General features: G+C 37.5%; 1 protein-coding gene across 3 annotated transcripts; it reads left to right on the top strand.

Annotated features, from left to right (window-relative positions):
- Positions 1–43,651: 43,651 nt before the first annotated feature.
- On the top strand, positions 43,652–135,663 carry LOC140325967 (transducin-like enhancer protein 4). 3 transcript variants are annotated; one of them, XM_072404109.1, is made up of 21 exons: positions 43,652–44,354; positions 46,907–47,004; positions 48,425–48,488; positions 48,687–48,731; positions 68,173–68,235; positions 73,891–73,965; positions 86,870–87,071; positions 87,193–87,209; positions 108,767–108,886; positions 110,374–110,427; positions 110,541–110,693; positions 111,370–111,499; positions 112,707–112,897; positions 114,333–114,409; positions 115,463–115,712; positions 116,553–116,800; positions 124,658–124,805; positions 125,878–126,028; positions 127,391–127,467; positions 130,537–131,014; positions 134,920–135,663. In XM_072404109.1, exons 1-20 carry the CDS (start codon positions 44,310–44,312, stop codon positions 130,642–130,644), a joined length of 2,316 nt encoding a protein of 771 aa, XP_072260210.1. In that variant the 5' UTR covers positions 43,652–44,309; the 3' UTR covers positions 130,645–131,014; positions 134,920–135,663. The 3 variants fall into 3 exon arrangements, with proteins under 3 accessions (XP_072260210.1, XP_072260209.1, XP_072260211.1); XM_072404108.1 differs by having other exon boundaries at positions 86,867–87,071; XM_072404110.1 differs by lacking the exon at positions 73,891–73,965 and having other exon boundaries at positions 86,867–87,071.
- Positions 135,664–144,179: the final 8,516 nt, after the last annotated feature.

The following is a 144,179-nucleotide window of genomic DNA, read 5'->3' as shown; positions in this document are numbered from 1 at the left end:
TTAAAGAAAGGAAATTGTAGCTTCCAAAATAGGAAGCTGTGGGGAGCATTACAAAAGGCCAAAAGAGAAGCGTTAGTCTGTCCTACAAAGTCATACATCATAGGTCATTAAAAGATTGTACTGTCATCAAAACATGAAGGAACTGAGGTTTCAACAAAACATGGCAGCAATGTAAACTAAAAAGTAATAATAATGTGTACATACATACTATGAATGAATCACTTGGACAATTGTATGGTAATCCCAGCCTAAAGCTGCTTATTAAACTAATACACCTACAAGCAATATTGTGTTTGCTTTTTTAGTCATTCTGCTTTCCGAAGCCAACATCAGCTCAAGTGATATCAGGTTGCTCAGTACATATGTCATTGTTTCAATAAAAGTGATACAAAAAAAAGACATTATAATATTGGGATAAGGCACACAGAAAGATAAATAAAGATCATTTGGAAAGTTAAATTGAATTGTATTATAGGACATTCAGCCAACTGATCTAGACTGATGGACTGTGAGTAGGCAATCTGTAGCTATACAGATCAGTAACTAAAGCTTTAATATGTTGTTCAGTATACTGTTTCCCTACAATTATTGTTTTTATAAATAAATGTTTTCAAGAGTAACATCTATACCACCTTGGGGTCTTTTAGGCCCCTATCCAAAAATAAAAACCAAAAATATACATATATACAATATATAATATATACAATATAAACTAAATTCATTACATGCCACTCAAAAGACCTTAGGAAGTACATTCCGGATTATCCATTTTTAACACCTCTTAACCCCATGGCTTTGGATGATCCATTTTAGCACCTCCAATCAAACCTGTTTTTGTTTTTAACACCCCCAAGCACCAGGACCTTCAGTCCAAGTAATTTCCACTGGTGGGTGGTGCTTATTTCCCTAATGTGGAATCCTGTTAGTCTATAGGTGTGCCTGGGGCTATAAGTGATAGAAAGTGGAGTAAAGAGCCTCAATCTTTTCTTTGTAAATTCATTGGTATACCCCTTGATATTGTGAGTGCAACATTGTCTTTTACAGGGCAAGTAATGATGTTTATTAGGTATGTGTTTACTGAATTAGTTTAGTGGGTTTGGATTGGTTTCTTTATATTGTATTATATTTACAGTGATATTTGTTTGGTGGAATGGGAGGACTGCTACCTCTCCCATATTTTGGACTCACATCAATGTTATCATATCTGTGATAATCACATCTAATTTTTTGCATGATAACTTTTTTGTGAAAAGGTTTATAATAATGCAGGGTAGAATTTTTTTATTTATTTGGTGCTATTAATAATGTATAAAGGTTAGCCAGATCAGGCTACATGTTTGGTCTTCTGGAGTTTGGATTCTACCTGGGTCTGTTCTCTGTTGCTTCTAGCTCTGGGTCTGCCATCTCTACCAACAACTTTCTAAGACAGATAAGTTTGATTTTAATGGTATGTAATTTATGTAAGTTATTTAAAGTGGTATATTCCTGATATATGGATTGAGGAATATCCACTATTAATACATCACTGTTTATATTTTAGGATTGCATGATCCTCCCACTGATATTATGCTCCCAAAGAAGCAGACATAATTTTGTACAAGGTGTCAGGCTTGGAGGTGGTAAAAATGGATCATGCCAAATGTACTTCATTATGTCTTTTATGTGGCATGTATAGCAAGGGACTTTTGTCAACATACCTATGTTGTATATTATGAAATAAATATGTGGTTTTTATCTGTGCTACTTTTTCACATCGATAATATTTTTGTCTATAAAATTCCTTAAATTGTTTTTGATTTTGTACACAGCAAAATGCACAACCCAACTTCCAGGAAAAAGAATTTGAGATATTTGAGACATCATGATACTGCCCTTTGGAAGAAAAGGAAAATGAAAGCTCTGTTACGGGGTTCTGTGATTTCTGCATGTATGCATTATTAGGCATGTATGCATTTAGAATGAAAATATAGCATGGGAGCTAGATCCACTGTAAAGGTAAAGTCTAGAAGATATAAAAGACACAGAATCAAGAGGCTATTTAATCATTAAACATTAATAAATGAATTTTCCCATTCAAACTGTGAAAATGTTAAAATGTGACATGGTCTCTCTTTACAGTGTCTTTGCTTTAGCTTACTCATGCATGAGTGTGGACAGGATTATAGGACAGCTGTGGAAGACGTAATTATTTTTCCAACTCAACCTATGTGTGCTTGGGTTATAAGGACCCCAAAGCATTCCCTAATCAGCCGAGAAAACTGTAAAATATATTCAACACATGAACACATGTTAAGGTAATCATTTTACTATTGATCATGAGCTGTGTCAAAGGTTGCCATGCACTTCATAATGCACAATGGGGTCATATAGCTGAATTACTACATAAAGACTGTAATATGTGCTCATATATTTCTTTATATATTCAAGTAGCCATTGACCATTTTGTGTAATCATCTAGAAAAAAGGTTGATTTTCTTTTACCTTTTGTTCTTAATTCCAGCTCCTTTTAACAAAAAGAGATCTAAGGGATCCCATGATATTTTTCCCCTGCAAAATATAAATGGAAACATTGCCTGCTCTGCAAGCCAATGAACCCCCACCCCCAACTTCATCTCATTACTGGCTCTGTCTTTATAGTAATGCAATTTAATTGTCTTTCGGCTAAGGAAAGATGGAGTCACAGGGTTGAGACTGGATATTTAGAAAATAAGTTCAAATGAACCAACTGAGCTCACACGCGACATTAGATAAAAGATTTTATAAACCTCCTGAACTATGCGGTAGTAATGCAATTATTTTCTTTATTCCTAACACTATGCTGCATTTTTATAGCTGGATACAACTTATTAAACATATCAGTATCATTAGTTCACTTTATCACTGCATGAAATATATGACTAATGGAATGTGCATGATATTCACTCGCCTATTATTTATACATGACTTTAAAAGGATTATTGTGTTTTGTACGTGTTCTGTGATGTGTGCAATTATTATTTGAAAGAAAATGTGCACACATCACCTAAATTAACTGCTCCGTTATAAAATCAGGACATTTTCACAGATGATCTGTTTTGCCTTTAGAAGACGCAAGGACAAAACACAACAAAGAATATGAAATACAATAATTCTAATGTGAACTGCGGTCATGCTGATTATAGAAGCACAGGAAATTGTACTAATTACCAATGCTGGATACATACAATGCAATCACTGAAAAACAGTTGGCCCAATAACATAATGTTTGTACCCCATAACTGATGAAGAAATGTATAAAAAATGGAATGCATGTAGCACAATCAATACAACACTGAAAATGAATGTACTTGCTAACATGTACAAAGATTGTGTAAATATTTTCTGCACTATAAGTGATTGCCTTTTGCCCTCCAAGATCAACAGTTGTGATTACCATGGGTGAAAATCCAGTGTCTGTATAGTTGTCCCTCAAGGGTGATCACTGAACAACATCCAATGTTATTTTATCTCTGCAAAAGGACAGAGCTGTCCATATAGAGCTTGTTCAATCTGTTGTCACTGGAAACAATCTCTATGAATATATGATTGAACAGATGTATGTATCTTCCCATTCAATGTAGACCCTTCATATGGTTAGGTTCCATACACCTAAATTAGGCAGACAAAAACTTAGGAAAACAAAGGGCAGCAAAGGAAACTAGGATTCACAATCTTTCAAAAATAGGGCCTCAAGCACACAGAAAGCTTATACACGGTGCATTATTCTAGTTTGATGCCCATCAAAAGCCAGGAAATAAAGCATGGTATGTATAGACAACACAATCAATATTAGCATAAGTAGAATTTTGTCAGGCACATAAGTATACAGTTGCATTCCTGTGTCCTAGGACTAACCAATGTGTGCACAACGACCTTCTTTTCCCCTAGATGTAAATAGAGGGAGTGATGTATGTACTAGAAATGAAGGGGCCCCTAACTTCCCACTCCAAAAATGACAGCTCTCTTCATTGAAGAACTGGAAACTTTGGCAAACCTGAAAATGTCTAGTAATAGGGTAAAATTAAAAATAATAGGAAGGCTGAAATGAGGGCAGGGTGTAAAATTGGATAGTTTTCCTCTTCTGGAAGTGCAGCAAACTTCTGTTGTGCAGCTAGGAAAGACAAACCACACAAAGGGCATTCACATATGCACAGGGCTTCAACAGTGCATGTCCCAAACAGCAACCGCACAGCCATAAACAGCTTGTCACTCTCAGAAACTGCGCCACCATCTGCCACATCCACATACAGATGTATGCAAAAAATGTTCTCCGTCTACCCCCATATGCTTGAACACAGTGGAGCCCACGGCAGAATTTTGCGGCTCACTTTGGGTCTGGAATGGACCTAAAATACTGATTAGTTGGAGTTACATTTTACAGAGTCACTTATCCGAAGTAGGGAAGACCAATGCTAGTCAAGTCGCTGACCTGGAACATACATATGCATATTAGGTTTCCTGAGATTTGTGGTGAAGCTGTATTTTGCCGGTCAGTGACTTGCTTAATAAATAAAGTAAGAAAAGGTAATATCCATAGAGCCTGTACTTTAAGATGAACAATAGCAGTGTTCTGAACCTTTCCTAACTTAGCAGTTCTTTGTACAAACAGAACAATAATCTATCATTAGGAAAGAAGTATTTATACAAAAGAAAAATCTGAACATATAGAAAGAATGTGTCCACTTCATTTTCTCACTGGTAACACTGCTTTACATATTGTACAGTGGCCTTTTAATGGTAATTGTGTGTTGTATGTATAATAAAGAATAACCCCCCTTCACAATCTAATGCATTCATTTTAACCAGATCATTAAACCCTTTAATGCCAGTGTGAAGACAAAAAGCAAAAAGGAGCAACATACCAATAATTATCTACATAGCACATAAAAGGTTAAGCTGTAAAGTAACATACTTGCTTTTTCTCATAATGGTGAGCTATTTAAGCTCAAATATGAGTGGGTGTCTGACCTTCACACTTCACACTTTAAAGTGACTATTACCAAACAAGTAGTCAATTTAAGGAGCGTGGAATGAAACATAGCTTCTAATTACGTTTTCCCTAGCTTTAGTCTTACAAAAATGTAGTCATTAGGCAGAAAGTAAAATCTAGTTCATACTAGTTACCGTTGCTTTATATCTGTGTAATACATTAAAGAACCAGCAGACCGAACATACAAATCACCATTGTATAACACAACTACTATGTCTTTTGTTACATAAATATATAAAAAAATATCATATATGAAATGAACTTGAAATGCTTATTGCTTGACATGTTTTCACACAGCTAAAGACAACATAGCTACTATGTGACCACAACCTTGCCTCTATGCCTCATATACCCATACGACTCTTCTTCCCAGGTACAAAGAACTAGCTGCTGTAATAAGTTCATAACATGTATTATCTGATAAACACAATCAATAATATAATAGCAGAGCATAATGGTAATATTAGTTTATTTGTAAACTGGCCACATATTATATCCCTAATACTTTTGGATAAACTAAAAATCAACTTTAACACAGGACTACAGTACTATAAAATAATAGAGAAATAGGACCTGATTTATTATAGTTCTCCAAGACTGGAAAAGATAGACTATCACAGGGGAATCTGGGTGACTTGGGAAACCTAGAATTGATCTGGTTCAGGATTGAATAACTTGCCAACTAATAGCAAATGATTCTGAAGAAATCCATTCCAGGCTTGCGAAATCACCCATGTTTTCCCACGATAGTCTATATAAATAAACCCCAAAGAGTGGATAACCTAGAAGTCTCCTATTTATTATACAAGGAAAAACAATATTGTTATTTTTTAGTACAGTTATAGGCTTATTATTACTGACTTATAACACTGTTGGCCCTATTTTTAGGGCTTAACCACATCAGTGTGGGGCTTATTTTTGTGGTCTATCCACACCAATGTGTGGCTTATAATTGTAACTCTAGCAACACCATTGTGGAGCCTATTATTACAGACCAACAACACCAATGTGGAGCTTATTATCAGGGAAGAGTGGGAACGCCTCTGGCACTCTAGTGAAAATTTCCTCAAACTTCCGATGGCTCCACGAAATTTCGGTGAACTGATTTTGAAATTATAACAGGAGGATTCACAGGGGATTCACAGGATTCCCTGGCAATCCTCCCCTTTGCTATCCCCTGGGCACTAGAGGGTAAATAACCTCTAATGCCCGGGGATCTTCTCAATGAATGCGGCCACAACTGCAATCATTGAGAAGATGCCCAGCAGGGGAGAACCTTCTGACATTGTAATATAAGTATCTCTTAAAAATGATACATTTATTACAGCTTATATTACAATGTCAGGAGGTTCTCCTGTGCTGGGCATCTTCTCAATGATTGCAGTTGTGGCTGCATTCGTTGAGAAGAGTGTGTGATCTCCCGGGCACTAGAGGTTAATTAACCTCTAGTGCCCAGAGTTTGCAGAGGATTTCTAGGGCTGCATGATGCAGCCCTGGAATTCCTCCTGTTCGGCGAGAGCTGGACCTCTTGGCGAATCAGAAGGCCGTTCTCGCTTACATTTTCGGTAAGCAAGAAAGGCCGATTCGTCGCGAGATCAAACATAATATTCTCGCTCACTCATCCCCACTTATTATTACTTTTACTAACTAAAGTGATCTCAACCCCAAAAAGCTGGAGCACAACACTAATTTATTGATCGTAGCTCAGACATTTGCAGTAACTAAGCTTTTTTTTCAGTTGTATTTGGCTTTCTGATAAGGTGAACAAGGTTCGGACTTGTTCATAATTTGCGAATTGCACATCTCTCTTGATACTATAATATTGTATGCACTTGGTCCATGGTGGCATACTGGCATGTGATTTTTTTATAATGCAGACATTGGTCTACAGTAAAATTGTGCTTAATCCATTCTTTAACTGTGCCATTTAGGTTATCACCTGTAACAAAGAAAAAAATGGTCATTCTCATAATGAGGATTGGAGAGTGTATGGGTTTACAGTCATTCCTACCCTAATGCAACAGTGCTGATGCTTGCTGTTTAACCCCTCCAATACCCACTATTGCCACAAAACAACTAGAAAAGGGCAACCCACTATTAGAAAACTTTCACATTCACATTGCATTGCTGTTCCTTCACTTATATTTGAATTTGTTTACACCTGAAGGCCAGTCTGTATTACAAATTAAAGCAGCTAATAAAGTGTATTCATCTACAGTAGACTGAATATTAAAATGTACATAATTTTGAAAAGAAGTCAGCTTAGATTTATTTACATACAGCGCATTTCTGGACAGAAAAAAGTGTAAAACAATATGTAGTACATATAGCTGTTCATGCACATTACACCACTGGTTTTCAATTTAAAAAATAACTGAGGGATACCTGCTGCTATAAATCCAGAGATCTGATAGAAACGCAATAATCTCCAACCTTCCTCTGGTGAGTTTATGCTTTCTTTGCTGACCTGACACTCTAAGTAGAGTTATAAGTGTTAGTTTTCTGAGGATAGACTACCAAACGCTATCCTTTTTTGTTATGGACATGGCAGGGGACAGCTCAAGCTGAAAAAATAGAAGTTTCTAACCTTAAAGCGTTTCAAAAGGGAAAAAAAACTGACATTTTTTATATATTGCATAGATGTTATGTTTATGTTTTTGGTAGAGTTTGTGGTTACATAGACTGTAAAACTGGAGTATATTTTCAAGAAAAAAACTTTTCTACTTTTGAGATTTAAAATATTTGCGTTGTTTTGTGATAAATACAATGAAAAACATAATTGTCATGTTTTGGCATCAGGAATAAAGGCAATGTTGTTGGATGAAAATGGTTGTTATGTGTAAATTTCTGTTTGAAAATTTGAGTACATGCCATTTAGATGCAATGGCTGTATTCTTTTTGTTTTATCAAGCTTTTTTCTTTTTATTTTCATGTGATAATCCTGTAAATAACACACGTGTCTTTATATCTCTGAATAAAACCATGCCTGTCATACAAGTTAGAACATGTATTTCTTCAGACTAAATATTGGACTTTTTCTTTTACACAGTAGAGATAGAGGTGCTTCTGCTTCTTTTGGCTCACATTTCTGGAAAGATCGACTGGTATTCTTTTTACTTGGTGAGGAAGACAAACTATAATGGGCCTGATTTATTAAGGCTCTGCAAGGATGGAGAAGATAGACTTTCATCAGTGAAGCTGGATGATCAAAAAACCTTATATAGATCTGGTGCAGGATTCAGAACATTTGCTAGCAAATAGCAAATGACTTTGAAGAAATCCATTCCAGGTTTGTTGGATCACCCAGTGTATCTTCTCCAGCCTTGGTGAGCTTTAATAATAATTTGGCATCAACATATTAGGATCAGATTCAAGTCACACTGCCTCTGTCAGCTTGCCTTCTTCCCAAACTTCCATCTCTTCCCCAAAAACAAAGTGTGATTTATCATATAAAGCCATTTTCCATTGCCCTATGGTTTAGTTTTGATGCTTATATGCCAATTGTGGGCACTTTCGGCAGTAGATGGGAGTCAGCATTGGCACCGACTGGTCTGCAGCTATACACTGTATATACTGGCACCTTTCTCTCAAGGTCACCATTACATTTTTCATACACATTAAAAAAAAATTAGCATTCATGCCCCTGTCACTGGTTCTCAAATTTTCCTACTTTGGACTTTTTTTGGTAGATACTAACCACCGAATTCTTGCAACACCTGACAAGACAATCTGTTTTAAAGATGATCTGACCTGGTCATGTAGCCATTGCATTAAGGTCCCAATTAACATTGCTTAGGCCCTTCTAAAGCCCATATTTCCCCTTCCAATACATCACTTTCAAGAACTAACTGTTCATTTATTGCCTAAAATACCCACCTCCTGATAAGTGCTATTGTAACAAGATACTCAATGTTATTCATTTCACCTCCGACTGGTTCTCATGTTTTGACTGATCGATTGGTGTACACGTGCGTGTATTTTACTGTCAATAAATAAAAAACATGTGCTTTTAATCTTGTACAGATCTAATATAACATTTAGATTATGCAAATTTCAGATCCTTTTAGAATAATACAGTCTGTTAAATGTGTTGCTGTACAAACAGAACAGTTATGAATAAAACTGTATATATAAGCAATACATTTTATTAGAAAAAAACATGAAAAGAAAGTAATAAACATAAAGAAATGTGACACAAGTAAAGTAAAGTGCTGATTGCCAACCTATTCTTTTACTTGGGCTGCATAAGAGCAATGATGTATAAGTGTTTGGAAAATGAATGCAATCATGTAGTTACATCTGTAGTGGGTAGAGAGGTCAATGTGGAATGCAGTTCTCATGAAGAATGAAGAAAGGAGTACATATGTGGGCTGAGAACATTTTATCTTCCTCTGCTGCAAGCCAAAGAACTGTTTTAATAGAAAACAACCATTCATAAAGTTTGACATAGACATAAATTATTTTTAAAGCAATATATACATAAGCACAATGACAATAAATTTATAAGTAGTTTTGAGAACAAATCCTGCTCTTAAACAGCAAAGTGCTATATATACGCAAAGTACCGTAAAACCATAAAAAGCAAAGTTCTACAGATAGCAATATATATATAAAATATTAATATAATATATATATATATATATATATATATATATATATATATATATAGAGAGAGAGAGAGAGAGAGAGAAAGAGAGAGTGTTATAAAAACAAAATGCTATGCATGCAAAGTGCCATATATGTTTCAATTATGTTCTAATTTGTAACTAATAAACACTGATAATAATTTTGATAATCAATATTGAATATGTGTTGTGTTTATTGATTGTATAAATCAGGCCCAAGGGGTCTTGTGTGGGACACTTCTATCATTATTGTACCAGAATAACATTTGTCTGTCTGTGTATGGGGTACGTGTACACTTATTAGGCTATTATCATCCTTTTTGTGTTATATAATTTGCTCAATCAATTTAAGTAGTTTAATAAATAGTTCCCATGATTTATGACGCTTTTGCATTTAGATTATTAACAACTTCAAATATCTAAATGTTCTATACGCTAGCAAAGTTAAAGGGTTCATCTCTTTTAAATTTTTATTTTCCTGTTCTTTGCTAATTTGTATTGCTATAGAAATGCCACTTGACCTACAGCTTAAAAAATTGCTTTATTATGTTGACTATTGGGTAAAAAGAATTGCTGCCGCAATGTACTAGGTTGTACTGTCAGTGGCCTTCCTTTATCAGTTATCAGGAATGATGTATCCTATCCTATTGTTTGTTTCTGCCTATTGAATCATCTGTGTTTGTATATTTTGAGCTACATTTTTTGCCTAATAGAATAAAACTCTACTAATCCAACTCATAGCGCATATAAAATATATTAGTGTTCATAGTATATATTGTTTTTGTTTTGGGATATGTAGGTGTGCATGTATGCACAATTGTCCATTTAAACTGTTATTGAGTTGTATTACAAGCATTAGCGATTTGACTTTTATGATAATTTTCTTTGAACCTGTACTTCCCTTTTAATGTAAATATGCTCTTACCAAAAGCCATGTTGTGTTTAATAAATAAAACAGATTAAAACAGTTTCTAATTAAACACTAATCTAAATATTCCCCGTAGCAGGATCTTAAGGCTAAACGTCAAATTAATGCCAAATCACTGTAGCAAGCAACACACTGTTTATTTGCTTGGAGTACTTTAATCATTTACAGCCTCTGTTTATAAAGCTTGTAAATATGATAATGTCCAAATGGAGTGTTGTAGTGCAAAGATGGAGATTTCAAACATTCTTTGAATAGACTATGTAATAATATGCCAAGATACACTTGTAGGAGCATTTTTGTAATGTAGCAACTATTTTTTTTTTTTGTCATTTCCTAACGTGAGGAATTAAACACCAGCATTTATAACTACTTTTTGACTTCTATGTCTACTTTTTTAATAAAACCTTAATCATGGACCCTCAGATACAAAACTGCACTTCATTTGTATCTATAAAGACATCTTAATTCATTACACCTAGGTGTTCTTTACTTGTGTTTATTTTTGGTATTTCTGTAACACGGGTATATATTTGCTTTACAACTGTACAAACATTCTTAAAATAAACACATGACTTTCTATAATTTATCTAAAAACTGAATATGCAGATATACAGGAAAATTCCCATGCAAAAAAAAAACATGCAGTAAAAGAAAAAGTAAAAATTTTAGTCAGGAAAAAACATTTTTTAGGCCATCAACCTCCCAGTGACCTAAAAATTGCTTGGAGTATCATAGAATCAGTTGGAACAGGTTGCAAGTAAAAAAAAAAATGAAAAAATTGTTTTTCCTCAGATCAAATAAAATGTTGTTAGGTAAACAAATTTTTTTTTAGTAAATGTTACATGTTTTTAAAAAGTCTCACTACTACTTAGCTACTGTCCAATCTTCCTGTCTCCAAATAACACAAGCACCTTGTCTAGAAAACACTAACTGACTATAGGAACTCCAACTCCCTGACTATTCCAAGTTGTTACCCTTGTCAGGTACTTACCGTATATGCAGTGGCAGAGTTATGGGGTATTTTTAGACCTAAAGCCTTGGGGCAGAAATCAATTCTTCTAAAGGATGTGTGAATCCTATGGCGTGTTTTACTCCAGACTATTTTATGATATTTGTTCAAAAAAAGCTATTGACTTGAACTATTGATGTCAGAAATTCAAGACTGTTCTGTATTGTGTGCACCCTTGCTATGATATCTCTATGTGTCCTCCAATTTTTTATCTTGCACTACAGAACTAAAGCTACGTACACCCATCCAATGGTTCTCACCCGATATCGGACGAGAAGCATGGCTGTGTACAGCGCCCGTCGTCCATCGTTAGAACGACCGTCCTGGTGGATCCAAGGACGATGGACAACGAATGTTCAGAATACAAGGGAGGGGCCTGAGCGCGCAGCAGGGTGCTGCTCCGTAGTTCCCTCCCTCCCCTCTCCATAGAGCAGAACAGTGCTGTATGTGCAGCACTCATTCATGCATCATGCAGATACTAGATACTAAGATACTAGATTGGATTCTATAATTTAACAGTCATTTGGGCTGAGCTGACACCAAATCGGCAATTTCAGTCCACAAAAAGGCATGTGGTGTCATTCCACAAGAGAAAACTAGATGCATTTCTGATAAATCAATGGAACTTTTTTTATATCTACAAGATATTTTAATAAAAAAGTGTGTGTATTGTAGAAAAATGTACTGCATTTGTTTTCTTCTGTCCTAGCATAACCTCAAATTTGTATTTGTTTTACAGGGTAGGGCTACCCATAGACTTGATATAACATTCAAAACAGAGGCATATTGCTGAACAATAACTTTGCTGCCTATACTGAAACTGAGCCCAGACTTCAGTGTAGATGATCATTTTGTCTGCCACTGCTTCCTATTATTATTGTTCTATTGTCATGTAATGAAATCTTCCATGTAGAAGCTTACTAGAAGATACTTTTTTCAGGTTAATGATTGTCTTTTATGTAAAAAAATCTACTAACACCAAAGCTCTGTAAAAATGCCTGATTTTCATAGCTGAAGAGAACAGGGAGAGGATGAGTAGGAGCCATATATTCTGAGCTAAATAGCTTTTGACCTACCCTTTTCTTTATTGGGTTTTAATTATTTCAAACATAGAAGCTCAGCATCACATGTAGATGTTACTTAAGGAGTTCTGCATGCAAATTCAGCCTGGCTGGTATTCCCCTAGAATGATACTCACAGATCCATGTTTGTATAAATCCACCTAAGAGGAGTTCCCAACTAGGGATGAGCGAGCAAGTTTTTAAAACTCCATCTCGCGGCAAATTCAGCTGTTCTCGCTTACCGAAATTGTAAGCAGGGGTGAATTCACCAAACAAAATGGAATTTAGAAAAAAAAAAAGATTGCGGGCAGTGGCTGCAATGAATGCAGCCACTGCTGCATTCATTGATCATCTCAGTGTGCGATCCCCGGCACTAGAGGCTAAATTAGGACAAGTCTCCCCTTTCAAAACCTTTAGTGCTCTCTAAATGTCTGAGGAAGTTTAACCTCTAGTGCCGGGGATCGCAACCAGGAGGATTCCCAGGGCTGCAAGAATGGTTTCAGCCCTGAGAATCCACTGCAATCCCAAGGCATTAGAGGGTAATTAACCTCTAGTGCCCAGGGATCGCAAACAGGAGGATTCCCAGGGCTGCATGAATGAATTCAGCCCTGAGAATCCACTGCAATCCCGGAGGATTAGGGGTTAATTCACCTCTAGTGCCTGGGGATCACAGTGGAACTGCAGATGAACTCTCAGTGGAGTTTCTGATAAGTACAGCCCGGTGACTGTGGGAACTTGAGCGGTCTCAGCTGATTGGAGGAGGTGCAATCAGCTGTGACTGCAGGCGAACTCTCAATGGAACTCTGCATTGGGAGTTCATCTGCAGTTCAGTTCCCATGGTCACCGGGTTGTAGTTATCAGCCCCGTGATCGTGGGAACCTCTCTCTTCCTCAATCTCCTGATGGTTTTGCGAAATCGGTTCGTCGAAATTTTGTGGACCCATCGGAATTTCAAGGAAATTTTAGCGAGAATGCCTAGCCCTAGTCCCAACACCTACTGCCTACATTAAGGCTGAGGGCTCTTAAGAGGAGTATTGAATTAGAGTGTACAGCAACCTGTTATCCCTGATCCATGATCTTTGCACAGAGAAGCACAAAGACACAGTACTGATGTCAGTGGATCTAAAATATTGTATGTAATAAAAAGTGAGGTAATTTATTAAAACTTTTCCTAAATAAACATCAGTCCTCTATATTTTATAGACTGACTTCTACTGTTCTAAATAAAACTCTACAAGTAAAAGCCATTAAGCCAATTTGTCCAATAGGATACAGATAGCAAGAAAAAAATAATAAATTACACAATAAGTATTGTCAGAAGAAATAACCACAGATTTATAAAGTAAAAATTATAATAATTGCACACTCCTCATCGTCTTCTTTTACTCTTATGAGTAAGCTTATAAAAGTGTGAAAGGGGAGTAAAATCAATCAGTGAATGATTAGCTACCTGGGAAATACAGCAAAAAGTCAATAGGCTTACTCAAATCATCTTAAAGTGAACTTTACTTCTGATCTCAGTGATGATGGTTATCTCCGTGACCTTGTCACACATTTCCCTGTTGTGAAGATTTTTTGACCTTGCTCTATTAGCGAGATTTAGTTCCTGGATCCCTTCTCCATCTACACTCAAGGCCTGGGACAATTACTTCACTTGTTTGGATTCCAGTACAATGCAAATAATATTCACGTTTACCTCTCAACTCCTCATTTCTTGACTAACTCTTGTCCCATACCTTTTATCTGCTGACAGAGACAATTTTTTTAAAATTTTGGTTCTGTACATTACCGCAATAAATTTTTATTGAAACAACTTGGATGCAGTTGAACTGCAGACTTTCAGCTTTAATTCAGTGGGTTGAACAAAAAGATTGCATAAAAATGTGAGGAACTACAAAGCCTTTTTTTACACAATCACTTCATTTCAGGGGCTCAAAAGTAATTGGACAATTGACTCAACGGCTATTTCATGGGCTGGTGTGAGCAATTCCTTTGTTGAGCTCTCCATGCAGGTGAAACAAGCATCCTTAAGCTGCAAAAACAGAAAAAGCCATCCGAGAAATTGCTACAATATTAGGAGTGGCAAAATCTACAGATTGGTACATCATGGGAAAGATCTGGACGTCCATGGAAGACAACAGTGGTGGATGACCACAGAATCATTTCCATGGTGAAGAGAAACCCTTTCCCAACAGCCAACCAAGTGAACAACACTCTCCAGGAGGTAGGCGTATCAATATCCAAGTCTACCATAAAGAGAAGACTGCATGAAAGTAAATACAGAGGGTGCACTGCAAGGTCCAAGCCACTCATAAGCCTCAAGAATAGAAAGGCTAGATTGGACTTTTCTAAAAAAGATCTAGAAAAGCCAGCACAGTTCTGAAAAACATTCTTTGGACAGATGAAACCAAGATCAACTATTACTAGAATGATGGCAAGATAAAAGTATGGAGAAGGCATGGAACAGCTCTTGATCCAAAGCATACCTCATCATCTGTAAAACATGGCGGAGGCAGTGTGATGGCTTGGGCGTGCATAGCTGCCATGGCACTGGGACACTAGTGTTCATCCATGATGTGACACAGGACAGAAGCAGCCGAATGAATTCTGAAATTTTCAGAGACATACTGTCTGCTCAAATCCAGCTATATGCAGTCACATTGATTGGGAGGTGTTTCATAATACAGATGGACAATGACCCAAAACATACAGCCAAAGCAACCCAGGAGTTTATTAAAGCAAAGAAGTGGAATATTCTTGGATGGCCAAGTCAGTCACCTGATCTGAACCCAATTGAGCATGCATTTCACTTGTTGAAGACTAAACTTCGGACAGTAAGGCCCACAAACAAACAACAACTGAAAGACGCTGTAGTAAAGGCCTGGCAGAGCAATAAAAAGGAGGAGACCCAGCATCTGGTGATGTCCATGAGTTCAAGACTACAGGCTGTCGTTGCCAGCAAAGGGTTTTTAACCAATTATTAGAAATGAACATTTTATTTTCAGCTTTTTAATTAATTTTGAGCCCCCGAAATGAAGTGAATATGTTAAAAAAAGGCTTTAGTTTCTCATATTTTTATGCAATCTTTTTGTTCAACCCACTGAATTAAAGCTGAAAGTCTGCAGTTCAACTGCATCTGAGTTGTTTCATTTAAAATAAATTGTGGTAATGTACCGAACCTAAATTAGAAAAAAGTTGTCTCTGTTCAAATATTTATGGACCTAACTGTATATCCTCCTTATTTTTCTAATTTAAAGAAGAACTAAACTGAAAACAAAAATCACACTTTATCCCGCAGATCCCTTGATTGCGCTGATTTTCCTGCAATCTGGTCCTGCATTGTCCTGGAATTCCTCTTGGTCCCAGCTCTGAGGAAGCTCCGGGCCCCACCATCTTTGTTCTTCACTTCTGTCTTCCGTCTTCTTGGCATGTCACTTGATCTTGCACTGCGCAGGTCTGAGATTGTGTGACATATCCGCTATAAAGGGGTAAAATAAAAGAGAGCCGATCTCACTGTGCTTGCATTCTATCGGCATCTCTTTCCCCCTAATAGAAAAAATGCGACATTAGTCCGAGATTAGAGCAGAAGCAGCACCCAGAGCCTCCCGGGATGCGTGACGTAGGTATCCCGAGAGGCTCTGCACTCCCATTCAGTCTTGATCACCTTGGCAATCATGTCTGAAAGGGGAGTTGCTGCATCCTTTTGTTTTTTTTTAAAAAAAGGGTGTTGCATTTAAAAAAATAAAAAAATAATTGACATTTTGCTTTACATATAAACATATATGTAATACACATATATACACTTTAATAAGAATAAAAAGATGTTTCCACCATTTCTTTCTATTCCACAACCTGTAACTATTATACAAGGAGATAACCAAGACATTAGCATGAGGATCTGCTGGAGGTTGTGGACTTCCAAAATACTGTGCTTTATTCCATCTTGGTAGCTGTGATTTCCCCACCACTTTCAGTTACTCAAGCTCTTATTGGAGGCACACATACTAGATATGAATTTCCTCGAATTTCCAATGGTTTTGCGAAATTTCGACAAAATGATTTTGCGAAACAATCGGAAGAAGGAATTAAAACAGGAGAATACCCAGAGCTGCATCCAGCCCTGGGAATCTCCCTGTTTGGGATACTCAGGGCACTAGGGATTAATTAATCTCTAGTGCCCTGGGGATCACCTGCAGTCACAGCTGTGAACCGCAAAGTTCCCATGGTCACGTGACTCTGCAGTTCCACTACGATCCCCGGGGCACTAGAGGTTAATTACCTTCTCAATGAATGCTAGGCTGCAATCATTGATGGGATCAATGTGCAATCTGAGGGGCTCTAGAGGTTAAATAACCTCTAGTGCCCCGGGGATCGCACACTCTTCTCAATGAATGTAGCCACAGCTGCAATCATAGAGAAGATGCCCGGCAAAGGAGAACCTCCTGACATTGTAATATAAGTATCTCTTACAAATTATACATTTGATACAGATACAAATAAATCTTTTGTAAGAGATAGTTATATTACAATGTCAGGAGGTTCTCCTGTGCTGGGCATCTTCTCAATGATTGCAGCTGTGGCTGCATTCATTGAGAACAGTGTGCGATTCCCGGGGCACTGGGGGTTATTTAACCTCTAGTGCCCGGGGATCGCACAGGATTTCCAGGATTGCATGATGCAGCCCTGGAAATTCTTCTGTTCTGCGAGAGCTCGACCTCTTGGGGAATCAGAAGGACGTTCTCGCTTACATTTTCGGTAAGCAAGAAAGGCCCGGTTCGCCACGAGATCGAATTGAATATTCTCGCTCGCTCATCCCTAATACCACACAAAGGTCCTATCTTTAAAGGAAGGAGCTTAGGCTACTTGAACTACCTACCCTGTCACTCCCCACCACCGTCTGACAAAAGTACCCTGAAAAATGTGTAATATATTTTGTGTTAGGAGGCACATTGGACAATACATTTTGTCTTTCCATTATTCAACATCATATACCCTATTTTTCATTTCCCAGCTCTGAATTAGGTCATTAAAGGGCAAAGGAAATGTCTAAAACTGTAAATAGTTTGAATATCCAAACATATGAATTTGTACAGGAATAGTAATTTGGGCCTGTATTGGCAGCAGAGCAGTGTTCAAAATGCATTGCATCCCTTAATTTATCTAGTAAAGGTTTATTGTTAAATCTATTCAGTAAGATAAAAACTTACACTCTTCACTGCCTATACTACACAGTTATCAGTTATATTGATCCTACCTGTGTTAACCTCCCTAGTGGTAACCCCGAGTGTGACTCGGGGTAGAAAAAAGTTGCTACAAGTGGTAACCTCAAGTCACACTCGGGGTATGTAAACATATGGGAGCGCTTACCTGATCCGCTGGGGTCCAGCGCCGTGATCTCTGTCTTCTTTCCTCTTTCTTCTTCGTGCTTCTGTATCCAGGGAGGGAGAGTTCCCGGTGACGTCGGTGCGTGTGTACGTCCTGGCCGGGCGGAAATTTAAATTCTATTTGTATTGCATTCAATACAAAATAACTGTATTGAATGCAATACATTGGATTTTTATGTGTAAAAGCAGTACATTGTTTTCAAGAACATTTATTTTACAGTATGTATTATAGTATGAGTATAATGTGTATCTTTTTTAATTTTTTTTTTAATTATATTGATTTTTTAATTTATCCAATTTATTGTTTTTAAATAATTTTGTGTTTCAAACTTTATTATACTCATACTATTATATTATACTGTAAAATAAATTTTCATGAAAAACTGTACCGCTTTTAGACATATAAAACCGGAAAGAAATGAACCACTAGGGAGGTTAAGGACTGCCATACCATTATGGACATGAAGAAGAACATGTGGTGTTTATAGTCCAAATAAGGATAGCAGTCTATGATAACAACACTGTTTCTCCAATAGATAGACAGTATGTAAGTTACAGGTATGTAAGTTACAGTATCACCAGGTAAAAATAAAGAAAAAAAGTTAATAAAATAACTAATGGAGCCACCACAATTAATAACTTATATACTGTAATATATAAAAAAATGTAATATTGGGTTTAGATACAATTTTAGGTTACCCTGATAAACATGCAGGAAAACCTGCACATAAAGATTCCCTTTTAAAAAGGTTGTATGTATTCTGCAGAACCTGTTAAGATGGGACTTGTACCTTTCACAGAGTATTGTGAGCTAGTACATTATTCTTTTTGAAGAGACTACAAGTGTCAGCAAAGAGAAAAACTGTTTAAGCAGAACAAGCACTCCTATTGTTTCTCTGTGCCAGCTATCCTGCAAGGTCACAGAACTGTTAGTCATTATTACAGCCACCTGTTACCATTACTTTGTAACAATTGAATGCAAAGTGTAGCCAGTGTGCTTAGTGTCTGCATGTCTGTTTCAAGCTGACTTTTTCTTGTGTGTAACTGCATTACATTTGACCCTTGGCTATGGAATAAATGCCTTTATCTAAAACTGATGTCTTTCAGTGTACAACCAAGGCTTTTGCACATTGTTTACTTAGCCTTTTTTCATCTTATTTTATGTTTTGTAAAACTTTTTATTACATTTTAACAGGATAACAGACATAGCCAGTGTCGTTACTAGGTAACTGAAAGCACAAATCACAGAGTACATAGTAAAGTATTACTATGTGATATGTGAAACGATATAATCAAAACAACATTTAGGTAAGTGCTATCAGAACATGAGAAAAGATTTTCCACCGCATTGTTGTTACCAAATACAAGGTGAGATACAATGAAAACTTCAAAAATTAGGAAAACTAAACATAAAAAAGACAAAAAAGAAAAAGGATGAAAGTAAACAATATCATTGGATACCTGATTAGTTTTCCTTAATCCAAGATCCCTATGACAGCTAGAGCTTGCAATGCAAATTCTACCACCTAGAATCTTAGATATATAAGAAAAGGTTGCTAGAAACTGCATAGAGATCCCAATAAATCCAAACATGATTGGATTGGACATCAGTATGACATGTAAGTTTCTCCAAGGTAACAACCTACTAGATTTTGTTGAGTACCATTGGGGAATTTGGAGGGGATTTCTAAGATGCTGATATTGATAGATGGACAACACCTTTTTAGATTTTAAACATATTCATCTAAGATCGACACAGTCTAAGCCTGCATACACACATGCAATTATTGTTGTTGGAAAGGATCTTTCACAATCCTTTTCAACGAGAAAAGACTGCATGATGCATAAACGAGCAGTGTACATAAAGCACCGTTCTGTCCTACAGAGAAGGGAGGGGGGAACGATGGAGCGGCACAAGCGAGAATCATCTGACGAGTGTATGTAGCCTTACCAAGCACGCATAATGGAATCCAGGGCAATCGACTTTCAAATAGCACAAGGAAAAAGCCAATGGTTTCCACAAGACCCAATGGTTCCCTGGTTCTTTTTAGATCCAGATTCCCCACAGTTTCACCAACACAAAAATGAGAAGTTTGGTAAATAACCTTAAAAGAGATTGAGCTAATTTCTAAATAAGATTTAATACCTATTCTCCTTTGTTTGTACACATTTAGACGTTATTTTTGGCACACATTTGTATATTCATTTTTTAGCTATCACAATATAACAGAACATATGAATTCCACAAATCATTTTCCCAATCTAATAAATGATTAGTGGTATCTTCTGTCAAGAGTTATTGAAACAAAGCACAACATTTTTCTAATAATTTGTCTTTAATTGATAGCTTCAATCTAGATAGCTGGGAAATCTAATACTTTCAAACATTAACATAAGTTAGATGTCTAACCTGGTGATATTGCAAATTCAATATAGATGCAACAAAAAACTTCTAGCTTCTAAATCTCTAAAGGAACTTACATCATCTTTATCAAGTACCGTCAGTTTGTTACCAGGAGAAGGGTTATAAAATCACCCTTTTTGTGAAATTTGGCTGAAATTTAGGACAGGGGGTTTAGAAACCGAAATTCAGGGATAGTTTTAGCTATACACAAACTATTTATATTATTATTATTAATATTATTATTATTATTGTTATTAATAAACAGGATATATATAGGGGCAATATATAAGGCAGCACTGTACATTAAATAGGGGTTGCAAATGACAGACTAATAGAGCTTATAATCTAGTGGGTGGGGGAATTTACACACAATAAGAGGGGGGTATGTAGTGGTGGGAAGTAGTGATGGTTTCAAAAGACAGAAGAAGATGGGTAGGCAAGTTTGAAAAAATAGGTAATGTTTTTTTTTTTTTAAATGAGCAGAAAGTAGGAGCAAGCCGAATAGGACGAGGAAGACAATTCCAGAGAATTAGGGCAGCTCTAAAGAAGTTTTGTATCAGTGCGTGTGATGTGGTTATGAGTGAGGAAGTCATTAGTAGGTCATTGGAGGAGCGGAGAGGGGCTGGGGGAGTACATTTTTACCAAGTCAGAAATGTAAGTGGGACAATAACTGTGGAGGGATTTGAAGGCAAAGCACAGGAGCTTGAATTTGATTCTAAGGTGAAATGGAAGCCAGTGTAGAGATCTGCGAAGCCGAAGCGGAAGAGGAGCGGAGGAAAGGATGGATGAGTCTGGCTGCAGCGTTCATAATAGATTGTAGAGGAAAAAGTTGGGTTAGTGGAATACCAGAGAGGAGGATGTTACAGTAGTCCAGACGAGAGATGATAAGAGCATGTACAAGGAGTTTGGTGGTCTCAGGGGACAGGTAGGGGTGGATTTTGGAGATGTTGCGCAGGGGAAAGTGACAGGACCTGGAAATGTTCTGAATATGGGGGGTAAATGAGAGGGCAGAGTCAAAGGTGACACCAAGACAACGTGCCTGAGGGGAGGGCCGAATAACAGTGTTGTTAACAGTTAGATATATGTCAGGGGGGGATTTGGAATTTGAGGGGGGGGTGATGATGAGTTCTGTTTTATCCAGTTTGAGCTTCAAAAATCAGTCAGACATCCATGATGGGATGGCTGACAGGCAGCGTGAGACCTTACCCAGGACTGAGGGAGACAGATCAGGGGTGGACAGAGAGATACACAAACTATAAAGAAGACATTGTATTGATGTGGTGGGAAACTCTAAAGTAAGTTAGGAAGAAATCACAAATATTCTGCTGTTAGAATACAGTAGGGTTCCTGCTAAAATCTATTTTGTGGCTTTGTGCTACAGTTAAAAATAGCCAGTTTGGTACAGTGGGAAGTAACCCATTCTAAATGTAAATCAGTGACTCCGTAGAAATGTACCCTCTCTGCGCCAGGGCCTACTTAAAAGTGTGGCGCAAGCATAACACGCATGCCAATGATACTGATATAATAAATCCTTAACCAGACCCCTTAATATGGCTACATACACTTTTTGCAGGTTTGGTGACCTATTATACTACAGAGCAGAAAAAAATGGCAAGAAAGAGATTAGTCCTTCTCTAGATCACTGGAAGCACTCCACTTTAGTAGACACATACTCTGAGTGTAATAAAACCTAAACTCCTAGACTTCTCTATTTTCTGATGCCTCAACATTTGACTCAGTTCAGGTAGTTTTCAAAGAAAGACAGTGAGCAAAGAGAAATGTCCTAAGAATGCAACCTGGGCAGCATTGTGGCTCAGAGGTTAGCACTCCGGCCTTTGCAGTATTAGTTCCCAGGTTCAAATCCCAGCCAGGATGCTATCTGCATGGAGTTTGCAGGTTCTCGCCATGTCTGTGTGGGTTTCCTCCCAAAAACATGCAGTTAGCTTAATTGGCTTCCTACTAAGTTGATCTTGGACTATGTTAATGACATATGACTATGGTAGGGACATTGGATTGTGAGCTCCTTTGAGGGACAGTTAGTGATATGACTATGGGCTTTGTACAGTGCTGTGTAATATGATGGTGTTATATAAATACTGTGTAATAATAATACAATTTCATCCATAAAAACTTCATACTGAAAGATACATTTGTAGTGTCCTTCAGTAGCCCATAAGCTTCTATCAATTTAACCCTCACTATGAAAAAAATACTTAAAAAACAATATTAAAAAAAGATAATTATATAATAGTAAATGAAGTGTAATTCTAGCACATACCAGAAATGTTGTCAGCTACTTATGATCCTCTTTATTTTATACAATTATTTGTACAAAAGTATTTTTATCTAATTCATGGAGAGCAATAAAGTTCAATATATGTCCTTGAACTTACGTTGTGAAGCGGGGAGAAGAAGAGGTTAGTTTTTAAACAAGTACAAAAATAGTTGGAGGATAATAAATTATTTTAGAATAAATTGTACCTATCTATAAAACTAGATATGTATGATTTATTAAAGGTCTACATCTACACCCAGCTTCACTGACGTAGGTGTATATTCTCCAGCCTTGGAGGGCATTAATAAATAAGGCCCATTATGTCTACCACTACTCCAGGGTTTAACCTGCCGAGCGGTAACCCCAAGTGTGACTCGGGGTAAAAAAAAGATGCTGAGAGCAGTAACCCCATGTCACACTAGGTATAGCTAAAACAGCAAAAAAGAATAATAAAAACAGTGAACAAGAACCGGGGAGTTCCTGGTGATGTCAGTGCGTGCGGATGTTCCGTTCGGGGCGTGGCAGGAATTTCAAATCGATTTGTATTGCATTCAATACAAAATAACTGTATTGAATGCATTATTTTAACATAATTTTGTGTCTCAAACTTTAATATACTAATACTATTATATTATACTGTAAAATAAATATTCATGAAAAACAATGTACCGCTTTTAGACATATAAATCTAGACAGAAATGAACCGCCCAGGAGGTAATGCAATATTTGCCAATGGACTGCAAAATGAAAGCATGTTTTTGCAAACATCAGTTTCACACACCTAGACCTTCTAATTGCATATTGTATGGGAATCTTGACCTACACTACAGATTAATCAATCAGTTTGTTGTTAGCAAATATGTCATCTTATACTTGGCTTGTCCCCAACTTATCATAAGCTAGGTACACACTTCCAATGGTTCTCGCTCGATAATCGTCTCAGGGCCGATATCGGACGAGAATCTGGAGTGTGTACAGTGTGCGTCGTTCATCGTCCGAACGACCATCCTGGCAGATCCATGGACGATGAACGACGAATGATCGTAATGTAAGGGAAGGAGGAGAGCACGCAGCAGGGTGCCGCTCCGGCGTTCTCCCCCTCCCCTCTGCATAGAGCAGAACGATGATGTATGTACAGCCCTCATTCATGCATTGTGCAGTGCATAGTCGTTGGAAAGGATTGTGAAAGATCCTTTCCAACGACAATGATTGGAAGTGTGTACGCGGCTTTAGGATTCACTATTGACATGTCATAAATGTTACCACTTTAGATGAAGAGATTTTACTGAATCATTAGGAAAGTCTACACTTTGGGAAAATTACTGAACTGGTTACTGGAATAATGATATGGCTGGGTCATACCTGAGTACAAAGGATGTGATGCTAATTTGACAAATGGTCAGAATTTCCTTTTACTTGTTATGGTAGTTATGCTATAGTTATGCAAGTGGCAAAAGTAGAGGCAAGAGGAATTTATCCAAATGGACGTAGTTCCCAAATCAAATAAAAAAATATTTGTCACTGTCTTTCAGCTATATTTTATCACAATATCACAATATCTATGTCTACTATTATTAACACAGGTTGTCTTCTAATCAGTGTTTGCCTATTCCAGGGACCCAAGACCATTCTAAATAATTGTAAAGGTTTTTGTTCTCATGAAAAGACACTTCACCCTAAAAATGTTATTGTATTGCTCAATGTTTTATTATTATCAAAAAAAAAGCCAGCACTTGTTTGCCTTTCCTATTTATTTTTGTTCAGTGAACATTAAATCACATTAGGCTGTAAGGTTAGCATGACCATGCCTGCAGTAAAAGAAACTTTGAGAAAGCTTGTAGCTATGTCATGTAAAAGTGGCTGTTGACAGATGCTGCTTGTTCTGTCATCCAGAACTAACCTACACCTGTGACCTTCTGCACTGTGCCTGAAAAGCCAGCAACAGACAAAAATATATATCTATATACCAAATGGCTCTTCCTTTGCTTTGCTCTGTTTAACAATGTCAACATTAACAATGTGTCTGTAAAAACAATAAAATCACATTATCCACACACAATGCATTGTTGCAAAATAAACTAAAGGCAAGTGTTCATTGTTTTGAAAAAAAACAGCTGATATGACTCATAATTTAAAGGCATGGATTGTACTGGGCAGGGGGATTATGAATTGGTGTCTTAAAAAACATGTTTAACCACATTTTATAGGGTGTGATTACAAGCTCGCTGTGTCTATATTATTGTGCAGGTGCATTTTGTGCTGTATTTCTCAAATCAAAGCTGCTTTATATATGTCCTCTGATACACTCGCTTACACTTAAAATGAGTTTTAAACTGAACGGGGCCAGAAGTTTTGCTTGTTAAAGCATATGTATTCAAAAATGAATTTTAAGTTGAGACAGATGAAGGGGGATTGCAGGGATGGGAGTACAGGTAGTCCCCAGGTTAAGGACATCTGACATACGGACGCCTCCTAGATATGAACGGGGCTTCCCTGCTCGTTGTGTGCAGGATGGAGGCTGGGGGGGGGGGCAGTTTGCATGACTTGAGGAACAAATCTTTTGCTTACGCACAGCTGAGGTTTTGGGTGATCTTATGGGGGTGAGCTCTTTCTGCAGCCTCTTGTAACTCTTTAATGACCAAGACAAACTCTGCAGTTGTTTCCTTTTGCATATCAAAGCACAGCTTGCTCCAGAAGTTAATACATGTCTATGTTTTTTTTTTTTGTTTGCTTTGTGATTAGCTCACAGTGAAGATTTTGTACAGTAACTGATACCACAATGCCTAATATTATGTTGAGACAAACATCTGTTCTAATTGCATTTATTAAAATAATGTACCTGTAATGTACCTGACTTACATACAAATTCAACTTAGCAACCCGACAGTCCCTATTTCGTATGTAACCTGGGAACTACCTGTATTGCAGGTGTATGTAAGAATCCTGCAGAGTTTCATTTCATTAGGGGCCCACTTTGACACTCGCTCTTGTTCTCTGCTTTACCAACATTAATATCAGATTTCCAATGAAAATTAATAATGTTTTATATTGGCTTTCTTTATAGTGTTTAGTATTACAACAAATACAGTAATTAAAAAAATTAGATCATTATCAAATATTGCAAATTAATATTTTATACATGCCACTTGCAGCCAGCAAATGGAGCACCATACTGTAAAAAAAACTCAATTAGAGATTTATGTAGTTAAAATAGCCCGGAATCCTACATACAGCCCCTTTTCTCCTGACCTAGCAAGTTAGGCTGCAGAAGCAAGCATGCAATGCTGACTTTTTCAATCAAAAGGACCAGTAGGCTTTAAAAATGATTCAGCAGTACTGTGGGCCCAGGCTAGCCTGATGGCACATGCTAGGGCGTCAAAGAGCAAAATACAAGGTTTAATGTCCCCATGATACTACATTCATTTTGCTGCTCTATAAATTATTATACTTAAGAAAAGATTTTTACAGTACATGCACAGTAGTCGTCATCAACAGATAAATGTCCCTGTTCATGTGTGGAGTGTATATTATATATATATATATATATATATATATATATATATATATATATACAGTGGTACCTTGGTACTAAATCCGTTCCAGATCCTTGGACTTATACCAAACAGGACTAATACCAAACAAATTTTTCCCATAAGAAATAAAAGGAAAAGATTAATCCGTTCCTAAAAAAAAATCCTAGTGTTATTGGCATATTATTCATTGATGGGGCTGTATGAACTAATTTAAACACTGTTTAATACTAAAGAACATAAATACAAAAGCATTTAGATGAAATAAATGAAAATTTACCCTCACTTTACCTTGCTGAGAAGAGTTGAGTGCCTACTAGGATGGTGCTGAGAAGGGAGGAGGAGGAGATGTTATGTAATTCACAGAGAGTTATAGCGTGAGTTGTTCACTAAATGGTAGCAACTGGCGTATGGACGCTCGTGGGCAGTCGTGGCTTTGTCTCGAGACAGGTAAATAAGGGTAGCGTGCGGTGTTGGGACTCATTTTGACCCATACAAGTTCTAGAACAAAGGTTGTATACCAAGCAAAGGTTGTATACCAAGAAAAAAAATTTTGTGTCCAAACAGGACTTATACCAAGTTGGACTTATTCCAAAGCGGACTTATACCAAGGTACCACTGTATGTATATATATATATATATATATACTTGCATAAACACACTAGTTGATGTTAAGATATTACCTTGCATATGAAACAATTATCTAACAAAATCCAGAACACAAATTGATTCTTAGAACTACAGTATGTAAAACACATTTTTTATTTCACAGGTACAATGGTACATTATGGGAATGCATGTGAAAATGTATTTCATAATGATACATGAATGCTAAACTACATATTGATTTTGAGCAGCAGGGTGGACAATCCTTCCTTCGGCTCACTGTGATAGAATTCAAAATTGATTCTCAATCAAAAATAAAATAGAGTAAAAAGCATTGTAGTATAGAATATCACCATTGCCCAAGCATGCAAGGACATTTCTAAGTAGATGCCCGTGCTTGAGGCCTAAGCTGCATGATAACTTATTAGGTAAGGTCATTTTATGTTTAATGTGGCAACAGAGGCTACAAAAGAAATAAAACAAAGAAAATGCCACACCTATATATAAAGCATTACAGTATTAAAATAAATAACAAGAGAAAAACAGTTACTAAAAGAGAAAAAGAATGTGATTTCAAGTAACACCTTTGAGCTGTCTATTACTACCATAAATGAAATAACAAATATAACTTAAACAACTGGATGATATAAAGGTCTGTCTGCACACTTAGTCATTTAAGAAAATACTAAATAATAAACATAATAACATAAAAACATAATAAACATGATTGACACAAAAACATAATAAACATAATAACATAAAAACATAATAACATAATAAATAACTAATACTAACATGCAATTGAACAATTGAACACAAACTTTAAATTAAATTAAAGAATATGAATGTTTGCCATTGCTGATCTCTCCTCAAAAAATGATAGTTGCCTGGCTATCATGCTGATCTAAAGGCTTTAATGCTTTCTAAGCCACTGACCTAGTAAAAGTTTGAGAATCTGGACTTCACTTTGGCTTTCCAGTCCAATGCTTGTTCCAGGTCATTGACTAAGAAAATTATTAAGCCAGAAAAACTAAACCAATAACACTTTTAGAAGAAGAAAAATACTCCCTGTATTTCGCTCACAACAAGTTTACCTGTTTAAACTGTTCATCACCAACAATTAACCTAGTGGATGATGATTGCAACCAGAGTGATAATGAAAGCATTTGGCACAATGAAAGTTGTCAAACGCAGAATATTCTGTTCTTAACTTTTGTTCTGCAAGATAATAAATACCTATGGCATGGGTGACAGGACACACAAATGGTAATATTTTTTTTTCTTCAACAGATAAATAAATTACCCTATTTTTTAAGGAGTACAAGAAGCTTGTGCTATTTCCTAAAGTTGATTTTTATTCTGCCTATGTTTAACATATAACAGTTGCTTTGTTCTACACCCACCAGCCATACCAAAAAACTAATAGAATTTTGAAACAAATCCTTTCCATTTTCATTACATACCCAATGATATTTATCACTAGGTTTATTTGCTTCTCATGCAATACAGGCAGATCATTACTGGTGGGTGTGAACAGCAGTGCTGTATATATATTTTTAAAACAAAGTTCAACACCATGCTTTAGTAAATCTCTGAATATTTCCCAGCAGAGATGTGAGTGGTGGTATGGTCATTCAGAGGAGTTATATACATATCAATTGCTAATTTTCTAAGCAGACAGATAGCCACATATGATGCTGAGCCCCCATAAATGTAAGAACTAAAACCCAGATAATGAAAGGGGTGGTACAGAAAGTCTAGGGAGGAAAAGGGCAGATGATGCTGTAGATCCTCCAGCCAGGAAACCAGACAGGTTTTATTTGACTTCAGTTCACATTTGCATCAGTAACAATGACAGTCACATAGGTAATAACATTTGAGAGTGTATTATTGTTGCCCTTATACATTTGCATGTTTTCTTTTTACATACAGCAGCTCTGTATGAAAGCAAATGGACAAAGCTGAGAACTGTTTTATCTTCTGATTAAAAAGGGAAAATACTGATGTCATTAGAATGATAATATATTCAAATGCAAACCAGAGGTTTGCAAAATGAGTGTGATGTAAACTGCATACCTAGGTGTCACCTTACTAATCTATTGAAGGCAGCGCTTCTATGTAGAGGTGTTCATCACTTTCTGTGGTGTTGTTGGATATGGAAACTAGTGAAACACAACACGCACCAAATATATCACTATTACAGAAACAGTGGATTGGGCAAAGTGAAGATTATGGTGACTTGTCCTTAGTTTTCCTTTATGAGTGCATATTGTTTTTAATGCCCAATACACAGTTGTAATACAGACATGAGCATCAGGTTGCTCAGCAGTTTTTAAATTGAGGCAGGCAGGTATGCTAGACAGGATGAAAATTACCAGAAAATGTAAAGTAATGTGATAGTTGGTTAACTTGACATATGTTTTTGTAACTAATATACAACATTTTATCTGTAAAATATGAATTTATAGAATATTACCCTCCAATTAAGTGGCTTAATTTTTTTCTTGTTCATTCTTAAGTATTTTTTCTAGTCATCCTACTAGTTTATCAACTTCTGTTCCTAAGGTGACAACAATCTGCACGTACAGATGGAGGACATTTAACAATGTCATCATCATAGAGTAAAATAATTCATTCATGCCATGAATGCCCAAAGCAAGTGGACGTCTGTGAAAATCTCTCGAAAAAGGTAGGCATTGTAATATTTAAAAAAAATGAGCTTTTGCTGATAAATTACAGATTTTGTAAGAAATCCCTATTAAAATTATTCTATACCCCAACTTGGAAACTTGAAGAAAAATGTGATTACCTCTACCCATTGTAATTTACTGTTGAAGATGATCAAATGCTTTAAATGTTGGTTGGTGGTCTACATAGATTGGAGTACGTCCCTCTATATTTGATATTGATGTTAGAGGGACATCACGAAAGTAAGAGGCTTAATTACCAACTAAGCTACTCAAATGACCTCCATCTACTTATAGATATCTAGAGCTAGAATGAAATTGTAACCAATTCACTTCTACAATGTGGGTCACCCGTGTCTTTTCAGATAACAAATCATATTTCGTTAAACTGGACCTAAACTCACCACCTCTCGCTCCTTTGCCGTAAACCAACATTCCTTCTCACTCATTTTCTGGAGTCAGGATCTTCTGCCATGTTATACTGGCAAGGCCAGAACGACATAACTCCTGCCCATGTGCACAGGAGTTAATTTATTACTTGCAGCCAGGTACTGTATATGCAACTCAGTTTGCATTCTAGAAAAGATGGTGAACAAGCAGGTACATTTGTTTTATTGTAGAAGCACATCCTATCCAGCTGCTCACAATTTTTTTGTTTCCCTTTTAAAATAATATTTGTCAATAGGAAAAATGCACATGGTTTGTTTACTAGTTTAAGAGTATTAATTGAACTGTAAATCGAAAACAAAATGCAAAATAAGTAAATATCTGAAATTTTAGAGCTGTCCTTAAAATTAGGTTAGTTTCCCTAAGGTAAGGGGAAATTTTCCAGTTTACATTGGTGGTGGATTTTCTCTAACTCCACCTATACATATGTTATATATCACATAGGCCGCATCCCTTATTGAGCCCAGAAAAAAAGGTATATACAGTGAAGAACACCAATTTTTGTAGCGGGATTTTTTAGGCCAATATCAACAATATATATTATTAAAATAAGCAAATTTTATTAATATTTACGTTAAAAGGCCCATTTCCAATACATAAAACCACATAAAAACCATTATTATTACACAGTAATCACAATAATCTCTCCTTTCAGAGTGTCCCTATGAGGGATATACTCTGGGTTAATTCTCTACGCGTTTCGCGGAAATATCCACTTCCTCAGGAGAGAAGAGAGAGAATCTACAACCATAAAAAAATTACATTGTTATCCTCATTTAAATTATTACTACATTAACGGAAAAAAATACATTAAACTAAACACATAACACATCAATGTACCGAATGCTTGTGTTTTTAGCAACACTCTCTGTTAAAATCAGTAGAATTCTGGAACAGAAATTTCGCAGTCCCAGCAAAAAGTAAAAAAAAGATCTGGTTATGGATACATTTGAATATTGCAATACCATTTAATTAAAAATGAAGTGCCTATAGCATTTTCTATGTAGTCATTTAGCATGGAGCTTTAGCGTTTCTTTTAAAATGAAACTCCCAATAACTCCCAGCACCCCTACCTATTTGCAAACGTTTAAGCTCTTAGGTAGCAAATCATTTTCTTTGCAATTGATGTTAGCTTGGGAACTTATTTTGAAGCTGTACCTACACAGTATGTTCTCACCAATCACCTTTGATATAAAGGCCTGTTCAGGTTCAGTTAGCTATTACATGTGCCTCAGATGCAGATTACTCAAGTGTTTGTATTCCTGCTGGGAACTTGAAGTTAGGCTGTGGTACTATGCCAACTTGATCCTTGTTCTTGATTTGATATTGTGTTTCATGCATGATTCCTCCAACACATGGGCTATTTTCATTCTGTTTCCATATTTATTTAAAAGTAATCAGCAGTTTCCTTAACCAGCAATTCAACCCATACTGTTATGTCCATGCTAGGTGAGTAGAGGCAGCAACAGAGGATAAGGGCGTTTAAGATAAAATACAACATAATTAAACATATCTTTGTATCCAATAATCCCTTTTCATTTATCACTTTTCTATTGCTTAATTGGAAATTAAAAGATCCCTTCTGATTGGCTGCAAAGAGCAACACTTCCAATTTCTTTTTATTTTTTTAACTAAGCAAGACCAATACCGAATAAGAGGAAATTTATAAAAATCAATTATACGTTTCTTTTAGATTTGAAGTAGTAGATAGATTTTCCTAATAGATTTACTATAAAGGAAAGGATTTTTTAAAAATTTGGTTTTAAAAAGGTCCGCCAGTTCTTACCTTCCTAGTAGGGTGAGGACAGAAAATCACACTGCCTCACAGATCTTCTTTTTTGGAGGTTTATTGTAAAATCCAACACACACAGGAGAGAGGGTGAGGGTGGCAGAGTTTCAATAGAACACAGTCTACGTCCTTGCAGTATTTCACATTCCTAATATCACTGACATTCTCACTTAGTTCTGGGGGGAAAAAATATCTCCAGGCCAGAGTAACCTTAGAGCACCTGTGAGATACTGTCCCAGGTTATACACTTCAGGCCCCAGAGGCCTTTGGGGTCACCTGCCCTGATCACATTTCTACTTCCAGGTCTCAGTTCTCCAACTACTGTATCTCTTAAGGTGCGTACACACTTCCAATTTTTATCGTTCCAATCGAACGACGAACGATCGATTGGGCAAAAAATCGTTCGTAAAAAAGTAACCAACGACGCCGTCGAACGAGGAAACTCGTTGGAAACGAACGACCGGACCGGCGGATCGGATTGGACGACGATCGTTGAACATCGTTTGTGTGTACGGTCGTTCGTTGATCGTCCATGTTCAGAGCATGCGTGATGAACGAACGTCCGTTCACTTTCCTGTCGTGCACATAGTTCCTCTATCGCTTAAACGATCGTATCTATTGTGTGTACAATATCTACGAATGATCGTGTCGTTATCTCTATGTGCAGGATCGGTGCTATACGATCGTTCGTATATATCGTGCATGAACGTTCGTCGTTCGTTTTCCAACGATAATAATTGGAAGTGTGTATGTAGCTTTAGAAACTACTGGCATGAAAAAAGGTACCAAAAAGAGGCCATTGATTAAAAAGGTTGGCATCAGGGCAGTGATTACCTGTTATCTAAACCTGATCAGCTACCTCCTTTGCAGCTTCATTGACCTGGAACAAGTCTGAAAATCAATTTGTTAACTGCAGTTTGTTTGGTAACCTAAAGTGTTGATACCAGGGGGTCGGCATGGCTTTTAGTTAACTGACATTTTTTGTCTGCCTACAAATTTCTGTTACTACAGGTTTCCTTTTTTATATAAACTAAGAATGAATTAATGTTAGTAAGATTAAGTCATTACTATTTGTTGTAATCATACCACTTTTATGGAAATTCATCCTCATGGGACACTATTGTGTATAGTTAGAGCTAATATTTATTTTAGCTAATAATCATGCATTTAAAAAATGTTTTCTATGCAAAATATTTTTGCCCATATGCTTAACTAAACTAATATTTATAAGTATAAAGTAAATATATTTAATATATGTAAAGTAAATAAGTATAGTAAATATATAATGTTACATAGTTATATAGTTTATAATACTCTTTGAGCAAGAGAAGAGAACCACAATATGCAGACATTACCAGCAACATGAAGTATTGTTGAAGTCTAACTTATACCTCCCAACATTTGAAAGTAGCAAAAAGGGACAAAAAACAGAGACAGTATAGCTCTTTGTGCACCGTTGGATATAGTGGGCATGGCCTATTTGGTGGGGCATGCCCAAGAGTTTTCTGCTCCTATGAGCATAGAAAACTACTCCTTTGTGTCCAGGAGTGGCAAACTGCAACACAGGTTAACATGTTTGCACACATTGCCCTTGTGTTTGTTGTTGTGGTGAGGTTCTACCTCCAAGAGAGGAAATGCAATTATGAAGTCGCTTCCAGGAACCGCACCACAAATCACTGAAACTGCATGAATGAAATGGTTCCCATTGGTAGCATGATTGCCTTTATTAGAATGCTATCAGGTTACCACTATACTGAAATGAAAAGAAGCTTATTAGTTGAGGGTATTATTTGAGCTCTGTTCACTATGGGTTTAGGAGTTTGCGAGGACTACATATTTACTCAGGGCACTTCTATCATCATGCGCTACTTTCTAATCTGTGTTTAGTTTTTCTATAGCACATCTAGTTTTTGTGATGAAGGTAATTATATATTTCATGATATTCTGAATAATTATCCTAAATGTATTACAAGATCCAAGGAGAATTGTCTGTATTTTTATGGTATAAACATTATTACCTGCAAATGATTTAAGTTGCTATCATGCCTAGAAATTGTATTGATCATCCAGACAGTTTGTGTTATGTGAATGATTCCTTCATGACGAAAGCAAAACGTTGCCCAGTTTATGAAGATATACAAATTGTACTTTGACTGTCCACTTGGTGAACAGGTTGGTTTTTCAATCAAGCAGAGCTAAATGATCTAATTACTAATCTACGTCTATCCAAAGACAAAGCGGAAGTTCTTGCTTCTAGTCTTAAGCAGAAGCACTTACTTGCAGTAATTTGGTATGTGAATTTGTGAAAACATCTGCTTTATCAGTCTTTTTACATCATCCAGTAGTCTGTAAGAAGTATGATTAGTCCAATTTTTCCACCCACCCTGATGCAAATAGTGCATTTGCATGCAGACTGACTTTTGTAACGCTTATTTGTAAAGCATTGAATCATTTATTTAACTGTAATAGGTACACAGAAAAAAAGAAAAAACAGAAAAAAGTTTGAATTTTAACACTTTGTTACGTTGGTGCTAGTGACTTTTTCCCAGGGCTCAACAAATCCTGTCAGCAGGAAATTTTGGCTGCTTCCCAAGCCAAGTAGTCTGCACTAAACTGCCTATGAGTGTCATAATCCATGTGATACCAAAGTCTGCACTATGTATTTGAAAAGACTGATGCGAAGAAATGTTTATTACCATGATTTCAGGCCACTTTATAGCTTTAAAAACAAGACTACAATACGTGCAATGGTAATCAGTAAATTAACCTCCCTAGAGGTAACCCCGAGTGTGAGTTGGGGGTACAAAAAAGTTGCTAAAAGTGGTAACCCTGAGTCACACTCGGGGTAGGTAAACCTATGGGAAATAATAGTAAATAGAGCGTTTACCTGATGAATTCATCATCCGTCCAGCGCTGCAATCTTCGTCTTCTTTCTTCTTCCTTCTTCCTGCTCCTGCACACAATGAGTCACCGGGGGAGTTCCCAGGTGACGTTGGTGCGTGTGTACGTTGCCAGCGGGGCGGGGTGGGAAATTCAAAATCCATTTGTATTGCATTCAATACAAAATAACTGTATATGGAATACAATGGATGAATGGAATACAATGGATTTTTATGTGTAAAAGCAGTACATTGTTTTCAAGAACATTTATTTTACAGTATATATAATAGTATGAGTATAATGTGTATTTTTTTTTAAAGTTAAAAAAATGTAAAAAAATAATTTTTTTTTAAATATATAGATTTTTTAATTTATTCAATTCATTGTTTTTACATAATTTTGTGTTTCAAACTTTATTATACTCATACTATTATACTGTAAAATACATTTTCCTGAACCGCTTTTGAACATAAAAAACTGGAAAGAAATGAACCGCTAGGGAGGTTAAGTGGTAAAGTGGGGAAGCAGTAACTGCACTGTAACTTCACCACCAGTCTGCACATAGCCTAAACAGTGCCTGCAGTACCAGTGCTGCCCATCTTCTCCCCTGCCTTCTCTATAGAGTTATCATAATCCAATTTTATTGGTTCTTAAAAGTAAAAACATTTGGATTTAGAGTTGAATAAGAAACAATGACAAATCTCTACAATGAGTTGATATCTCTTTCCACAATGTGGAAAAAGGGACCTACAGAATTTATAAAGAGGTGGAGCATTCAGTTTCCCAGAAAAAGTGCTGTATTTGTTCGAAAAAATGCACCTTTCTTACTTTACATTTCAAAAAAAGATTCATTCGGCCTAGGGACAGATTTCCCATAAGGCCGCCTAGGCCGTGACCCAGGGTGCCATGGTAACGAGCGTTGGAATTCCTTTAGCCACACAGCTTCAAGATATGGGGTCACAAGTTTAAAAACTTGTGAAAATACAACACTAAGGGTGCTGTTGCAAAAGTAGGCCTGCCTATGAGCCCTAAATTAAACATGCAAACTGGGGACCCCCAGGGCCACTTACATCAAGGAGCATTTGGGGTGGGGTTTACAAAGTTATAATTGTCATACTATGCTATTTTGTCTATTTCCTTTCATTGAACTTCTGATTCTCTGGAATGGGAAGGTGTAGGAAACTGAAAACAAATGTGCAAGTGGGGGACATTTGTGGTTAACATCCCCTAAAAATAATTACAACATAAAACACTATACCTATGCTCTGTTACATCACTATGGCATTATTAGACCATAGAAAACCAACCAAAACACACTGCTCTGTCACATATACAGTAACTGTCCACTTCTATTCCTTGAAACTAATTTCTTTGGAACAGAGAGGTGTATGAAACTGAAAATGTAGGAGTAAGTGGGGGACACTCGTGGCTAACACTCCCTTCCTAATCACTATTGCACTTTCACAAGATAAAAGAATTATAATGATCATACCATACTGGCTTTTTTAAACCCCAATATCTCTGTAATGGAGACATGTAGGTAAATGAAAAAGTTGCAGTAAATCCTCTGGCTAACTAGCCCACAACGTGCATTTCTTTGGAAGTAACTATTGCAAAGATAATCGGGTTCAAACATGGTTAGCAAACCTCCAGATATACAGTAAGAAGTTACATTGTATAATATGTATAGTTTCTGCTTTTTGGTTCAGAAATGATGAGCAGGTAGCAACATTCTATAGGCCAGCTTTAGTTTTGAATCTTTTATGCTGCTAGGGGGTGGCCACAATCTCCTGGCCTAGGGGAGAAACAAAGTATACATCTAGCCCTGGCTGACAGAAACAATGGACAACGTGATGTTTTTTCAAATACTCTGTCACTTTAGAAAGCAGTATTAGGTGACTGGTATAAAGGTCAACATGCCGCATAACACTACATTTTAATGTATTGAAAAAATAAACATATTATAATATATAATATATATATTCATATAATATATATATATTATAATAATGATCGTCTTAATATTATAATTTATTCAAGTGAATGATGTTTGCCACTTTAGTGACATTATGTTAGCTCCTTTATGAGCCTGATCACCAGGGAACACAATCTGTTCCCAAAATAGCATGTAGGTGACTCTGAAGCACAGGTTGTGATTACCTTTGGTTGTTGGTGGTCACCAGACGGGCACATCTAACTTCCCTTCAGAAATTTGAAGGAAAAAAGCAGGGGATCCAAAGAGAAAAAAACAAACTATGGTTCCTTTATTAAAACACTGTTTAGTATAAAAACACATTTAAGTAGCCATAGGGGCCATAGATTACATCTCCAGATATGACCCATTTTCTCTTAAGCAATATCTGGAGATGCAATCTATGGACTCTATGGCTACTTTAAATGTGTTATTTTACTAAGCAGTGTTTATAATTAGGGAGCCAAGTTTTAAATCTTCCTTAGAGTTGGACAACTTATTCCATATTTATAAATATAATGGTATAAAAAGAGTGATCATATTTTTAGAAGTGGAGAGCAAAACACTTCTTTGATTAGAAAAAGCTTAGTTGGGAGTAGACAATCTCCAACTCGTGCTAAATCCAGAATTATTTATAAGTCGGCAAAGCTAAACCTGTTTACTGTATTACTGTCCTGGAAATAGAATAAATAGTTGGCTGAACTAGACTCCAAGTATTTGAGAACTGATTGGGCTTTTTAATGGCTCATTTATTCTTGTGTGGTGACATGCACATTTTACAAGTGTGTTATAACTGCACATGAAAAACATTGCAGGGTATGTTTTCAACAAATACGGTGCACACCCTAAAATATCTGGGGTCCTGCAGTTTCAGACACTTCTCCACAAACTACATGAGCTCAATACACACAAGTGTATTTTATCTGACTCAGTACTTGTTGCCTTGACTAATACTCATCAAAAAATGAATTCCCTCTTGGACCATAAATCTCATTCCATTTGAGACAAATATCACAAAAATGTTTATACTTCTAGGAGCATAGCTAGGCATTAATTCACTCTATACATTCTCATCTTTGCACGCCTGTCATCCCTAGCATTAGACCATCTTGGCATCATGGTGGCCCAGAGGTTAGCACTCTGGCCTCTGCAGTGCTAGGTCCCAGGTTCAAATCACAGCCAGGGTACTATATGTATGAAGTTTGCAGGTTCTCCCCATGTTTGTGTGGGTTTCCTCCGGGTACTCTGGTTTCCCTACACATTCCAAAAAAAAACAAAACATGCAGTTAGATTAATTGGCTTTCCCAAAATTGACCTTAGAATGTGTTAAGGATATATGACTATGGTAGGGACATTGGATTGTGAGCTCCATTGGGGGACTCTTAGTGACATGACTATAGACTTTATAAAACACTGTGTAATATGTTGTAACTATATAAATACTGAATAATAATTTTGGTAGTATTTTCTATACTAAACCTTCTGCATAATATGGCTGAAATTGCCCTTCCCCGAGTCACCACTAAGGAAATGGCGTTCCCAAATTCCCTCTTCATCCCACATGCAAATCCTACATGCAGTTACAGTGGAAAATGGAAGTGCAAACTAGGCACTAGTTGTGTCATGGAGGGGAAAAACAATAAAGGGGAGGGCAAGGGAATAGTAGGGGATATCATAACCACAAAATACCCAATAGGTCTATTACATTATATTAAAAAACACAAAGGGCTTGAATTGTTAAAGCTCTCCATAATTGCAGAGGATAGACTATCATAGAAATACCTGGGCAACCCAGCAAACCTGAAATGGATTTTCGGATTTTCTAAAAATTATTTTCTTTTAGTTGGCACATGTGTCCAATACTGGACAATGCATTTTAGGTTTGCTATATCACCCAGGTTCTCCTGTCTTAGTCTATCTTCTCTAGTTTTAGAGAATCCTAAATCCAATGTGTAAAATTTTTTGGTAATCTGACCCAGCAGTTCTGTGACCTGAAATATCGAAATTTAGGAAAACTGTATATTTTTATGAATCTGCCATTCCATCAGACTTTTATTCCTCGTCTTAACTTCCTAGACCTTTAATCCCTCGTCTTAACTTTGACATTCTTAACTATCGTCTTAACTTCTCATCTCCATTTTTCCAGATCTCTACAATCGGCAGACACTACCCATTTCCTGGTCTGGGAAAATTAATGTTTTGATAATAGATTTCCTCCTTCAACACCTATACAAATTTCAATCCCTATAACCCCATTCAGGTATGTTTATGCTCTGCTACCCTGATATTCATTTAGGCTGGTCCCCTCTCCTCTCCCAGATTAGGTATAAGATTGCCACTTTTTCACTAGACATACAAGGGGATCAGGTTTGCCAGATTTTTCCTTTCTTTTCCACCAAGCATCCCTACTCATGTGCCGTCTGAATTAGTTCCAAAGCTGTACCTCCAAAGGTATTGTTGAACAGGATATCAATCGTCTCCCCCATGGTAGCTCTGCCTTGATTAGATCCCACCTTAAGGCCCCCTCCTAGGCTCTCTCCATTCTCTCTGCTCCGGTCCTCTGGGCTTTGAGACTCGCACACATCCACCATACTCACTTATCTGGTGGAGTTGTCCATTATTCCAGCCCTTCTAGGAAAAATGATCCATTTTACTATGGGGGAACCCTTGAAATAACCTTCAGGTCTTCAGGGAACCCCTTCTAAAGTTACTATATCCACAGCTCATTGGTATGGATGAATGCCTTAATAAAGAATGCCTCCTACATTGCCCTAATAAATGTACTTGACAGTTGATTTAATATCTCCTTATGCTACTTTGTACATGTTTTATGGCTTTTTTATATACTTGAGGATCTTATTCTTCTCTTAATGTAGGATCCTATTCTTCCCTTAATGTATTCCTTTCTCTCTCTTTGGGTACCTTCTGCATATGTATACATTTTCCACCTTTGGGTACCTTCTGCATATGGCAACTTGTTGTACTTTCACAGATTTAACATAAGTTTTTTAGCGTCGTGAGGGACATTTCTTTCACAGTCAAGTGTTTAACAAAGATAATTACTTTTGATTCTTTCTGCTGAAGAGGAAGAAAGGAAAAATCTTCCCCAGGGAAAACAGACAACAAAAAAAGATAATTTTGTTTTTTTTTTTTCTTTTTACCCTGACTTCCTGAAAATCCCTCATTGTGTAATGTTTTAAGCACTTTGTATATCACTGACCTGGCACAAGTACGCTGTAATGCAAGCATAAACTCTGCACACTTGCTCGAGGTCAATAACCAAGAAAAAACATAGCTCAAAATATCTGTAGGGCCAGGGAACTAGCATTTTCCGGGATGGATCAGCTATAACAGGCTTGTTTCTCTTGTGACAGGTTTCCTTTAGGTTTTTCCTGGTGCTCTTTAGGGAAATACTCAGTAATCAATAAAGATGGCTAATAGAACAGCTAAGGTGAAACTCATAAAAAAGCCATGAGTAAAATGCTCCATTGTCAGCATACAGAAAAAATAATTCTCCTGCCTTTATTGTAGCATTAAAGCAATGCTCTGTAACCGGCAACATGTCAACTAATTTCCCCCAGCTGAAGAAAGGTCATCACCTCTGCCATGATGTCCCTATTTATCAATGTAAAAAAACCCCCACCCCCATCACATGAAAGGGAACTGATTGAAAAGATATTGCTAAAGCACTATTCTTAATGAGATATCTGCAGCCCACAGTGGGCTGTGATCGATGCCATGTGCAGATCGCTGAGAACACGTGCAGATTTAAAGATGGCAACGCATTTTCAATACGATCAGTCCATTGATTATTCCATGTAACTACAATTATCAAATAAAAGAAGAATGGTAAACCACAGTGTAACTTTTACTTTGAAGGGTATTATTATTATTATACAGTATTTATATAGCGCCATCATATTACACAGCGCTGTACAAGGTCCATAGTTGTGTCACTAGCTGTCCCTCAAAGGAGCTCACAATGTATCAATGTAATGTCCCTACCATAGTCATATGTGATTAATGTAGTCTAAGGTCAATTGTTAGGGAGAAGCCAATTAACCTAATTGCATGTTTTTGGGATGTGGGAGGAAACCGGAGTACCCGGAGGAAACCCACGCAGACATGGGGAGAACCTGCAAACTCCATGCAGATAATGTCCTGGCTGGGGATTGAACCTGGGACCTAGCACTGCAAAGGCTGGAGTGCTAACCCCTGAGCCACCATGCTGCCCCTTTTTTTAAAAGGGGACAGCAGTTCCTCTTTAAGCTGCGATGATCAAGACTTAATGGGAGCAAAGAGCCTTCCAGGATACCTACATCATGCATCCCGGGAGGTTCTGGCTGCTCCTTCTGTGCATGCCCTAAGCTCAGGGATGCACAGAAGGGGCAATTTTGCTCCTAGGTGAAAGAGATGCTGATCTCACGCATGCGCAATGAGATTAGATCTCTTTTTTTTTCCCCCTTTACAGAGGCTACGTCAACCGATCTAGCAACTGCGCAGAGTGAGATTGGGTGACGAAGAAAGAAGACGGTGGCCCTGGGACGAAGGGCAATCCCAGGACAACACGGGGCTCGTCGGAAAGACCACCACCGCTAGAGGATCTGCAGAGTTATAGGTAAGTGTAATTTTTTGGTTTTTGTTATTACACAGTATTAATATAGCGCCATCATAATATGCAGCGCTGTACAAAGTCCATAGTCATGTCACTAGCTGTCCCTCAAAGGGGCTGACAATCTAATGTCCCTACCATAGTCATATGTCCTTAATACAGTTTAAGGGCAATATGGGGGGGGGGAAGGGGGCAATTAGCTAACTGCATGTTTTTGGGATGTGGGAGGAAATCGAAGGAAACCCATGCAAACACAGGGATAGTGTCCTGGCCGAGATTAGAAGCTGGGACAAAGTGCTGCAAAGGCCAGAGTGCTAACCACTGAACCACCATGCTGCCTGCTTTAAGCTGATCGATTTTTGACTGTATCAATCAGCTGTGGTTGAATTTGGGTGATAATTGTAATATTAATATTATTATTATTAATAAACAGGATGTATAAAGCGCCAACATATTACACAGCGCTGTACATTAAAATAGGGGTTGCAAATGACAGATGAATAAAGACAGTGACACAGGAAGAGAGGACCCTGCCCCGAAAAGCTTACAATCTAGTAAGTGGGGAAAGTAACACACAATAGGAGGAGAGATATGTTGTGGTGGGAAGTAGTGAGGGTTTTAAAAGACAGAAGAAGATGGATAGGCAAGTTTGAAAAAATGGGTTTTGAGTTCTCTTTTAAATGAGCAGAATGTAGGAGCAAGTCAAATCAAAATCCAATCAAAATCTAGAATCTCCAAAAAACTGACTATAATACTTATCAATGAAAGCGGACCTGTCACCACATTTTTAAGAATATAAAAAAGGGTGGCTAACTTGTAAACTCATCTAGTAAAAACCAAATCGGAAACCCGCCGCTTCCAGGGGTACATACATTTCATATCCCAGGAAGCTGCCAGCTGCTCCTTCTGCACATGTCTGATCTCAGACATGCATAAAAGGGGCTTTACATGAAAAAAGTGCCAATTTCATGCATGCGCAGTAATGTCGCCATTTTTAGGAAGGCGCATCACCTGAACAGTGCGAGATCCGGTGATGTAAGAAGAAGAACCCGGAACAAGAAAAAAAAATGCCAGCGCTTGCTGTAAAGAAGGGCGCTGAGATGGACGGAGTAAGACCTCCTAGACCAAGATCGCGGAAGGATTGAAAGCTTTACACCTATAAATGTAAATGTTTTTTTTAAGGGTAGTTGCACTTTAAATGATCAAGATTGCACTCATATACTTTATTTATTGGATGATATATACGGGTACGGTTGGTTTATATGGGTATGGCTGATATATACAGGTACGGTTGGTAAATATGGGTACAGCTGGTATAAACGGGTATGGTTGGTATATACGGTTACAGTTGGTATATACAGGTAAGGTTGGTATATACGGGTATGATTGGTTTATACAGGTACGGCTGGTATATACGGGTACGGCCATGATAAGGCAGATCTTGTAGAATACGCAGCATATAGATTCTGTGAAAGGCAATAATAATGCTGGCGGCACAGCGATCCAATTGGGGTGGGTTAGGGGCTCAGCCATGCGAGCAGCATGTTGGGTCTGTAAATAGCACAGAACAGCTTCTCCCTCCACCTCCTCTTTTTCACATGAAAATTATGCCAGCTCCAGTGGTGCGTAAAATTGGTATGAGCCAAGGGAAGTAGGTTATGGCTGAGCCCTCCTCTCTGTCTTCACTTAGCATGGATTTCTCAGCACGTTGCACAAGGCTAGTCTTGTCTCTTTAAGGAGACACTGGAATCTAATTAGCCAACATTCCTTGATGTGGGTGATAGCTAACATAGGACAAGGGAGCAAGAGGAGGGAGGAGGACGTGCGGTGATGTAGGAGTACAAGCACCCCTCCCTCATAACTCCTCATGCCTCCATGCTTGTTTTCACCACAGATTGCCACACAGAGCAGCAGCAGCTCATCCACAGACTAGCAGCGAGCAGGCGACCCACGTTACTTTGATTGACAGCCGGACAAATGTTTCCCCTGTTCAACTGCTCGTTATGCGAAAAGCCCGCCCTCACCCTCCCTTATCACACCGCCCGGGGCGGGCTTACCAGCAAACTCTGCAGCTCATTGGATGGGAGAGGGAGGACAAAGAGGACGAGAATGAATCGGATACGTCCTCCCCCACGTGGGTACTAGCCAGTGACACAAGCTCCTTAAGCTTTGCTTATTGGTCAGATAGAGAATGATAGGCAGTCATAGCAGAGTGGCGATTAACGTTCCTATGCTTCTGATTGGTTATTGTAGTCCCGTCGATGGGTTGTCGGGCGGATCCTAAAGTCGTGATCATTGATGGGAGTTGTAGTTTTCTTGTGCAATTAACACAAGTCAAAGACATGACAATCGTATTAGAAATGGACTACATTTCCCAGCAGCGCCTCGTGTTTCTCCCTCAATGTTGTGAATATGTATCAGAATGTTAATGATTTGCTGCTGCTAAATTTGGTCATAGAAGTCACCTACACAGAGCGTGTTGTTGGAGCTGCTGAGAGCGGTAGCTTGGTTTGTGTGGGATTTTCTCCCCTCCTCCTTCCTAGCTTCATTTTTCCTCATTTTTTTTTTTTTATTCTCCCCACGACGTGTGAGTGCATTTGTGGCTGATTAAACCAGGGCGAACGGCCGAGCGAAAAGAAGAAAGACGAGGAGAGAAAAGGAAATTTCCTGCGATGGGATTTAAGGGTTGATTGGAAAGAGCAGCCGAGGCTACAACAACAACACAGCTCGGTGCCGCTGTCCAGGAGGAATTACTGATCGGGACCGGGCTGCTTCCAGCACACTCAGCACAAAGTTCTTTCCAAGAAATCGGCTTTGTTGTGCGGCGGGCTGTCAGCTCCGCCCGGGGAATCTCCGTGTGATCTGCCGTCCTGTGTGCGGGAGACAATGAGAGCGGGGCGGTAAGCGATCTGTCTGCCCCCACCCCGTGGAATGTGGAAGGTTTCGCTCGGGGGATCACACACACCCGCAGGCTGGGCAGCAGCATTATCACAGGGAGTCATTAGCCGGATCACAGGGGATCCCCTCCTCAGCGCACACCATTATCAGTCCATGAACCTCCCTGCTCCGGGGAGAACATAACAAGCGGCTTGGATGATTCGAGACCTGAGCAAGATGTACCCCCAGTCCAGGCACCCGGTGAGTACCCGGATAGGACGGCTTAGTGTGCTGCACAGACCTAGAATGCTGCGAGCAGAGGAGCAAAGTGTCCGGGCTTGTCTTCCCTTTGTGTTACCTCTCTCCTCTCAGCTTCTACTTTCCCCTGCCTTCTTCATATCCCCATCTCCCCTGCCTTCTTCATATCCCCATCTCCCCTGCCTTCTTCATATCCCCATCTCCCCTGCCTTCCTCTCTCCTCATTCCATTGTCTCTTCCTTCCACTCTCATATTCTTTCCCCCTCTCTTTTACTGTATGCCTCACTCTCTCTGACTGTCTCTCACACTCTCCTTTCCGCCACTGTCTGTCATATGCTGTCTCTTTTTCTTCCTTTTGCACTCTCTCACCTTCTCTCACTCTCTTTATTCTATCCTTCTCACTCTCCCCCTGACTCCCTCTATTCTCTCTAATCTTTTCTTCTGCTTCCCCTTCTCTCTTTCCTTCTCTCTGTCTCTCTCCCCACACTCTCTCTGTCGCTCCCTTGCTCTCTCTGTCGCTCCCTTGCTCTCTCTGGCGCTCCCTTGCTCTCTCTGGCGCTCCCTTGCTCTCTCTGGCGCTCCCTTGCTCTCTCTGGCGCTCTCTGGCGCTCTCTGGCGCTCTCTGGCGCTCTCTGACGCTCTCTTGCGCTCTCTGACGCTCTCTTGCGCTCTCTCTCTCTCTCGTGGTCCCCTGTACGTTCCTAACCCCTCCCCAAGCACTAAGCTTCCCATGTCCCTCATCTGAAGCCTTCAATTGTACTTTCTCTTTTTTTTATAGCTTTTATAATCTCTCTGGACACAAATGAGTCAAATGTTTGCATTCTGGGTTACAATGTGACAATTGTTATGTAAAATCTGGGAGGGAAGAAAAAAAAAAATTCAGTCCTTGCTGAATGAGATTTGATGGTGGCAAATGGGCCAGTTGATGGTGAAGCTGAATAAGCCATTATGTCAGTGGGTGAGACTCCCCCACATGGAGTGAGCTGTAACATTTGGTCTTTGAAAGTCACCCCCCTCTCCCCCTTCTTCCCCAGTCTGCTTACATTGGATGGTGCTGCTCTCCATTCCTCCCTCCCAAGCCTTGCTTTGCTTATCTTGGATTGTGTGCTTTCCTCCTGCATAATACACTGTGAGGTCTTTCTCATCTTTGACCTGTGTTCATCTCTCCATCTTAGCTTTCCCTCATTTGCCTTGTGTTCTGTTTGTTTAGCTAATTGCAAAAACATTAAATCCACTTTGGCATTTATGTTCCATCATAAAATGTATTGATCAGGGGTTGGATGCTTTAATCTTTAGCCGGGAACCATTGCCTGACAAACTAATGATGTGGCTAAAGCTTTTTCAAGTGGCAGACACCTTTTTGTTTTTATTTTTTCTTGTTGATGTTGGGGTTACCTTGTGTGGCAGCAAGAAAACAGAAAGTAGAAATCCTAGGTTCATTTCTTCTTTAAGAAGCTTAAGTGTCTGCTGACTTATTCGGGTTGTAGAGACTAATAATTATTAAAACCCCTTTAAGGCTTTGTAACCCGTGTTCTAACAAGTTCGGTCTCCTCGCATTTCCGGCTATTAACTCCGATGTAATTGGAACATACAGTGATCCTTTAATACACCATTGTGTAGACAGAATAGGCTGATAGGAGATTGACTTCCCCCCGCCCAAGTGATCTGATCTTCTCTCTCCAGCAAATGACCTTAGTAAAGAGAAATATGCTCATGATGTGGCCATTTTCTTCTGCACTCAGACAAAACTAATCTTCAGAGGGCCTGCAATAAGAGAAGCGTGATCACCCTCATGATTCCTTTTTTTTTTCCTATTTAACATCTGACATAAAAGTACTGATCCTTAATGGGGACATTATATGCAGCAGCCCTAGGCAGTGGTGCCATATGAATCTCTGCTCTCATAAATTGTCCAACACAAGGCGCTTTATTATTTGGGCTGCTTAAAAAAAAAAGTACAGACATGTGTGTGTATATATATGTATATGTGTGTGTATGTATGTATATATATATATAACAAATTTGGCACCTTGTAATATAGTACAGGTTTGATAATAAGCTGTTATAATATCTAAGAGATCTGTTTTATCATATATGTTTATGTAAGGCTAGAAGTATTTTGCAGTAGTTTTGTTTTGTATGTAATAAAGTTAAAAATATTTATTATTCTTCAATGCAAAGCATTCCCCCTAGGACATATAATCTATAAGGTATAGATTTATATTATAGGAAAGGCACCTGAAGCCTGCTAGCTGCAAGAATATACAGCTATGGCGTTCACTGTACTAGACTCGGGGGCAAAGTTGAGAAATGACTTTCTAAAATCCGTCTGCTCCAAAACACCTGTGTAGTACAGATGGCCTTTTATTCATTTATTACACGGTTATGATTGAAAAGCAAAGCTTTTGTTCTTGTAATCTCTTTCCAATTCTTGGACTTTGGTTTTGTGTCAGGTTTATAATAATCTCCTTCTTTTATAGGGCATACCCACGCCTTTCTGGCAAAGAAGACACAGCCTTGCCTGATCATTTCATAATTAATATTTATTGTTTTAGGCTCCGCATCAGCCAGCTCAGCCCTTCAAATTCACCATATCCGAATCGTGTGATCGGATTAAGGAGGAGTTTCAGTTTTTACAGGCTCAGTACCACAGGTAATACTGTTTACTCTAGCTTATCCTTGTATTTGCTTAGCCCTTGTTGTCAGTCTATTTTTTTTTTCTTTGTGTACATAAGGCGTTAACTGTTGAAAGGGTTTGGCCTTTTCCTATAGGAAATACTAGTTAAAACACCTTCACTTCTAAGAGCCAAGTATGTGGCAGAGTATACCTATTATCTATGATTGCAAGCATGTGCTTTGTAAACTGCTGAACTGTTGTAACAATAGTACATATGCAGTCCTGAGGTTTACCTTGGGGGGTGATGTCACCTGTGTTTGGATTACTTCCTCCGGTGCTTTATATCACAGGTGAGCTGTCCTCAACACTTGCTGCCTCTACATGGTAAATACTATTAACATGCCTATGGCAACTCCAATGGCTGGGGGGAACAATTGACATACTGCTGAGGATAAGAAATTTTTGTCCTGCATAACTGGAATATCTTACTAACTAGAATTCATGTAAGTTGCATGCCATTCGTATACTTCAAGGCATCTTTTATTCTGTGTGCCTGATTTATTAATATACATGGGTGATGTACGTTATGACTGCCAGAGTCGGCATAGCAAGAAATCCAGAATTGCAGAGGATCTATGATCTTTCTTGTGTTTGTTTGCCATGTTGGCTTACACCATTTAATCCCTTTTGATTTGAGTGACATGCTGCTGTGGTGGTGAAAGGATTAAATAAATTGGGATATGCTTTTAAAGGATTGGATGTGATTGTGTATAACATACACCGTGTAGTTTTATAAAAAGTGTGTGTATGTAAAATATATATATATATATATATATATATAATGTGTGTGTTTTCTATTAATCTTTAGTCCTTTGTATGTATTAGTGCTCTGCTGAAAATCTCATACTGTAACCGTTATTGAATAAAGTGAAGTGCAGCAACCTAGGACAAATAAAGGGCTATCATACTGTGTTGGCTATTCTGATCTAATCCAAGAAAAGGTAAAATCTGGTTGCTGTGGGTTATTGCAGACCATTTCGTTTTGCTCTTCTTCGGTTACTTTTTTTGTATATTTTCTGTTGGTGGAAAATAAACTTTCTATTGTACTGTATCAGTGACATTTCCTGATGTCTTTACAAGCATTTCAGAATGATACCATGATATTTATAATGGCAAGAACTGTAGTCCATAAGGACTTGCATTTTAGTTAAACCTATGAGCTACCATTAGCAACAGCAGAGTGTTGGCTAAGGCTTTCCTCCAGCCATTATAGCGTTAAGTCTGTTCTGTTGTCAGAGTTAAAGATGTTTGGAGCCAATAGGACAAGCTACCTCATGAGTGCTTCTCAGGAACATAAACCAGCCCTAATTCTGTCTTCTTGATGAGTGCGTTCAGATGGCTGTGCTAAAAGTCAGTGCAGTGTAAATATGACCATTTTTGTCATTGCTTTGTGCAGCTTGAAACTGGAATGTGAGAAATTGGCCAGCGAGAAGACGGAGATGCAGCGGCATTATGTCATGGTAAGAAAAGCCGTACAACTAGCTAAAAATGTCCTTTTGCATTTCTGTTTATAGTCTTTTGCATAGCAGACTCATGTTGCTGCAGGCAGCAGCTAGATTATAGGTTAAAGTATTGGATGTTCCGCTGTCATATGATAAAGCTTCTCGATGCTTGAAGGCTATCTAATGGCTTATCCTGTTTTATTTTCTCTTCTCCAGTACTATGAGATGTCATATGGGCTGAATATTGAAATGCACAAACAGGTACGTTAAACAGTTTTCTTTGATCAAAGAGCAAAACTCCTTTTCCTTGTATAATTTTTTTTTTAAATGCTTTGTATAAAGGCATATTGCTTTTTTGACACTTCTATGTGGCGTCTTGTAGATTGTGTTTTTTATGGTCGGTTGGTAGCACCATTATAGTTTGTGTACTGTGATCATTTTTTTTTCCTGGAATGTGATTTCCCATTATGTGTGAATCAGTTGGTATGAGAAATAATCCTTTTGCTGTTTTTATTTAATCAATTGGGCTATAAGCAGGTCATTTGTATTTAGGGGTACTTGACACCATTGTGGTCAGTTTTGTGATTTTTGTGGTCCTATAAGGGAGTTTTCTATCTATGCTGTTGGTGAGATATATAAGGTTTGGACAATAGGATTGTTGCTTTTTATAACGCGTCTACGATAATGAATTCTATGAATGATGCATGGATTGTAAGGACTACAAACACAATTCCCTCTCTTATAAAATACTAATTGTGCTAAAATCAAAGCAATCACACTCCCTGGTTGATTACAAATTCAAGAGATAAATGACATTTTAATTCCAAACATTGTAAGAACAATTATGTTAAGGGTTGTGCTTACACTTTAATGGGAAGTTGTATGTGTAATTATGATTGGAATAGAGGATTACTGAGGATTAAGTTTAATTAGAATATAATTTTCCATTACTGTCATTTTTGTTCAAATTAGTAATGTAAACAACCCAGTAATACTTATGGACTTCATCAATTCCTGATGGCCCCAGCGAATTGGCACGTCAGACCTGCTTTGTAATTATCAGCGTTTAAATGTGATATGAGCTCTAAATTTTGTGTGTCACTGTTTGCAGCTGGAAAATTAATTAGTCGCTTTAAAGAGTTTAATGATGGAAGATTTAGTGGTTAATGTCACGTTGGATTTTGTTTTTCAAAATATGTATTTTGCAGTACCAGTTTCCCCATTTTTATTTATGTCTGTCCATATTTTTTTTTTTTTTTATAAGGGAATTTGCTGAATTTTATGAGCAAGATTATGCTGTCATATTTCCACCCAGTCTTCTAAATTCGTTTTGAGTTTTACAGCTTAAAAGAGAACCTTGGTAATCTCCCTTCGACTTCAAAATTGATCTTTATACAGCCTTCCTTAAATGCAATCTTACACAAAATCCTGCAGGCTGTTTATCGCATTAAGAACTACAGACAGCCCTGCAAAAACCACCTACTTATATATTTCCTTTTAATCTCTGCTTCCTCCTCTTTTCACCAGAGCAGAAGAGGGAAGGGAGGGGACGAAATGGGGGGGGGGGGGGGGTGATACCGTCTTTGTTTTCATCCACTAGACAGACGGCCTTGGTTCCTCTCAGGCGCTCATCCAGATGTACTTACTCGATACCCTTGTAATAGAAAGCAGGTTAGAATTCTGTGAAGTTGCCCTGCGGCATAATTGGACAGAGTGCTACAGATCGGGTTAGGCTTATTAGATTTATGCCTTTCAGGGTTCAAGAGCAGGGATCTCCAGAGACCATGGAAGTACCCCTAGTAATTGGCGGCCCTGCTATTTTAAACCTCCTGCGTGTTTGAAATGAATTTTTTTTCCCTGTAAATTCTATCTTGTTTTTCTTGGCCCCTTTCAACCAGTTTTTTTTTTTTTTCTGTGGGATATTATTTCATTGGAACTGAAAATGAAGGCTGTGATTGAAGCAGAACTCTGTGACTTGGCAAATTGATGAAAGGATAAACACGCTCGGATGTAGCGATGTGGGGTCGATGTTTCCAGCCCAGCCCTTCCCTTGTTTTGATGCTCATCATCAGTCATCCAGTGTTGATTTTGATAGAAGACTATTAAAGCGAAACCTATGGGGAATTTGTCATTCTGAAAGGAAAGCTAATGTAATTAGTACCAATTAAAGTACATTTAGTAAATTGGATTTAATCTTAATTAAGCTTGTGTAATGTTGCCAATTTTTAACAATTATGTTTGAGAACATAATTAATTCAAATTTTGGTAACTGAGTAAATAGCAAGAGCCTTGATGCTCAATGCATGTATAATTCCTTATTTTAAAAAAACATATTTTTTGAAGGGTTTTCACCGTAAACGGCTGGTGACATGGGAAGAATAAATAATATATGAGAACATGTGTGTGAATATTTTATTTAATATATATATATATATATATATATATATATATATATATATATATATATATATGCCTTTGAAGTGCAAGTAGAACTGTGTTTAATACTTAATGTGGAACCGATAAGCCAAGATCCGTTCATTTTGCATTTCTTCCGATGAGCACTGAGCCCTAGGCTGCAGAAAAGGGGTTAAATGCAGCCGTGCCGACTGAAAACGAATCTGTTGCTCTTGCCATGTAAATTTTATTGCTAGACCTGGGCAACAGCCATTTTGAAGTGCTGCTGAAATATTAATTGAGCAGACATGAAAGGACTCGGCAGCCTGATAGGATGTCATAATTGTAGATGCAGCAGTCGATGGCAAATGATGATAAATGGCATTAGAATCCTTTTAGCAAACTGTAATAACTTGAAGGAGGGAGGCCGTATGGATTAGCTTTATATCTGATACCCTCTAGTACCAAGTGGATTGCCAATACTGCTTGTTTAGCATTTTCTAAGGGCTATAGGATATTGATTTTTGACTTACAAGGAATAGCTCTATTTTCACCATTGAAAAGTATTGCAGGTTGTTAAGAAGAAATTGACTTGAAGAGGGCTGACTGCTGCCCATCATGGAGCAAATAAAGCAAAACTGCCGAAGCATGGTGAAGCAGCGAGCTGGGCCCTCAGCAATTTGTTGCTATTAATTTACCATGCTCGACAGCAAATCAATCGGCATCTACTTCATCTGCTGGAGAAAATGCTGTCCAGGGCAGATAAAAGGGCCTGCGTGTTACAGTGAATAGACTAGATTTTCCAAAAGGAGGCTGAAGTTAATGTGTAAATAAGCGAAATCAAAGCCACGGCTGCAGAAGAAGCTATTTTTAATTAGGTTGGGCCTTTAGCAAGCTTTTTTTTTCCATTATTTAAATAAAAGAATGGCAGAGCCTTGCAGTATAGAAGATTTATAGGAAATCCAATACTATTCCCACACTAGAAATATTGCATTGCATTCACTTTTTTATACTTTATATATATTTTGTATGGGAACTACTGTGCAGAAATGGAAGTCCTGATGTGCATTTCATTTCCTGCTGAACTGACAGCTCGAGGATGTGCAATACAAAACAAAAATGGGGTGTCAGCTCTCATTGACTGGCACTTGTGATGTGTAATGTAGTCTCATCAACTGCCATGCTGTGGTCCTGCTGGGATCGGTCTAATACTAACAGGTTAAGGTGGATATTCAAGGTTTGCGAAATATTATGTGAAGCAAAATAAAACGTAAAACACTACGAATGAACTATCAAAGGTTTCAGATAGGAGTTATGTCTGGTTTTCATATTGAGTTATTACACATACATGCTCTAATATAATGGTGGTTAGACAGTTGCTCTCAGTGGCTTGAAAAGAAGTGAGATAAAGATGGTCATCACTGGTTATCAGCACAAGACATCCGCAGTCATTTTCCCAATGAATCGGAGGTGTGGTGATGGCAAGGGTCAAGCCAGGAGTGCAATTGTTGGGTTTTCAGACTCAGACTTTTGAAATCTTGTGATGGTCGTTACAGCTTAACTCATGCATGTCTGAAAGTGCTATTAGACTTTCAGTAGCATCTTTGTGCATTGAATGCCCTTATGTAAGGGCACCACAGGGACTCTCATTCAGTTCCTCACTTGTAAGTAAGTTGTGAGATACCACCATGTTATCTGTATGCATGTTGGCACATCCAATGCCCATGAAGAAAAGCTGAGATATCTAACTAAATGTGGCTTGAAAAGAGTTGTCTATCCTTTTGAAGGGGTCTAACATATTATCTGATTATTTCATGTTACCGGAGACGTTTTTTTTTTTTTTTTTTCTCGGCTATATTTTTTTTTAGTCTTTCAGTAACTAGTAACCACAGTGTTGTTTGCTTCTTAACATGTAGTGGGGAAACCAATATTTTGTCAGGAAAAGTGTGAGACTTCCTACTCCCTATTCCACAGTTGGCCCTCCTGTTGTTAAGTTATTTAATGAAAGGCATTCAGCAGATTGTGCCAGTCTGCACCAGAAAAAATAACATACTGTTTGTCTGTCTTTCTGCGAGTGATGATGTGTAGGCCATATGAGGAGAATAGCTGTACTGTATTAAAGCACAAAACCTCCTCTCTACACCATTGCAGTGCTGTAGATTGTACATGGGTGGCAAAGGAGTCAGTCGAAGTTTCACTTCTGTTAGTGCTTCAGAAATGTTCAGATCAGTATTTCCTGGAAAATAGGAGAAATGAAAATTGCTTATGTTAGCTGTGGTTTGTGTTAAAGAAAATGTCAATAAAGTAGTCTGTTCCTAAATCCAGCTAATGCAGTTTATTGCAGAGATAGCCATATATTTTTTTGCCAGTATTTGCTTTTTCTTTTGGCAACGAGACGTGAGCCCTTAATGAACTAGCACCACATAGTCTTATCTACAGCCTTAAAAAACAGCCACGAGGGATCATATGTGAGCTCTCATTATATATAATTATATGTGGAACATCAATATCACAAGTATGAAAGTTTTCAGTCACATTGTTGTGCTTTGCTAACTGGTTCTCATAGAAGAGTAGTAAACCAATGTTTGAGAGAAATATGCAGCAAAAGTCCTTGCAGTGTCCAATGTTCTACTAGACAATTGTGGCTCTTTTGCAATTGTTACAAAAGTCTGAAATGATTTTGTGTGCTTACCAAGGGTTTTGCTTACCTGTATAGTAGAAAACCGCTAATCCAGAAAGAATTGTTTGGTGATCTTACAGTGTATTTTTTTCCAACGACAAACAACTGAAAGATGACTGAACAAGCTCTGTACATACAGAACCAATCTGCTTCATGGAGCAGGCATTGGGGAGAGCGAGTGAGCGGCACCCCGCTGCGTTGTCCTCTATTCACTTCCATTGCGTTCGTTCATCTTATGTTGTTCATGGATATGCCAAGATGGAGCTATGAACAATGTCGGATGGCCTCTGTACACATGTCAGATTCTCGCCAATATTAGTCTTAGAATATTGTATCAGTTGAGGTGCAGTTTTGTCACCCTAGAACAGGAGTTGTTAGAATACCTCACCCTCTGTAGTTCAAAGTTGTTCACTGGGGCAGGCCTGGTAACCTTGCTTGAAATAACACTGCAGAGTGCTCAGGCACATGCAAGTGTGACACAAGCTCAAATGATGGTGGTTTTGTACATTGGCCCTGATTTATTAAAGCTCTCCGAGGCTGGAGAGGATACACTTTCATCAGTGAACCTTGGTTATCCAGCAAACCTGGATAGGATCTAGTTTAAGTTTGAAATCATTTGTTAACAAATAGCAAAAGACTTAAAAAATCCATTCCAGGTTTGCTTGATCACCTAACTTCACTGATAAAAGTGTATCTTCTCCAGCCTTGGAGAGCTTTAATAAATCAGGCCCAAATGTATCAGTTTGACATTACATTAGGATGGCCCCGAGATCATCAGACATATGACCTCCTTCTAAACTGAATTTGACATGTTTTAAATGGATTTTGCATTCTTATAGAATTGTATGGCATTGACACAGACTGTTAATTTTGTCCGGAACCAAATCGCATCGATTCCACCCCTTGTCTTGGAGATTGTTTACACTGGTTATGCTAACCCTAAATTTTGCAACAAAGGCAAAATCTAGAAGACTAATCATGACATTGCTTTTTAAATTAAGGCACTGAATTGTAGGATGTTATAAAACAAAAAAAAAAATCAGTGTTTTTTTTTTTTTCTCATTTTTCTTTTTCGTTGCATTAACCTGATGGTTCTTAACTGGAGTTTTGAAAAATTGCAGTATATTTGAATACACACGGTAGCACAATATTATACATTTTGTTAAAAAGTACTTGTGGTGTCGAGGATCTGCTTTGAGTTGATTTTGTTGATTGATTTCTTTGAAAATTGCAGTTGGATGTTGATGCAGTTGATGTATAGTTGATAGGTAGAATGGCCTTTTAGCTAGTAAAAACCAAGCAGATAATCCAATCCTTGCTAAATTACAAAGAGAGAAAACGCTTTTGAAATAGTTAATTCTTCTTTTCTTTACTAGCTTGATCAAAATAAGTTGGTATACTTTTGGTAGTTGCAGTGGGTGACTGATGTATGAGTAAAATGTCCACTAGAACTACCCAATACTGTGTACATAGCTGTTGCTTGCAGCATCCTTGCACACGTGGAAATATGAAAGCGTGACTTAAATCATGGCTAAAGAATATAAATGATAAATGCCAGAGCAATGTATCTCCAGGTCTGAGCCTTGTTGCTTTGAAACGTGATATTTTAAACCATATGCAAATACAGGTTGTCCCCAGGTTACACGAGATAGGTACTGTAGGTTTGTTCTTAAGTTGAATTTGTATGTAAGTCGGAATGGGTGCATTTTTTTAATAAATGCAATTAGGACAGATGTTTGTCTCCTAATATTGGGCAGCATGGTGTCAGTTACTGTATAAAATCCTCACTGTGAGCTAATCACAAACAAAGCAAAAAAAAAAAAAAACAACTTTATAGAGCCTAGACATTCATTCTGGAGCAAGCTGTGCTTTGATATGCAAAAAGAAACAACTGCTTTTGAGTTTGTCTTGGTCATTAAAGAGTTACAAGATGTTACAGATCAGCTCAGCTCTTAAGATCACCCAAAACCTCAGATGTGTTTAGAAAAAGATTTCTTCTGCAAGACGTACAAACCGGCCCCTCCCCCCAATCAAGCCTCTGTCCTGCACAGACCTAGCCCCGTTCATATCTAAGAGTCGTCCATATGTTGGATGTCCTTAACTTGGGGACTACCTGTATTGACTTACTATTTACTAATGCAGTATTCTGTGGTTGATTTTAAAGTCTACTTTATAGTGCAGATGGGAACTAGAGTTTTGAATGTTGTACCCTGTCCAGTCCACTCTCCTCGTCTCCTTACTAGTTGGTAAGGCATGAATCACATTCCAAAAGGAGGTGATAATAAGAGTGGCCACTGCACACCCTTGGGGTTCTGGTCGCTGCTTCCTTTATATTCACAGATTTTTAGGTGTCCAGGGGTACCCTGGAACTTAATTGTAGGTGAATTATGGTTTAGGATCTGGTTTTTCCTCTTTTATATAAACCTTATATATATTTTAAAGGTAAAAGCGCTTTACCTGTACTTTTCAGTTGTCTATATACACCAATTTAAACTGTATTTTGTTTTCTTTTCTGGGTGGTGAGGTTTATTGTAGGTATGACAAGATAAGCTAAGCCAGTTGCGGCCTTTTAATCTTTGTGAACATCTTTAAATAGATATGTGCAATGTTAATTTGCATGGGTTTAAGGATGAGTGCACATAGTTGGTAAACCATAAAAACTGTGCATTGGGCTCAATGTTTGCTCGGATATTTGAGGTGGGTTTGGTCTTGTAGTCTGTTCTGGGATTCTAACATGGGCTGCTGTAACCACAGCGGAACATTAACTACAAACTACTGCTCATTCCCAGAACTGCTGTAAATGTGAGGCACGGCAACCACGCAGATATAACATGTCTGTCATCACTTATTAATTTAACTTTTTTTTTTTTTCCCTTGAGTGAAATTGAGCCACCGAATTAAAATGTTTAGTAACAAGTTTTTTTTTTTTTTTTTTTTAATTCTTAAATAGCAGTTTGTACGCAGACCAAATGCAAATAGCAAGCAGCGATTATCTTGAAACAACTTTGTAAATGAGTAGTTCACCAAGTGTGCTACTCAGTCATTGATATGCTGGCAAGTGTTTTAGGTAAACATAATAGCTGTAATCTGTCTCTAATTGTCCAGCTATAAGCTATAATATTGTCAGAAAAATTATACATTGACGCTCTTCTGAAATGAGAGGGCACTTTCATCTATCACTTGGATCTGTGACAAAGTATTCGTTTTTTTTTTCTTTCAGTTTGAGAAGTCTGGAAAATTTAAGAGACCCAGACAAGACTGTTTACTGCATTTTGGTAAACCAAAGTACTACTCGGTGGCTTTGAGCCACATCCATTAAACTGTGCAGAGCTGTGGTTTTGCAGTCTTCAGCAACCAAGCAAAACATGTTGCGTCTTCAGATCTTGCTTTCTGTTCCTGTTTTAACATTTTTTTTTCAAACCCAGTTTTAGTTTAGAAACCTGCAGAATGTGAAACTTTGTTTGATATGTGGTATGTAAATAAGGATGTTTTTAGGCATTTCATTTCCAAACAAATTGGATTGTGAGAATTTTTTTTCTCTTTATTTTTTTTAAATGTAGTTGAACTGAAATAAATTTAGTTATATCACCCCTCCACCTACAAACCTACAGCCACAGGCCAAGAACTTGTATATAGGTCACAAGTTTCACTATGAAAGGTAGAAAGTTATTATATATGCTGTGACCCTTATTCAAAAGTCTTTTACCTGCAGCTCAACTATTTAAGTTTTGTATAACTGTTTGAAAGTTCTCTAAAAGGACAAGGGGACATCAATGTGTCTTTTTTTTTTCCTTGCCTAATGTAATGAATAGTATATTTTACAGCACTGTACTTTTCCAATCGAGGAGGGAAAAAGTCTACCAAATTTTGTTCCAGTTGTAAATAGGCACGGACAGTGTTCAACCCAGAATTTTTTTTTTTTTTAATCTGGGTGGGAAGAAATTGTAGGTGGGTGGTGGACACTGTATTGTGACCCAACTTTTCAGTAACCACCCAAAAACAGCCAGGTGGTTACTGAAAAGTACCGGGTGGTGCACCCAGCTAAAAGGGGTCGGGGAGAGCACTGTGTACCGATTCTTCTTTTCTTCTTAATATTTTAATAAGTTTTGCCAAATGTGTGTTAGGGTTAGAGTTGGGTTTAGGGTTAAGCTGTCTAGAAGAATAATCAACCTCTTCTCTCCTGAACTATGTATAGAATATTGTTTGGTTATATAATAATAATGTCACATGAAGTTGAAGTTGCTTGATTAAAATAAAGTTAATATTGAGTTCTCAAGACTGGTAGGGGGTAACATGAAGAAGTGCTAGTTGTGTTGGGTTATTCCAATATGTCCAAACTTTGTACACCCCCGGGGGTGGTCATCATAAATATAAACCCTTACGTTCCAAAGGTGGATATTCTAGAAGCATGATGCCAAAAAAACCTCCTAAATCAAATCTTGTGTTGAGTTTATCTTAAGGTCATGTTATAGACACTGCAATTGTTGAAAGAAAAATAGATCTCTGTTCTTGTGGGATCAAGACGTTACTTTTTGATCTTGGCAGAAAACACTAAAGGAAAGCCAATACAGCATATGAGCCAAGTCAAAGTATGGTAGTAGTATCTGTCCAAATGAGAAGCTGTGGGAACATGTGAGAATTGTTGTTTTTAGACTACATCAAATCTTTTTGAGGCACAAGAAAAATGCAGAATATTATTCATGATGTGCAAAGCTGATAGATTTCCACCGAAAGAATGAACTCATTGCGTCTGAAGTTTTTTCTGCTGCACTCCATTGTACATAGGGGTGTTCATCTTTTGTAGCTTCACAGTGTCCAGAAACTCCCAAATAAATCCTGTAAAAAATTCTAAGGCGAGTTTTTTTTAACAGGTGAAAGGGAAAGCTTGGTACAATATTGTTTGGGAAAATGTCTTGAAGTATATATAATGAACATGGCACAAGTCTTGTCCTGTGTCTTCATGATATGATGAGGTATCTAAAGAAATTACCTTGTAGTGATTTGCAGCTATGCCAGAGGGACATCTCCCTGTTTTGCATAGGTGGGGGAAACATAAATCTAAATGTGACAGGTTCAGCTAGTCCCTGTTTTGTTGCATTAGCTACATCAGTGCACTGCAGGCAAATCTGATAGTAGGGAAATTAATGAAGTGTAACGCTTTTTATTTATTTTCAAGGTGACAGGGCAAGCTATTTGCTGTAGCCATTTTACACAGCTGAAAACTGATCTTTATTATGCATGTGTTAAAGCTGCCATCTCCCTGGTTGCATTACCACAGTCTCCTTTCATTTAGTTCAGATGTGGCTAAAACTTTCACAGTTAATAGACTATCCATTTGCTTCTTCTTTGGGGTTCTGTGACACTAGTAAAATGTTTTTCTCTAGATAGTAGCAATTGTCAACAAACCCTGTAACTCTTTCCCCCCCCCCGAACAGTTGGTCCCAAAAAGTAGCTTTATGGCGTTTTAAACTCTGGTAAAGAGATAGCATTTGCAGGTTTGAAAGCAGGTGGCAGGGAGGGGTACTGAACCATTCATTCTTCATTATGCTGCCTCAGGGAAAACGCCATATATAGTATCTTTCCCGAGAAAACTATAACTGTGCTGCAACCTCACCGACAATCTGAACATGGTCATCATTTTTTTTTTTTTTTTTTGCATCAGCTGTCCTACAGTTCCTAAAGCCTGAATCTAGGCAGGCGTTTCATAGCCTATACAAATGTATTGGTGTTTTGAAAGATCTGTACACTCTAAGATAGCATTTCAATTTTTGGTCGAGCAAACTTCTGGTTTAACTTGGACATCATGGCTGTATTTACAGGGGTGACTGTGCTCTACTATCCACTGCCCATTGCATAGGGACTTAGGTACTTACTGGTGGATATTATATTTTTACAGAATAAAGCAAAAGAACAACCGACCTCCTATAAAGGCAACGGAATTAAATTCTAAAATATGCTTGAAAAACGACATGCACACTTTTTAAGATCTGGTAAGGGTTTACTACCCCTAACCATCAATTCCCTATTAAAGTAAGTAAGAAGTTTATATGGGTTGATGATGAGTGCTTTCCTTTTGTTTTAGTATTACCTCTTATTATGTGCCTGGGACAAGAAGTGAAGGAAAATCCCCCTCCTCATATGTATTAATTTTGTAGATAGTGTGGCATTCTTTGAGTTTTTGTGCAGCAGAGCGAACTAAGGGCTTTTTAATCATTCCTTTAACACATGCACAGTATTGCCTATATGCTCTCCTTTGTCCTTACATTGATAATATTCTGCATTAAACTCTGTCATTCTTAACCTTTGCATCAGTTAAAGGTCTTTTTCAGTACCTTTTAGTGTCAATAAAAATTATTTTACGAGATGCGGCAAGTGAAGAGGGTGATGTCACTCCGTATGTATTGTATTGGCGTATAAAGACTTTTGGAGCTGTCAATACACTGTGGTAATCCGCGAACGCATTAACATTTATATTTTTATGCCAGGGGTTACAAGCACTGGAATGTTTCATGAGGTCTAAATTTGACAGCTGTTCTAGTGCAATATTTTCAGAATGGTTTGGTTTAACATCCTTCTGACTAACTGGCGAATCTCTCACCGACAAATGGCGGTGAAAGGTCTGGCCGTTCTGTCGCAGGCTGGCAGGACCCTCCACTTTTGTCTCACTGACTTGGCAGACAAATGCTTCTGGTAGAAGTGTGGAGAGAGGTTCTGAATGATCTGTCGGGAATTTTGTGTGCGATAGCGATTGCTTCTGACTCTTGGAAGAGCGTGTTATCACTTTGTTGTTAACCCCAACATGGCTGATTATTTCAATTGATTCACAACCTTCTAGCAGTCTTTGTATATTACTAAGAAGTGAGGATGGTCTGTTGCTGCCTCGGAAGTGTCATTTAGTTTGTTTTTAGCTGGGGTAAACTGTTTTAACTGTGTTGTGATATTGATGCTATTTTGTGATTGTAAGAACTAGCTGGAATTATTACACAGTATTTATATAGTGCCGACATATTACGCAGCGCTGTACAAAGTCCATAGTCATGTCACTAGCTGTACCTCCATGGGCTCACAATCTAATGTCCTTACCATAGTCATATGTCTTCAATACAGCCGAAGGTCAATTTTGGGAGGGGGGAGCCAACTGCATGTTTTTGGAATGTGGAAAGAAACCGGAGTACCCACGCAAACACGAGGAGATCCTGCAAACTGGTGTCCTGGCTGAGATTCAAACCTGGGACCCAGCGCTGCAAAGGCCAGAGTGCTAACCACTGAGCCACCGTGCTGGAATGATAAATTTATCAGACTTCAACAGCTGTAAAGGAGACTTAAAAGAAATACAGATACCATTTGTGACCTACTAGGACGCAAGTTGCTTGACTGTCTTGCTTCGATATTTAGACTCCCTGAGAAGCAACTTGTATGCAGGAAGTTGAAACTCATTCTTGTTTTGGGTTAATAAGTTTAGGCTTTTGGATAGCATGATAACCAACCAAGTAGAACAGCAATGGAAGCCTCCATGTTTTCTTATTAGAGCCATATAGTTTTGAAAAATGTGGTTGTCCATGCGGTTATGATCCAGTTGCCTTCAAGGTTTTTTTTTTTTGAGCAATAAAGCCCCATGTAGATGCTAAGATACTGTGTGAGATAACGCCAGAAGGGGTAGAGTAGATCTTTGGGTAGGAATTGGCTGACAGTGACTTTTAAAGGAAAAAAATAAATGTAACAGGTTTTCCAACTTACTTGGCTTCTTGTTTATCCCCTAAACCACACATTGTCATTTGAAAGTTTGGTGGTTGTTTGATGATCTCATAGATGAAGGTACATCTTGTCATCTAATGACATATTAGACCTCTATATAATATGAAAACAGTCATTTTGTATGTGACTTCATTGGGTGTTTTCACATTAGAGAAGGTACTCGCCCTTTGCATTAATTTCCAGAATCAAGTCATCTTGGGGTAGATCAGTGCTTCCTTGATAAATTGGATGATTTGTACTGTACATTAGTAGCAGGAGTAGTATGTGATACATATTGGCTATAACTTAATGCAACTAATATGGAGTTTATTTTTTTTATTATTATTTTACGAAGTCAATTACCGATGCAAGATTTCAGGACTTTCCTTCGGCCCTCCCTAAGGAAAGAGTTTTCCCTAAATTCCAAGTTTTCTACTCTATTGACAAATTACTCTATAATATACTCCTATTACCTATTTACAAACATTTTTATTTCCAGCAAAGCCTTACTTGACAACACCCAGTCCCTGCCTTTGCCAGTGTTCTCTTCAGGCCCTTTCAGCCAGGTGCCTCATCTGGCATATTTTTACAGCTGCTTATTTTATATTTACCCCAGCTGGGGTAAGAATGGCTCGAGTGGCATAACACCAGTGGAGCTGTCCTCCGTTCCAATATCTGGCTGGTGCGTTCAGTCAACAGTCTTACATGTATAAATGGGCCAATCACTGGGCTATCTGGCTGCAAGAGAAATCTTGTAAGGGACTTTTTGGGTAGGACCCAAACAAAAACATTGGAGGTATTATTTAGTATTTTATTAATATATTGTTTAATATAGTTTTTGTTTGTTGAGATTTTCTGTCTCAAATGTAGTCTCAATTTTTTTCTTCTTTATCCCTGCTACCCCAACGACCTATAGCCAATATTAACATTTAGGAATAACATTTTATGAATTCATTCATAAAATGATTGGGTTGCATTGACTACATTTTTTTTTCCCTTCAAGGCTTTTTATTTTTTTATTTTTAAACATCATGTGCTCTATTACCTCTCTTAGTGAGCAGAATGTTTGTTTAAGCAAATAGCTGACCTTGTATTTTTATTGCTTTTCTTATGACATTGTGATAAATGTTGATTTTATGTAATTTTTAACTGAACTTTATGACTTGCAAATAACTGTTCATATAAGCATTGACAAAAGTTACTTGGCTTGCGTGTTCAGTTTACTTCAGCTTATCAGTCTTTTATGGTATGTTAATCTTGTGCGATTAAAGGTATATGTTTTTTTTCTTTCCTCCTTGGACATTGATTGACTCATAAGTAAACAAAGACAAAAGCACTTGAGCACTCTTAGTTTAATCAGTTTGCTCAAGCACTCTAACAAGCTGTCAGATTAGAAAGTTTAAGTTCAACCATTTGCCCTTCACTCTGCAGTGCAGTTGGATCTTTCATGACACATGATTTTATGATGTGTGAGTAAATCTGCAAGTTTACACATTTACATGCATTGATTAACCAGTAGGCCATAAGCAATAATAATCTTGCAGGATAGGTATTTTAATACCCTTAAACAAGACGAAAATATAAATTAATAATTGTAAGCTTGGAGGGGATCCAACATGCTACATGCTCAAAATGCAACCCAGATGGCATTACCTGGGTGCTGTATTGACTTGGCAATGGGTGCCACTGACATGTCTTGATCCATAGTTAAGGTGTACAGTTTTCAAGCCAGAAAGTTATTTTTTAAGCCAAGTGGCAAGAAGTTGTAGACGGGTGGCAGCCCTTGTATTGTGACCCAACGCTTCAGTAACCACCCAAAAACAGCTGGATGGTCACTGAAAAGTGCTGGATGATGTGTCTGGCTAAAAAAGGCTCGGGGGAACACTGATGTGTCACAAGCACACTATTGGACTCCAAGTGAGCAGCTTTTGAAAAAGCTACACTTTGATCAGTATTGCTTGACGAAGCCATTTTTAACTAATTTGCAAGATTTTGCTTCACTTCTGTTCCCCTGGTGGTGTTCTTATATGGTCAGCAAGTGAGGGTGATGATAAAGCTTCCAAAAGGCACAACATTAATTCAAATCTTTCTGTCAAAGTAGAGAAAGCCCAACACCATGTGTGCTTTTTTTCTTTATTATTGTTGGTATCCCTAGTTTTAAATTTTCACTTCTATGTACATGTGTCAATTGGACTTGAAATTTTAAGAAATCTGTTTTATTGGGCCTCTGGTAAAAAAAAAAAAGCTCAAATGATTCTTTCCCTTCCTCATTCTAATTAAATGTAAATTCTCTTGAGTTACATTTTAAATCTTTAATGTGTGTAAATACAGAATATCTTTTCTCTAAATCTTCCTATATTTACAGACTCTTCAGGTTTATAAAAAATGTTAGATGGCAAAACCAGTATTTTCCGCAGCCCCTTTTAGCTGGGTGCACCACCCAGCATTTTTTAGCACCCATCCGGCTGATTTTGGGTGGTTACTGATGAGTTGGATCACAATACATAGGCTGACTCACCTACAATTTCTTCCCACCTAGCTTAAAAAAAATTCTGGGATGAGCACTGCAAAACTGTTTAATATGATTCATTTTTTGTGTCTTTTATCTTTGGTCTAATGTGATCAAGCTTTAGATATTTTGTTGCCATGCTGTTTTTTGCACAATTGACCCTGTGGTCAAGCTATACCTCCCCCCACCACTTCCTCAAACCTAGCTATTGTTTGCTGCAGTTCTCCTTCCCCCACTGACTCCAATTAGTGTACCTGCTACCATTTGTACTGTGGCCATGGTAATACTCTGATGGCTTTTGTGCATGCACATTAAATTAAAAAAAAAAAAAAAAAAAGTATTTACAGAGGATTTGCTGAAAAGTGGTCAGCACCTTGTAGGCCACTAGAGACAAAAAGAGAGAACCCATTATTCATATATTTGTGATAAGATGGAAAGCATGCTTTGTTTCAGGGTCTCTCCAGCCTGGTAGTGACAAGCCAGCATAAACTCTACTCGTTCAATAAAGATGGTTCTTATCAATTTGACCCATGCTGTTCTCATCCATTGTCACATTTTGAGGTGTGAGGATCGGGATCTGGATGGCATCAGTAGTATGTGTAACAGTGTTGTCATTTCCTCCTATTGATTTTTTTTTTCCTTCTTCTCTCCCTCAACTACCTTTTTTATATACATGGTTTAGTTTTTTGTTTTATTCTTTAGAATGATGTATTGATTGAGCTGTTGACTGTGCTTTACATTGGATTTTCTTACTCTATATTAAAATTTTAATATCACTATCACTTTTGGTATGGAAGTTTTTTTTTTTTTTAATTTGCACCCATAGTGCAAATATTCTATATATGTTATTGTAGTATGTGTATACTCCTGTTGGGAACTCTCTATTCCCCACCGTTAAAGAGCTATTGGTAAGTTGCTACTATTGATATCCTGAAAATGTTAGTGGGCAAAAGCCAATGTTTGTGGGTTATTTGCTTGGAATAGTAGATTGCTATCCTTAGACATTAGAGCACAGTGTCTGACTTGTGGGAGGATAGGACCTCGCTGGTCTGGGGGTAGTTACAATATATTGTATTTGGTAAGTATATTGTTGAGCCATCAACTTAGGCTTGGTTTAGTCAGCCAGAAAATAAGGGTTGTAGGTCATCAGCCCGAGGGGGTTGGTGGCACTGCTGTTTGGGTCATCTGGCTATGAGTTATTGGTGGTTTTAAACAATCAATTCAGGTGGGAGCAAAGGGTCCAGTTTTTTGATATAGCAGTTATCTACCATACATACTTACGGTATATATTCAGCATGGGCCTAACTATATTCAGATCTTCATGGAAGGCTAACTCCGTAATGTATCTATAGCATAGGATGGTACTAGATTTTGAAAAATGGTAGCAGCAGCAGTGAACATGAAAGGCTTTTAGCTATTAAATAGCATTATAGATTGTGGTAAGGCCTAATGTCATTTTGAAATGTGCAGTAGAGTAAACCGACTCCTCATGAATGTATGTGTTCATGGATGCATGACCCACATAACCTACGAATTTGATTGGGTTGGCATCTACTGATGGATAGCAGATTAGACACCCGCAGTTTGCTGGCTTTAAATTTGTTGTCAAGCAGGATTTATCAGTTGCAATCAGAATTTCAAGCAGATAGATAAAAATTCCAAAGTGCACTTTTTTTTTTCCACCCTATTTTTCATTCCCTCCAAAAATTTAGTTGTAAAGCTTTGTGTATGGATGGGAGAAAATCTATGTATATCTGATGCATCTTCCCCTCTCCCTAAAGCTGTCTGTCTGTTATTCATCAGAAAGCAGGTCGCAGTTCAGTGAGCAGAAGAAAAGATTTTAATAGAAGTCGTGCCAAGGGCTGTAATGCATCATTTTAGGGCCCTAATTACATTACAATGACAAATATCAATGGTGACAACAGCAATAACCTACATCCTTTAATGGCTGTGCTGGAAAAGGAGTTTGGGCTGTGCGCCATTAGCTTAGACTCACTTTCACAACATAGACCATTAGTGACATGTTTCCATGGGCTTATTGTGCAATAACTGAAACCTGGTAGGAAGACCTGTGAACGCCTTTAAAAAGCTTGATGCCTTGGGATAAATGGGCCAAACTTGGTGAGCCCTATGAAAGTCTGTTGCTAAGGTAACCATTACTATCTGTATCAGAAAATTAAATGATAATGGTCCTGTAGACCCAAATCTAATAAAGTGGCATGGTTTAGCATCCATAGACATCATTAAATAATCAGATTTACATGCACATTGCCATTAGCCATTGCATCACTCAACAGTTTGGTCCTACATTATAAAAATAAAGTACTGCTTACTTTCTCAAAATGCACCTTCCAAGGTGAAGGAGAGGTATGTGGTCATAGTCCTTGGGCCAACTTCTCTTGGGGAGCAAGATTATTTAAACAAGGGTCAAGTTTGTCTTTCGAAAATGATTGTTTAGGGTTGTAGAGGGATCGACCCACCCACAAACGTTAGAACATCACTTGATCTGGGGGTTTGGGAAACCAAAGCTGCTTTTCCAAGGTTGTATGCTTTGTTGGTCCAGAACCTCACTTTCTGTGTCAGTGTTTGTACTCGTCTAGCATGCAGATTTGTCGTCTGCAACCCCTGGTTATTGTACGGCACTGTGTAACATGTTGGCGCTTTATAAATAAAGGATCGTAATAAAGATACTGCAGAGCAGTTTGATCAAAATCAACATTTAATTCAAGTAACCTCACCAGAGTTTGTGTGAAGACCAGGTGGCAGAATGACACTTTAAATTGAGTAGTCCCACACTTTGGATCACATCTGGGTCTGCATTATTGTACATATGTTTTGCCATACTTCCTTCTTGATTTACAATGTAGAGATTGTTATAATTTATATTATTGTTTTTGAGAGTTTTTACAATTTGCGTGCACTTCATATGCTTGTAAAGTGTTTTAAAGGTGTTTGTGGCCAAATGACACATTAACTGTGGTTAGGCTTTATGTTCTAGTTAGATGTTCGGCCTCACAATGAAACGTTAACTTCACGTTATGGTTTCCTTTTATCTTTGGCTGTCAGGTATTTAGTAAATACTTAACATGGTAAAATACCAGACTCTAGAAAATGTGCATGTTACACTTTCATTTGGAGTTCTGCAATGCAATCTTGTACACCTCAATAGGTTGTTTTAAAATGATGTGGATAGGTCCTAGAGTGACGCTCCTGCACGGTTGGTTCTAATTGTTGCGAATTTGTCAAACAGGCACCTGAGACCTAAAGCTGATGTTTATTTCTGGATGATATTGTGCCTTCAAAGGTTCCCTTTTTGCCTTCAAATTGCTGAGCCCCATGTGCTAGAACTGTGGACTGATTGGTCCTCTAAAATCTCAACAGACTCCAAAGTTGCATTGTAGCAGGATACTAATTGCTTTCCAGAGTGCCTTTCAGTTACAGTAGTCAGAGATAGTTAAGAGAACTTTTACAGTTAAGATAATGCTAATGCTTTGGTGTTCATAGACAGAGCATAGGTATCTACAGCAAAATGAATGTTATTTTTAAAGTATGTCTAAAACCTTTTTTGTGTAGAGATGGGAAAATGCAAACCCTGACAGTAATACTAATGCGGAAAAAGTTGACTGCAAATTTAGCTCCCCAAAAGATCATTAAAAGAATGTTAACTATTGCTTTTTACATTCCCACTACTACTCTAATCCCATTACGAAAAGAGCAAAATACTGCTATATATATATATATATATGTGTGTGTGTTTTTTTTATACCTTTACTAATGACTTGTGGCCTTGTGCTTTGTGCCTTTGTGCATTATAAATTGCCTCCATATGCTACTAAGGGATTAAGTGGTTTATCATTTCAGTGGCATTGTGTTTATTTTGCCCATGTGTTTTAAGAGCTCATTCCTTCTGTGCAATCTACTAGCTACATGCTTGATAAGCTATGGATACTTGAGCAGTTAACTCGTTAGATGGTGTCAAATGCCAAGCGGATGTGCTCATTAATGAGTCACTGTCAGGTTTCAAGGCTGGCTTGGCAACCTCTGCAGGTTTCAATGGTCTACTGATCTAGCTGTAAAGACTTCAAAAATGCAGATTCTGAATAGAAATTTTGGCTGCGCTTTTCATCACGACAAAAACTTTTGAGAACTGGCCTTATTAACATACTGCTGAGCCGAATGTTTTGGACGCGAGCCACTTACCTACTGCAGATTTGTGGTTCCCCTGCAGATTAGGGCCTTCTTGCTTTTATTCGCTAGCTGTTTATTTAAAGACTAGGTACTTAGTATACATAATTCAATATATCAAATGTTAATACATTCTGTCTCTGGGTAAAAAGGTGTTTTGCCTAATACATGCTCCTATATTTCTTTTCTTTTCTCTGCAGGCAGAAATTGTCAAGAGACTGAATGCTATCTGTGCACAAGTCATTCCCTTTCTGTCCCAAGAGGTAAGGTTGCTTCATTTGTAGTCACCTAGCTAAGTAATGCCATTTAAATGACATGTATGGTATAACATTTTTTTTCATTTTTAGATCTGTGAATCATGTAGCACTTGTATTTCATTTACTTTTTTTTTTCATTTGCTTCTCGATCATTTCTACCTCGGCATCTTATTAAAATTCCAAGCAATATAATTTAAATGCACTTATATAGTGGAAAATGTTATAATGCGCTAAGCGTAATGCAGCTGTTTTCCTGTCATGTACGCTCAGTGTTGCTGAGAATTATGATTGTTTGTCAGAATAGCATCTAATAGAGTAGATTGAAAAATTGCCAGAATAGGCATAGAATAGCACTTCTCTTTTGATGATAGGCATTAAATGCTGGCGGAAGTGTGGTTAGGCATATCAAACACAAGTGCTGCTGAAAGTAAACAAAATGAATGCATTTGGGTAAACCCTTTTTGGGATCCTCTAATAGGAGGATGTATACAAAAGTAGATTTGATGTGTATATATAAATGATTAGTGAAAACTGATGAGTATGTGAAGCCAAACATTTATGTTTTTGCATATATACTAGGGAAGGGTTTTCGGTTTTTGTTTTCCTGCTAATGAAATTCTCCCTCATGGTGACCAAAAAGGAAAGTCTAAAATTCTTTAGTTATTGCATGATCTGAAGATGATGAGAAATCTTCTAATAGGTAAACTTATTCCTATGATCCCTGTCTAAAGGTATCCATACACTATTAGAAATCATTTATTATCTTTGACGTTGGCTTTGATTAAAACCCCTAATTATAATAGTAATCTATTAAAAATATGTGCATTTTCATTCAATATTTGGTTGCTATATTGGATAAACATTAGTTGGGAATGCCTAGTTTATGTCCAATCTACATTTGGCCTAGAACACCCCTAACACCAGCCAGCCAATTGGAGTGCTCCTCACTATATACAATAAACTTTCGCTCTGACGGTTGTTGGTGTACATTCAGTGCTCCCATTGGCCTGCGATTGTTAGGAGGCTCATCCAGCTAAATGTTGTTTATCCAGTGGTTCTATGATAAATTCTCATTCTCCTAAATCATAACATAGGCCTAAAGCTTTGCACCCAGACTAGATTGTTTCCTGAGACAAGATGTCCCCCTTTGTTCATCAGTCCATCCTGGTGGGTCAAAGTACAGCAGTGCAGGAAATACCATTGGGGTGCCACTCGCTCGTCCTCCTCCACATCCCTTCTCTATGTATATACAGCACAATTTTCCTTTCACTGTTAGCGATCACAAAAGATTATTAAAGCAACAGAAGTCTGCTTAAGCGTCCATGAGTAAGTTTAATCAGTTTTGACTGGTCGGCTCTTAGATGCAGGCTACACCTATAAACAAATATGTTCTGGCTTTGAAGTCAGATCATGGGAACAGTTTACTATCCTGTGACTGTAATTAGTTTACTCACTACTTATGCCCATGGGGGTACTGTCTTGTTAATCAGCAGGAGTGCCTCACAGTTGCAGGCCTAGAAAAGTGAATCATGTATTGAGATTAAACCGGTTAAGATAGCAATCAATCCTTTAAGACATCTAGTGGTGTTTGGTTGCTTGTTGCAAACAACGAAGGTGCCAGAAAGGCACAGTAAAATACTGATCTATTATAGGACTTATGGGCATCAAATGATCACACCAGCCTTCAGAGTTTTGTTGTAGGCAGTATGTGCTGACAGCAGAGGCAAGTGTGTGTTTTTGTTCCCACCTGGTGAGACCCCTCTTTCAATACTTGAATCGTTTGTAAACATTTCCTTTGTACTTTTAGTTAAAAAGTAGAGTCAGTTCAAAGTGAGCTCCAATGCAGAATAATAGGGTTTCTTCTTCTGCAGCATTGGTTACAAGGAAATGTAATTTAGACCAAGAACCTCAAACAGAATGGCAACGTGAAAACTGTAGAAACTGCTAATGAGTAGTCACTTGTCACTGCCCTGGCTGCTCTTACCTGAGTAGGAGAAATTTCATATGCTGTGGGTCCCTTATTGTGGGTAGTGTTCTCCCTGGCCCCTTTTAGCCGGGCGTACCACTCGGCACTTTTCAGTAGTCTCCTAGCTGTTTTTGGGTTGTTATTGAAAATTTGGGTCACTATACAGGGGCCACCACCCAGGGGCCATCTACAGCTTCTTCCCAACCAGATTAAAACATTTTTAGGGGAGAACACGGGGGTATACTTACCATATCTTTTTTATTTATTTATTTATTTTTTTAAATACCGTGTTTCCCCGAAAGTAAGACCTACCCCGAAAATAAGACCTAGTAGAAAAAAAATAAATAAAATAAAAGCAAACATAAATTAAAACAGTACTCACCGAGCGGGAGACAGCGGGCGTACACACAGCGGGCTAACACACAGCCGCAGACACCGACTGTACACACGGCAGATTTTCGCCCGATAATTGGCCGATGCCGATTATCGGGCGATAAAAATCTGACGTGTGTACGTAGCTTTACTCTTGTAACTCTGATTCCATTCCAGTAGTAGATAATCATACAGAGTGACCATGATAAAAATAAATACCATAGGAAGCTTAATTGGTATTACATACAAAACTACAAAGGTGAAAAATAGAGCTATTTTTCTAGTGTGTCCGTTATATACATCAGAATTCTGATTGTGTGCTTTCAAGGCTTCGACAAGTAAATAGGGGAGCTTTAAATAGTTTAGTGTTTAAATTACAGGTATACAAGTGCAAAAATAAAATTCATAAAAATGTCAGTTGTAATGGCCAAAGCAGACAGCACAAAGATGGGCTTTTGCAGGATAATTGCTAAATTCAACAAATGTACTGCTTCCAAAAATACAAGACATCAGCCACTCTGTGACCCAGTTCAACCAAAACTGTTTTGGGTCTTTCAAAACTTACATTTAGGAAAAGGTTTGGTTTTTAGTTCTACCTACAGACACATAAGAGGATTTGCATTTGGAGACAGACAATGGAAGCATTAATTCCACAACTCCTGGGAGAGATTTTGGGATGTTATGAAAGTAGTTGAGTACAATGGTGGTTTTACATGGTTTCCAATATATATGTGGATAGTTTACAAAGCAATCATGATAGTCCTACCTACAAAAAATGGCCTAATTACTTCTTAATCACTTGTTCGAAAAACTGAATCTTTATATGAAGTTTAGATGCTATAATGCTGTTAAATAAGGAAGAATCCCTCCCCTCACTGGTATTTACATGTGAGTTAGACATATAGGTAGTATAGACATATATATAAATTGTATTTGATATTTAAGCTGTTCTGAAAGCAAAAGGTGGTCATATTATGAGGTAATTTATGAATTAAATAAGATGTACTGCTGTTTTTAGGGCACATTTACTCGTTCCTAGCCCTCTTTTGCCAGGTTTCCTTTAGGACTTAGAACTGAATGAGGGTCTCATTTATTACATAATTTCAAAATTTAGGAAATATTTTATTTCAACTTTAAGAATCCATGAATGTTCAAAAGCAGCAATTTAATAATAGTTTTTTTGGTAAATATATTGTGCCCCTTTTGGAGTCACATAACATGTGTCCGTATTTGGCTGTGTACAGTATGATTTGTGCTTTTATTGCTGTTCATCCTCTGGTTAGCACCCTGTATCGTGTTCCATAAGCAGACACTTTTAGTGGGTGTCTGACCGTGAATTTGCCATTGATAGGTGTGGTTTGACAGCCTATGTGTCTGTAAAGCACGTACTGTGATGACAAGGAAGTATTCTATACATGTGAGGAATCCTACAGCTAGGTCAGCTGTCTGTACAGAACAAGCAAGCCTGTACTATGACATACACAAAAAGTTATTAATAATTGTATTTTATATTAAGCTTTGTATTTGTTCGATTCTTCTTTGTGTGTATTTTTTGTATTTCACTGAACAGATTGTACCATAATTCTCCTAATTGGCCCATGCTGACTTTAATTCCGCCTCATTAACCAATACTTCAATCCCGTTGCTTCCAACTCTGATATGCTTGCAAAGCAGATAGCCTTGCAATGAAAAAGACACCTAATTAGAATGACAGCAAATGTGTTTTTCTTTTAATATTTTTCCTTTACTGGCTGGAATTTAAATGTTGAGGGTTTTTTCATTTTGTTGGAAGGTTTCAGGCATTCTTGTCGTTTGTATCCCTGTTATATTAAAATGTCACTGTCAGGTTCTCATCACACTGCACATGTTGCTATGGACAGATACAGCATATATGTCTAAATTGACTTTGCTGCATATCTTTAAAGCTTTATAAAACTGCACTTTTTTTTAATAGATCCTCAGTATGTCAATTGAAGGTTTATAGGTAGTATATCAGTAGAATAGGTAATATATCAGTAAAATAATGTATAGTGTTGTCTGTCATTTGAGTGTCTAAACTTTTAAGATTGTTGGAAAACCACAAGGGGAATAGTTTTTTTACTTCATGTGCTCTAAACTGATCTGGGCACACCAAAATATTAACATATTGTACACAAGCAGCATCAAAAAGCACTTTAAACAAACCTATGTTTGCACAGGAGTGTTTCTAACTGGTTAGAAACTGTCTTTAGAGTCTGTTTTGATCTCAAGGATAAACAACTTTATATTGCATGGAGCTAGGTAGGTCATGAATGGGCCATTTTAAAGCTCTTTATCCAACCACCTCCTGTGGTTAGATAAAGCACTAAAAGCACCACATCGGTAAGGTCATTAATTTTATGTTTTCTCCTCCAGAAAGCATAATTATATTATCACACAAACATGTGCAAAATAGTAGACCCCTGACTTTCTTAGACTATTTCCCCTCTCTTTGGATGCTACTATGTATGTGATTGCAAAAAGCATATCAAACACATATAAAAAATAATGTTTAATAAATGAAATGTTTTAATGTTAAGTTGTCAGCCAGAACAGTTGCCATCTTCAGACAAAGAATCGGTCTTAATTTTTCAATATCAGTTGTCCTTGAAATTTTGGGTCAGCTTTGAAAAAGGCTGATTAAGAACAGAAGGGGTATGGGACAACATTTTGTGGCCAGTAAATGGCCCTGGTATGGGAGTAATCAGCATCTGTGACCTGTTTTAGTTCTGTTTGTAGATCGTCTGTCTGCAGAGGCTTTGCGAACATTCCCCAGAAATCACAAGGCAGGGAGCAATTAAAGCATTTAGTCTCTTCCCTGCTGATCTGTGGTAAACCACTTCTGGCTCTGCTATTTGATGAGGTCATGAAGGAAATTGTCCATGTGGGGACAGGTATATTAAGCATAGTGATATGCATGTAAGTGGTAGCCTCAGCAGCAGGAAGATGTTTACTTTGGGATACCAGTTAGGGGAAAGGCTGAGGTTGATGCTGATTAAAGTTTCGTAATTATTTCCTTACAGCGCGATATCTCCCCACACCTTGTTAACTTGGCGAATCGTGCAGTGAAAGTGTAAAGCAGCAAACAGACATTACAATGTTTACACATTGCAGGGAGGAATTTTGTGGAAATTTCTTCACAGGCACATACAGAGGTTGCAGTGTTTCCTACTTCCAGTGAAGTTTTTTTAAATAGCCTGCAGCTGGAATCATGCCATGTTATTTACCATATTGATGTCCTAAATAAGTGTATTGAAATACAGCAAATAAAAGTATTTAGAAATGACTTTTTCTTTTACTTTTAGCACCAGCAGCAAGTGGTACAAGCTGTAGAACGTGCCAAACAAGTAACCATGGCAGAACTGAATGCAATCATTGGGGTATGTTATCTTTTCTTCTTCAAGTATTGTTGCCAGTTCAAAACATTTTTACTATCTTTTTTTTTTAAACACAAAATCTTTCATTTTAATTGCACGTATTATGTAAGGTAGTTTCTGCTTTTTTTATTATTCTAAAATATTCACAGCACACAAGTAAAAGGCAGGTGTATGTGTGTAAAGGACTGTCTATAGCTGATCATTACTTTCTGGATCAGTGGTCGCCAACCTTTTCATACCCAGGGATCACTAAATTTACTGGCCCTGGACCGCGCATATGCGTGGAGCCGGGTTGCATTCATAGTGACATTGTGATGCCAGAACCTGCCCACTCTCCCATCGCAGGTCTGGGCCAGCGATGGGAGAAAGGGTGGGTTGTGTCCATGGTCAGTGGCTCGGGCTGGTGGGCCTTCCCCAGTGGGGTCTTTCTCTTGACCCAGCTTGGGGGCGCTCCAGCCAGAGCCGTGGACCACTGGTTGGCGACCATTGTTCTAGATGCAAGTGTAAAAACAGCTAATATATCCAAATGCACCATACAGTCATTAAATACCAACTTTATTTCCTTAGCAAGTCTTTTTAGGTCAAGCATAATTTGTCATCTTTGATTGCCATAAAGCCTTGTGATGGAGATCACAAGCGCTATTTAAAAGAACACTGAATACCCAGGTAGACCAGTGTTGAATGACCATGCAGCTTGACCAAGCACTGGCACATGGAGTTGGAAGGGACAACTGCTAGCTCTTCATTGCCTGGACGTAGACACATTTTTTTCTTCTCCTTCAACAAACATACTACTCTTTTTATTCTTCTGAAAAACTGGATTTAGAATGTGCATGTAGGAAGATGCCCAGTACTTTAATATCATTTGACTTAACTTTTGCATGTAAATGTGATTAAAAAAAATGTCAGGTGTAGCCTGGCTGTGTTGTCTGACAGTTATGATTGTTAGTACTGAATGTCGAATATTAAACATTTAGTAGGTAGTGCATCTCCCATTTATTTAGCCGTTGACCCAAAATGCACTTATGTCTGATCTCTTGGCAAATTGTGGGGTGACATCATAACTTAAGAGAAGCGAATGTTTTGTCTGTTAACGAGAAGCAGGCAAACACTGATGTGCTTATTTGTTCCACCCTTACACCCTCTCTTTATGTATAAAAAAAAATGAAGAAAGATGACAGCACAGTCTTCCTTACAAAAGCACTGATAATGGAAGCCATGCTCACATCTTCTGTCAGCCTGTGGATCTGGCCACTCATTTTGTTTACATTTCCGATCCAAAGTAAAGCAACAATGAAATATTGTCTGTTTCACATCACAATGCAGAGGTGAGAAATCATGATTTAATAACACATTATTCACATCCGTAATTATACAGCTGGTGCAAGCCGCTAAGTTATTCTAATGAAGGCACTACAACTGTACTTTTCTTCTTCGCCCCCTCCCAAATGCTTTTTCTTTTGTGTATAGATTATACATAAAAGTCTTTTCCTCTTTTATTCAGTGTATCAAACACACTTTGAAATGCTAATTATTCCATTTACTTTCATTAAAATTCAAATTGCTGAGTGAAGATGTGGATAAGGGTCGCAGAATAATCAATCTGAAGTGAAGATATTGCCTCAATTATGCCTCTGTCTTTAACAAGGAAATCAGCACTCTCTGATCCTTGCTGACGGAGGTAGAGTGCAATGTTCTGATTGTGGCCTGCATTTAATGGGCTATTTCTTATTCTGTTTTGTGCCCCTTTGACCGCAGGAGAATACTGGTAGTCAATTAAGGGTTATAAATGTAGAAAGAGTAACCTTTTATTTCCTGTGAAGTTCCCCAATAAAAAAGACAAATCTGAGGAAGCTGTGTTCAGCAATGAATAACATTTGCTGCAAGCTCTTCACGTACAAGTGGGAGGTGGGGAGGCCATTCTCCTTTTCAGATATAATATAAAAAAATATATATTATATATTATTTTTTTTTCCGCTGTAGGTTTACGTACCTTTTTACCCTGAGGGAACCCCTAGGTATCTCCGCTTTATATCATATAATATATACTGTGTCTTTTTTTCTTTTTACTTAGATATGTGAAATAGATATTTTCAGTGTAATTTGAGCATTGTTTGTAGATGAAGGTATTTGTAGGTATATACATGGGGTATTGAAACTTTACAAAACTAAATGCTGAAAATGAGCCAGCTACCACTGATCTGACTGCTTGGGGCTGGCAAAAAAGTCATGCAGCAGAGGGACCTGCAGGCCATCCTACATCCTAAGAAGACTTAATCTTAAGTCAAAGCACATTTTGTACACTTCTGAAATACATTCCTATTTCTCTAGTGTGCTCCCATCTTCTTCTTTATTAAAACATAGCTCTGAATTTTTAAAGCACCTGGTGTCAGCCTTGTCAACTTGGATATCTGATGGATTCCAAAGAACAGAGACTCTCCTCCTCAATCTGGGTAGGTTTTTTTAACCTTTCCAAACATCCTTCAGGTATATCTGTTGGGGAAACCCAGAGACTGGCTTCTACCTACAGAGACTGGCTTCTACCTACACCCCCCCTTCCCTATTCCTTGCTTTAATTGAAGGCGGCTTACATTTTCCTATTTGTATTACTATTTAAAATATCACAGTCTTCACGCTAGCCCTTATCTGGCTAATGTTTCTTTTCCTGAAAAAGGATCAATATTACACAGATTAATTTTTAAGGTTCCCATTTCTCTAGCCATCCAAGCAGCTATTGAGCCACACATTGCGAACATGTTTATGTTCATTACTATGCATTTTTTTTCTTCTTCTTCTTGAGCCTGCAATTGGAACAGATTGCATGTTCTGCACTGTTGATTCTCATACTGCAGATCTTAAACAACAATTTGTTTGCTGGCGGTGAACAGGTTTAAAAACAGAATGTTTTCCTGAAACCTGTAAAGATTTGTCTGTTGTGTTCTTTTTTCTGTAATAAACAATGCCATATCAGTACTGTAATACACAGTAAACTATTTTTATTACATTTTTTATTATTTTTGGAGAAACCATTTTGGCCAAACAAATTAGTATTTTAAAAATAAATAGTCTGGTTCTTATGTTGTGTAAAATAGTACTCCAGCCCACCAAATTTTGGGGATAAACAAGCAAAGGTTTCCCAACATTTTCATGGATGACAATGCATAGACTGCCTAACAGTCATGGTCACTATAACGCTGGGGAGGTGAACCAAACACATATCTGACTTTTGCAGTGATAAAGGCCTGGTGGGGCAAACCTGCGTTATTCAACCCAAGACCGAAAGAGCCATTTATATTGTTGTAGTATCCTGGATCCATTGGATCACTAAGCCAAGGGAACATGTGTTTTCCTTACCAAATCTAGAAAACTTCTTGAGTTTGTCTATCCAATGAAATGCCTAATTGATCTGACCTCCACATTTCGAGCCTCAAAACATTTTTGTAGGGCTGTAATATTTAATATTTTGTATAGCTCTTTTCTACTAGCAAGTTGAGCTTACACATGGAGTTTAAAATTATTAATCTGTTGTTTTACATAGCTCAGTGACACAAGCTAAAAAGTTTGCACATCAGTGCAGTGACTACTCTCTCTGTGGGGCTATTTCAATGTTTTGAAAAGAGATGTTGTCCTCCTTAGAAAACACACAGTACTCTGTGCATTTGTTACCAATGTGGTAAATGCTTATTTGTAAAACATGGAATGTTTGTGTATAAATAGTGGTAATCTCCATAAATTTTAATAGTAAGTATTCTCCAAATAGTTTTAAAACCCATGAGTTGTTTTCGTATAGACCCCATATGTTAATGATTGTCCTGTGCTAAAACAAAGCCTGATAGATCTCAACTCTATTTCATTTGTCATACAACAGTTTTTATTGTCCACCTGAATATTTTATGTTTGCAGGGCTTGACCTGCTGGAACCGCCGGTTTTATTGAACTCTGCTGGAACCGCCGGTTTTATTGAACTCAACTAATGTTATCTATATACATTATAATTATTATTGGGTAGTGACTCCAAGCATCACCTACAAACCTTATACACTAAACTTCCAGGGGATAGTCATTGCATTGGTGAATACATTTACCATTCAGCACTTTTCTAATTCTGCACTATTTCATGGCTCCAGAAGGCCCCAGTACATTTCATACTGCTAAAATATTCAAGAGCAGATGTTTGCTTTAAAAATGCCTCCCAAAACACTAACTGTGCTAATAATGATAATTTTATGTGAGCACCTTTTCCTTTTGTAACTAATGCCATTTTCAATCATGTTTCCTCATTCTGCCTTTGTTCATAAACCCAAGGGCAGCTTTCCAAATCCTAACTATAGCTGTATAGGACTTTGTCAGTTTTTTTCTCCTGTAAAATCAGAATTACCGTTGGTTTTCTAGGACTGAGCAAATATCTCAATCAGAACATTTTATATACGTACTTTAAACAGACTTGAAGAGTCTAAATTAATCAGACACTTATTATTTTAAAGCAGGAACTAGTGAATTTATCATAGATATTTAGATATATATTTGCCCTGTCTGCTTCCAAGATGTTTACCCTGGAAAGGTTGGCTTTCCAAGGGTAATCATGGATTTCTTTGCCAACACAATCTAAATTTGCAACAAATACTGTTTTATGTATTTTTTTTTTTTAGCGGTTTATTCCTAAAGAACTGTAGTGCCAAATATATAATTAATTCACCTTACTTGCCCAATTAAATGTGTGGCTGTTCTAGTATCTGCTATTGTTTTTACTGTGGTGGGGTTTCCCCTGGTTACATTGCTGGTTAAATTAATTAATGCCTTACAGTTTAAGTAGCTAAACCAGCCATTGTCAACCAGGGCACTGTGGAATCTTAGGATTCCTTCAAAAACTTCCAGGGGTTTCTTGAACTAAGGCTGATTTACTTCCAGAGGATGATGCCTGCATAGTTCTGGGGCTAACACCACTTGGTAAAGCCCGCGGCATGAAACCAAAGACCTTCTTAGCTTGTCCGTAAAGGTGGCACTCTGACCAATTATGTGGGGGTGGATTCTTCCAATTGGCAACCAATTTACTGATTAAAGAAGAGGTCCCCGCTACCTGAAAAATGTTTAGGGATTCCTCTGGGGTAATCTATGACACCCTAGCCTTAGCCTGCCCATCTCTAGGTATATTTTAAGTGGAATTGTGTGTGTTTAAACCCTAAACAATGAACAACTAAAAAAAACATTTAAAAATGCAGTACAACACAGCTTTTGTGCAATTGAACAGGCAGTGAGAGTTTTGGATTAGTACACTTTAGTTTGGCCTATCATTTTTTAGAAGGTATTCATGGGAATCACTTGTGTGTATGTAAATTTTGGAGTTTAGCTCAAATATGCTAGGTTTCTGTGTGGGCATTTGTGTTAAATAAAGTCCTAAGTTTATGTCCTCATCTTACATAGCACGTTCTTGCTCTTGAATGCCTTTTACAAGTTAAGGCCTCAACTTTAGAATTACAGATTCTATCACACCTACCACATGCAGAGAAAGCAAAACAGTCACAACCTGGCCTACACTGGGCAAAAAAATGATTGCAAAAATCTTTCCAGCTATGTATCACTTTTTATGTCTCCTATGAAAAAAAACCTCTTTGAGAAAAAGCGTGCTGTCCAGGTGGGGAAGAAAGGCGTTTTAGCAACTCATATGCTGCACCTCCATTTTTAGCGGTGACATTTTAATGATAGGAAGTCTGCAAAATTATTTGCCATCAATTGTGAAGGCAATAACAAGCCTTGGTGGTTTTTCATACTCTCTGTGTTAAGTGCTTTCAGAATGACAGCGTAAACTGTGTCAGAGAACTCCAAGGAAGTAAAACTGATTAAAATGTTCATGCTTGAATGCGGCTGATGGAATAGTTCATTTGGACTTTCCATACCTCCTGCAGCTCAAGCTGAAATATTAAAATTCAGTGGATTTAAATCTCTCTCCCCTCAGCTCAGGAAAAAAACATTACATTTTAATAGGTTTTAAACTCATAATTCATTGGTTTGAAGCAGCACATATTAAATCTATTTAAATATTACTTAGGTGGTGACTTAAATGATTTTTGCCTCTCTTATATTAATATTCCTTGCTCAAAATTATAACAGATTTTGTTAGCTTGGAATTTTTAAAAGAAAAAAAAAACGGCTTTGAAAAAAAATCTATTCTCTTTTGTGCATCACATCACATGTTGCTCATTTTTCTCCCTAGTAATAAAATGATACTTCAGATTTATGCTATGGATATATATGTTGGACTTGTGTTTATGGCTTTTGTCTGAGATCTGATGGAAAATACCAGTCACAGTCTGTAGGATATCTTGCACATGGGCTTCACTGATCTGCATTTTCACTAAAACAACGGTTTATATTCTAGGTGTCTGCCTCACTCAGCAGGAAGATGTAGCTGTAAGAATGTATCTCATTAGTGTTCATTCAGTGGCCCTTAAAAGCAGTTACTAGTTAAATAGAAAGTCCTTATAGCACTGGGACTTTTACTGTGCATTAAAAGGGAGGGGATACACCTTGCACCTTCAGACTGAGGTTCAGATACAAAAGTACGGTATTTGAGATAAAACCGTATTTGTGCAGTACCACTCTGTTTTCATGGTTATAGTACTATACACATCCATTCTTTCTAACCATGTTTTTCTAGATCCATTGGATACCAGGAATGTTAAAGCTTTCAATTCGTATGAGACTCAACAAAGTAGCGCAGGCTTTATACCCTACAGTGTGTGTGTGCGCATCACAAGACATTTGCTTTCTTCACCTTTCATACGTGAAACAACAATGTTTGCCAACAATAATGTATTAAAGCACCCATGATTTCCAGTTAGGGAAAAAGTTTTATGGTTATCCACTTGTCTTGCCTAATCTGTATGGTGAATGTGGATAGAAGTGTTCAATTACAGATTTTTTTTTTGTTTTTTTGTGCTGCCTTAGGTCATTGGTTTCTTGGGACATTTATTGAGTTGATGTTTCAGTAATGTTTAAACCACTTTGCCATTTGGCCAGTAAAGCTCCAGCTGCTTTGGGACTGCTGTGAGATCACCCTGGTTGACCTTTTTCTTGCATGGAATGTAAAGGCTTATATTCCAATCTTAACTGGAAATTGATTGGTTGTCTAATATTGATCTAAACTTAATACCTTCAACTTTATTTTACTACTAGAAATGAGCTTCCAGCTTTGCATTTTATGCTAAATCCTCGTAGAGATGCTCATGAGTTTTTATGTGATATTATCGTTAGTGATGGTTACTGGTGACCGTAGGATTAAACGATGGCTGTACAACCAGACTAGTTAGGTACTATTCTGCTCTACTGAGGGGGAAAGAAGAAAGACTGAGTGGAAGGTGTCCCAATGCAGGGACTACAATAGTCTTCGTTAGCAGTCAGTTGTTCAGTGATTACACTTCCAAACACACAGTGCTCCTGCATAGACCATCCTGCCCAAAGGCACCTACTGTTAGGGTCAGAACTAGAACATGGAGCAATAGTAGTTAGTGCCTTGGTCTAATGAATTACGAAGAAGGCAGGTTGACTGAGACAGTGTGACTTTTTGATATGCTGGCAATGACTTGGTAACAGATACCAAAGGATGACTTCAACTGACTCGTGGAGTCAGTTTCACAGTGGGTCAGAGTTGTATTAGTTGCATAGGGGCCACCTACACAACATTAAGCAGTTGGTTTTAATGTTTTGGCTGATCCTTGTAAATGTATTCTAGCTGTATAATGTCAAATCCACTACTAGCAGATTTGTTTTGGAGCATGGCCAGCCTGCCTCTTGAAGTGTTGCTAGTGTTAGAGGGCACTTCACAAATGAACACTTTAATGCCTTTTCCTGCCATTCATAGTATTGGAAAATACCAAGGCCAGTTCAGCAGTTTTTGTAGATTCCTTTTGTAAGAATCAGAACAAAGAATATATGTTATTATATTCCGCAGTTACTATATAAAATGCATTCATTCCAATTAAACCCATTAAAACACATGGATTGCTTTTAAATACATGTTATTCTATATAAAAGACCCTCAGGCTAATAAAAAATTAGGATCTTATCAAAAAGTTATTAAAACCACTAAGTACAATGATCTTTACTTGGGTGGCGAAAGAAAACAGCTAATATTCAAATTCCCTAAGAAGCTTTCGCAATAGTGCAAATGTTGTAATTTAAGTACAAGTAAATAATGTTTTTAAGGCATAATGACACAATATAAATGTTCCAGTGAGTTCCTAGTTTACTGTTAGGAGGTGGGTTGGTAGACCATGCAGAATTTCATCAATTGGGTGATGTCACAAGCAATAAAAGCTATTTCTTGCTACAGGAACAGGATGAAAGAAATAATAATGCTGCGTCCAAGCAGGATGTTTATAGGAATATTTAAGTCATCCCTATACCATGGTGTAAATTCTTCTTTTTTCCAATTGTCTACAGGATTTCCCATAATATTTTACAATCCCTTTATGAATTTATGTTGGCATGCTTTAAAAGTGATGGCTTTGTACAGTAACTTTGTAAATGTAGGATGGCTCTTTCCATGGGGTAGAGAAATCTTTCTTTGGCACATACATTCATTTATCATTCGTTCATTCTTCACTCATGTTTCATACAAGGAAATTATTTTTCTGCTTCTTGAGTTTCAAGCATGTCATTGTACTAAGTGTCATGTGTCCGTGCCTGATAGCCAGCCTAGGAAAATAAAGACTACTCTTTGTTCTAATTGACCTGCAGCGGCACATACTGAAACAGGTTTATTGTTTTTTATTGCTGTCAAGGAAAAAAAAGTCACCGATAAGATTTATAATAAATCCTCCTGACATCAAGATACATACCTCATTACTGATACATACAGTACAAATGTAATAAATATTGAGGTGTGCATAATAGTGTGGTGTAATCTAAAAAGTGTTTCTATCAAATAATACCCTGATTACAGCTCTCATCCCATCTACCTACCCTGCGGCCCTTAGCAGGAATATTTACTTTCCATTCTAATTACTCAGAACGGTAAAAAAAAATCTTTACGCTGGTTTTATTAGTTAATTGGATTATTGTAATATAGTATAATGTATACTATCTATCCTTTTTTTTCTTTCTTGTACCTTAATAATAATAAATCCTATGTAGCACAGATCATTTTTAGGGGGTGGTGGGGAGCACAAATGTGGAAGTGCTGATTTGTAAACGAGCTACCATGGGGTGATCTCTAGCAGTATCATATCTCCAGTCTATGAAGACCTCCTACAGCATGTTCACAGAATTAAACCTCTCCAATAGCATGTACAGTCTCTTACTATCTCTTGTTGTATGTCTGTAGTCTCTAATAGTTTCCTGTAGCATTACATTACCAGAATAATTTGTGTAGCCCTTTAGTAATGTCAGGGGCAACACTTGAGGCCACTTATGTCAAGTGTGTTGAATCAATGATTTAGTGTACTGAATTCTAGGCAGATGTAATAAACACAAAAAAATGCAGCGCTACAATCTTCATAATACAAAATAACTAAATTTGGCATCGTCCTCTATATGTTCAGCAAGGTTGAACAGCAGAAGATGCTAATCAGTTCATGTGCTGACAAGAAGCGTTTTGATAGAAGAGGGCAGCTGATATTGATAAGCTCATAGCTGTACTGCTTCTTCTTTCACGGTCCAATTCTAGACATTTCCAGGACAGTCTAGGCTCAGTGGAAATGGGTTGAATGGTGCTGGCCATGAGACTGAGGATATTCTGGGACAAAAAAAAGTATTGCAAGTGAAAGCTTCCCATTAAAGAGCATTATTGTCTATTCTTTTTATATTGTTTTTTTTGGCTATATTTCAACTTGAATAACATAATCCTATTATAAGATAAAATACTAGATGTCTCGCTGTTATGACCTGCCAGCAGCTTTAGTATTTTCTTTGCTGTTGATGTAGAACAAATATTAGAAAGCTCAGAGGTCATGGAAAACCTTGCATTTAAGGTATCAGTATTAACACAAACGAGACAGCCTGATAATGTGCTGTGTCAGCATGGGATCTGGTCAGTGTCAATTTTCCCCTGTGACAGGTTTCTATTAAAAATTCCCAATTTTGTTCTAGCTCGTGTAGTATTCACTTCTGTGAAAATGGAACAGGTGTGTGATTCTTCTTTTAGAGATTGTGTCCATATAAACTCTGTTTCTATAGGTAGAGATATTGATCGATAAACACTTGTAAAACTTCAGGATTGTGTGAAGAGTAATCGATGTTTCAGCAATCACAAGGACTATTTTCAAGATCATTACTTCCTGCCCTTGAATAAACCGTTGCAGGCTGTTCTAACAATGCTGCAAATTTACACATGATGATTGCAGATGGTGTAGATATTGGTGAAGGCTCTGTGTTTCTTTATCAATGGTAGTTGGAGTTGGCTTTTCATTTCCTGGTAAAACGCAATGCGCCTATATCTGCCGGATAAATACTGCCATCTAGGGGTCTATTTATTAGGAACAACAAAACCTGTTCATATCACCTTGAAACACCTTGAACTGCAAAAAAAGAAAACAAAGATGGTGACATCATAGTGGACTTTACTGGGTTGTTTTTGTTTTAGGCCAACAAACTTTTTAGCGAAATTTCTCCAATGGTCCTATAGCTGCAGAGGAAAACGAAGGCTTGTCCTAAGCCTTGTTCACACGATAACATTGTGATAATATTTATCTTTCATACTAAGATGAAATCCATTGTGACTGATCAAATTTCACCTAGGCAAACCAATGCTTCTCAATCCAATATTAAAAGACCATATTGGATGACTCCTTCGTATTGCCCGTAGCCACCCTATATCTACTGGGTTATGCTTTTGTGTGCATGTATGTACTTACATTCCAGTATATATATGAATCACTTTCATCCAGCTTATTTTTGTCTAGCTTGCTCCAAGACTTCCTTTGTTTTCAGGATCCATGACCTTTTTTAAAAAAAAAAAAAAAAAATTAAATTAAATTAAAAACAATTAGCCAATGAATGAAGTAACTGGTTGCTGCTTCTTCTTGTCGAAGTTGTCACTTTCCAAAGTGTTGATCAGCAGCTGAATATTTCGACACCAACTCTCTCCATTGTGGTATATGATCTCCTCCACTTTCAAAATGGAATTACCACCACTTTATAAATCTGGTGATCACCATCATTGCAACACTGAAGGTAGTGATCTTTTCACCTGAATGGCACTTTTATAAATGAGATGAACAGGTTTTTCCATTGACCAGTGTAATTACTATGCATTTGTTGCTATTACTATGCATATTGTATAAATAATGCCATTTCTGCCATGTGTTGTGTATGTATAATATACATTTCATACATTATATAGATTTTGTGTGTATACAGTCTTCACATCGACTAAGGTCAAGGAAAACTCTGTGTTGCCAATGTGCTGGTAAAAATGACTTTAACTCTTGTCAGCACAGTTACTGGTGCATGCATCACAGTCCCACTCAAATAAACCTGTCACAACACAGAGTCAGCAGCAAGAGAAGAGTACAAGGGCAGGCCTCTAGCTTTTCATTCGAGCATCACTAAACGTGCACAGAGTGCCCAATTATTTCAGCATTATTGAGCAAGCCTACAGGAGAACCCATGCCTTGCTACATTAGATTTTCTTAGTAATTTGCTCAAGTACCACTGAGGACACTTAGGGAGCTTAAAACGGTGGCTGCAACCAGTTCCCTTTCTGAGTTGTTAATTCAGGTTTTTGCTTTCAAATTAACTCTCTCTGCATGCTGTGCAAAAGGCCTAAAACTGCTCAGCGTTAATTTGCTCACTCTCTATGCAGACTTTAACTTTTAATGCCACATCTGTGTGTGTATATGTGTAAATTTCTATACACTACAGAATTTCATTTTGGTTAGAAATGCCAGATGTAATTTTTATCTTGGTAAAAATTATTATTATTAGAATTTGGCAAGACTTTTTTTTTCATTATTTGGTTTATATTGGAAACTTTGTCGGAAAATGTATCTACTAATCCACATTTGGTCCTAATGTGTATTTCTGTATAGAAATATATACATATATATTTATAATTCTCTACTACCAAGTCGTCAATTTATATTACATTTACTGTGATTTTTTTATGTATCACAATATTTTGTAAAGTGTTTCATTGTTTTTTTTTTTACTGAACTTAAGGTAACAGAGTGCTGTTTGAAGTCCATTTATAGTTTTTGCACTGACTAACTGTTTCAGGTCCTGGCATATTGAGCCTCTTGTAGACAATTAAAAAAAATGTTGTTTTTAGCACTAAGCTGAATTTATGTACTATTAAGCTACACTCACTGGGAAAAAAGTTTCCTGAGATGTAAGACCTTGCTTGTCTTGGGTGAAAATGATTTATTTGCCATGCCTAACCAGCCACATTACCATCTGGTTGTACAATATACTTTAGTTTATCATGTAGTGGGAGGAACTACCTATTAAACTTATTCAGTTTCTGTATAGCTAGATAGGCCCTCACATGATGTTGTCAAATTTAAAGACAATTGTAAACTTGGGGCTCTGTTTATAAAGCACAGAATAACAAATCCTTGAGGTCAATGTGTTTCAATGGAAGTAATTGATTCTCCACCAGGGAATGTCAGAATGTAATGTTTGTGACCTTTTTTTTTTTTTTTTTTTTTTTTTTTTTTTTTTTATAAGCCTAGCAGATATATTGGACCTGAACAATAGGTCTTGGCATTATTTTGTCAGCCCAAGTGGTTTACTTTGGAATTGGCTGGTAGATTACAGCCAATGTTATTTAGCTTTTTAACCAAAAAAAGAAATGTTATTAAAACATGTTCGAATTGACACACTGGTGGTTTTTCCTTTTGATTTATTTTATGTAATATATTTTTTCTCATGCTGAGCAAGTTCAAGATCTATGTTTAATTTCTCACAGCAGCAACAACTCCAGGCTCAGCATCTGTCTCATGGGCATGGACTCCCGGTTCCTCTGACTCCTCATCCTTCTGGCCTGCAACCTCCTGCCATCCCTCCAATCAGCAGCAGTGCAGGACTGTTGGCACTTTCCAGCGCCCTTTCTGGACAGTCTCATCTTCCAATTAAGGATGAAAAAAAGCACCATGACAGTGATCATCAAAGAGGTCAGCGGAAATACAAACACAAAACTCAAATTAAAACTGTTTCACTGTCAAGTTTTTTTTTTTAAACTAATTTCTCTTTCCCTTTTCTTCCCTTTTGATTTGTTGGATGACTGCCTTGCAGACAGAGATTCCATTAAGGTAAGGCTTGTTTTAGTTTATATATCATTTTGCTGTTACATTTGTAAAGCACTAGTACAAGTTGGCATTTTTATATGATGGTACATTGACAGGATTAATTTTAAATTCAAGAGGAAAAATCTGCATTATTAATGTCCCTGCATTTTTTTTTTGTTTTGCATTTGCAATCTGCATATTTTATAAAAACCTGTTGTCAAATTAGCCAAATAAAATGGTCCAATGTGCTATAGTAGCAAAATGTGTTCTAAGAAGAGAACTAAACTTTCCTGTTATCAAAGTGCAGATACAAAAGAACCTGGTCTTTATGAAAACACATTATTTTGGAGTTCATATAGTTACTGAAAATGCAGAAAATTTCCTTTTCCATGGCTTATCTTTACAGGCACACTAAAATAGATTAATAATGGCATCCTTTGCTTCCCTATAGACATGAACCATTCTGAACCAGGATTATTCCAGGTTGATTGGGGTTCCTTGGACCATGGCTGATTTGATAATGTCTGCAAAGTTTTGGGGCAACACCACTTGGTAGAGACAGCTCCATGACTTTGTAATGATGTATTTTAGTTGTATGTAAACGTTTTTTATAGTCCCCATTTTAGGAGGTGGGGGGGGGGGCATTCTTTCCACTGGCTACCATATTAAAAAAAGTCTTAATTTCTCATTGACCCCCAATATGTTCTTTTTAGCAAGGATTTTTATGTCCTGGAAAATTCAAGGTTCCTCGGGAGTTTAAAGTTTGAGAGAGGCTGAGCTGGTGCTGTACATATGCCACCTCCACAATCTGCAGCACTGTTAAGAATAACATGATAAAAATTTTCTCCAAATTTAAATCAGATCAGCTGCCATTTTGTTTATCATTCTAAAGCTTCATGAATTCTGAGATGTGAGGAGTTGTTTATTATTAAACCCATATTGTGAATTGATCCCATGCATTTCAGATATTTTATTGTATGTTTGTAAAATGTTTCAGCTAAAAGCAAAAAACTGAAAATGAGCTAGATGTGACAGTAGATAATGAACTCTGCAGATGAACCAGTGTGTTTCAGTTCAGTGTATGCTGTGCTGCTATAAATGGAAGGAAACTTCCCCTTTAGTCGATGCAGATACATGTGGTGATTGAGAAATTGCGGTTTGACAGATTTTTCTGCTGTACTGTCTTTAAACTGAGTGGGGTTGTGTCAACATCCGAGGCTGCCTGCCAGCCTTACAAGGTGAACTAGTTTGCTAATTTCCTTAAATGTTTGCAGCAATGCCCAGAGTAGCAGTTAACTGCTTGTTTTATCGATCCGCCCTCCCTTAAGTGTCTCCTTGTTAAGATGGTTCTCTGGTTCTAGAATTGTCCAATGAATCTGCTTCCGTCTGGGGTCCTTCCTCCTGTTCCCTCTTATGGCATCATTTATTCATGTAGGAGTTTGCTCCTTAACATTTAGCAGGTGATAAACACGACATCAATCCCCATCTTTTAATTTTTGCCTCGACTCCTCTCCTAACGTGCTTGCAGACAGTTTTGATATTCTAAATAATAAGTAATTTTTGGCCATCTGTCAAAAGGAAATTTCAATACAAATTTAAATTAATGGTGCCTGAAATATTTTCATCGCTCCTCTAAAAGCCTTTAATGCGCAGAAAATTCCGAATCGGCTTCTTGTAATTAGTGTTGCATGTAATGAGAATATGGGCACTGTTCTGCGGGCCCCTGTGTAACATTTTGTTATGGTAGCAAAATCTTGATTTATACAAGACATCGGGCAGGTTTAATTGTCGGAAGCACTTGGAATGTGTTTTCTTGACAACGTAGATTATTAAATAGGGCGGTTTTTAGAAGCGCTTGTAAAATGTAAATTTAAACTCCCTGGATGACTCGGGTAATTAAGCTGCAATGCTCATTGGCAAAAAGGAGGGCATTGCCTATGAGCAGAACAGAACTACTCACCTGTTTTTATGGCCTTGATTTCTTTCTGTTGAAAATGATTGCTTTTTAGTAATGTTAATAAAGATTTTTTTTTTTATTTCTGTTGTGCGGTTTGTATCTTAGCTATCGACATCTTTGCTTATCTTTTTGGTTTTACTTGTGATTTCCGGAGAGTGGATACCTTAGTAAGGTCATGGGTGCTTATTTGTGGCTAGAAGAGGAAGTGGTATTCTGCTCATGTGGACTGGTTGCAGTTGTAGACACGCTGTCACAGCTTTCAGTCACCTTCCCCAAGCTCTTGTGTTAGGTGTGATTTCCGCTTAAGGCAGCACCAGCTTTTTTTTTTCCTCTTTCAGCTTTTTTGCATGATTTTCTGGTGCACTATAACGTTTTTTAGTCTTTTTTCCTTTTAATTTCTCTAGTATTGCAGCATGTGAATTTCTGTTGTGGGCATCTGCTCCGATAATGTAAAGTCAGGACAGGAAGGAGCTACACCACAGATATAGCAAATTTTTCCTAACGGCAAACATCTGTGGGTAAAGATGGGTATATTGAAATATAGTACAGGATTGTGGCTTGCAGCAGTAAAGATTCATCATATGTGGGTATTCTGATGAAACAAAATTTGACCTATTGCCATATCCAGCTGTAAAATATTTAACCTCCTATAACAGCAGGGTGAAGGGGTTGGGTGGTTTGCAGCACCAAAAAACAATCGGTGTTTGCCTTTTCTTCACACATGTATCTCCAAGAACAGAATTCTGGGAAGAAATGTAAAACTTTGTTGCTTAATGTATCCAGTCTGCTGGTTCTTGATTGGTGGGCTCTGACGTTTAATTTTTTTTTTGGTTTGTCTTGTTTAATGGTTCGGTCTGTTTGCCTTTCAGCAGAAGCTGACAGTATGGACTTGGTTGGTACAGACATGCATGTTAGTGAGATTTAAAGCTCTGCGTACCTTTTAAGATTGTTCATCTTTTAGCCAAATTGTACACGTGTGAACATTTGGTATCCATGGTTGTTATACTTTGGATTCTTCATGTTTCATTCCAGCTGATAGTCTTGCCCCATTTTCATCCTGTCCTGTTCAGTGCTTTGCGGTTCCTTGTCAATACTCTTTCCATATATATTTTAAAGATTTGCACGAACACCTTTTTCTTCTTTTTCTAGTGGAAAGCTAAATAAAAAGTAGGAATTTTAAACTGAAATGCATGAAAAAGGACTCATTTCAACAATAGGTGTATAATGCTGCAGTGGTAAGATGCATTTGGGGTGTCTTTAACAATGAATAGCAGTGCACCAATACACGTGCTGTGCATTGCCATGCGTTAACACAACATACTAGTTGAAATCAGACCTTAAAAATATTTTTTCAATCGTTTAAGGTCAGAGAAATGTGAATGGGTCTTTAGCAAGGAATCATGATGTTTGAGTACATTTGTTGCTGATACACCTTGTGTATTTATCTCCGCTTATTGTACTTCTGTCTGAAGCCAGTCTGGTTCAGGATTTATAATCCATAATTGTGAGACTCCTTTTCACTCCCTGTAGATGCAGTAAAAAGAAAGATATTATTTAGTGAAGTGAAGCCATATTAGAGGTTCCTCTGGGAAGCATCTTTTGTGCTGTAGTTCTGAGAGCTTGGTTTGTTTTAACCTATTGTGTACTTTTGGAAGAAGTGGAGTGATAATTTGGTTTGAATAAATTCCCAGTTTAGACTTTATTGCTTAGAAATAAGTGCTTTTTTTCCGTACGGATATCACGAGTAACTCATATAAACAAAGCTTTTTTTTTCTGGAAACTGGTAATTCTAATATTTTACATGTAGATGAGCAGACAGGCATGTTTTGATTCCAGCCTTGGGTATTGGTTAAAACAAATGCAGCCCCTTAATTCAGGGTTTTAATGCATTTAAAAGAACTAAAGCATAGATGAGGACCTACAGGGAGAGAACACAAGAAGGACAGCGGATGTGTAAAATTCTTTAACGGTCTGATAAGCATTCTTGTAACATCTCTGCAGTTGTGTGCAAAGTGTGTGCATTGTTGCAAATAGTGATGTCACCTATTTGTGTGATGTCAATGCCTTGATGTAAAAGTAAAGAACTGAGTTGGTAGTTGCTCTCCTTTTATATTCTTTAAAAGAAAAGTGTGCAGTACACCTTTACTGTTGAAAGATCCATTCCTATTTCCCTTTATGCTTGCTGTACACTGATTGATACACTCTTTGCAACCACGGAAATAATCAATAGATACATGACCAGGTAAGTGATTTGATATCTCCCAGATATTGAGTGTTTACCTAGTTACCACTGTGCACCTATGTGTTTAACCCTGCTCTTTGCCCGTTTTATTGTCATTCCCCCCTTGCCCTGACCACCTATTATAGGAAGAGTTCCTCCTGCTGTGTTACATATGTATTGATCGGAGCCGGGGAGCTCAGCATCTGTCGGATAAATCGGAAGAATGTTTAATCGATCATTCATTCGTTTTTATTAGATTTGATTTAGTCTTTCTTTTTTTAAATAAAATGACAAATCTATTAGAAGCGTATACCAGCATATGGCGGACGTTGCTACTTACAGATCAGTAAATTGCTTGTTGCACTTTGGTTTTAGGTCAGTAACTCGCAAAGCAAAAAATTGGGATAGAGCCAAGGCCTATAACTTAAAAAAGCAGCTTATAGTCTACTCTGGTATTATTTTATTCATCTTTCTCCTGGCATGAAGTTACAATTTAGAGATGGTTGTTAAACAAAAATATATAATCCTACCTCTTAAAAAAAACGTAATTTACCCCATTAAGTCTAATTTCCATTAATCCTATATTATTCATTGTGAATCATTCACCTAAAGCCTGTCTGCGATTGATATTAGTCATGATTTTTTATTCTTTGGATGTTAGCTTTGGGACAAAATCAAAATTTCAAATCTATTGGTGAAAAAGTAAAATTGCCACTTGAAAGCGGCGGCTAGCTCCGTGCTTTTTCTCTGCTCTTCTCATTTGAATAGCTAGGTAAATTCAGACTTGGTTATGCAAAGTATTCCATTGTTTGAAGTGGTGTGTTTTCTTTATGGAAAGAACACACAAGCTAAGTACAAGGGGGGGAAGAGCTAAGACTTTTCTGTTTGAACAGCGCTAACCACATTGATTCCAAAGCCAAGGCTTGCTCAGTCAAGTCTAACCAGAAAGCATTCATAAGGAACACTCACTTTGTGGATCACTTAATTGATTTAGATATACTGCAAACTTTGTTTGTATTACAATCCGAAAACTCTCCCCCACCCGCCACCCCCTTTTCTCCCAACTCAAAGCTGTTCGCCTTACTGAATAGCAAAATAAAATTGGAAATGTTAATGTGTGGCAGGCAACTGGGAGAGAATGAAGTCACCATGGCAACAAAGCTACTTTCTTGATGCTTTGCTAAGATATAGCTGAACTGGAAGCAGATGTCTGATCTGAGTATTTTGCCTCCTTCAATGTAAACAAATAACTTGTAGGCAGGTGTTAGAAATAATATGGAAATCCTATTAAGAGGCACTGGGTTCCTGTCAGCCAGGAAGCCCCAACCACAAAGGGAACTGTTGTCTGAATGAGCAGCAAGTCATTTCTCATTAGTGCTCTATCTTTTCCCAGGAAATGGCTGCCTCTCTCTGTGTGTTCATTCTCCCGCAGTCTGAATGGAAGACGTTATTCATTCTGCTGTCATTTCCCCCACTGCCATTCTTCTGTATTATAAAAAAAAAAAAATGCCTTAAAGGTTTAACACGTATATATGTGCAACAAAAAATACACCTGATACGCTTGATTTGCATCTAGTGTAATGATACAGAAAAAAATGTAAATGTTTTTGCTTTCTAAAAGATGCACTTTCGGAATATAGAACTCCTGCTAAAATTGTGCTATTAAAATGTCAGATCAGGGATTAGATATACGTCCCACTTGAATGCTCCAACCTGCCGGTGACCCTACATCCAGTCCAGGAGCCGGGGATTCTAAAATGAAATTTATTACACTACCCTTCTACATGTAGATCTGTAGAAACATGGGCAGGCACAGACCCAACAAAAGCTTACATATTGGTGAAATGGTGATGAACGAGATATGACTAATTGTCTTACATTATAATATATAATTCTATAGGATAATGTGAGGAGCATATAGGGACTTGTCACCAGCTTTAAAAAGTATATTAAATATTTGTAGCTTTTTCCTTTTCATAAAAAATCATGTTTAAAATGTGCCTTTGAACTTCCTTTTATTTGGGAATTTATAGTTCTTTACTCAAAGGCCATTGCACAGTGCTCAACCCAGAAATTTTTTTAAGCCGGGTGGGAAGAAATTGTAGGTGGGTGGCAGCCCCTGTATTGTGACCAAACTCTTCAGTAACCACCCAAAAACAGCCGGGTGGGTGCTGAAAAGTCCCGGGTGGTGCGCCCAGCTAAGAGGGCCTGGGGGGAAACCCTGTTGCACATTACAACGGGGGCTGGGGGGGGGGAGGCACAATGTGTCTAGCTTGACCTTTATGTATGGAAAGGCCTTTGAAGATTAGTTCCTGTAAAAAGTATTTTACATATAGTTACAACCAACTCTGTAGATTGTTAAACAGATGTTGGATGCATTTCAAATTTCACGTACTTCAACTGGATATTAATAAAATATAATACTACAGATTGTTGGTCCAAGCAGTATCCAAATGCCTGAAGGATCAGGATGGGGCTTTTTTTCTTCTGTTGGAGTAAATTAGACCATGATTTATAAGGATATTTACCTAATCTATGGGCAAAAGTGAAAATCAAATTATGTATTGTAAATATTGTACCTTGTTAATCCATGGCGAACTTTTATTAATGCTGGTTGCTCTGGTATCAGCTTGTTAAATCACTGTTTAGGAGCACTGACAGAGGTGTTTCCTCCCCTGGGGACTGGACACCTGTGCCTGTTCTATCTCTTCCCCTAACCTCCCCGGGGAGTGTCCAAGAGATATTATTTTACTGTCAGCACTAGTGTACTAGGAGGAATTTCTATAACCCTTTACAAGATCAAGTCACCTGTCCTGTCCTTGTTAGATCTTCTCCTGTAGTCAAAATGTGCGGTGCTATTTTGCACAGAGGAAAGTAAAATTCTGTGCAGCATCACTTATTACTCTTCCATTTCTCCTGGGCAGATCAGAAAATACAGCCTTAACTCTTGGAGATCAGCTTTAAGGTTCTATGGATGCACGGTGTGAAAATGTTTATCCAATGGTTATCCTCAACATAAAAAATCTCCCTTACTTTCTGTGTAAATGTAACTAACTATTCCTAAATGAAGATACAGTTTTTGCTTTAGAAATACCTTGAAAAAAAATATTTCTTCAGTTCTGAAACGTACAAACTGCCTGATGAAATGTGCCCCATGGTATCTAAACATATGGTGGTATGCAGGCAGATGTGCCAGACATTTCACCTGGGCACCAAGTGGTGTTCATAGAATATTCCTCTGAGCAGACACCCCAAGGGACTGTAATAAAAAACAATTCAGAAGAATCTAAAAATGATCACACCTCCTGCGTTATGTTAGTTACGTTCACTTTAAAACTTGCATAAATTCTAGAAGTCTATACACACATAAATGTTTTCCGCATATTGCTTGCATTTTCATTAACTCCAAGACATTTCCACTAAGAAGTTCTAATACAAGTACATTTTACACTTAAAGGCTATTAACTCCCCTCAGAGCTGTCCCTTCTCTATTACCAGAGCAAAAGTTCAATTATGGTCATTAATTTGCATTTTAATATCTTGGACAGGATTTTGAACTTAGAGGTTGAGAAAACATTGTGCCTGTGTGCATCAATTTAATTTTTTTTTTGTCTTTAATTTACAAACCTAGTTCTTTTTGTTTTTTTGTTTTTTTTGTTTTTTTTTTTTACTAAGGAAGGGTTAACTATGCACAATCACAAGACATGGATAGCAAAAGCGTCAACATTGTAATTCAGTTCTTCTCTGCCCATGGCCCCCGAGACTTACTTTATAAAGCTAATAATACTCTCGCTGGTGGTCTCCTGTTACCCTGGCAACAGACCATAGGGCACAAGGTATGCGAAATGCATGAACATCTGTGATTTTTTTTTTTTTCTCTCCTTCAAAACATTTTTATTTCTTGGCACTGATTGGGCCACTCTGGCTTGTGCCTGTGACATTGCGTGAGCCGGGATAAACTGAAGAGCTCCCCTGGGCCCTGCCCTAAGTGGTTGGCAGAATAGAAAGTGAAGTGAGATTTATCCGGGCAGTGCTTTCAGTGGTTGAGGGATTTGGCCTGACACTACTCTCGGTGGGATGTTAGTAGCTCACATCTGATACACAAGGATATGAATAAAAAATGATCTGGTAAATCTAGGAATGATTGGGTTTATTGGTGTGCCACAGAATAAATGATCTAGGGGGAAAATAAAAGCAATCGCATACAAGTCCCATGTAATTTTATGGTCATTAGTTAGGAGTCCCATTGGATATCTTTAGATGTGCTAAGCTATCTGAAGTGTATCACTCATTATGGAACAGGCGTGTCTGACACATGCATGAGGATCTTTTATTACAGACCTGAATATGTTGCTTTGGATAGGAAAGAAGGCAATCATTACACTTACCTAGACCAATGTATAGATTAGTGCTTCCCCCTTACGCTACCTTAGCTTCAGGTTTCTTCTCCCCTACCTCCCTTACCTTCAAAAATTAAGCTAAACTATTCATAACTATTGAGCACATCCAGGAATAAACTAACCTGAATATATACGTTTTTATTGTGCCTTTATAACAAGCTGTAAGAGTGTGAAACAAACTTAAATCCTGCCTTCTGTATGTACTTTTAATTTGACATTATTAATTCTCAATTCCAACAAAGGCTCTAGAATTGACTTTCAGGCAGATTTTTGACAGCTTTCAAGCACCTTCTGGTTCTTTAGTTTCTGTTTTCGAAATTTAAAAAGTTAATTTCCCGACAATGCCTATGGATACAAAGCATATTAGGGTAATGTTTTAAAGTACAAGTTTAGGATATGTAAAAGCTTTAGTGTTCCAGCCACAAGTACAAACATGTTTACAGTCTGGATGGTAGTGGAGCAGAGGTACAGTAAAAAAAAAACTAAAAAACTTGGTAAAGAGGCAGCAAGTCCTTTGGTAAGTAATGCAGGATGAAGAGGTGGTTAGGTGACTAAAGGGAAGGGTTTTGAAGGGACAAAACTTGTGAGAAGTCCTGGACTCAAGACTTAAAGGAACTCTACCAAGGTGGAGGTTAGGAGGATTTCATGAGCAGTTTGGGTGGTATCTGGTAATTATTGAGGACATGTAGAGATGGGACAGGTTATGGAAAGCTTAATAAATAGGGTTAAGGATTTTGAACTGCATTTTTAGGGCAGCTGGGGAGGGCCTGGCAAAGAGAGAATGGATCTAAGAGCAAGAAAAGATGTGGATTAGCAAAGCTTAGTAGGCAGGTTGGTAACCTTAAAGCAGATCTAAACTGCTACCCTTAACAATTTTTGGCCCCAAAAGTTTTTTTTCCATAATGTGTGAGTATGCACACCAAATTGGCACAATATGGCAGACTTGCCTGCCGAATTACCTCTTCCATTTCTGTGATGCCCATGACAATGACAGGACTTCCATTTTCACAATGTCAATGTTTTTGGTCTCTTGATTAGCTGGGTAGGGATCACACAACACTTCTGGTTCAAAATTGTCTTTTTAAAGAAATAGAAATCCTGTCTGTCCACATTTTTTAAAATTCTGCTTTAACATGTTCCCTAAGCCTCTCCAGTAACCTAAAGCTGAAAGCCTAAAACTTCAGTAAAACCCATAACTGTAAAATTATGATGACGTAACTAATAATGTCACAACAAACAAAGCTGTCATGGTAATTATTCCACTGATATAACAAAGCTAATTTTCCTCTGCTGCAAACCACAATACCCAAAAAATCATTATTGAAATGTTGTTGCCAAGATGAAGTTATTTGCCTCTAGACAAATTCAATAACCATGTGAGTATATTTCAGACTTATATGGGCTATTTAATTCCAGAAGGAATGGAGTGATGTGTTTCTAGGCCTGGTTTTAAATAGTGTTACTGACACCTTTTACATTAGGGAAGCATATGTGTGTACCCTAACCATATAGCATACAACTCCCTCCAGTTTCAGAAAATAAAAATCTTTGCACCCGTTAACCAAGAGATCTACATGTTGTGTTTGACATTTAAGTCATAATGATTCAGTGGTGCCAGGGGACTTTTTATGTAATTAGAATATGTGCACAATACCAGCCCTTACTGCTTTGATGACTACATTATTACCGCTTGTAGTTAGAAGTCTACATGGCCCTGCCATTATAAGCTGTATACAAGTTTATGGGGATTATTAAAGCCAAACATCAGAAAAATCTAAAACATAAAAATATTTTAGCTCTGTATTAGTAAACCATTACAAATGAGTTTTTACATTTTTGGGTGTATTAGTAAACCATTACAAATGAGTTTTTAAGGTTTTTTTCTTTCTTTTATGTTTTGTTTTTTTGCACCAGCAAGAATGGTTTTCTATCAGATTTGGTAATTCTGAATTACGGTTTTAAAAATGAATCTACTTAATGATGTCTGCACCTCTCTTTTAAGAACATTTACAAATCCTACAAAAACACAGCTATCTAACTTTATCCTCTAGTTTGTTTTGTCTATATTTTATCCAGTGTTGCTTTTTCCTTTTGATATTAAAAATAATAAATGTGGTTATTGATTGCTTGGTGCTGTAGGCTATTTGGGAAAGAAATCTATCTTCCTGTAATACCTATCACTGAGCTTTCATACTGTCTCATAGTAATCCTGGCTTGTCGGGGTTTCTTCTTGTCCATGTAGCTGTAACTAAGCTATAAGCATCAGCTGCTCTGCTAAAATGAGTAGGATATTGGTGGTTTCATTGGGTTTTGTTAAATTTGGAAGCATATCATATTATTTCCTCTGTGCGTATTTCCTCTGTACGTTGTCTATCCGGCAGTTTCTGAATAACCTTGTGATAATCTTTACCAACCGCAATGAGGTCAGTTGCTGATTATTTACACTTCATTGATTTTGCAGACAGGGATATGGTGTTTATTGATATGTCTATGAAGTAATCCTCAAATATTGTGGGAGAAAGTGTACCAAGAGCACTGGCTAAGATGTCGATCTAAAAGGGCACTCCACAAAGCTGCTTCACTTGGAGAAATAGTAGAAAACCTCCATGTGGACTTGGCTAAAATCACTCTAGGATTAAAACCCCCTTTATGTGAATGTCATGGAGGTGCCAGACAACCTTTCCAGAGTCGATTGTGTCACTGATATTCCCTAGATGCTATGAGAGAGGGAAACCAAGGCTGAAGGATGCTGATATGCTGGTTGATAGATGGTGTTCGGTATACTCTGGAGGATCCACAAGAAAATAACATGCAACTAAACAGAAGATGGCCCTAAAAAAGCTAAGCAGATTGGTACCATATGTGTATTTTTTTTTTTTTTTTAATGATACCTATACCAATGTCGTAGGAGACAGTAACACATGGTTATTTTAAAAGATTTTATTATTTCAATATTGCCATAATTATTACTTGTCTGTGTGACCAGCTAAACTTATTTTGGTCAGGTTATGCTGTGTTTAGCTAAGTGATATGTATGGAACTTAAATCAAATCCAATCCTTTTCCTACTCTATGATGTTGCTTGCTACAGAGCTGGTTTTGGAGCCCCCTGGTGGCGTGGAAGTTGGTACATTGATCATCCAAAATTTACTTGTGTCCAACTTTGCACAATGTACCTTATGTTCTGAATCTTTCTTGATAAGTGTAGTAACCTCCTTTTCCAATCTGACTTTATTGCCTTTGTTAAGGGTAGGAGCTTTTTAATAACCTTCTTTTGCTGTGTATTCAAATATTGTGGCTAAATTGTAAAGAAACTTTTCATAGATATTAGAAGGGAATCAGAAAATCACCACTAACCACCACTGAACATTTTGTGGAATGGTAATTTTGGGCAAGCACATGTGCTGTGCACTGAAGAAACAAATCTCGTGCCAGCCTAATAGTGGGAATTGGGGAGAGGAGGGAGCTTGACCACAAAAATGCATTCCGTACATTTGAACTAAGAAGTATCTGCAGTCGGCATACCCATAGACAAAAAATCATTTTTAATCTGACTATAGCCTGCTAGGTTTGACAGTGCTAATCTCATGTCTTTGGAAGATTAGGATGATATATCAATATACCAAAGATCTATTACACACAATACATTATCAAGGCTGTTTAACACATTCTTTTCAGCTACTGAATTCTTAGAATGCCTCAGGAAAATACTATGCAGGACTTGGTATGTTTAGGTCAGTTAAAGCTGAATACGGAACAGAAAGAAAATTGCCTTTAGAAATGCAATTTTTCTCTTCACATGAATATTTTCTTCTATTTTAGCGAAGAATGCAGCAGCTATTGAGAAATCTGATTATGAATCTAGCCTTCAATTTCATGAGTGTTCCTTAAAAGACTGATGGCAGCTATGGCGACTCTTTCCCTGGTCAGTCCCTGTGTAGTTTATTGTAAATGATCAGCTACTTGCTGAAAAGGGGGAGCAGAGTGTTTGACTACCGACCTGTTCCAGAAACTCTTTGGATTGGCAGAAAAGGAGTCAGGATATAGCACTATGGGTGGAGAGCTAGCAACGACTAGTTCCCTTAAAGTCTTGAAGCTCCCACAATCCCAGACACCTACAGTCATTGATATAACCATCTCTATAAGGGTCATTACCCAGTGTGCCAATTTGAGAAGATTAAAATCCATTGCATGATGGAAATTGTAGCACAGTACAATAGTACATAAAATGAAAATGCTGTTTGCCTAGTATATTCAGATGTAAAATGGGGGGGGGGGAAATTAAGGTGTTAACAGAAGGCGGTATAAAAAAAAAAAAAATTTTTAAATGTGATCAGCGATGTGTTCAACAGGTTCATATTATCTAGAATTAAGCTTTAAATAAAGTGTGTTCCATTTCATTCACCTGCTTTTTTCTTTTTCTAAATCTACATGTCTGTAGCCACTACATCGTTTGAGGGGGAGCTATGGAACTCTCAGTGCTGCAATGTCTAATGGTTTAGGAACACTATCTATCTCAATGCAGCCAACATGTTTTTAGCCTTGTGCTTATCCTCCTCACCCTCTTAACCTTGTCAGTGAGGAGTTTGAACAGACATTGAGCAGCTGGAATGTGAGTGAGCGGTTCACACTCGCACCAGTCTGTTTGTAGTGGGTTGTTTGCTTTTGATTCTTGTTGAGCTGTTGACAAAGGCTTTAGGTACAAATGGGAACAAGCTGAAATGATGCTGTGCCAGCAAGGCCTGATGATAGTGGCCTCCTTTCATTTCCCAACTGTTGAAAAGAAAACACATTGAAAGAGAGCATCTTGTCTTCACAAGGCTTCCTTATCTTCCTCTTCACTGGATATGATAAATGTATGATGCCCAGTCAAGCTTTGCCTAATGTAAGAAGTATAATTAATCCTTTTACTGGCTCCAAGCTGCTAGTGTAATTGAGATATAAAAATACCATGCCCTTAGTGCTAGGTAAAATCAACATCCAAACTCGTACTAATCAATACAATATGTTATCATTACATGAGCTGTATTGTATCGAGCTCTGATGTCATTGATTAGTATGTCAATTATACCGATATTGTTGTGGCAGGCCAGAACCACGGTTAGTGTTTTGTTTGAACACGGCTGGAAAAAATAAAAGCAAGATGTTCCGTAAACCAAGAAAGGCCGATATATGCATCACTTTAAATATCAGGTTGTACATTTCATTAAGGGAAATGTTCTCTAATTAACTTAACTAGAATAAAGACTGGCTTTCCTGGGCAAAAAATAGTATAGGCAGTTGTCAAAGTAATGAGTGACTAAGGATTAAATGAAATTGTATACCCTGAAATAGAATAGCCGTTTGAATTAGAAGTCATTTACTGGAACATAATTTAATTTGCATTAAGGGAAACTGTTTTTGTACAATAAACTCAGAAAGCCTTAGCTGTTAGGAAACAAAAGAGGAGGGGAAGGAAGCTTTTATTTGTGGATGAAAAAGTGCCTTGTGCTTGCTAATTGTCTCCTGCAATTAAAACATGACTTTTCATTATGGAGTCAAGGAAAGGGCACATCTTTCACTGAATAAAGGCTAAGCCCTTATATGTATGCATGAACATAGTGTAAAAGGTATTTTCTAATCAAGCAAGTATTTTGGTTTTCATTGGATGCATGTGGTTTTAGTCACTTGTATGTTATACCTTATTGAATAAAATAATAATTATAACGAGGTTGCACCATGCAGGCTTTGGCTTTTGGCAGAATCAGAGAGCAATCTCATATTTAATGTACAGCGCTGCGTAATATGTTGGCGCTATATAAATCCTGTTTATTAATAATAATAATAATATTTGTGGCTTAGGCCTACAAGCTTCTACTGTTGAGAAAGGTGTGTGTTGGGGGTCATGTTGACAGACATTTTACAGGGTACATTTACTATTCAAATGCAAATCCATGAGCTTGAATGGCAAACACAGCATTTAACAAGAGAAGACTGCTTTTTAACCTACTTTGAGTACAGTTTAAATGTATTTTGATCAGAAATGCTGCGTCCAGAGGAACGCAATGCAAAGCAGGTCAAACACGGACTCTAAATGGCCATATACAAAAAAGTCCCCTTAAATGCATTTCATTTGGCCTGGAGTTAAGCTTTAAAATCTTTGGTTTGAATAACCCCTTTCATGTGCGTTGACACATGTCAAACGTGAGAAAGCTATGACCATATCGTTGTATTGACTAACCCCATGGAACAATATGAGGTCATACAGTATGTTATTATGTGATTATTTATATAGTGTCAGCATAGTCCTGAGTTCATTCTCTTCTTTAATGGCCATAATAATCTTGCTTAGCTTTTTCAGTCATTGGTATTTTACAATAGTTTGCATGAATAATGTTTGCATGCCTATTAACATATAATTGAGTTGCCCCTAATTTCAGCATGTATTATATTCTGATATATGGGCCAAAAACAAATTCTGATGAGTTAGCAAGGATTAGAATGTATCACTGGCTTGTCAAATATTTTGATTGATCATTAACCTGTAACAGGTTAAAATTAGTCACGCACGCCTGTCCCAGCAATAAATACAATGACGGAAGTTACCAAGGAATGCGACTATTACAATTACAACCTTGATTACAATCACAGCACACATTAGGCAGGTGCAATTTGCACTTGTCATGCCTCTGTTTATACATAGGCCTGAATTACTTGGTCTCTCTTTCACCATATGTGCTGCAGTTGTTGGTCTGACACCATATAGCTCATTTGTTGTTGTACAGAGTCAGAGATAATAGCAGCAAAGCTGCTTCTTTAATTTCACTAAAATACTTGAGCATATCTCATTATAGCCAGAACAAAGCTCTCGACAGAATGGCTCATAGGAGCAGTGTCAGTTTAGTGTGTTGCCACAGGGGAACAGAGTGTGTCCTGACATGTCTGGATAACATGGAAGAGCGGCTCATTGTAATGTGATAGGCTTAGCTTTGTTCCTGTTTTTGAGTGTCCTTTTGACACTACTAATGAGTGAGAATATAAAACGATACCATATTGACAAGCTTGGTCTACTTGCGAGTAAATTGCAAAAGTTATTTGAGACGGTTGGATAATTCCTCCCCCAGTGTTTAATTGCTGGTATGAAAATTTGTATTCATTTTGTAGGCTGCTCTGGGTCTGAAGCAAAGATTGCACACACCAGACTCTTGCAATGCGCCCATCCTCCCAAGCGAACGCATCTGTTGACTAAGTGGATGTTCCTGAATTACAGCCCTTCAGTCTCACATTGCCACCCACATCTCTTATTGAAAGGGTGAAGGTTTTAGGGAGTGTTACAAGCTGCCAGTTATGGAGTGATGCAATCTCTCGTGTACATTGTATAGATTAGAAACGGCTGCCTAGGAATCAAGCAATTAATGTATTGTATAACAGCTTGCAGTGGGATTGCTTTACTTTTTTTTTTTCTTCCCCTGCAGACACAGAAGTTGTCAGAACATAAATACAAAGTCGTTATTCACCACAGCATGTCATAAAAACTGTTCCCTCTGCTATAAGCCAAAATAAATGTTAAAAGTTCCTGATTTTTATGTGTGACCAACCGTGTGTGTGTGTGTGTGTGTATATGTATATATGTATATGTGTGTGTATATGTATGTATGTATGTATTTATAGATCTTTCAGGGCCACATATGTATAAAGCAGTCAGACAACTTTTACTTGTAATGCCAATGTTTTTGTTACAAACTGCAGTGTTTATTATGTGTGATTACCATCAAATAGTGAGCAGCAGGGTTCCTTCTTCCGCAGTAACAAAAATTCATCCTACGGTGGGCAGGAGCTTTCTAGCATCAGCCCCACAAGTTTGTCTTCTTATGTAATTTTTTTAAATTTGGTTGCAACTATTAGAAACCAATATTTCTTGATGGTTTGAATGGTTGTTTTTACCTACGTCATACCTCCTCCGTAGGCTTCACTTGTGAATGGATTGACACAACCTTTTCTGTAAAGTACCCCATGCTTTAATTGACAAGGCCTGACATCATTAGCTACAATACAGGACTAATAGGCCTGTGTTGTAAGGACACCATAGGCCTGCCTTACAACCCCAGGCATCAGATTTGGAGTGCACCAACTGTGAGGGAGCAATGTATAATGCAAGTAAACTTACTTTTTTTTTTTCTTCTTAGGGGTTCAGTAAAAACCATTTAACCATAATAAGTTGCTGGTAGCCCAACTTCAAGGGTAGTTTTGTACCCTGGCTAGAGTTTAGGACTTTAAGGCATGGACCTGACCCCTTCTTTAGCACTATAGGGGTCCTCTGCTTTAGCATATAAGAATTATTTTAATATGGCATTTTTTAATGTTTAACTCTTAATCCTGTCTCAGTGGATATGAACCATCTCTGTGTGTTTATATTCTATACAGTTCTTTCCTTCATTTCACATTACAAATACTAAAGACTTTTTTTTTTTTTTTTTTTTTAAGTATAGTGGTTAAATGTACTTATTCAGCCTGATCTCTTTACATTAAACTTAATAGCCCTCTTAATGTGGAAGTGCAGCTTGCATTGAAATTTCAAGTATTGATATTGCTGTCCCGCTGTCTCAGGCAAAATGTAATAATCTGTTCTCCCGGGCTTTTCTAGCATGATGGCTGTGTTAACCATGTAATGGCATAATGCTTTAAGATCTTGTCACTTAATTGAATAAAACTTGCAGTTCTAATTTGTGGGAAGTAAATTTCCATTCTTTTAAAGAAAAAGTGATTCTAATATTACTCTGTCCATTATTTGCCATAGAATCTGCCCTTCCTTCTCCTGGGGAAAAAAGTCTTCTTTCTTGCATACACAAATCCAAGGATCATTCTTTCTTCTCACTGAGACAGATGTTCCAGCATAGTTTATTCTTGGCAGCCGACCCTTGTGCTTGATGTTGGCCCCATAAAATTGTCCAGTTTTAGCCAGTGATGGCCATATTTCCAGGTTCCTCATGGCTAGTTTTACTCAGCACAGCTACTTTTTAATGTATGTTTTACGATGAAATTCTTCAGCTTTGGATGATTGTCATCTAGTATTTTTTTGGCACACACGGTCAAAAACATTACATGCTAGTCCTCTGTTACTTATTCGACCAATCTTTTGGTTTTAGTGTCCTGATGTGTTTTGTTTCACACAAGCATTGTGGCCATCTCGGACATTTGCATCAACTCTCAATGTCCTTATGAAGAGGTCATTATTATGGAACTTAATCTAAATATGTGCAGCTATAACAGGGTATATAACGGGAATTTCTCTTTTAGGAGTATACAGGATAATGAAACCACTTAGTCTATACCTTTTTGGTGTTTAGCACAGTTCACGTAAAACGGTTATTCAGTTTTAGCCAGCTGTCCAAAGGTGGTCTAAAAGAGATGTGGGAAAGAAGTTATCAGCACCATGGAGATGTAGTTTAAATATTTTGAATATATATGGTGCAGTTGTCTGTTGTTTCCTTCTATTTCAGGTTGTTAAGCTACCTTTTCAACAATATAGCATTTCTTATCACCTACTGCCACATTAACCTGTGCAGTATAAAGTGTTTTGTTTATAAACCTGGCAGATTGGTGTTGTATTGAGCACCATTTTGTGTCTTTTCTGTTTTCCTGAAAATGTGTTTTATTCCGTAACTGAATCTATGGCTTTCTGTTGTTCTCTGGAGAAAATACATTTGTTAAAACAATGTGTTGTGCATACCAATTAGTCTTGAGCTATGATTATGCTGTCTGAATGCCACAAAGCATCTTTTTTTCTCTCTCTCCTTTCCTTACCTTTGCACTACACCGCTTACTTGGAAATGGGGAACTGACGTTCTGAGATCTATTTCTTCTTTTGCTTCATACTTGTCCCTAGGCTCTTTCTGACATTATTTTTCTACTGCTCAAATCTCTTCTTTTGGATCTTTTGTGGGATTTTTATCTCTAATGCCCTATTGAATAATAGAACTCTGTTCCACTCTTCCTGTCCACAACTGCCATGTTCAAAAACTTACCTTGAGATGCCGTAGGTAAAGATGGCCTTTTAGGCTGTTGCGTCTTGGGAGGCTAAAGGCTGGCCTAGGCATCCTACAAACATTGGCTTAGAGATCCTACAAATATTTTGTTGTGAAAGGGATCTCCAGGCAAAACACAAATGTGAGTAATAAGCATATAAATTGAGAGTTCATACCAGTGTTTGCTTTTTGTATTTTGTTGCACAGTTTAGAAGAAAAATGTTTTGTTAGGAGCAGATGAGGAGAAGCTGGAGAATACTTCTAGCAATGCCTGACTTTTGTAGTCATTTGTTTACCAGCATAGTGTGCAGTCCAAGGCCTTACCTTGAGAAACTGTTTTGGAATACTTAGCGCAGGTAGTTTGGAATCTAAAAATAATAGAAAGGAACTGGCAAGTGGTGCTATACTTTTTCTTGTGATTTTTGACTGCATTTAAAGGGGAGGGAGCCATGCTAAACCTCTTCAAGTTTAAATTACGATTAGTGTACTATTTGGAAACCTGTCCCCCTACTTCCTGTGCTAATGCTGTCATTAGAATAGGCAATGAGAAAAAAAAATCTCTCAAAAAGGTAAATATACAGCAATACAAACCTGCTAGAATCCTACCACCCCCTCCTTTAAAACCCTTAAATTTCACATTTGTAATGGTTTTATTTCAGGCAGTTGATGTGGTCTGGCTTATTCAGGACACTATTTCAGTTTTAAGCCAGGAAGCAGATTTTGGATTTTGTACTTCAATATTTACAGGTTCAGAAATGTAGTCTCAATCTATAGTGTAAAACAGAGATTTAGAATGGAATGGAGCTAGCACTGAAGTAAAATTTTACTATACAAATGTATTCTTGGACTATCTACTATGTACTATCTACTATGTAGTAGATGTACCACACTAGTCAGCAAATCCTACTTATCTCTGAATATTCACATTCTGTGATTTGGGGTTGTGCCTACAGCAACCAATCAGGGTATAACTTTAATTTGTACAGTTGCATATAGGACACCAGGGTCACAGCTCAATCATGGTAAGATCATTTGTTCATACAATAAATGGAAGAGATGTTAGGCCATTTTTATGAACCTTTTGACTTCCAAAGGTCTGCATTGGTTAAGTGCTCCTAGTTTTACCTTTTTAAAACGGTATGTTCTGCTATTCTTAATAGAGTATTACATATATTGTTTAACAAATTGGAAGTGGTCATTTTCAGCATATTATTTTATCATGTTAAATGGAGCATAGAGACTTTTCTCTAACATGTCAGTTTCACAGCCTCTCCAGTGGAACAATTTGACATCTTTTTCAGTCCTTTATGAATAATGTTCCCTGCTGAATTATGTCACCAATAAGGCACTTCATTAGACTTCAAAATTCTTTTATCAATTCTGCAGCTTGTAGTGGAAAAGTGACAGATCGGGGACTGTTAGTTTGCCATCAGCAAGCCATCCAATCACTATGGTGCCCTGTACACATATAAGTCAAACTATACCTTTTTTATGGCTTATCAAACCATTCAGTTGGCTACCACCTATTCAGTCATGTATGCCTACCTTATCTGCCCATGTATGCCTACCTTGTCTGTCACTGCAGTCTCGGTACCACATCATCGGGTGAAAAAAATAAGTACCGGATTTGCTACTCACACCATTCCATCATTCTAGAAGGGTATTATTTTGGGGCATTTTTCAGGTGAAAATATTCCCCTGAAGATTTCTTGATCCTTATGGACTACCACCTGTAGTGAACCTGCACCAGCTGTACACCCACCATCACCATATCGCCATTATATTGTTTTGTACATCAGTTGTCCCAGAATTTTTTTACTGTTAGTCCTAAACGCTGCTTCGTTGTTCTGCTAATTTAGGAATTGGTTTAATGTGTTGTTGCCCACGATGAGTTTACTGGCTTGGAGAGGTCAGAATTCATCTCCGATGTTGGAGCATTCATTTTAAATCCTATATTGTGCATAGCATGTAAGCTTTAGCAACCAATCATAAATCCGACACTTATTAGGCTGCAGTAACCTGCAATCAGCTGATTAAATCATTCTATTTTGTACTAGCTGACTGAATAAGTCTAATTACACTTCGTAGTGAGCGGAAACGAGCAATTGAATTTTAGCAAATTGAGATTTGAATCGCATCACCCCAGTTTGTTTGCTTGTAGATGGAAAGCAGAGCAAATCCTCAAAAGTTCACACATCTCTAGTGCCAAGACTTAGGGGTAATTTACTTACTTGTTCATGTTCATAGAGCTAGTTAGAACAGATTACTGGTATTTAAGAGAAACTGACGGTTCTAGAATTAATGATTCTCTCTTAAAGCTGAACGCTGGGCCGACCCAGAACAGTTTAGTCTACTTTAATTGTGTCTATCCACCTTTGTGATACGTTCACTTATGCCAGAACAGCAACAAATGATCAACTCTTCTCCTCTCCTGTCTGCAGCCCCCATGTCAGCACATGTACATGCGGCAGAGTCTGGTTGGCTACTAGTGCTGCACCTCCCTCTTAAAGTTGCAGTGCCTCATCTGTATAGTTTTTTATGCGGAATAAAGGTTTTTTTCTCATTACCATAACTTCCCACTGGCTTTAAAAATAAAATCTCAGACTCCCTTAGGAAGAGGTATTACTAAATTACTATAATCTGGTTTGTCCTGGTTTTTCTGTAATTCTTGCATTTTGTATAAATGTTACACATTACTTGTACTTGTAATAACCAAGGACCTGAAAATGATCACGCCTTATTTTATTGCAGTTTATTCTCCTCTAAGATATGTAATTGTTCTTTTGTTCTTGTATGAGGTTATGCTTTGTAAACACAGCAACTATCAGTAGTTTATACAATGTATTTTAGGGATTGTGAATAGGGGTTATTGAGCAGGGGATGCCAAATTGTAAACCTGACCTCAAATGTCTTTACAAGGTTTGTGTGGATTTATAAACCAGCAGGTTATTTTTTCCCATTAAACCTAATAATAAATTTTGTGTGCACTTTACCTTTCAGAGCTCTTCTGTGTCTCCATCCGCAAGTTTTCGAGCAGCAGAAAAGCACAGAAATTCGGCAGACTATTCCTCAGACAGCAAAAAGCAAAAGACTGAAGAAAAAGATATAGCAGCCCGTTACGTAAGTACACAATTATATCTGACACTTCCGTATACATGGTAACAGAAATACAAAGTCAAGTAACGTCACACCTATTACAGTAATCCTGTGTTATATTTGTCACCTTTGTGTACTATATTTAAGGTTCCTGCCTGAACGTGACTAGTGACCATACATCTTATCTCTAAGAAGTAAATATGCTTTAAGGATCATAAAGAAGCATAAATATTTCCTAAGGGTGTATTTAGTTAGACTAGATGTAGTCAAGTGTTTGTTTAGTGAGATGTTGGTAAAGTTCATGTGAGTTATCTGTTTACTTTGCCATCAATATGCTGTGTGGAACATTTGTTACCTGCAACACTATTTTTAAACTACAATATTATTTACGTCAGTTGAGCAGTCAAATATACGTTGTTTTTTAATGTTTTAAACTCATGTCATGAGTATGCATTACATTTTTGAAATACATAATGAGGTGCCTCAAGTAATGGGCGATTTAGTAGGGTTCTGAGCCAATATGCAGGAAAGCAAGACTCTGAATGTGTTCCTAACCCCAACTGCAGAATAAATGCTTCATGTCACTGAGCACCTCATCAGAATAAATGCATCTGCAGGACCATCAGAGAAGAGGTGGTAAAGTGTACCTGTCACAGATGTAGGGAATCAAGGCTGATCATATGATATAAAATATACATAGTTTTAGTGAAAAGGCCACATGGTCAGGAGGTCTGGGCTGGGTTTAGGGTTCTTCAAATTTTTTTTTCCTTTATTCATGTTTTCCCTTTGGTTGAACTCGATGAAAATCGTCTCTTTCTAACAAAACGATCATCTTATCCTGAGAGATAGACAGCCATATGTATATGCAAATGACAATATTTCCTGTAAAGTCATACATTGTTTCACTGACTTAAATGGAAGTTTTAGAGGTTGGAGTGTCAAGGTACAAGTCAACATTTTATGAGAAGTTAGGATTTTCATATACCTTTAGCTGCTTACGTCTCCTTCTCTCCCAATTGTGACATGGTTTTTATTGAGGGTAACGTGTTTGTGTAATTTCTTTGTCGTGTTCAGTTTAAATAGCCAAGGTTGGTGGGCGGTTTAATTAAACACTGGGGATAATAAGTCTGTAGCCACAGGTGCTACATGCTCTTCCAGGTCCCCTGCGTCTGTATTTTAGGCTTTATTCTCCAACAGTATGTAATTATGTTTGAATGTTATTCCAAAGTAAGCAAGTGTACAAATTCTGTTGGTATAGCTATGAGCATTCCAGCTTTCCAAATGCCTGGAGAGCATGCTTAAGCTATTGTGACACCCAGTGGATTATACAACAATATTCTTGTCCCTGTTGTTGCCTTTAGCTTTTAACCAGCCACCTACAATGGACTGCAATTGTCAACATTTATAACGTTACCATGTCGTTTTGCAGATGCTATACTTATGTCTATAAATATTGAGTAGATTCCCCTCAATAGTACTGTATTGCAAGAAATGTTTTCTTCTCCATGCAGGACAGTGATGGTGAAAAGAGTGATGACAACCTGGTCGTGGATGTTTCCAATGAGGTGTGTACTCTATGCTGTTCGTGTCTCGTTCAGCTATTTGTTCATAGCCATTCAATAGACCATTATGTAACTCCCTCGTTACAGTGTCCTATTTTTGTTTTTTATTATTAAAGGACCCCTCTTCTCCCAGAGGGAGCCCAGCACATTCTCCAAGAGAAAATGGTTTGGATAAGGCCCGGCTTTTAAAGAAAGATCCTCCAATCAGTCCAGCATCCATTGCATCCTCAAGTAGTACTCCCTCATCAAAGTCCAAAGAACTCAGCCTGGTAAGGATACATGAAGATGTGTGTACATACAAAGATTTGTGTCCCTGAATAACTACACCTGAAAGTTGACTTAAAAAACATCTGAACAATGAACATTTTTAATATTGTTAAAAATTATGTAAATATTTCTTTGAATCTATATCAATAATAAAAAAAAAAAAAAATATATATATATATATATATATATATATATATATAGTAACTCTGTATATAAAAAATGGAGCCTTAAAACCTGGAACATATGCTCTCTTCAAACATTGTAGTGTGTTGTGTTCTGCACAGCTTCTTCCTTACAGGTGTGTTTCCATTCATGCTGCTCTGCTTACACAGGTCTGCTGTATACTCTTGTGTTATGAATAGATACTTGAAAGATATGACTGTGAAAGCACATATGTTATGACTCTTCCATTAGGGATGTTGACTTTAGCAGGGTGAGTATTTGAGGTTTGCTGTAGAGTAAACCATTGAGTCAATAAGTTGTTTACTTTTGGGAGGATTCAAGTCATTTAGCATGTTGTATCCTTTGGTTCAGCTAGATATTCTTTTTGCTGGTGCCTGTGTCGAGCTGATGTAACTCTTACATGTTTTTATTATGCAAAGAAAAGCATGTTTGCACACAGGACTTTGATTGATCTCTTTTCTTGTCTTATTTCCCTTTTCTTTCGCCTCTTGGAAGAATGAGAAATCCACCACTCCTGTTTCCAAATCTAACACACCCACTCCACGAACTGATGCGCCTACACCTGGCAGCAATTCGACTGGACTGCGGCCTGTGCCTGGCAAGCCACCAGGAGTGGATCCATTAAGTAGGATACATTTAACTATGCTTTATCAAAATGTACTTTATTACTGTGTTGACTGTTGAATTGAAGTCACAAAAAATATAGACCTACAAATAAAGATGTCTTCAAAAAATAGCATTCCTAGAAAATGTAGCCATCTGAGAATATGATTGTGTATAGTTTATGGAATCTCAGTGAGCACAGTAAAAGAAATGCATGTTTGCTGGGGGAAAAAGTAAACTAACTGAAGGTCCATCTTTACATATTGGCTTGCTTTTTGTAATACATATACAATAACAGACTATTTTCCCAGGTTTTCCAAAGATGTTTATAAAGTGTGTCCTCCTGGTTTATATGAAAGCTATAATATATTCCAAGTAACTGCTGAAAATACAGTTTACAAATTTAAAGATATTTATATATTGATTTAGCGCATTCTTTGGTTGAAAAGGTCTTGCAATATACTTTTGCTTAAAAGCAACCCCCTTTTAAGAATTAGAAGCTGCCACTGTTCATCTCTTTATCTGAAATCACTAATTGTCCAGCCTGTTTGATAATGTAATGGATTCAGTACTTCAGTCCAATGACCCAGAACTAGTGCGCAAATTCAAAGTTTTTAGTTTGCTGTGACATCTGTTAATTTGCTTTCTTTGGGTTAGTGACTCAAATTAATAACGTCAGAGACAGCCAGTATGTTTAAAAGGAGGTCAGCAACTGCAACTTAAGTTTCTCCCAGTGGATTTGTTTTAATCTGTTACAGCATCCCTCTTAGATGCCATTTAAGAACATGGTATATCTCATTGATATGAACAAAAGCGGTGCAATCTTCTTGCTGGAGTTACTAGTCCTTACCCCTACCACTACTCGCTTCTCCTGCTGCTCCATGTAACATGAAAGAAAGGTGTGTTGGTAAAACCACTAACAATAGCTGCTGCAGGTAGATGAACCTGGGATCCTAGGTGGAAAGTAATGCTGCCAGAAACCCACACATCTACGGAAACTTGGGTGAGACTGTTCCTGCTAGCTTAAATCAAGACTGACACATTAGTTTTGGATGATTAGCACTTTAAAACTAGTATGATACTAAAATGTTAAAAAACAAGGTAGAGTACTTAAAGTATCCTAACAAAATCGCTGTCTAAATGCAAGTTAGTTGGAAAAATGAATATTTGCAAAAACACACCTCCTGTTTGTTCTAATAAATTCTATATTTTCTTTCTGTTTATTTCAGCTGGCCTTAGAGCCCCCATGGCAGTCCCATGTCCTTATCCAACACCATTTGGAATTGTACCACATGCTGGTATGAATGGGGAGCTGACGAGTCCAGGAGCAGCTTATGCCAGTCTTCACAACATCTCCCCACAGATGAGTGCGGCAGCTGCAGCAGCCGCTGCAGCCGCGGCATACGGCAGATCCCCAGTGGTAAGAGATTTGTTTGGGAATAGTACCCATGCAGCGTTAAAGAATGCTTGCAATAAAGCTGGTTTTCAGAATGAAATGCTCAAGTGCAGTTCAGGTTAATTTGTTAAATATTTTTGCAAAAACATAATAGGATTTCTAAAAAAGAATGTGATTTATGGGTATAATTAAGGATTGTAAAAAAAAATGTGATTTATGGGTATAATTAAGGATTGTAAAAAAAGAATGTGATTTATGGGTATATTTTATATATATATATATATATATATATATATATATATATATATATATATATATAAAAACAAAACTTTTATTTGAGTTTTTGAGTAAGAGGTTGGACCATTTGCCAAGTTTTACTGCAGTTTTTGTCCCTTCTGGGTAGATTCACCATGTGTGGTGTGGTTCTTGTTGGCAATTCCTAGATTTTAGAGTTGTCTGGAGGATATACATATTGGCTATACATATATTTTATAGGATTATGTTTTTTATGCACAATACATCTGCCTGTCTATGATCACAGCAGGGAATTACTTGGAACATAAATATACTTTTCCCTTTAGTAATTCTGTAATTCCATGTGCTTTGTTACACATAAAAAATATATACTACCTAACCTTTGTGCTTCAAGGTTTACTATAAATCAAGTGAAATCTATTCACACTATGAAATGTACTGGTTCAAATATGAATGCTTGAGCCATCAGATGTTTTTTACTTATATGTCTGAAAACAGCCCCTGTAGCCAAATTTACAATATTTCATACCTCTAGCATAGTTGACAGAGAACCTGTGGTCTAAAATTGTACTCACAAGAAGGCAAGCTGGCCAAAGGAATAGTCTTCAGCAGTGTATTTAGGCCCTTTGCTGCTGACTTTTTCCTCTTTTACTGGCTTGCCATGCCTCGTTTCACACTGTATTTGTGTGAAATCCGAACATTGTTTACTAACCCATCTATGTTCTGACATTGTCTTTGGAGTAACTGTAAATAAATGAATTTTTTAATCTCTTCTGATCACCCTGCTACTTAAAATTGAAAAAATGACCATATATTTTGAAATTTTGTCCATCAGCAGTGAAGCATTTCTCAGCCAGGGTATGCAATATGTGTGAATGGAACATAGAAGCTATCATGTGAATAAAGTTGGCAGACCTCCCACTAAACAGTCAATTTTTGCAAAGCAGAAGACATAATAAATTGACCTAGGTCAGTTTAATTGCTGGCTATTTGTAATAAATATGTTTTTCTGATGACAATAAGACAATGCTAAGGCACTAAGTTTTAGTTTTTAAGGCAAAATTGCTACCTGGCTTTTGGGATTTGTTCAACATTTCACAGTACTGTGTTTAAAAATGACAATCAATACACACACTTGTTTTGAAAATTGTGTTTATTGAGTTTTCTATCAAGGTAATTCTTTTTATTTTCCATAAATGCCTAGGTTGGCTTTGATCCACATCATCATATGCGGGTTCCAGGCATCCCTCCAAACCTGACAGGCATCCCAGGCGGGAAACCGTAAGTCGCATAAAGTTACCTCCCCACACATATTTTATTTAATATAATGTCAACAAGGATTTCTAAATTTATTAACTGTTATCTTATACTATTATCAGTCTACCAAAAGCAGGAAAAAGTGTTAATTTCATTTTAGAGCTTTTGGTTTGGGGACATTTTTTTTAAATTCATGGCATGCATTGTATAAAGAATTATTGCCATGTTGAACTAATAACCTGCTTATAAACCAAAGCAAGAGCTGCTGTAAATGCTCAAGAGGGTCATGATGGTCATGATGGTTTAAATATGATTAGGTAGGAGTATATCATGAAAATAAGAGGATCTTTAATGAAGCTCTGCTTCCTTGTGAGAGCTTTCATAAAGGAAATGACAGTCAGAAAATCAATATATTTTTTTTTTTTTTTTGCTGGACCTATCCCATATTGTCAATGGGCATCCTGCCAGATTGGATGTATTCACATTTGGTAAATGGCAAAATAACAACCAACGATACAAATTTATTTTAAATTATGGATAATGTAGTATGATCATTTTCACCATCTTCTAGTTCTGCCAGAGCCTTTCTGTTGTGGGATTGTAGAATAAAGTGCAGACAATTTTGCAGCTGTCCAAATATTGAGTCATGATAATCTTGCGCCCTTCACATCCTTCCTTGCACATGCTGATATTCAGCTATTAAGCTGGCTGTTCTAGAAGAAGCACAGAGACTCTTATTTGGTTGCCACTGGTCTTGCAAATTTTCCAAAGGAAACAATTACCTTCATAAGTTTTACATGATTCAAACATGAAAAAAGAAATCAGGATGGCTGGTCACTTTGCTCATTTGTAGCATTAGCAATCAAAATTTTAATTTTTTTGCATACTGCCTCCAAGTATGTTTTAAGTTGAATTGCAGTGGTTTTGGTTCAAGTGGTATTGAAGGCAAGCATTTCAAAATATTACTTGTCTCCATTTTCAGTATAAGCAACGGGGGTAGTAAAAAAAAAAATGTGCCTTTACAGCACTAAAATCTTAAAAATGACAGTATGTTAACCTACATTTTTTTTTTCTTAGAGCATATTCATTCCATGTAAGTGCCGATGGCCAGATGCAGCCTGTCCCATTCCCTCCTGATGCTCTGATTGGCCCAGGAATCCCTCGACACGCGCGCCAGATAAACACACTAAATCACGGGGAAGTAGTTTGTGCAGTAACCATCAGCAACCCCACAAGACACGTTTACACTGGTGGGAAGGGATGTGTGAAAGTCTGGGACATTAGTCACCCTGGAAATAAAAGCCCTGTTTCTCAGCTGGACTGCTTGGTAAGTGATGCAAGAAAAATCCCCCAAAAAACAACTATAGGTTTTATTTATGTATGCTAATGAATCCATTCAATTCTGGGTATTATTTAATGCTGCACAACTTACAGTCCCCTAGTAGTTGATCTGCATCCTAGTAAGATGGGCTTATGACTTCTTTATAAAAAAAATACCATAATGTATAACTGCATTAGCATTTGCTGTCATTTTGTTATATTGTATGATTGCATGATAGAAAAATGTGTTCATTTTCCACCCTTCACCAGTAAATAGGTAAATAAACCAATTGGTTTCTGTGGGATTTGTCTTTATCTCGGTCTTCTAATTTTTACAGGTTCTCCAAGAATATCCAATGTTTTATCATTTAGTATTAGTCATTCTGACCCCTCTGAACTGTGAGTTGTGCAATTGAACTCTGGAAACCATGGGTTGACATTATGGCTTCACATTTTGATGCTAATTAAGAAGAATTATCTCACAACACTAAATTTTCTAGATCCATTTTAAGTACTTGTCTAATGTCATGTAATGTTCTGGCATTACTCCACTATCATTGTCATAACTGCAAATGGCTCATTAAAATCAGGAGGGAATGTTTGTGCTTTTAGAGCTTTCCAGTGTAGTGTTTAACCCATCACCCGTGAGAGTCTTTCGCTTCAGCTTGTTTTTCTAGAGGTGCAAAGGATATTTTAAAATCATCTTAGTCTTTTACAACTCATGTTTAGTCAAGTAAATCCATAAAACACTTTTATGTGAAAGTGACGACAGACTTTGTAAATTCTGCTTATATAGTTTTTAACTAAAGTACCGATTTCACGCCTCAATGCTTTTTTGTTTCTGCAGAACAGAGATAACTACATCCGCTCCTGCAGATTACTCCCTGATGGGCGCACTCTGATTGTCGGAGGGGAAGCCAGCACGTTATCCATATGGGACCTGGCAGCTCCCACCCCACGTATAAAAGCAGAGCTGACATCATCTGCTCCTGCCTGCTATGCTCTGGCTATCAGCCCTGACTCCAAGGTCTGCTTCTCCTGCTGTAGTGATGGCAACATTGCAGTGTGGGACTTACACAATCAGACCCTTGTAAGGTATGTACATCATTGCTCCATAAATATTCACATGAGACTAATAATGTTTGTGGATACATTTTACGTTATTTTTACTTGAATGAAATGTGTGATTTTTTTTTATATTTATGATGTCTGTTTTTCTGTTTCAAAATTTTATAACCTATAACTTTGAAGATTCTCCGATGACTCTGTATGTTGGCCAGTTAGCTAGCATCCCTGCAGAATGACTGCTGGGATAAATTTAGCAAGCAACTTGGAAAGTTGATTGTTTGCAGGCAGTCTGAAGAGAAGATAGGTTTGGAATAAAAGGGAGAAACAATAAAACGGAATCACTGTGAAGATCTATACAGCAGGATGCACAGCCTACATTTGTAATGAGAAAATATAGTGTCTGTATGTACTAGTATTGATTTTATACTATACGCCATATGGCATGCACATTGATTGATGAGATTTTTGTAGAAGCCTATCACATTCACATTTGTGCCTGAAAAATTAATTACTGGAACTTCAACTTTGCATTGCTTTTAATAAGAGCAGAACATCCAGCAATTTATCCAGCATTGTTTTAGAGTTAACTTTAAGAGTTAACTAGAGTTAACTTTAGAGTTAACTTCTTAAATCCTAAAACATATATAATCTAAGCCTAGGTGCATGCATGAGCCTGGCTCAGAAGTTTGTGTCCTCGTGACCAGTATGTCACTAGATCAGGGATAAGGCAGTATGGGGAGGTTCGGAGGCTGGGACGCAGTACAGTCAGTACATTTGTAACTGCACACCTTAGAGTTGGATTTGTTCATATGCCTAATGAACCCCAAACTTTAGGAGTAGGTTGTACCATGGCTGCACGCACTGGTACCTGCAGTGTTTACACTTCTGGATTTTCCAAGCTAGCGGTTTCCTATTTATCTGAAACCAAATGTTGGCGAGCTTGGAGGTCTGTTTTATCAGATCAGCTACCTGGCCCTATGTATGGTATGCCATCCTTACCTGTAATGCACTTGTGCCACTTTCATTCTCTGATAAACATTCTGTCAGACTAAACCAACAATGACCAGAATATCTTCTCTGTGTGCTGCAATGCCTTTCAATGTGTGCATTGTGATCCATCTATAAAACATGTCACTATGTTGTCATTCTCCATTCAGTCTTTTTTTTTTTTTCCTTCTTTTATATCTCAGGGCCAATATATCGAGCATTATCTTCAAAGTACCTTATGCTTCTATCTTGTGACCTCAACTGCAGGAGTAACTTATCTAATGTCTACCACATTTCCGGCCTTTTATATTTCTTTCTTTCCTCATATGCTTTACAGACAGAAGGTGATATCTGAATCAATCAATGAACTTGATAAGAATTGTGTCAGTAGTCTTTGCTTTTGAGGAGTTATCTTGAAAAAAGTATAACATATTCATTAAAAGTGAGCTTGTGCTTAGACACAGACTCCAAAGTAGAGCAAATCTTACTTGCCATGTAATGAGTTTCAGTGGTTAGTAAAAGCAGGTTAATGACATTTGCCTCCTGGACCCTCCTGTCCCCTTTTTATTGCTCTTCTTAGTACTATATGGTCAAATGCTAATCAAAGTTTGGCAGCTTACACAGGTAGCAGCATAAGGGATATATATATATATTAATACTAAACATTAGAACTGTTTGTTCTATTCTTTTATATACATTCTGCCTTTTTTTGGGGTAATATACTTTTATAATTTAAGGTTCCCACGAAGTACAAGTTGGTTTTAATGTTTTTAAGTTTACCCACTGGAACACTCAAATGAAATCAACTACATAAATTCCAGGTATTCAAAGCCTTAGTTCTTTAAAAGGCAGGCACATGCTGAGTAGAAAAGCATTTAAAAGTAAGTACTATTTTATTCTTTGCAGACACAGTAGTTACTCTGAAGAAGTTTGACATGCCCCATTCTGAATCAGGGCTTGAGCCCTCCAATTGCATGAGCTTTGATTGTAGAGCTCAATCTTTCACTCATAAGGGGGCATGTCTGGCTTCTGCATGGGGATCACTGCTTCCACACAAGGAATTGGTCCACAAAAAGTCCCTTCCTTTTAAATTCTAGTAAGGGACATACTTTTTACAGACTGTGGCTGCTTTCTGAAGAATTTTAGCTGTAAGGTTTTGAACACTTTTTTTGATGCACCTTAAAGGTATGTAACTTTAAGCCTAATTGGGCAATAATTATATCAAGTTGCTACTCTGCTTCAGTAATTGGTGTGCCCTCTATTTTTTATTTACATTTTGAATTGTTTATTTTGAGGTTATCTAGATAGTACTGAATGTTTTCAGTATATAATTAGTTGGTAAAAATAACGCCTTTTAGGAATTTATTCACTAAGGGTTATCTACAAGAAGATGGTGTCAAGGAATTGTGGCTAAGTAGGTTTGTTCAGTTCAATTTTAAACAAAATGCCCAAGAGTGATGTATATTATCCATTACATTATACTGGTTTCACCCCCTAAATGCAGTGACATTTTAGATGCCTAGTTTTTTATTATTATTAACTTCTTTTTATATAGCATTAACATAATGTCACAATCTAATCTCCCTACTATAGCCATATGTCATTAACTCAGTCTAAGGCCAGTTTCTGGGGGCAAGCCAAAAAACCTATCTGCATGTTTTTATGTGTTTTAAAGAATGTTAACTGGTGAACTGGAAAGGGCCAATTCTGGTTATTAGACCAATAATGTGCTATGCACTCATTTTCCTAATACTTTTCAGTGCAGCATGTGCCTAAGTATTTATCTTTAAAGAATAAATTTGTATTAAGGCACAAACAAGAGCCTAGCAATGCATCTTTTCCCACTATATTAGAGGGGTAATGGCTAATATTTGCTCATCTAACATATGCCCTGAGCTGTTCATTTCATCTTCAGTCTATGGTGTGAGCTTTAGGTACTTATATCATTGTAGAATATCATAGGAGATCGCATCATTATATTCAAACACCAAACGCAATGTCACACTGAAGACTGCAGACAACAAGAGGAAACATAGGGTCGTTTTTCTTTTTGTAAGAGGATTTACGCAACTGTGTATTCATAGTTTGACTGCTATGGTGCTTAGTTTATGCTTTGATCAGTAATTTTACCAAAACGTGTTACTAGAAAGTGTTACAAATCTTTAAATGAAAATGTAGCCTCATTCGTTCCTGCACACTAATCCCAATGGTTTATCATTGGCAAAATCTTGCTTTAGTTTAGAAGCAGAAACTGTCCACAATAGATGCCTTTTCCCCAGGAAAGTATACTTGCTCAGCAGGGCATAAACCTGGGATCACATACTATGATTTTAATAATTTTAATAACACGTATCAATGTTCTGCAATCCATAAACGTCTCATCTTGACAGACCTGTCAATAGATTGGTTTGTATTTTTCTGCTCACACCTTCAGTGCATTTGTGTCTTCCCTGTAATCTTGAGTGTTGCAAATCAATGAACATCACAATAATTTCTTGCATGCAGGCATTTGAGAACCCAAAAAGGTGTCGGCGGATAAAATGGCCGATTTGTCTCTCTTTTTCATGGAATGATTGCCCTTAGTGAGCAGTAATACCAGAGAGGGGGAAATTACATGGTGCCTGATTAGTAAAGATTTCTCTCTTTGCACAGGTTAATACTGATTTCTCAGGCACTTTGGCACTTAAACTTAAATAGGTTCAAAGTCAAAAATTACAGACCAAAAAAAAAAGATACAACGTAATATTATAGATTATTTTTAGTGAATGTCTTCGGATCTCAGAGTTTCTGTATAGGCAGTGTACTATATTTTCCAGTGTACTATATATTCCAATACAATGCCAGTGCATGTGATTAATAGAAAATGGATCATATATTCATCCCCATAAAAATATTGTAGCCTTACAGAATGCTCTCTGTCACAATTTATATATTTATAACACATTAGAAACTATCCTAGTTCATTGTAGGCTTTGATGTAGTTCCTTTTTATATCTTTTGTGTAATAAGACACGCCCATGTCCATTGGCTCCCCACTCACACATTGTTTTGTGCAGAGCCTGGCGCCAAGTTATTTATTGTTTCTCAAAGTATCATGGAACAGACATGCAAGAAATAGTTAAGTTGAGTTCAGTCTAACAGATATGCTGATAGATTTACAATGCTGGGAGGCTAACATGTTTTGAAATGGCTAATCCCACTAGCTTCTGGATGTTCTAGGTCAGCACAAACCTGTTTCTTTTGCTTCCTCATCATCTGATGTCCTAGTTGATAATAAGGAAGAAAAACTGGTTTTCAGTTATTGCAGAAAAATAAGCCAATATGACAGGAGCATATTACTGCTAGCATGTTTTCTTTGAAATAAGGTGTGGGATGTTTGTCATTTTTTGCTCTTTATATAATTTTGTTTTATTATTCTTTGTCACAGGATTCTTTTTCAAAGGCATTTGAAAGTCTAACCCAAATTATTCTCAATGTTTTTACTTCAGAAGAACTTCTAGAATAATTCTCCAAGACCTGGAAATTATTATATGGGGAAAATTCCCCTTACACTAGTGTTCATCTTACAGAAGCAGTCTGCATCCCTTAAAGATGGCTAGGATGATCTCTGGTGTCATCCTGCGTGCTTTGCCAAGTTATGTTGGCTTAAGAACTATGCAGGCTACAGCAAATGAAAAATGTCAGTCACCCATGGCTCATAGAACCCCTAGTAACCTAAAGGCACCCCAAGGTTACGTAGAACCCTGGTTGAGAATGACTGGTCCATTTGCTGGTCTTTAATTTGCAAATAAGTTAGCCGACTTAGAATTTATAGGCACGTATTGTATTATTTTGAAAAACAGTGCTGCTAAAATAGTAATTACCATCCCTTCATCCTGACCTACTAGCTTTAAGTGTATGTCAAAGCAAGATGATGATGATGATGATAATATTAAAAATACATGTAAGTGCATGTAAAATGATTTACTTATATGGTATCCACGTGTGAAAAGTGCAAAGAAAAGATTTATATACAGATCATCTCTGCAATACATATGTATTTCCTATTTTTTTTTTTATCCCTTTAAAGACCCTGCAAGTAGAAAAAAAAAACCTTGTTTATATGCCAGAAAAGGGTGAAGACTGCTAATTGGATTTCTTAAAGGAAAATGTGAAGTATGCATAAGGCACTGGACAACTTTGAATCTCTGGCAAGATCAAAAGGGTTTCTTGCTCTTAAAATGGTTTTCTTAGATCTGTTTTATAAGTGCATATATTACAAAACCATTTATAAGCTCATTGTTAAGGCTTATTTTAAATATTAGAGTCATTTGACCCACAGTATGACTTTAAATTATCTGGCTTTTCATTGACCTTATTGATTTCTGTTACTTGGGTAGAATTTCATGAAGCCAGTTCATTTTCAGTTTTCATTATACACCTTTTACTTATAGCAGAGCAAGCTTCTTATACAGTTCTGATAGCAAAGAAATTAGGGTTAACTTTCTAATGGGGCACTTTCTGTAACAATTGTCTGAGGGGAATTCTCACTTTGAAGCGATTTTGAAGAGAAAGCCCAACGCTGCACAGCAGATAATAAACTGACAGGTGTTTTACCCTGCTCTATCTAAAATAGTTTTTTTGTGATTTTGTACTATCCTTTGCCCATTAAAAAAATCATTGTGTACCTACTAAAAATTTTTCTTAGTTTTTAAAAATTCCAATTTCTGATATTTGTTTTTTTTTTAATCCCCTTTTGGGTATGGGAGGGTTAACCTGGAATACACCTTAAAGTGATACTGTGATAAGGACTGCCTGCATCCCTCATAACTGTGACATTTATTGTTTTAATTGTTGCAGTTGTATATTTACATATTTCATGCCTCAGTAGTTAGATTTTGCATGCTTATGTTGTGTTCTGGAATTCCCCTGCAGTCATTTCTGTTTATCACCAGACACTCTGCTTCTATAAGCTAGTAGAATTGTGTGTGGTTTGTATTCAAGATTTTTTTTTTTTTTAACCTTCGAGTGAAGTATGACAAATGGCTACATACATAAATTCAAACTGATCTACCTGCCCACCAATGTATAGCATGCAGACTTCAAAAGTGAACAGAATCGTACAAAGGTCTGACCATTTATTATTCTCAGCTGCAATTATCCGTTGGTTTCTTCTATTTGTGCACCTCATATGGTCATACGTGTAATGTGAAATCCTGTACCTCTGGTAATGTTCTGATCACCACAGAAAGCTAAGGTCCTCTAAAGCTGGGAAGCTCAATATAAATCTTGGCTTTCCACAGAAGATCCGACACTCTTGCAGTAGGAGTCTCTAGATCGTGTTTCTCAACCAGGGTTCTTCCAGAGATTGCTAAGGGTTCCTTGAGCCATGAGTAATTTTATTCTCCTCAGGTGAATTAAAATGACACCAATGGTCCTTTTATCTACCTGACATTCTTCCCATTGGCCAGAAATGTAAGGAATGGTTCCCACAGACATTTGGGCTAATGTACTGTAAGCAGTGGATACAGTAGGTGTAGGGGTTCCTTAAGATCTAAAAGTTATTTCATGGGATCGCTCTATGATAAAAAAGGTTGAGAAAGGCTGTTCCAAAAAGAAACATCACATTATTGCAATATGGCATTCAACGGTGTGGGAAATCCTGCAATACTTTAGATTTAGAAAAACATTTCATACATTTTTGTGTTGTGCTAGTATGGGCTAGTGTTGAATGAGTGAAGAAAGTAAATAGCCATCAGATGACATGGCTGATATGAATGAATAACAAATAATCCAAACTATTTTTTTATCATTGTTAGGAGTATTGGCAGACATATTGATTGGAAATTGTAGCTTTAAGGTTTTCCATGTGTTTGGGGCTAAAGCACAACCCTTCTGTAAAGTGATACAAGCATATTGATTTGATGTGGATTGTATCAGTAGAGAGTTGTTTAGCTTGGCAGCCCTGTTATAGAATTCATCAGTCACAATGGCAAGCAATGCACTTCTGTGTTATGGAAACGCTGTGTGCATATAGGATTCTGTATCATTTTAAGTATGTGACATAACCAGATGCTATCATTTAAGTAGACAAAAGCTTCAGGGTGTTTGGCGCCGCCATCTCTTTTGTCTGAAGGTTTTATTGTAACCACATGCTGGAAATGGTGGGAGGTATGATCATAGAGAGACTGGATCATAGATTTGCATAAAAAAAGAATAGATGACCCCTACCAGCAAACAAGTGAAACACTTGAAGTCTGGTTGCTATGGACAATGAATTGTTGTTGCAAATAGCTTTTGTCTCAATAATTGAATAATTAAAATATTTAGTGGTTTGCCATACAACAATTTAACATAATGGTTCACCTGAAAGTAAAAAAAAAAAAAAAAAATTGGGATTCCCTGTCCCTAAACTACCTAAAATTGTACTACCTGCCGGAAAAAATACACATATTCTTTTCAGATTATTTGCAAATACCAAAATAAATGTTGATTTTAAAATGTATTTGTCCTTTTGACATGAAGCCCCTAAAATTAACCAACTACCTTTAGGAGTCCCATAGTTAATTGGAGTTCACCTGAATGTAATTGGTTTTACATGAATAAAAATAAATACATCTGTATAAAGGCTTTTGTTATTATATTCATATTGCAGTTGATGGTCAAGTTTTAGAATAAAAACAATTAATAAAAAAAGTAAGCTTATTATGGGAGACACATCTTTATGTATGAATGCACTATTCTCCTTCTCAGACATCACATCATCTGTTATGACAAACCATCAACAGCAAGATTGTTTGTTGTTTGTAAAATGAGCTTTAATAATACAAATCATTGTATGTTGTGGCATATGTCTGTATATTTACATTGGAACATTGTGTATTGTTTCATTTTTGTAAAAGTGTCTGTTAATTTCAGGCAATTCCAGGGCCACACAGATGGAGCCAGCTGTATTGACATTTCAAATGATGGTACCAAACTTTGGACGGGAGGTTTGGACAACACAGTGCGATCCTGGGACCTGCGTGAAGGACGACAGCTACAACAACATGACTTCACATCACAGGTATGATAAAATCAGAATATACTGACCCTATTAATGATATTATATGAGTCAGAGTCTTAAAGGATTTCAGAAGGCAATCAAATCTGTCATTCCATGCCTACTGGAAGAGCTTTGTGTTTTAATTACTGCTGTAGTGGTGTTGCAGGTGACTCAGATTTCCAATGACGTATAGAATTTTCTTATTTTACTTAGGTCAAGATCAGACAGCAACTTTTTTTTTCTATTCTTCTTCTTACAATTGAGATAAACACGTTGAATACTTTGATCGTGTTTAACTGCTGTTTGTCCTGGCCATGGCCCAGGTCTCACTGTTGTTTAAAAACATTTTATACGCTTCATAGGACAAACACAAGGTTATTTTCATTTATTGAAGAAAACCTCAAGTGAGAAATATGTGTGAACTGGGATTACCACCTTCTAAAAGTACTATTTGTCTGGCTAACTGTGACTTTGGTGCTTTCAGAGCCATTACCCTGGAAAAGTCAATTGGCATAAGTTGCAGCTGCTGATCTGTGTCATTGACTTAATAATATGCCCATTAAAAATGTTTGCAAGAAAAACCCTACGCAATGATAGCTTCCCCATGTTGCTTTATAGGGGCACTGTGCCCCAACCCTTGTTCCTTCCAATGATCAAGGAACAGTTTTCAGGTCTGAGCACTACATTTTAGTAGGTTGTTACCTGCTCCCCTATACTCAGAAGGACCAAGTTTTACTACACAGTATTCTCACCAGACATTTTTTTTAACCTGGGTGTAAAAGAAGACAGGTGGTGCCCCCTGTATTGTGAGCCAGCTTTTCAGTAACCACCAAAAAACTGCTGGGTGGTGTGCCCGGCTAAAAGGGCCAGGGGAGATCACTGCTACAGCTCCAGTGGTAGAAAAATACGCACAATGTAAAGACAAAGTGACCAATTCTATTGGGTCTGCATGGCTGAAAGGAACTGACAGCATACATAGTTGAACAATTTGTTAGCAAAATTAAAGAAATAGTGATACTTGATCATCTAGGTATATCATTTTCCCTGTGATACTATAAAATAAGATTTTTAATTTTTTTTTTTTTGCTCAAAGATTTTCTCCCTGGGATACTGTCCAACTGGTGAATGGCTGGCAGTGGGTATGGAGAACAGCAATGTAGAGGTGTTACATGTCACCAAGCCTGATAAATACCAGCTACATCTTCATGAAAGCTGTGTACTCTCCCTCAAGTTTGCCCATTGTGGTAAGTATTTATTTGCTTGTTTTGCCTGTATATCTCATCTGTTTCAGTTTGCTGCTCTTCCCTGGTATAGACTTCTGATGCCAAAGTGTTGATTTCTTGCTCATGAATTTTTCAGAGGATTACAGGGGATAAGGTGGCTCAGTGTGGAGTCACTGTAATGCAAGTGAGCTGTAACCTTAAAGAGCCTTTTTAACTCTGTGCTGCTTCATTTATAAAACACCCATGTCACACAATTGTAAAGGAAAATGAAACTGGATATTTTAGTGTTTTAGTTATGCATGACTTGCTGTCTGTGGGTACTGCTTTTTCCACTTTTTTTATTGGTGCATTTTGCTTCCAGTTAAGAGACTATATGTCTAGAGCCCTTTATGGAATAGGTGATGGAACTTTCTTTATGAAAACAAATGCTAAGAAAACAGAAGTGTTTTAACATATTAAGTGATTACTTCCTAATTCTGGTCTTTTACAAAGAAGAAGCTAAAGGAAGTTTCGATGTATCTGTTTTTGTTGCCACCTCCTCTCCTTTTTTGAGGGTTTCTGTTACATCTTCATTTTTTGTATTTGACTTAACTTGGCTTATTTCATACCTTTAGTTAAAACTGGACTACAGCCTTACCTGCAGTCTTCCACAGTTGTATAGGCTGCAGAAAGTCAGATTTTATTTTTGGGGGTGAATAGTCGGCACCTTTCATTTACTGGTTTTGAATTTATTTAATAATGGAAGCTCAACATCACATGTTGGGTTTTACCTAGGGATGTCTGCATGCAAATTTAGCTTGTCTAAAAGTGTCTGCTGCTCTAACAGACATCTTCCCATTAAGTCATTGTTATATTTCCCTAACTCTTCTCAAATGCTAGCCCACTGGCTGATGGCTCTTGAGAGGAGTCCTGGGACGCATGGTACTGTGACATTTTCACATACCTATGACAAGGTAATAAAAACCAACTGGAAAACCAGTTTCATTTGTATCGAGTAAAAATATAAAGTATAAAAGTATTGTATCAAAATAAAAATAGATTAAATCATTTTCCCCCACTTCACAATAACATTCTTCTTTTTTCTGATGCAGGAAGAGAGAGAATTTATAGTTAAACTATTGTGATATATTCCTCTTGTGTTCTCTGCTTAGTCATGGAACATCCTAAAACTGTAAACAGTGTAATCTGGTAAAATAAATCACACTTAAGTGTGATTGGTAATTTGGATTTGTTTTTTTTTCAGTAAGGCTGGTTGATCTTTCATTTGTCAGATTTCCTCCAACTAGTTTTCCACTTGCACATTGTGCAAAGGTCAAGCCTGTGCAAGAAATACTGACATAGTACAGTCAGAAATATCACTGTCATTGTTTTGTTTGTTTTTAGGTAAATGGTTTGTGAGCACTGGAAAGGACAACCTTCTTAATGCCTGGAGAACACCTTATGGAGCCAGTATATTCCAGGTAAGGTTTGTTGACATTATTGATTATCATTGCGTATATGTCACCATGCATTTTGTTTGCACTGTTAATAACCTTGTGCATGTACACGTTTACCAGCAAATCCAAGGACATAATGTAATTCACCTTAGCTGCAGAAATGCCTTGTGTCTGCTAAATCCTATCACTAACTATGTCAGCCATTGCGTGACTTGGTTGGGTAGCAAAGAAAAAAAAAACTGTAAAATGTACAAGGAGTTGTATGCTTGATAGCCGTTACTAATGCCATTTTTGTACATATTATAGATCTGTAGCAACTGATAAGTCACCTCTACATAATTAAAAGATGGAAGGACAAAGGGAAAATATTACCAATTTAAATTCAGCTCCTGATTACTTTCTTACAATTTTTCATAAACGTGCAAGCTTATGAAATCAATTTCAAGTAATATCCGCTTTTCTGAGATATGCACAGCTAAAAGTCCATTGATGGGCACGGTAGTTTTTCCTCACTTTCAGATAAAGCTTGTATGTGTTTAAGCTAAGCGCTTCACTGGAAAACCATTGTCACTGGATATATGCTATTTATAAATTACATTGTGCTGTGGTGAGCAAGAAGATCAAGAAATGTAATACTGTAGAGCCTCACTAGGATGTCACTCAGAAATGCTTTACTCTGTAAGAACAGAGTCAGTAGTTTATTACCATACAGCAAATCCTAGCCCTTGTAACGATTAGTTTTTGTCTGTTGATAGGCACATTAGAATAGTATAGTTTTATTTTTTAAGAAATATGGTTACGATTTATATATTTAACGTGCCCAAGTATAAAGTATGGATTGGGTCACTTCTATTACTCATTCACGGGTCTGTACATTTCGGCTAGAGCTGTAGATCTCTGTAAACATTTTTTTTTTCAACCCAGAAGCAAAGGAGACTGTGAAAACTTTGTAAAATGTTTCAGATAGCTCTTCCTACTGGTTGCATATGAAAACATACAAAATTGCATATTTACCTGTCTGAAAACCAGAATGTTATTCTTGGTCCCAGTTTTGATAAAGAAAATATATAAAACTACCATATATTCCCTTATTTTATTGCATCTTCTATGAATCATGTTGGAAAACACTTGGTAACGTTCATATACTAAATAAAAGTGTTATTTGGAGGCTACATTAAATCAAACCATAAATATTTGCTAAATGTTCTGCTGAAAAATGTAAGGCACTATGAACTGTATGGATAAAAGAGGAAATAATGCACTTACATGACTAAATAAAAGTACAAAGCCGCAGACTAAGTGATGTTGTACACACCATAAAGCTTAGTTTGACCTACAATATCTTTATAATAGTTCAGGTGAAATAATGTGTAAAATGTAAGAGACGTGTGTCTATCCCTTCAGTTGCATAGATTCATATAAAAGCTTGGTATTATAGATATTATTGAATGTCTTTTCATGCAAACATTTATTGGAAGAACAGCTTATATGACTATGTAAAATATTTTTAAAATAGAAGCAGGAAATGTTTGCAAGTGCACACATACAATGATTATGTGAAATTGATTAAATTAGAATGACAAATGTGACGTATGAGAATGACAATGACAGATGTGACGAAAGATTGTTTTGAGGCTAAAACATTTCAGTACCACAGATCAATTTGTGCCACAGGTCTGTTAAGAATATTGCTGTACTAAAATGTAAAGTATATTTCTAAGAGAAGCCAATCCGTAAGTCTATGAGTTGCCTAACATAGGGCTACACAGACACATTTTAGAAGCTTAATTGTGTTACTAAATCTCATGAGATCAATCTCTATGTATGAAATGACTTAAGCTGTTACATTTAGTAACAGCCTTTTAGTAGCAATATTGAGCGATTGATCTCCCGCAATCTTACAATGCCACAATTTAATTGCACAGTGGAAACTATTAGCAATGAATCTGCTCTCTTCTCCTCCATGGAGTTCATTGAAAGTGGAAAACGAAATTCTGAACCATTTTCATTTACAAGATTTTCTAGTTTACTGTAGGGCAGTGGTCACGGATCACAAAATCCACTGTCTCTGGACCGCGCATGTGTGCGGGGAGGCGTGTGTCACTCAAAGGGGATGAAACTTCTCCTAGAGTGAGGTCATAACCTGCCCACTCTCCTATCACATGCTCAGACAAGAGACACAACCTGGCCACTGCCCTGAGCCTGCAATGCATACGGAAGACTTGGTCCGCGGCTCTGGCCGGTGTGCCCCTCCCAAGTGGGGTCCTTCTCTTGACCCCGCTGGGGGTGCACTGGCTACAGTCACAGACCACCGCTGGTCTCCATGCTCTTGCGGCCCAACTGTCAGACAGTGCCCACTAGTGGACCGAGGGTTGGGGACCCCTGCTGTAAGGGATTAATTCCATGAAAATCTTTTAAAGTGGAATTAAAGTTTTACTATTAAATTCTGAAATCAGACAGAGCTTTAATGCATAAAGGGACAGGTGATGTTCCTTCTGCAATAAAACATACTTACCTGCCAGAACACGCTCTTTGATTGCTGAGCTACAAATTCAGAGCTCAGTGTACAAAGCTAGGGTACCCATCCCGGCTTCTCTTCCACTTGCCTGCAAGGGAATTATGTCATCCCAGTCTGGCTAATCAAAATGGCCAAAGATCGAAACACAGAACAGAAGATGGTATTGCCCTACAAAAAAAACGGGGTCAGGTGAGTGTATTTTAGTTGTGATCAGGCAGTTTTTTTTATTGCAGAAAGGGGCACTGCCTGTCACTGAGACTAAGCACCCAAGTGTTCTTTTAAGGGCTATATATATATATATATATATATATATATATATTTACACACATACCTCCACATTACCACTCTTGCTTTTACACATCTGCAGGTTTCCAGGAAGCATATTTTGCATGAGGGTTGGTAAATCTACTTTTCATTTTCTTAGTTTGACAGTGTTTACCTGAGCTAAACAAATCTGAAAATTTGGGAAAAGGATCTGTTTTAGAAGCAGCCATCTCTGCCTGTTCATTGTCTTGTATTCCGTTTCTTGGAGAGAATCTCTCATCTCACTGTTCATTGTTTATTATTTCCCACAGTCCAAAGAATCGTCATCTGTGCTGAGCTGTGACATCTCTGCGGATGATAAATACATTGTTACTGGATCAGGGGACAAGAAGGCTACAGTCTATGAAGTTATTTATTAGAATCAATTTCAGACTGCCATCAGGATGCTTTTTAGTAGCACTTTCTGTAAAATCACACCTTTTTTCTAACCAAGGACCTGATCTACCCACCATACCAAGCTCATACTATTTCTTTCTTTGCCAAATGAGTTCCTCAGTTTCCTATCTTGATGTAAATACTTCTACTATGAACTTTAAAACCAAATCTTCACATAAATGTGTGGCTGTCACACAGGAAGAATATACTTCTACACATCGAGCTGAAATTCTTGGATTCTGTATTATAGTTGTAACATATTTATTTTGTGAAAAAAAAAAAAAAAGAAAAAAAAACTTTCTAAAATAAGAACAGAATTTGGAAAAGTGGTCTGTCCTGGCTACAAAAATGAAGGTGAGTCAATTTTTCATTGTTTAGCTAATACTCTAAAAACAAACAAAAGTTTAAAGTAAAACTTGAGCCAAAACTGTTGATGGTTTATGTATGCCTTTTGCAGTTGAGTTGCAGGAAAACTGCATATTGTGTACTATATTATATATATATATAATATCATTTTTTTTGTAGGCATTATATTTGGTGTACGTTGGCTTTTCGTTCTTTATCTTACATGTCAGTTCTTAAATACATTGACCTATAGCAACCAATCACAATCTAACTTGTCCTGGTCTCACTTTAAGAAATTGAATTCGGATTTGTTAGTATGGTTATTTGCTCTTCTTAACAAGACCCAGAAAAAAAGTGGTTGATTCCTTTTACTTTGGATGCATAAGTCAATTTATTTTTTGTCATAATTTTAGGCATATATTGTTATTCTAGCTCTTTAAGCTGCACCTGTTGTTGCTTTCTCCTGCTTTAAGTCTCAACTTTAGAATGGATTAGGTAAAATTCCAGAATCCTAACACTCGTTTTTGGATCCTTGAGTTAGCTGTATCAGAAGAATATTCTAATTACCCATATTTACTTGTGTCGCTTCCATGTTCTGGAAAGAATCAGTTAATGAATCCCTGGCACCAGCTTTCTGTTTTCACAGCCTTGACAGGCATTCTGCAACTAAAAGTTTAAGTTTTGTTTCGAAACAGATGCTCAAAGTTGTTTATAATTTATTCATCTGGCGCCAACCTTATAAGAAAGAAATGAGAGAATTAAACATCAAAGTTTTACCGGTTCACATATTATATTTGTACCATTACAGTCAGATGACAATGCATTACTGTCCTTGTTAACCAGCTTAGAACATAATGCACTGCTTTCCTAGAATATACCCAATGCTGTATGTATTTGAACTCTTTGTGGTAAAAACAAAGGTTTGTACTTGTTAAGAAATTCTTTTAGTAAGTCAGGACAAACTAATTGACAGAGTGTAGCTATACAAGGCCCAGTAACAAAAGTATTAGTACGGCCCTTGGAGTCTCTGACCTCTCTTTAGGAGGCTACTGGTTCAATGAATTTGACAATAGGTTCTGCAATGCTGTCCTGTACCACGTGAGCATTTGATTTATAAATGGAACACACACATTAACACATTAAACCAACACACATGCCTTCCAGCATACCATAACACAGAATAACACATTAAAATGCATTGTGGACACATTGGGGAAAACAATGATGCATGTTTTGATATCTTTTATGTTCTGGTGTGTTGGTAGCCCATTCATATGAATTGACTTCCCTAATGTAATGCACTTTTGTGATCAACATAATGAAAGTTGTGAATGAGCTCTTAGAATTCTTTACAGAGGGGTTTCAATTTTTGTTTATTTAGGACTATAAGCAGGAGAGAAGATTAGTTTTATCTATCAAACACCCATATGTGTAACCATACCCTTAACTTTGTATCTAGTTGTTAAACTGTTCCTCATTTTCTCTAATACCAAACTTTAAACCATTATTCTTTACCATTGTGCACCTTTGCCAATAGTTTTATGGTGGGAAGCTCACATTTTACTTTGCCTGCTTCTGTTAGTTCTTCCATTTTGCAATGAAATTCCTTAATAACATTACTGCTAATTGATAGCCCTTAACAGATGGAAAGTTTTCTGCTTCCTCGTTATTCTCCATACGTGGCCTGCTTATAAGAAGGTCCTTTGCAGGATTCATATTTTTAGTTTTGAAGGTCTCTACAAGCAAAACAATTTAACCACTAATTCTTAGTGGGAATAATAGCAAGCAAAACAAAGACTAATTTGAACTGTCTAAAATGTTTAGCACACAAGCATAGAAAATAAAAGGATTATATTTGTATCAGACAATAGTTCCAACTCCTGACCTCTCTCTTCTCAGCTAACCACCACAAATTCCCCTCTGGCCGATTCAATGTGCAGTTGGAAAAACCACTGCTGTGATGAAAGATTCTCATACTGGTTATTACAGAGGATTAGAGGCCGGTAGGGGCAGCTCTAGCACAAAGGCCACATTTCAGCCATGCCACGCTTGTCAGATGGTTACTGTGTTATGCTGTATTTCCAAAACAAGACAGGAGCGCTAGGCTACAATTATGTAAATATACAGTCTTCATGATGTGTAATCATTTTTACCTTGTGTCAAAATATATTTGCATGCCGGCAGCACTACCATAACTAGTAGGGGATGGCTTCCAACTAGACATGATTATAAAAAAAAAAAGTCCATGGTAGGATTTTTTCTTTTTAACTTGTTTAGAGAAAGTGAATTTATCAGGATAAAGCCACATTTTATAATGAAATACTAATTGTATCCTAAACTAATTACATATTTTTAGGTTGAGGGTAATTAGAGAACCTGTGAATACTGTTACTCATTAGGGTCTTTATGATTCCAAGGAAAAACATTTTCTACTAATGACTGAGATCTGTCTGGCAATCAACAAATATTTAAGGTGATATCCTGTCCTATTTAAGATATGCATGGCTGGTGCTGTTTGATAGTCATGTTGCCTGTTTCTCTATTTCATGCACCATTAAGAAATGTGTGTATTGCACTTAACACTCTGAGATTTGGCTTGATAATCAAAATAGTTATGCTTTCCTTGAAGTAAGTAGTAAATGTAGTGGTAGCTTTCCTCAATGAATTTGTGATTTAAGATACCCTTGGTTGGGTGGTTGCCAACCCCGACATAAGTCTGAGAAAACCCAAAAGAACCAGAGGGCAAAAGTGGGTATTGTAATAATGATGAAATCTCATAAAACAATACATTTCATATATTATCAACACATCAAACTCATATGGTAGGAAAATAGCAAAACATCAACAGTTTGTTTGCCAAAGTAATTGGCACTAGACAGTAAATAGCAATGGGTGGTTTACACAAAGAAAAGTTCATAAATTACAGTATCCGCAAGTTGGAGCTCACCAGGGTGATACTGCGAATACCTGACGCTTTTCGCCTGACAGGCTTCCTCTGGGATGGTTGCACAGATGTGAGGTACTGTTAGGTAATGCTCTGCATCTTACTGATATATATGTAGATGGGTCAGTTTTCACCTAGTATAGGAATGAAGTGTTTGCCCTAATGATTGATGCCTTGTTCAGATAGTGTAAGATTCTCCTAAATTTAGTTTGAGAACAGGAGATAAGTCATTAATTGGGGGACACGCATTAAGATGATCATGATCATGATGGTGGTGGTGGTTGTAGTGGGGTGTTGTCAACTATCCCCTACTCAGTTCAACTTGAAAAAAGTAACATTTTGTCTTTACATAAATCATTTCCCAATATATCGTACAATTAAAACCCCGTCCAACAAGTGATTCCAACAGTCTTGGCAATGTCATTCATGGAATAATTATTGCATTGCATGTAGTGTCTTAATTGGCTGCATTTTGGCCATGTATGGTTACCGTTTGAACAGAAAGAATTTGAGAATAGAAACCTGCCCACAGCAGTTGTGTGGTAAAGTTTTGCCTTTAAGGTTGTTTGACATCAAAATGATACTTCATTTAGCAAGATGGCTTGTGGTCAGTTCTGTGGATTTTAGGGCTGGGTCCCAAGTTTCGTTCCGCATGATACACCAGATGGTACACCATCTGCAGGAAGTTTCCACATTTTGCTTTTTTCACTGTGTCAGTCAGATTGTGGAAAGTATGTTGTACTGTAGGTTCAAACAGGGACTTGAATGATATTTGTCATGTAGAACACAGTTGTGTTGCCACCATACAATCATAAAATCAAGGTCTTAAATCCAGCAAAACGCCAGTTAAAAATCATAATCTTTAGTTGTACAATTTTATGTATACATGTCTGAACAATGACTTGTTTAGCAATCTAAATGATGTGGTTTGTAAATTTAAGAAGTTTTTTTTCATTTTTTTTTTTTGCAGACAAAGACAGACCTTAACCCCAAGTAATTCAGCATTTCCCTCCTGGATAGTTTACAGCGTGACCAGTTACCACAGGAATTCTGTTTTGTCATTACTGGTTTACCGAGTGAGAAGTGCCACAGCAATCCCATAGGGATTCATTCTCAACATGGTTCCAACATCACCACCAACAGATGACATGCAAGGAGATGCAAGCGAATGTAACACTTTCATGGAGGGAATCTTCATTTCTAGCCTTCTCATCTGATATTAGAGACACACTGAGCCACTATGCCTCAGACAATATTTTAAATTTTTATGTCATTGTTGCTGTTTAATTAATATGTGATTCTTTTTGTATTTTTACTTTTTTTGTTATTTGAAATGCTTTAAAATTCTTAAAGTCTGTGGATCTGCTGATGTACAGTGCCTTTGCTGCTATGGATCAAAATCAAAAGGACATTGTAGATAAATTTTACCGTATACGTAGAAATGACTTAATTTCCTACTAGAAATGAATCAATACTGAAAGTTGGACTGTTCTACTGAACTTGCAAAATGTGGTAGCAAAAAAATGGTGTTTTCAGTACACAGTGTTTGATGTCATTAACAGTTTCGTAATAATCTACAGTGTAGAAAGATTTTGATACTAAATTGTGTCATTGTACATAATTATATTACATTGTTGACCACAAGTACATATATTATACTAGATTGTTTGTGCATTCAGACTTTTAAGCATTAAACTTAAGTAACTTCTAACAATTTTGTGAACATGTGTTTGTTAACAAAATCTGTTCTATAATTAACCTTCTTCAATTAATTAGTCATTATACTGTATCTTTTGGACACTTAACAGCACTGCAAGATTCACCCATAAATCCTCCACTAATTGCACTTTTTTTTTTTTCATTTGACATTATCTGGAACATCTCCCAGAGAAATTTTGGTCTTAATTTTTTTAATTAGGCTACATCATTAGAGTCCATCTGGACACTGCAAAACTCAGTCATTCGTAATTGTTGAAGTGGTTTAAACATTCGGTGACAGAAGGCATACGTCAACATAAAACTGAATCTAGATCACCTTTATACAATACTGTTGGGTTCTCTCTAAAACAACTGTAGTTTGCAGGATGCTGCAGTCGCTTTTTTTCTGCTTCTAGGACATAAAACTCATGAAAGCCAATCACACAGTATTCACAATCAAGTATAGTTGGATATGGGGTAAAAACCAATAGGATAATGAACATACAGTGAGCTCTATTTATAAAATCGGTTACCCCTTGGAATCCGTTATGCCATTAAAACACAGGACCTGGAGGATTCCCACAAACACATGTTTGAGGGAATGTCTAATTCTCTGTAAAATGTACCACCATTAGGTGGTTAAAACAGTGTACTGCAGAAGCCTTTGTACAGGATCAGATTCAGGATTTTGCAGTGCTTTAGCTTACATTGTGGTGAGGCAAGTCTATATATTTTGAATGGGCTCTCAATGCACCAGAATGGACTTTGTAACTCCCCTGCACTATTACGTATAAACCATACGTTTCAAAGGCGTGAATTCTGCTCTAAACTGAAACAAAAACATGCTGGCTGGTAATCTGTTATTGCAGAACAGACTATGTAGTCTATAACAGTCTATGTCTTCCTTGCAATAAAACCTGCCCTTTATGAATGCACTATGAATTTGTGGATGTGCAGCTCAGTGTACAATCTTAGCTTGCCTTTGGTACTGGGATGAATGAACTTCCATGTGCATGGGAGGAAGATCACTGCAATCATGTTTAAGAGGGTGCTTTGGCAGGTAGGTCTTCTTTAATTTGCAAATAGGCTGTGCACAATATTGGATTAACTTTAAGCTCTGGCTGAAGACTTTATTTCTGCAGTAAGGTGTATGTTTCAAACACCCACCATGTTCCACAGGACTTATGACATGGGTATTTTATAGCAGAAGCATTTGTATTGTGCTGGATTCAGGCTTTTTCCATGTGGTAATGTGTGTTACAGTAAGCAAAGACATTGATTTTGAATGGGCTGCCAGTACACCACTAAAGGCCCTTTAAAACACTTGCAGCACACCACAATACATTAATGGTTCACATCAATAAATTTTGGTGCAATAAAATGCATGTTTTTTGTGATATAATGATCAGGAGCATTGTGATTTAAATCTGGCTTTTCTCACTGATTGTTATAGCATGTGGTTGACAAACATTTGTAATCGCCATGCTGCCACCACAAAAGTATCTGCGGTTAAAGCTAAAAGCCAGGGGGAAAAAAAGCTGAATACATACCTGAAGTGCTACATCTCTGATCCAAACTGTAGGTATCCTGCGCCTTCAATGGAGTACAGATTGGTCCAAGGCATACCACCAGACAACACAGGTAGACAGTGCATCTTTGGTCTAGAACTTATCCCCAGACAATAGAAGAAGGCAATGCAGCTTGGTTCAAGCATGCCCACTATCAAAAAGTAGTGGTCCCTGCCCACTTTCCTATCTAAAAGTTTTAGCATTTTTGTAAAATCCAAGCTCTTTTGTTCGTGGCCCAGTACAGAAGAAAATCTTGTCTTCCCCATCCAGCTTGCGATGCCAGCCCTGGGTTCAGGGTACACCATGGGAAAGGAAGTGGTATCCCTTAGGTGCAGATGCTTTCTATGTTACACTTGGAGCAATATTTACTACTCAACTCCAAATACTGCCTCTCTATCCCAGAGTCTTGCTAGGTAAAACATTATCATTACCAAAAAGACAAAATCAAGTATTTGGACTAGTTCTCCAATAAACTTTATCCAGTCTTCCACAAGATACAAGCTTTGGCAATATGCATTCTGGTTTATCTGGGGTTATGGTCTATGTCTAGGGAAGAGTGAGGGAGATTTTTAAACTCAATCTCGTTGCGAACTCAGCTGAAATTGTAAGCGAGAACGGTCTGTGTAAATTCGACGATCGAGATCGAATTTTCCTAAAACAAAAAAAAAAAAATCCCGCTGATCAATGAATGCAGCCACAGTCCTTTCCTCAGCCAATCAGAGAGCACTAGAGGTTTTGAATGGGGAGACTTGTCCCTATTTAACCTAGTGCAGGAGATTGCACACTGACATGAGGATTCCCAGGGATGCATTCATTCATGCAGCCCTGGGAATCCTCCTGTAATGATTTCCTGGAACTTCCGATGGGTCAGCGAAATCGGTTTGCCGAATTTTTGCAGATCCATCTGAAGTTCGAGGAAATTTTCGCGAGAATTGCCAGAAGCCCCATCTAGGTCTATGTATATTCTATATGGTAGGCTCATCATCAAAACAGCATCCATTATTTTGTGTGAACTAAAGATATGAAGACCAAAGTAGCTAAAAAGGTGTTTGCCTGTGGACCAAGAAAAGTACTGGGCACAATAAGAGTCGGCAGTGCAGCCCATCTGAAGCCCCATACAAATAGTATTAGTATTATTATTATTATTATTAATAACAGGATTTATATAGCACCAACATATTACACAGCGCTGTACAATAAATAGGAGTTGCAAATGACAGACAGTGACACAGGAGGTCTTGAGGACCCTGTTTCTCTTTAGGCCAGTCAATGTGTTCTTTGGCAAACGGTAACCCCTTCAGCACATCTTTTTTTCAACATTGGGACTTTGCGGGGGCTTTTACATAGTCCTCTTCTAATTGTAACAATATTCACAGGTAACTTTGGACACAGGTAATATTCAGGTCTTCCTGAAGCTGATCATTGGCTGAGTTTTTTTTTTCTTTCATGTTTTTCAGGCTTTGGTTCCATTTCAAAGCATCTTCAGTCTTCTTCCTTCTTCTTGCTATGTCACCCGCTATGTCGCACTGTGCAGTTACAGGATCGGGTGATGTAGCCTGCTGTAAAGGGGAAAAATAAAGAGAGCCGGTCTCACATGCCGGGATAACTACGTCACGCATCCTCTCTGCGCTCCCATTCAGATAGAAAGGGGGAGGTTTCTTTTTTTGTAAAGAAAGGGTGTTCCACCTAAAAAAAAGAAGATTTTTACTTTATAATAAAGGGCTGTCTACCCTTTTATATAAAGTAAAAACATTGAGTTTAGGTCCGCTTTAAGGGCAGAACTCACACCTGTTTTTTCACTAAATGAATATTCTCACTAATTGAACTCCACACAATACTACCTTTTCTTCACTTTCTGAAGAACAACACACATTTGATAAATTATGGAATAAATAAAAAAGGATTTAATTTACTTACTGAAATTATTTCACAGTAAATTGATATGTTTTTGGGAAAAAATGCAGGGATACATTTGTCCATCATGGCAAGGAAAAGTAAGGTAATGGTATGTATAGGAACTATTGAATATTATGTTTTCTTCTCTTCAACCAGAGTTTCTGGTTCCTTTACAAAAGTTTTTCAATTTCTTTACTCAGGGGTGACATAGACCTAAAACCTTCTGTACTTCATCTACAAATAGGAAAAAGTTTGAATTAGAGATGCACTTGAATCTTGCAGCTGTGAGAGTATTCACTTTTATCTCTGATATTTTTCCTTCTTTTAGACATGTCTGTCCACCACACATTTCCTCTCCATGTGCCTTTTATGGCAAACTCCAAACAGGTTTTCATATTTTCTTCTGTGATGTTCCTTAAAGCTCATATGTGCAACATCTGGGTTCTTGTTGCCCCATGGATATTTTTGTCTAGCCCAGCTGTGATCTCCAGCCTTCTAGTTGCTTCTCTGTGCCTCTTCTGTGTATTGCCTCACTTGTCTTATTACTAAGTTTTGGTGAATGGATTTTTGGAGTTGTAGTTGTTCCATTCTTTTTATTCCTGATGTATTGAAAATATTTTTGTAGATTTAAGAAGTTTGAAAAGTACTGTGTTCATCGATTCAAAATATCATAGATGGGTGGTGACTACTTTTAGGGCTCCATTTATAAATAAATAAATCCTAAATCTGAGGATGAGGAGTCAGGATAACATGTATTAGGGATAAGAAGTATCGAGAGAACGGTGAACTTTCAGATCTAATGCAAATTAATACAGCCATTTTTGTTGAGACAAAACAGTATAGAAAGCTTGATGACATAGGGATCATTAATTGAATAATTACAATTAGATAAAGTTTTATGAGACAGTTAAATCATACAGCCATTCTCATGTCTCATTCAATCATAGATCCCCAAATAAAAGGATTATTCTTCATTTTAGGACAGTGGACACAGCCATGCAAATCATGCTTCATCAGCCATATGCACATTCAGATTCATTGGTGTATAGTGCGAGTTATGCCTAATATTATAGAGCCATTCATATTCTAATTTTCATACAGCTGTTCCAGGCTTTTTGGATATATGGAAACCATGGCTTCTGTTAAGTAGGTGTCACAGATCCCTGCAGGTCCAGGGGCTCTGTGCCTCATTCAGTGTCACCCATCTTACACTCCTCTGCTGCCAGCACCAGCTCTGCTAAGGCATCATCTCCTCAACTTCCTGGTCTAGGTCATGTGACTCCCAGGCAGCTGCTCCACTACCTCAGAGGACTAGAGTGTTTCACAGATGCGCTCCCCCTGCTGGTGGAGATGTGAACCCCACCAACCTCTAGTCTCCAGGACCCCCTCTGGTGGTAGGATAGGATGCAGCAGGTCACATGGCTTTATTCATCACATAAAAGAAAGTGAAGGGCAACAGGAAGTTGCCTGAACAAAGAGTTGCTTTGGCTCTGCTTCCAGGTTCCTGTTTGTTGATTCTCTTGCTTCTGATTCCTTGTGTACCGACCTTGGCTTGACCTCGACTACTCCTGATCGCTGCCTGCCCTGACCTCTGGCTTGCCTGACTACTCTCCAGCTCCTCGCTCTGGTGCCAGGTCTTGTTTCTGCCTGTCAGCAGTCACCTACCCCAGCGTGTACCGGGGCCCCACCCTGGCAGTTGACCGCAGCGCAACATCCTCACCTCTAGAGGCTCTGGTGAGGACCGGGCAGCTGCTTGGACTCTGCGCCCTATGCACGTCTCTATCAACTGAGCTGGTGACACCAGAGGGTCCACCGTCCTCCCATGCAGGACCGTCACAGTAGGGTTTGGAAATTATATATATATTTTTTTTTTTACAAATTCAATTCTTTTCTTTAGATCAGTTAAACAGGAAACAACTCAGCTTTATTATCAAAGTTATATCAGTAAACTTCTTTTTAAAAACCCACAGCTGACCTATATTCATAAATTAAGTGTGATTTGTTTTAGCATTCCATGAGCGTCATATAAGAAATTGTAACGTACAACAGTTCTTTAAAGTTTACATAGGACATCCGGAACCAAACCCTTCTTTGTGAGCCTATCATATAAATCTGTTTGTCCAGTGAATGAATGCATTCAGCACATTTTTCTATTTTTCTGACCTTCAGCTGTCATTTTGTTGATAATCTTTTAAGAGGAGTTTGGAACTGATAATTGCTCAATAAAAAATCTGTAACAAGTGAGTTTTAAAGCAGGCTCAGGAACTGCAGAAATCTACATTTAAAATATAATGATTTGTTTTAAAACAAGTATGAAATTCCCCAAAAACCAATATATTTGTTATATTTACTACCTGTTTATTACACAAATTTCAAACTTTTGTTAAGATCATAGCACATTTAAAGCCAGGCACTGTGCTGCCCAGTAAACCAATAAGCTCACTTTACTAGTATTGGTAACATGAACATTGGTTTCACATTACATGTGAAAATGTAGTTGTTATGAGATGTTTATCTGGCCAGCGATCCAGTGCTGTGCACCACGGCAGTATCACTCCCTTTTTGTTCTGTCTGGCAAGGAGAACAAGGAAATAGGTGAATCTCCTGCTTCCGTTAAATGTACAGCCTGAGGTGTACTTTCTCGGCATCCCCGGCACATACTATGAGGCTGTGCTTAACTAAAAGGGATTCAGGAGCAGATTTGTTCCTGGCTTCATCGTACCCTACCATTGGCTGATAGGACTTTTAACCTTTCTGCTTACAGTCCCCAGTTTGTCTGTTTTAGTGTTAGGCTGGGCTGACCTGCTGCTGGTGTGTCTTTCCTTAGATTTACTGTTGCTGACCTTGCCTGTTTCTGACCCTGTAAGTGTATGCTGCATGGACCAACCTTCTGCTGTAACCCTGACTCTGCTTTTGTCTTTGCCCTTGAATTATAGACTTGCCTCTGCTGGAAAACTTCTGTGGGCTCCTAGCCCTGCCAGTTCTTTCTTAGACACTATCCTCTACACACAGACGTTCTGGTGGCAACTGTGTCCTTGGAGGGTGCAACTAGCTTTCTGAGGCAGAGCGGGGGCTTGCTATAGGCTTACTATAGGAGAATACTGCAGCATTAGATCGGGGGACTGGTGTCTGGTGAACACTGGTGCTGGACCAAGGCCTAACACCAACATTACTGTGCTTTTGAGGATCCATCTGGGATAATAGTTGTACTTTCATAAAAACAAAAACCACAATAAAGATGGTTTCCCACTCTGCTATGAGACAGCAGAAGCAGCACTGAGAAGCTACTAACAGGGATGACAAAATTAGTAGTTTTTCTTAGAAGATAAGTCTCAAGTTTCTCCCATATTGCAAACCATGCCTCAAAGAAACTTGAATTCTGCTATAAAATGTTTTATTCTAATTGTAATCATTCTTGCAAAAGCAAAACAATTGAATATGTTTCTCCTTTAACACATCGTTTTTAAGAGCAATAATCAGAATAGGAAATAACCTCCAGTCTATGGATTATATAGGGTGGGGAGCATTAATTCTGATTGGTTGCTGAGGGTGGCTGTGCATGTTCAGTATGGTTTCTGTGACACCTGGAAACAATCTATTGGTTGAAAAACAGAAGTCACAGAAAAAGAATAACTCAATTTTTTTGGGTTGCTGGGAGTGGATGTACATGGTCAGTATGCTTTGCAATGACACCTGGGAACACTCTGTTAAGTGAAACAGTCACTGAATGCATCTTTTCCACATGGAGAAAAAGAGCAGCATTTTCGTAAAATTCACTCAATCATTATCATGAAAGTTTGTGAAATTTACTTTGCTAAGAAATTGGCAAGTGGCACATAATGACAATCACTTCTTTTTGCTATCCTATGACCTGAAAGATTTATACCCACATCAACATTATAATATACAGTAATATGCATTAGGTGATCACCAGTATACTAGTACTAGTCTGTATTTTCTTAAAACACATTTAGTAATGATAATGTACCTAGAATGCTGTTGAATAGTTATCATCCTTTTAGGTGATCCATCCCTATATCATACCCTGCATTGTGCATTTATTGCTTTATGTATACTTCATCATATTCTTGTAAAGCACGCAGCATATTGATGGATCTAAATAAATAATGCAGTCATAAATTCTATTTTTTGTAATGGTATGAAATGTTAGACATCAGAGAATCTGTTCAATCCCCATAAATAATGCATGTATAAAAAATGTGCTAAACATTACAGTGGGAAAGCGTTTAATAAATGCTCACACTTACAGCAAGCACTCATTCTAGGACAGTGAACTGTAGGAGATCATCCTTGACAAGCTCTTAAATAATGCACCTGCATTGTCTGTTTCCTGACCCAAGAGCTAGTGAACACAACCTCTGAGATTTCCTGTTTCTTCTGCTATTTGGCATACAACACTTCCACCTCACAACCACTATTAACTTAGAATTATGTGTCAGAACTGTCAAGGATGAATTCCAAACAAACAGTTAAATGTACAGCTGAAATATAAGTACATGAACTGTTTGACCTGCCAAATTGTAATTGTGTAAGCAAATACTCTTGCTAAACAAGTTAGTGACCTCACTTTTATCTGCTTCACTTAGGCATTATTGTTTGGTTACCAATCTGGCCCCAAGCAGCACTTGAATGGTGTCATTACTGTGAAATCTCTTCTTCTGTGAACTAGACCAGGGGTGTCAAACTCAAATACACAGTGGCCCAAAATGAAAAATTTGGACAAAGTCGCGGGCCAACCTTGATATTTATTGAAAAAATACATACAATTGAGGAAGGTCGCTAATGAATGTCAACAGTGGAGGGGCGCTTCTGGGTCCAGATTGACGTGCCAGCAGAGCATTCTGGGATTTGTAGGATTAGCGGTGCATGCATGTCTACCAGCTGCCCAGCTCTAGCAGGCATTTGGTATTTTCTTGCGGGGCCAAAAATATTTACAGTGCAGGCCAGATTTGGCCTGTGGGCCTGAGTTTGACATCTCTGTACTTGACTTTAAAAAAGCACCTACCTTATACCTTAAAGCTTCCTCTTCTTGTGTGACAACTTCTCT

Source organism: Pyxicephalus adspersus, chromosome 3 (assembly GCF_032062135.1).
Source record: "Pyxicephalus adspersus chromosome 3, UCB_Pads_2.0, whole genome shotgun sequence".
NCBI classification, from domain to species: domain Eukaryota; kingdom Metazoa; phylum Chordata; class Amphibia; order Anura; family Pyxicephalidae; genus Pyxicephalus; species Pyxicephalus adspersus.
Note: the sequence above shows the minus strand (reverse complement) of the source record. Positions and strands in the feature narration are given on the sequence as shown.

Coding starts and splice junctions, on each gene's coding strand:
- LOC140325967 (XM_072404108.1), top strand. CDS start 44,310: ATGATTCGAGACCTGAGCAAGATGTACCCCCAGTCCAGGCACCCG. Junction 47,005..48,424: donor TTACAGGCTCAGTACCACAG/GTAATACTGTTT, acceptor TGCTTTGTGCAG/CTTGAAACTGGAATGTGAGA. Junction 111,500..112,706: donor ACCAGGAGTGGATCCATTAA/GTAGGATACATT, acceptor TGTTTATTTCAG/CTGGCCTTAGAGCCCCCATG.